The following is a 128,481-nucleotide window of genomic DNA, read 5'->3' as shown; positions in this document are numbered from 1 at the left end:
CCCCCGCCTCGAGGTAGATGTTCTGCAGCGCGCTCCAGGATTTTTGCAGACCTTTCCGCGGCACCTGTGCTGCGGGCGGGGCGCTGGACCGACCCTTTGTGCCGTGCCGGCATCGCCCGACGGCGGCGTTGGCCCTCCCCCCGCCCCACGCTCCACTCGTGGCGGAGCCGCTCTTTGCTCCTCGGGCGCTGCGGGGCCGCGGGTGAGGCCGGGGCGCGGCTGCCGTCGTGGCTTCACTCTGCCGCCCTCGCTAGCGCTGCGCGCCCCGAAGTATATATATTATGTATATATATTTTAGTTTTCGCTTTTTCTTTTCTTCCCAAATTTTTCGCAGGGTTTTGGTGCTGAAGGAAGCCGCGTTTTCAGAGCTTTTTTTCTGCGGGGCGCAACGCCCCGTCTGTGCGCTCCGCGGAGCGGTACTACTGCGTTACTCCACCCCCACCCGCGGAGACGCGCGCTGCGCGTTCTGCGCGGGTCCGGGCGGCAGCAAGAGCGTTTCATACAAAAAAAAAAAAAAAAAAGCAAATTTATGTTATTATAGTTGGTTTAGTCAGAATCCTGAACTCTGTAATGTGTTGCCACACCTGGGAGTTCGGAAGACAACTGTGGTTTGATGACTTAACCGAGAACTTTGGTGCCCGGTTTTCTTATAAATGGCATTTGCTACAAATTGTATGCATCAGTTTGTGCATATGTATATTTTACAAAAGTGAAGTGTGCTGATGTTCGTCCGATTCCATTTGACTTTTATCTATCTGCTTTCACGGTGAACGTTAAATGAAGGTGATGGAGCTGGGGAAATACGCCGGTAAATGGGGACATGTTAGGGCAGCAGACACCGGACGTGTGGCTACAGCGTCGGTTCGGCTCTTTTTCCCTTTTTGTGGCTCTGGAAGCGGTGCTCAGTGCCTCTCCTTCCCTGCCAGCCTCTTGGGATTGCTGAACTGGGCGGTGGTAGCTGAGCACTGGACTGTGAATTGGGGTTGTATTACTCATAAATAATTTTTAAGTACAGAATGGGCAATTAGACTGGTTTTCTTTAAAAAGAAATGCCATGGTTGAAGCCTTTTGGTGTGGTATACTGAGAGCGTTCGTGATTGCGGACAACATACAAATGACCTTGAAAGTGTTGAGGAATTTTATCACACTCATTAAAATCCGGCCAAGCACAGCTTTGGTGCCATGTTAAATGTGTTCCAGCTGTACCTGAGCTGATGTTTTCCCTCAGTTATGCCTTAATTTCATCTTTTCATCTTGGCGGAGTGGCTCAGCCTTCCTGTGTGCAGCAGAGATATTAATTGCTTGGGTTTTAGCAAGTGATACCTCCCTAACATGCATAAATCTCTCCTGTTAGTGGCTTAATGACGCTCATAGAGTATTTCCGATGTGAATTTGACTTTCTATACTGCTATGAACATAAACTTTTGCTCCTTTTTCTGACTTTGCCTTAATACTGTTCTGCAGGGAGGGGCAGGCCCTTTCCTCTGTGCCCTTTTTGTAATTCATACCCTTCTGCTGCTGCACAAACCCTGAATGGCCACAGCTGAGCTGGGCACCAGGTACAGTGTGCTTAAAGTGCTCCAAGCAGCTGCTGACTTAGAGGTGTATGCTTTAAAAAAAAAAAAAAAAGCTTTTAGGCTGTTTCCCTGATTTCTGGGTGGCTGCGTGCAACCTGCACTGGAGCTCTGGACTCATTCCTATTAAAACATTTGCAAATCTAAGAGACTTTTGGGAGAGACAAAGCTAAGCCACCTTCATTTAGGGACACAGTTGAAGGTAGATGACAATGGATCAAGCATTATCTTTTAAAAAGAAACATACCAGCTCTTCTGTTTCCTAAAATAAGTCAGTGCTATTGGAGAGGTGGACTGTGCAGGTAAAAATAGTACAGGGATGCATGCTGTGCTCCTTCCTGGTAGCAGTGATGTTAAAATGCTGCTTTTATGGGCAAAGTCCTTGCTGTCCTGCAGCGTAATGACTTCTGTTTCTATTGCTGAGGTTCTTCACGGCAATAATACAGAATGCTTGCTAATGGAGAAATTCAATTTGTGATGAATATGTATTTCAGTCTTAGTTTAAAGCCATCTTTGCTTTCAGTCTAATGCTTTTCTAATAAATGCTGCTATCTATAGAGGGCAGCAAATGTTACTGGCTGCTGCTGTGAGTTTAAGAACATTGCCTTATGCACAGCTTTCTTGTCCTGACAGAAATCAGTGCTATCAGCAGGATCAGCTGGTGTTGGTTTGGATTTTTGCTGTCTGCAGTTGCAATTTTGAGGGAAGCAACTTTTGATCTTCTCTGTTCACATCTATCTAATTTCGCTTGCTCAGAAGGATTAGCCTGGTGAAGCTGGGATAATGGAGCTTCCAGCTGCCCCACCCCTTGGGGTTGGATCAAGGTGTGTTGTCCAGTCCTTGCTGAATTTGAAGTCATCCTGAGTTTCCAATGGCAGAGTACCACAGAGAGGCAGATTGGTCTCTTGACTGATGACTTCAGAAGCTCAGGGGAAGTGTGAGCACTGAGCGTGGGCAGTGCCAATGCTGAGCACACTGCTTTCACCCCGCAGGCTTTGCTGCTGGCTTGTAGCAACTCCTTGCATCTAATATTTTGGCACTGAGCAACCAGGTATTGTGCTAAGCTTGTCAGAGCTTGGTCATCTCTGTATTTAGAAGTTCTTGCAGCTTGGCATAGCCTTTCTGTGCAGAAGGTGTACCTTAGGAGGAAGCCCTCAGTGGAACACAGGATCTGGTGTGCTATGGAGAGTTCAGTTCTTCATTTCTAAAAACTTTGTGAAAGATTTATAGGCTTCTTACTGCAGACATCTAAAAAAAAAAAAACAACACTTTCTGAGAAGCTTTAGAAATTCTAAACGTACATCATTTTTTTTGAAGTCATCGTTCAAATCTGATTTTTCTGGAAAGATATCTGGAGTTCTAGGAACTGTTTTAGATAGGCTAATAGGAATTGTAATGGGAAGTCTTTATTCCATACATTTGAACATGCAAATTGGGAACAAGCGTAAGCTTTCCAGATGGAGCTTAAAATGAGTGTCACACTGTTTTCTATTCTGTTTGAGCCACTGTTCTTTGGGGTACTCCCACAGTTAAGCAACAGGGGTCTTCATTTGTTTTGATAGTCACAGTGAGCCTGGACATATGCAGGTTTGGAAGAAGCTATAGTTTCCTAATAAAAAGTCTGGAAGAAGATAAGGAGTTTAAAAGTGTCTTGGCACTGCCTCACTATGCAGTGCACCAGCTTGGGATCGCTGGGAATCATTCTAGACAATTCTAGGCTTCACTTCATGAAATGTTCTGTGATACTGAATCTTCATTGCCTTCTACAGCCCTAGGTTTGCTGGTGTCTCAGATGCTGCACATACAAGTGGTTGGGGCAGATAAAGCTTTAAGGTGTTGCAAGAATAACTGAGAATCTTGGTTTGTGTGGTTAGCAAAAAGGGTGCATTCTGGTAAAAATTGCATAAGTTGACCACATGAAGTCCTAAAAGGTGCATGGTGCTTTCTGTCTGGTCTTCATCAAGTGTGGAGTAGATTGAGATAATGTTAAGTTACTGAACTGCTGGAAGGTGATTGAGAGTAATACTTCGGTGTAGTGTCTTGAGTGCTTAATACCAGAGTACTGGTGAGATAAGAGAACATACACATTTGGATGCTATGTAAAACAGTTTCAGTGGAGGTAGGAAAGGTTGTTCAGGGTGCTTGCTGATGGATTTATTGAGCGACCTTTCTGCAGGTTTGTGCTGGCTGTGCTTACTTTTGGACTCCTTGGAATGAGTTCCACTACACCTTTCCTTGGATTGAACTGAAGAAGATTTATGCAAGTTTATGGGGTGAAACTGTATTTCTGTGACTGCTCAAATACTTATGTTCTTCTGCTGTTCAAATTTTAGTGACAGAAATAAAATTAGTAGGATTTATTATACAGGACAGGTGTATAAAACTAATTATTTACTTGGATTTTGTGGGAATGTGTAGGTGAATGTCTTAGTTTGACTTCCAAGGAATGGAGATTCACCTCTAGAAAGGGAGAAGCAGTACAAATTTGACATTTCCACTGGTAGAGTCTCTATTTCTTTGTTGATAATACTTCAGTTTTATTTCTGGCATATTTTTTTCAAAAGTGGAGTTACGGTCAGTAAAGGTGTATTTTGGATCTGCCTCCCTATGTGCTCTATGTTCTCGCCTGTTTGATGCTGAGCTGATACTGAACTTTTTGGCCATGTTACTAGGGTGGGGGTTGCTGGGGCTAGGGGGGAGGGCAGGAGAACAGATCCCTTGTGCAGTGTCTGCCAGCTGCACGTGGGCTGCATCTCCACATGTGAAGAGGCCTACGGGGATCACTAACTTCAGTTCGAGGGGAGCAGAGGGTGTACTCCAACATTAACATTCATGGAGGCTAAATTAAGTTTACTAGGGGAAAAAGATTTGGCTTTGAATCTTGCAGCAAGAGCTGTCTTTCCAGGACTGGGACCGGGAAACACAAAGTATGCAGATGAAGTGCAGAGGGCTGCAGGGTTTTTTCCTTTGTAACTACATAGGAAGCTTAGTATTAGCATGCCTCCGCATAGATAAAATCAGCTATGGATTTTATGGTGATTTGTCATTGCTTTTTTGTAAATATTGGAACTATGAAGTTGTTCTAAACTTCTGTTTTAGCCTTGCTGCAGGAAACATCTACAGTGAGAAATGAAATAGGCACCAGTAAAAGGTCGAGGACTTGCCTGTCTGTTGTTTAAACTAGGCCTTGTGAATTTGGCATTCTGTTTGTGGCATGCCTCTCTAGTTTCAGTGTTGGTGCAGAGCTGTGTTTAACCTCAGTGTTCTGAGTGCACCTGTGAATGCTTGCTTGCAGTTAGTGTTCTCCCAGCAGAAACAGCTGCGCCTGATCTGATGCAGTGCAGAAAAGGCTGAATGGCGAAACAGCTTTTAGTAGTGCGGGGAACCAGTAGGGCAGGAGCAAATGTGCTCAGCCACAGTACTGGAGTTTCTTGCAAATTCGGGAGACCCGGTAAAAAGTGCATTTGGGGGAGGAGGAGGAGATGTCCCTTGGAGCTCTGGGCTACCAGGGTGTTTCTGATGGGTGTGGGAGGGGAAGTAGAAAGAAGAGTGCTTGGACATGTGATTGATTGTTTTGTGCTTCTATGGGCAGAGTCACAGCTCTTAAATAGGTAATAACTGCTATGCCAACCTGCCATGGTTAGCAGCTCCAGCGCCTTCCTCCATTTTTTGTAACAGAGTCCTTGTAACAATGCCCTCCATTTTGTTTGTCCTCCTGAAATAGCAAAAATACCTAATGCTGTGACCTGTATTTTTATTCATCCACTAGCATTAAATTTCATATGTAGCAATCAAATTTCAGTGCAGAGCAAGATCTTGGAGTTTCCTTTCTTTTTTGTGTCAACTGTTTGTCTACAGTCTTAAGCCAGCAAAAGTAACTAGGTAAGGGTATGGGGGAAATACTATTGCACATCAGTTGTTTTAAGAAGGGCTTTTAAAATCATAATACCTGCTATAGTTGTAATTAAGGATATTATTTTTATCTCTAGTAACAGAAATCTTGTCAGACTTCCTGCTGTGATTTCTTTCTACCCAATATGCATTAGAAGCTGTTTTCTGTCTGTTTTCAAAAGAGGGACAACTAAAGTCATAACTCTAAAACACCATCTGCTTCTCATAACAAACTATGCATGTACTGCCTGCACGCATAGTGAAGTGAGTTTATTAACAAGCTTAACGTTTTTGATGTGTTTATACCTTCAGTTATATCCCAAAGTATAATTACTGACATAAAACTGCTAATCTTAATCTGGCCAGAGCACCCATTCCAGAGGGGACTGGAAAATTGCTGACAAAGTGAACTGTTTCAAATGAGTTTAGAAGCTGCTTTTGCATTCAGATAGCTAAACTGTGAAACTTGGCATAGCAATAGTAGTTGTGTTGGACTGCATCCATGGTTGAGAAGTTGGTAGGGAAGATGAGAATTACAGCCTCATTAACCAACTGAGTAGCTGAATTTTTTCTATAATGACTGAACAAACTGAAAGAAAAGTAAATGGAGTCATGCTTGTCTTTTGATAAAGACTATTTTTGTAAGGAGAGTGCGTGTAGTGAAATTTCTCTGAGCCAGTGCAATTTAGTGATATAAAACTAGTCAACTTGTTGGAGACCAAGTGATGGCCAGGAATCTGTACTGAAATATAACTGGGTATGGAGTTACTTTTTTGTGTGTGTGAAAGGTTTTTTGCATAGCTAAACTCATATGAAATGGTTGACTGCTTCCATATCAAGGACTGTGTAACAAGCTATGCATACAAAGTCTCTGATGGTTTTTTCTTTCAAGATAGCATTAGTTAAAATGTGGATTCTGTTACTGTATTTCCTCAGACTGGTGGCTGAGGGCAGAGCAATGGATAGTCTTCCTTGACTTCAGTAACTGGAGCGTTATGTGAGGAAAGGCTGAGACAGCTGCTTGAGCATATCTGAGTCAAATTGCAATACAGGTGTGCAAGACTTTGCATTGAACTACCTAAATGCATATAATGCGCATGATTTAGACATCTAGTGCTACTTGGATGGCTGTGAACACTTGAAATGTGGATAGCAGGTGCCTGTATAACGTACATGAACGAAAGGGTTTCTTAATACTAAATGGAAAATATTGAAGTTCTTTGACAGGATTAATGGGAATAGGAATTTCTTATTAAAAAAAGATGTTTTTGAAGTATTGTATGTGTAGCATAGAGGTGAAGAGGCCTTTCATTTTGAGATGGCAGATGAGTAGTTTGAGCAGTATCTGACTTAGGTTTGAGAGCTTGTAAAGCTAGGCTCTTGAGATATCTTTTCACATAGGCTTGATTACATCTGCCTTGCTATACCATTGAAAGTCAAGGAGACAGTGAATCACTGGTGTCCAGGTGTGCTCTTCTTTCTGCTTTTCTTTCCTGACTTAACGGAGATGCCCTTACTTGCACAGTTAGTCACACTGAGTTAGTGCCAGCCTGCAAATGGAAACACTGGTGGTGTAGTCATGCCAGTTAAACATTTAAAATGTTTAGTTTATGATGATGGGCACTAGGTGGGGTGCTTCACCCCTGGAAAGTACTTATGTAGCTCTGTTCTGGCTTGAAAGTAACAGCATTCTCTAAAGTTGCGGGGTTTTCCCACAGTTGTTGTAGATCTGTTGAACTCCTTGCATTTTATAAGAAAAACATTGTCTTTAAGGATGGTTGCTGCCTTTTTTTCCTCCACCTAGGAACTTACTGCTTGGGTAGTGCTGATCTGTGTCTGGACTGGCTGCCTGTTCTAATCCACTCTGGCAACAGGCAGTGTTGGGCCTTAGTGGGGTTTATGCAGGAGGACCTGCAGGCCCTCCTCTGTGGGAGGAGGCCATGGTTGTCCTTCGCACACAGCTGATTGCCCACCACAGGGCATGACTGGGCCTGTCAGGAGGCTCTGTGGTGCCTCTGTGAAAATGGCTTTGAGAAAGGGGTGAAATGATATGCAGGTCGAGAGGAGTGAGGAGAGCTGCGTGGAAAATAGTACTGTGCACAGTGAGGTCCGAGTGGGAGGTGTTCTAGACCCTTTGTTTCCCTGCAGCCTGTGGGGAGACCATGGTGGAGCAGGTGAAATGTATGGTGGAGAAGTACCTGTAAGAGCCTCCTCGTCTTTGTCCTGCCATTCAGGGAAGGAAATAGAGGAATGAAGGGAGTGAAGTTGAGCCTGAAAAGATTGAGGGTATGGTGAGGGAAAGCTATTGTTTTAATTCTAGTTCTGTTTCATCTTTTAATTGGCAGTACATTAATTTTCCTTATGTTGAGGAGGCTGGCTTCCAAATGTAGTTGTCTGCTCTAATATTTGTGTGCCTATGAGATGTGACTTCTCCAAATAGTCTCCTGGTTAACAAGGAATAAGCAGGCTTTAAAGTGGCCTAGGAATTCAAGCTGTTAGTGTTGAAAGCCTTCTTCCTTTGTGTTTCAGTTTATGCTTATAGGCAGGGATGGTTGCTGTGGGTAGGAGTTGTAAGTCAACAGGAAGGATATCTGCTTGATATTCTTTCTGTATGAGTACCTGACCTGGTACCAGCTTTTTGTCTCCAATTATATTGGCATTTGGAGTTTTTAAATGTCAGTGGAACATGTGTTCTTGGCAGCCACAGATCCTGTCCTTCTCAAGAGGGAGTAAGGTGTTGGAAGCTTTCTTAATTTTTAGAAGGGAGTGATTCCAAGGCATATGACTTGCTTCATTCTTTTATTGGTTAGATCAGCTGTCAGAATTGGTTCTACTATCTGTCTGTGGTTTAGGGAGCTTTTCAATATCGCTACTGTTCACTGCCATAATTAAAGATCTCCAGTCATCCATCCCCAGAAGTGACAGACCTTAAACTGTCTATGTCTGGTGGGTCTTTGTTATTTCTTTTGAATGTGTGAAAGGTGTGAGATGTTGGTGTGGGCATTAGATGATGTGCCCAGCTGCATGTTAATTGCAACATCATTTTGAGGAGGGGAGAGGCCACTGTCAAATATGTGCTGTATCAGAAAGGTCAGGAAGGTTCCTGATGGCTGGAGTGAAGTTCTAATGCTGTTCAGTGAGTGCAGTGAGGGTGATCTGAGGAGCCTTACTGTGGTCTGTGAGTAACTCACTGAGTTGTTGGAGTCATTTCTGTGCAAGTCAAGGACAAGCTGAATATAAGTACCTAGCACTGATTTACCAAGAGTAAGTGGTAGAGGAATGCACATCTTTGAAACATAACTCTGTGGCTGAGGAGTGATAGATGTAATCTGCCTTGAGTCTGGCATGATTGCAGTTTCCTGCAGAGTCCTGGTAACAACTTAGGGGTGTGAAGGTCTAGGTGAAGGAGTGGCTAGAGATGGAAAATTTGTGGCATTCTTAAGTTTAGTGGTTAATATTCCACAATTTTCCTTAATATGGAATAGAGGTCTTGAGTACTCTGTAGCACTGACTATATTTAGTATGGAGGAGCTTGCCCTCATCAAGTTTGTAGACAGCATCTACTTGAGTAATGTCATTAATATTCTTCAGGGCAAGTATGCTGTCCAGAGGATCTGGAACTGCTGAGAGAAAGGGGCTTTGAAGGACTGCAGTTAAGGTAGGAACACTGTGCAGCCCTGACTCAGGCAGACAGATGGCCAGCAGTGATACTGGTGAGATCAGGGCTTCTCTGGGGAGCAGCTCCTGGGCCTTGTGCTGAGCAGGGACAAAGAGGCTGGAGAGAAGGGGAAGCTTTTGCCCCACAAAGATGACAGGGCCATAGCCCAGGAAGGTGTTGTCCCACTCCTAGAAGGGTTTCCAGCCACCAGTGATGAAGTACTGAACAACCTGTTCTAACTTCAGGGCTGAGCCTGTTCTGGTCAGGGGACAGACTTCACACCTGCTATAATAGGACTTTCTGTTCTAGCTGGAGGAACTCATGAAGAAAGACTTGAGTCTAGCTCCTGCGTCCACACAGAGCAACCTAGGTGTTAGACAGCTGGTAATCTGAAGTTACTCCTGATCTGAATGACGCCTTTGTCTACCTCTTTGCCTGTTAAATGTGTTTATTAGACACAACTGAAGTATGGCAGGGCCCTTAGATTTAGGCCTTATATAACGGAAAAACAAGCTCTTTTTGTTTTTAGTGAAACAATTTACTTTCATAGAGAAGTTGAAAAATCTCTGGGATAAGTTTGATTTACTATACCTGACCTAAAAAAACTGGGACGGGATGTTGTAGGTATGTGTCAGGGTCAGATTCTGCTTTGTTGTCTCCTTCCTCTTTGAGAGGTCACTGGTTTGGAAGCTGTAGCTTTTGGTCTCAGTTGACAGCAGCATTGTGTAAAGAAGCTGACAAAGCCAAGCTAGAATACTTCAATAACCGGAGATGCAACACAGTGTGAAACTATTGGCTATTCTTGTATGAACTGCCTTTCAAAGTGAAATCCAGTCCTTTGTGCTGTTTAACAGTTGTAACTCTACTTCAAGTTCTCTGTCTTCTCCTTCAGGCTCTAGGTATTTGGGATGGCAGTTAGCTAGTATTGCTATGTACTACATGGGCAGCAGCCCTTCTGAATGTTCTTTATGCTTGAATTATTTGTGAAGCTTGGGATAGTAGAGCCAAATGTTTTCTGATCTTTAGAGGCTATATGATGTAACTTGTCTGAGAGAAGAACTTAGAAGAAGAGAAGAACTTAGTTGTCTCTTCCTCATATAAGTGACCTAATCAAAAGTTAATACTGTGATCTGTCTGAACTTGTTTTCCTGGTGGGGATTAGCTCAGAGGCAAACAGGCTCCGTATTTAGATTTTATAAGTCTTCAGAGCACTGTTAAAGGTAAAATGATGTACCTCTTCATGAGCCACACTTGAGAGCAGTGACTGCCAGAAGCCTATTCTGGAAGTCCCTAAGGGTAGATTTGGGCCAAATAAGGATCCTTTGACAGCTGGGGTGTGAAGGTGTTAGTGCTGCTCTCTCAGTAAGAGAACTGAAAGAGCTTACTGGCCAACACTGACCCAATTTCTTTGTGCCAACTGGAAGCTATTCAGAGTTGTTACTTGTTTGGCTTTTTTTTTCTTCAGGAATATTGGTACAGGTTCAGACAGCAAGTAAGGTTTTGGGCATACTTCTAGGACAACTGAGTGTCAAAGCTTTGGCTAGGTGCAGGCTCTTTCAGAGGCAAGTCATAGAGAGTCTTATGGATCAGAGTAGCTTGGTGTGGGCAGTAGTTATTCTTACAACTGTGTTGAACTCGCTAAAAAGAAGTAATTATATGGTTGAGTCGGAGGACTGAAGGGGTGGTTGTAGTGATGATCAGGTGAAACCTGTTCATGTAGCAACTTAACGCGGTTTGTTCTATGCTGCATTGGACTTAAATGGTAAGTCAGGGAGCAATATAAATTTAACGCATGGAACTGAATGTGATACTGTGAAGTTAAGTGTTAACTCAGAGGAGGCAAAGGGCTAGCTGATCTTCTGTGCTTCCAAACAACAGAGCTGGTTTTGTATAGTAAATAAAACATGAAAAAGCTTTGTCCATAGCCTTTTACTTCTGACAGTAACACTGCTGTCATGTCTGTCTGGTTCTAGTTACGAGCTGGTAGTGCTGCAGAAGAGGCATGCTGCTTGCCCTTCAACAGTGTGTGGCCAAACTGGTCACATTTTGTTTGTATCAACATTACCTTAGTTGCTCTCCATTTGTATGTTATATAATACTGGGTAATCTCAGGAGGATTAGTGCTAGGCATGAAAACCAGGTAACTATCTGGAGAATTATGGAGAATTTGAAAACTTGTCTATTTCACAGTGAATTACTAATAGTTATGCATCAGCTTCTTTGCCTTGACCACAGATGCACTGAATCTTTTGAGTTGGAAGGGTTCCTTAGTGGTTGGCTAGTCCAGCTCCCCTGCAGAGAATAAGGATGGCAGGTTGCTCAGAGCATGGTCCAGCCTGATACTGAATAACTCCAAAGATGAGGCTTGTGCCGCCTCTCTGGACAACCTGTTCCAGTGCCTCACCTTATATGCAATCTAAATCTCTAAATCCTTCCTTATATCCACTCTAAATTTCCTCTCCTTTAGGCCAAGGGGAAATGGCTTCAAACTATCACAACCCGCTGAAGAGTCTCTCTCCCCTTCATTCTTCTATCCCTCCTTTAGATACTGAAAGGCTACTATCAGCTCTCCCCAGAGCCTTACCTTCTCACACTGTCCTCATATGGGAAGCGTTCCATCACTTGAGTTATTTATCTTGCTGTCCTCTGGACATGCTCCAACAAGACCACATCTCTTCTGTACTGAGGACTCAATCTGGATCAGTATGCCAGGTGACACCTCACCAGCGCACAGCAGAAAGGCAGGATCACCTCCCTCGCCCTGCTGACTGCACTTCTTTTGATGCAGCCAGGGGTACAGTTGGCTTTCTGGGCCGTGAGGGCACATTGCTGGCTCATGTCTAGTTTGCCATCCACCAGTATTCTTAGTCTGTTTTGTGGGGTTGTGCTCTATTCTTACATCCCCCAGCTTGTACTGACAGAGTTGCCGTGACCCTGGCACAAAACCGTACAGTTGGATTTGTTGAACCTCATGAGGTTCAGCTGGACTCACTGCTCAGCCTGTCTAGATCTGAGTGGCATCCCATCCCTCAGGTGTGTCAACTGCAGCACATGGTTTGGTGTCATCCACAAAGTTGCTGATGGTGCACTCACTGTTGCTGTCATTGATGAAGATATTAAAGAACACTGGTACCAGTACGGACACCTGAGGGATTCTGCTCATTCAGTGATGAATGATCTCCATTCTGACATTGAACCATTGACCACCATTCTCAGGGTACAGTCTTGCAACCAGTTCTTCATTCACTGAACAGTCCACCTGTCAAATCCATATCTTTCCAATTTAGAGGGAAGGATGTTATGAGAGATTGTGTTGATACTGATATGTGCTTTATTGCCTGCAGTCCTTTGAGTACAGTGCTTACTTCATGTGAGTAAACACTAAAGGCGCTTTTGGTGGATCCTAAATTGCTCTACTGATGTGTTCTACTTCATGGTCAGCAATTCAGTTAACATTTGGGATTGTGCAGATCGAAGCCAAGATGATAGCTGTCTTCTACAGTCGTGTCACTTCAGAACCAAAAGGTCTTGAAAGAGGAAGAAGAGACAAACTACAGCTTCTCGCATCAGGCTCTTGTTAAGTAGCTATTGTGTTGAAGTGTAGCGTCTTTTGTTTTGAGTTTGAATGTAACTAGAATATTAACTATAGTATTTGTCGAAGAAAATGGGAGTTAGAGGGGGTCTTACTCCCACTTTTCTCAGGGGAAGCCCTTTGTTGCTTAATCCTGAGAACATTTACAGTTTACTGGAGGTGACTGAAGTGGACAGAATAGATTGTGGTGGGGCTAGTAAGGGTCCCGCCATACAATCTAAATACAGTGATGATTTGGGGAACCTTGTTCTGCCAGAGCTTCTGGATCTAGTCATGTGAACTGGTACAGAGGGAACTTGAGAAGATTGGAAACAGACTGATATAATGGGGAACAGGAAAAAAAAGATCTGTCTAGTCATCAGATGATACTTTTGGCTGTTTTTATGTAATACTTTTTCTATAAGCAGGTAGTTATAGGTTGTTCTGCCACAGTAACTTCTTTATTACATAGTCAAGACCTGCAAGCTCATGCTTTCCCAAGTGATGTCAAGAGGGAATCATATGAAAGGAATGCTGTATCACGTTCTTCTGAAGATGCCTGCTTGGATTTTGTATGTATTTTCTGTCCAATGAATTACAGTTTTTCATCTTATGAATAAATAATAGCTTTTCTTCAGGGTCTGGTTCTCAAGTGACCCGGGGTGTTGTCATCTGTTTATTAATAAAGATTTGCATTTGGAATACATCTCTTTAACAGTGAGCAGCTGGCGGTCTCAATGACTCTCCTTCTAAAAGCACGCTTTACAATAGTTATCTGCAGTATATTTTCCTTGAACTGCTTTGCTTTTCCTTGACTAGGAAGTACTTATGACTTACTGTGCTGTGTGGGTGTATACAGAGCACAACTTCTTGCTGGCTAATCAACATTTTCCTGCTTTTTTTTTGCATTACAAAACTAATCTTGCTCAATCTAAGTTTAACCACCTATGAAACCTGTGTTACTACTGTTGTATATTAGTAAAACACTTCTGGAGGCGGTGTCTGATGTCAGACCTATGCTTTTCTAGTCCTTTCTTAATCCTCAGTCACCAAGTATTTGGGTAGGTAAGAGATTCTGTAACATACAGACTGTAAGTGACTTGAGTTTCAACCATCTTCCACTTTATTTCATGAGAAGCAGTGTGTAACCTTCCATGAAGCTGTCTACTTCTCATTGTAACACTGTCTGATTTGGAGAAGGTGAGTGGATGCTGTGAGAACTTCAGGGTAGTCCCGTTCCTTGCTTGACCTACTGTCATTGAGCAAGTGGTTGGGGTTGTAGCTGTGTTCCTTTTCAGTCCAGTGAAAACAAGTGATTTTTCTGCCTATTGTATTTTGCAAGATAGATGATTTAAACTTATTTACATATAAATCTCATGTTCTGCTTCTGTGAGATGAGTCAAGAAGTACAAGCAAAATGTGTGCCAGTGCTGGAGTTCTTACTTGACTGATTCTCTGTGTGGACTTCCTGGGAGCAGAAGTGCCCACTTGTGAGTAGTTGTGGCTGATTCTAGTACATGATGTTTCTAATGACAGTTTTCTCCCTCAGCAGTAGCAGGGACATTAAGAAAGCTGTGACCACTGGTTATGCAACACCAGGATTGTTAGCAGTTTACTGTTTCCACTCTACTCTTAGTCCTTATGCATAATGCGTGTGGCATTTGAAAACCCTATTCTATGTGGAAAGAGACAAACGTAAGTAGATTTAAGAATATGGCATCTTATCTGTGCCGAAATAGAGGTGGTATGCTTGTACTTGAATGCCTTACTTCTCCATTGTCTCTTTTTTCTTAACTTGTGCAAAACAGTAGTGTCTTGCTCAGATTCAGCTAATCATTAGTGGTTATGGTTCTACTAAGCAGGCAGGCTTTTGTGTGTTGAAGTAAGCATTGGTGACAGGGTTGACTGTAGATGCTAAACTGGAAATTATTTGGTAGCTAACTGGTACGACTGAACTGCTGCCCAGTCGCTTCATTGTCCAGCATTTTGAAAAAGTGTACTGAAGTATCTCATTGTGGCACCTGTAGATTTCAGAATGCAGGGTGACAGGAGAGCAAAAACACTATGACACTGAACTGAAGTTGGAGGTGCTTGGTTGATTCAGCACTGCAGGGGTTGCTGTAAGAGGAAAACCTGGATGGGCTCAGCCTAGCAAGTGCTCTGAATTATTTCATGGAGCTGTAGAATAATCTGGGTTGGAAGGGTTCTTAAAGACAATCTAGTTCCAACCCTTCTGCCATGGGACCAGGTTACCTAAAGCCCCATCCATCCTGGCCTTGCATTCATTATAACACAACTGTAAAATTCAGTGCTTTTGGGAGATTTCACCAAGCAGTCTCAGATGACGAATTTCATGGGCAATATTTGATATTTGGAAGAAAGAAATCCCAGAAAACCAGAACAGTGATAAACTTGCACAATGGATTAAGCAACAGTTGCTGTTCACGGCAATTTCCTTCTGCTTCAATTCATTCCCAAGTGTGTTTTTTTCTCTTTTTATAGCTCATGTACAACTGTTCCTTAAAAGTGAAGAACTCTGTTCTGAAGCCTCCGTAAAGGCATGACACATTTTGTCTGTCTCTAGTTGATAATGAAGCTGTCACAAACAGCCTCAAGGAGGTAGACTGCATTAGTAATGTCAGAGCAGAATTTTAGAGATACAACTTCAGAAACATCAAATGAATATATTTTACTCAAAAATTTGAAGCCTAAAGGTTTTTCTCAAACTTTCTTGCTAAGTTTGTTAACTTGCTAAGTGAAGTGGCTTCCGTAGAAGTTAAGGATAGTGTTGGCAGGACTCTTGAAATTAAGATTTTTGACATGGGTCTTGCTTTTACTTCTTTATGCATGTTGGAAACAGTGGCAGGTCTCTTAAGTCTAAACTTAGGAGAAAAATGTTGTTTGGTAAACAAAATAGGCTATCCTCCTGAGCATAGGTGGGGTGCTTCAACGTTGCATTAAGAGTGCTGCTTTTCTAGATTTTCTTTTGCCTGATAAGCCAAAACTAGAGAGTTGAATAAGTAAGGGTAGGGGAAGGTCTGCGTAAAAGGTTCTAATCTGATTGCGTAGTAAGTGTTAGAGTTAGTATTTTAAAAATTGAGTGCTATTTTGACAGACTTTTTTAATGGTGTCTCAAGCATGTGAATTATTTCTGCATTTATTCCAGCTGATTGAGTAACAAGTAATTCCTTTGTCTGTTGTTAGTACCTTCTGTAAGGGACATGTTAAAGGTATCATCACAGCACACATGGACAGTATAGTCGCTTATTCTTCAGTATTTGTGTATATTATAGAATCATAGAATTGCTCAGGTTGGAAAAGACCTTAAAGATCATAAAGTCCAACCGTGACCTAACTGTACTACTCTAACTCTAACAACCCACCATTAAATCATGTTGCTGAGCACCGCATCCAAATGGTTTTTAAACACATTTAGGGATGGTTATTATAACACATTTCAATCCTTGCCTTTAAACAAGGTCAACATAGAGCACCATGCCCAGCACCAAGTCTAGCTGGGTTTAAAATTTCTCGTACTCTGCCCTGACAGATTCTGTATCTCTGTAACCTCTTTGATGCTTGGCCACATTCATCATGTGGAAAAGTCTTGTGCTTAAGAGCTATGTGTATTTCTACTTGCCTGTTGGTTCTTGTCTCTTCGCTGGATACCACTGTCTGGCTCAGTCTTCCATAGTTCCCTGCAACTGATATTTGTACTAGTCTTACCAGGAAGGATTAAGATGAAGGCGCTTGAGTACCTCCGCTTCTTCCATGGCCACTGTTAGCAGGTGCCATGCACCGTGCAGCTGTAAGGTCTTGGTCTTTGAGCCTTTGTCTTTCCAAATGACTGTCAAGTTGAACAAAATCTCTAGCAATGCTGGTAAGTTGGATTAACTTCCATAGTTTGAAAGTATGTGTGTTGTGGAATGGGCTAACATGTTAGCATCTGAGGGAAAAAACCAACTCAGTGCTTTTTCCTCTCTCTGTGTTAGAGTATAAGTTATTTTTTAAGAGTTTTTGGTCTGCTTTTAGTTCTGCTTTACAGATAATAAATTTTTGTTGACAATAGTAAAGATCTCCAAACCACATTATTTAGACTTAGTTACTGAGAAGTTCCTGAGTTTTATCTAAGAGCAGCCAATATCCCTATATTTAAAAATGCAGCTTGGGGCAGTAGTTCAGAAGTACCTTGAAATCAGACCCACTGTGTGCCCAGAAACACCATAGTTAACTATGTGTGTTTATTTCTCTCTACAAGTTGTGAGGCTATAACTGGAGACTATCTGTGGTATAGAATGCTTGATTGACTATTCTTTTTGAAGTTACTGTTTCATTCATAATGACTTTTCATATAATGAGTTGTATTAGAGGGAAGCACTACATGATGGATGTTTTTTAGTAGATCCCTCATTTTTAGTGTGATATTAGCCAAGTGCTAGTTTTGAAGATTTACTTCAAAGAACGTTTCTGCTAGGAGGTCTGCAAGGTCTAGAGCTTATTTTTAACCTTGTCAGAACCGCAGTAACAGTCACACATAGGCCTGGAGTTTCCTTCCACAGACATTAAGAGATGAAAAGTAATCTTCCACTGTAAGAAACAGTTTATGCTGAAGTTGCCTGAAAAAAATGTTCTGATGTTGTAAAAGAGGACTAATACCATAAATACATAACAAGCTGTTGAAGACTGAAAACAACTGATAGCCGAGTAAATCTATACAGAGCTTGTTTGTAGAAGCCATTGCTAAAGACACTTAACTGCAATTATCTCTTCACTCACTACAAACAGACTGCTTGTTACAAAAATGCTTAAAAAATTGTATTTACTTTTCTGGTCAGTTCTCACTCATTTTTTAACACACTGAAGCATTGTGTCATTCTAATTTGAATACTGATTCCTAAGCGGGGAAAAAATACTAATGATGAGATCTGTTGGGTGGTACGGTATAGCATACCAACAACATGACAATTAGAGTTCCCACTTTGTAGCTCTGCGAAGACTTAATGAGGGATACTATAGATCTGGGACAGAGGAGAAAATCTAGGAGTTTAAAATCCTAGGAACTTAAACAAACAAACCCCAAGAAACACAAAACAAAAACCCCACCATTTCAGTGGCGTCCTTAGTGGGACAAAGTGTGCAAAGTAGAGTTGCTGGCTGTATGGTTCGAGCAAGAGTGAAGTTACTTGGACAGAAGCTCTCATATCAGTTGTCTGGATGGATGATTTGTGATAACGTCCCATGCTTTAACTTTTTCTCATATCATTACTTCTAAGTTGGAGGAACAGCAGATGTTAGAAGAGAAGCTGAACCTATGTAGGGTGGTCTTTATGAATAACTGTGGATCTGTAGATTTGGGTTCATTAGTTTACCTAGGTTATCAGAAAAATAGGCCTGATGAGCACATTCAGACTTGCATTAATCTTAAGTCTTAAATTCACAGGAGAACCAGCCATCTGTTTTAGGTTGCGTATAACTGTCAGTGTTTAAATAACTTTGTTCTGTGCCAAAACTTTGTGTCCTGTGCATCAGTTGAGCTGAGCTGGTGCAAAGAATAGAAAATAGACTTAAAAGCACTTCAGCAATCTGTACAAACATGAAGTGTTATGAACTGAGGAGAAGTTACTATTTTGGGCCTCATGTCCGTTAACACTTCTAATAAGCTTGAAAATGGTCTATTATGTGAGATTTCCTGGTTGTGAGACAGTGCTACCCCTCTATGACAGATTGTGCTGAGGAGGAGGGTAAGGGTTTAATTCTTTGAGCTCACACTGATTTTCTTCCAATATGTTAATAAATTTAAATGGCACAAGAGCACCCTAATAGGGTGCCTAATAGGCACCTGGATAGGGTGGCATTTTGGGAGAAGTGAATGGTATCATATTATAGAATGGCTTGGGTTGGAAGGGACCTGAAAGCCCATGAAATTCTAACCGCCTGCCATGGGCTGGTACCACCCACCAGATCAGGCTGCCCAGAGCCCCATGTAGTCTGGCCATGGCTATCTCCAGGGATGGAGCATCCACAGCTTCTCTGGGCAGCCAAATGAAGCCTAATGAAATGTGGTAGCATAGCCTGGCATGTTTCTGTTAGTTTGGTGTTGTTTTTTTGAAGTAAAGGTAGTATGGCACACTGTGTGCTGGATAAGCTCTGATGTGTTAAAACTTGAGTGCATAAGACCTCTGTAGTAGTAGATAGTCTGAAAATACATGTTTTAAAAGCCAGAATAAAGATGGGTCTGGACTTGTTATTTGTAAGCTCCTGTCATCTCCTGCTGAAAACAACTGTTTTTTAAAGTGAGGTTTTTCTCAAAGCATATACAGGGAAGCTTTTAGTTTCTTATGTGATGCCTCTGCTGGAGTTGGGTGACATACTTGGTACTGGTATATAAGAGGCTTGCTTAAAGAAACAGCCCTCTGATGCAGCATTTCTTATGCTATAGGGCTACTGGAGCAGTGTCAGGATGCAAAATGGCTTCCCTTGAACACAAATTAAATTTGAGATGTAAACTGATTTCAAGTTGTCACTCATTTTTGATACTTATAAGTGGCTGCTGCTTATCGCTGTCATATCTGTGATTTCCTGTTTTTGTGCAAGCACTGTATGGTTTGGGCTTCTGCTCTAAAACTTGACGTATGAAGAATTCTGCCTTTTGAATGAGTTTGAAGTTGCAGGTGTGACATCAGGAATTGCTGATATGAGAAAGCAGAAAAGGAAACTGAAGAGTTATTGGGTATTCCACCTGATGCTGTCGTGTGAGTTAACCATAGTACTATGTGTTTTTTTCTTCCTGATTTGTTTTTGTTTGCTGCTCAAAGATGTGAGGGGCTGTTGCAAAGCTGTGAGACTTAGCACAGTGTCCTTAGGTACAAATGGATCCCTTGTGTAGTGTTGATGATAGAAGCGCCATTACAATATCGCAGAAGTGGGATGAAATAAGATGTTGAATGAGCGTCCTAACAAGTTCAAATGTTATCTCCTGGGTAATAGCATCTAGGGTTTGCATCATTAATAGTTAAAATCAGATATTTGTATTCTGCCCATCTTCCATGGGAACAATTTGAAAGTGTATCATAGAGGAATACTGTTTGCTTTCTCTTCACTCAGGCCTTCTGGACTTTTTGGTTCCTTGTCAAGTCAGTGCATTGAAATGGAAAATAGCTGCCAGGGCACATATTCCAACAGTAGTGTGTATGATGCTTTACTGAGCTGAATTTCAACTTCAGAAAACTTCTGGGAAACAGAAGATGTTATTTCTGGAGGTTGAAAAATGCAAGGTCTGCAGAATGAGGGCTTTTGATCTATTGCTTAAATTTCACCCAGAGAATTTCTTTTGGAGCCTTTTGTGAAGTCTTCTCTAATAATTCAAACTCATTTAACCTGTTTGGCTTTGTTTTTGTTGAACTCTGCTTCTTGCAGGTGATAATACATTTGATGAACCCTAGGATTACCACTCCCTTACTAGGACATCAGTCTTCTTTCATTTAAATAATATACCAATTTCCCTAGGTTTAGAAAGCTCCAAAAAGTCTTCTAACGGGAGAAATAGTATTGTATATAGAACTAGAGAATTTCCAGACTAGATGAAGGCATGTTTTTCCTAGGACTAATGATTTGATTGTCCTCCCAGTCATCCCAAGATTGTCAGTTGTGGTATTGTATATGTAAAAGTCGCTTCTGAAAAAGCTGTTGACTAACTCGACTATAGGAGGATGTAAAGATTGTTAACAGCCTTTTTGTTAAGATGGTAAGTGAAATACTTAAGTGTGCAAGTTGAGAAGGTCAAAGGTTGTGCAGCTGAGGGCTCCCAGTGTGTTAGAGCTTACCCAATGAAAGCTTTTGTCATTATCATCACTTACAGCATTAAATGGGATTTGTTTGTCAGTTTTGACTTGGGATATTTTCCTCTTCAAGCTTGTACATGTAAGTGTTACTAATACAATGCAGATGTGGGACTTCCTGTTCAGTTTAAAATACATATGAAATTTCAGGAGCACTTAATTTTTAGGCTTTACTGTGAGATACTTGAATGAAAAGGGGCTATTCTGAGTTTTTCTGGGGTAACACTACACTTAAGCTTGTGCAGCAGAATACCCTGCTCTCATTGGGTGACAAATTCAGTGCTTGCATAGGTGCCTTCTGATTGAATTCCCTCTGCAAACTTGACCTGTGTTGCTTTAGTTCTCTGCAGTCCTGTCAAGCACTAGTGTTAGAGATTGCAACTTTGGGGGGGTGAAGGAATTTATTTTAAGGAGGTGGTAGGTAGGGAAACATTCTTAGTATGCTCCCGTGGTCATATATGATTGAATAATTTGCAAACACTTAACTGAAAACCAGGAGGAACGAGTCCCAGGAGCAGATTGCACCCAGAGGTGAATAAAATCTACTAAATCAGTTTGTGGGGTTGCAGTTTGTTCTGGGTCAAGAAAAGCCAGTGTAATATTCTTGCAAACATCTGATACTACTTTTCTCCTTGTCAAGTGTGCTCTCTCAGCCAGCCCAATCACTCCTACCACTTACTCCCTGCTGAGGTCTGTAGAAAGATTCTTACTGCTGCTTCTCTGACACCTGTCTTCAATAAATGATGAACTCCACCCCCAAAGTCATACCTCTTCTCAGTGCTTAGGAGAAAAGTCTTGCTAATAATGTTAGTCTCTGTAGCTAATCCACTTACTGTAGTGAATTTGGTAGAAAAATATAACAATTTGTACTTTGCATAAGCAAATTAGAATGTAACAGACTGGTGTGACAGCTGGGAGACTGCACCACTTACTATTTTTTTAAAGGAAAAAAAAACATTAGAATTGAGGATAGTTTCTTCTACTTTTTTACTGGGATTTCTGCTTTTTACTGCTCAAAGATATTTTCTTACGCAGTATTCTGTCTTTTTTTCCTGGTTGTAGGAAGCTGGGAGCAGAGTGTGTGTGTGAAAGTACTTGCTGTTTGCTGTAAGGTAGGTTTTAGAGCATTTTGCCAAACAGATAATGCTTAGATTGATTTGTTGATACTCCTACTGAATGGAATATAAGTGTTTACCCTGAAATTGTTCTTAAATTTCAGTTCCCTTTCGATTTTTTTTGCACAGCACCAAAAATTATCTTTCAAGTGGTGAGCCTGTTTTTGAATACCTGGTAGCACCTCTCTTCAGCTGGAAGACATTTCTGAAGTGCTGCTGCTGTGTGAGGGATTGGTGTGGTTGATCTCCCTCTTCTTCATGAGGCTCATCTAGCTTGCTTCTGAAGGGTTTCTGTAAGGATGCTGACTTAATGGCATGCTTCCTCTGACTGATGAAGTAAGCTTGAAGCTTTCTGTAATGTAAACAAGAAGTTTATTGTTGTACTTACCAGAACCAAAAGCTTTTTTTTGTCCCTCCATTCCTGCCGTATATCCTCAGTAGATCTGTGAATCTTCTCACACGTAGAGTGCATACGTTAATTCCTTGTTACAGTGACCTTTAAGCTTGCTGATTTTCCATAAAGATGGTGCTTTTCTGAAGTACTCAGCATATGGATAAATCTTTGTCAGAGCTGAAAACTTTCAGTATCTCTGAAGCTTCTCCTGCACCACTCTCCTTCCTTCTCTGTTCCCTTTCTTATAAAGAAGGTGAAAGAAGATCAAGTAATTGCATTTAAATGTGAATGCTTTAGATTACTTAGTGTCTCATAATTAAGTTTATTTTTTATTTTTTAATGGAGCATTTTGCTCATTGATACATTGATTGACATGTAGCCATATTGACTAGTTAGGAGACTGTGCAGACCTAAGAAGTTTTATGAGACTGGAAAAAATGCTTGTAAATAGAGGTGGAGATTGGGATTGTGTTATTCAGTTCACAGTCTTAACTATAACTTTCATAAAAATGTGCTAGTATATCAAATGTAGCCAGCTGACTACTTTCACTGGCTACCAACAAGCTACTCAAGCATGAAGTTCTTTGTGTAGAAAACTGACAATATTCTGAAGTCTTGAGTTCAGTCGCAGACTTATTTTACTACCCACTTGTTTTAAATCTAGACAGTTCTGTGTCTAGAATCCCAACATGATTTTTGTATTCACCTAAGCTGCATCATGACTGATATTTCCGGATTGCCCATAGTTTCTCCTCTTGGAAGGGTTTGTATGATAGTCTTGTTGTCAGCTTAGTTTGTTCACCCAATTTCAGTGTGGCTGATCTCAGGCTCCTATGTTGGTATCTGCTTACGAATTATTTTTACAGGAAAGAGGACTGCTGCTTTTCCCTGTATAAAGCAGGTGAGTTATTGTGGGCCTGAGGAATCAGAGACATGATCTACTAGCAGCAGTGAACGTATCAGGCTGCTTACCAGGTCTGATAACATGGCAGTGATATTTCCAGAGAGATTATAAAACAGGGCAGTATGTTGTATGTTGCACTTGCTTTGCTACAGTACCAAGATCATTCTGTACTTGATGCTGAGGACAATCAACCAAAGATTGCTGGTAACTTGGTGAATATGCAGCCACTGAGTTCTGAGCTGTATTGCTTGTATTGTAGCAGAAGGCTTTTCTTTGTGATTCATTAGATGCAGCTGCAGTCAATTAAAACCAGCTGTAATATGCCTCAGCTAATCAACTGTAGATGTTCTAGGTATTTTTGCCAAAGGTTATCGTGCTTGTTTTTCCTCCAATCCTTACTAGGAAGACTGAGAAGTTATGGAAGCTGAATGTACTTAGAAGGAGATGTACAGTTCTTGAGTCTGAGTTCTTTTAGTTCTAAAAATGATTCCAACTTGCTTTTTCTTTATGTGAAAGATAAAAAAAAAAAATCAGCTGAGGAGCTGGTAGTTTGGAGACATTTCTGTGATTTCTCTAACCTCTGATGCTTAACAGGATAAAAATAGTTACCATATGGAATGTCTTTTTTGTGAGGACAGTCTCTGCTACTTGAGAAACTTTGTGTTTAAGCACTTTCTGTACCTAAACATTTTTAGCAATTTCATCAGCTAGATGAAATACAGCTTTGAGAGCTGCTGTCATTGTCTGTAGATCTAGGGGAGAAGGAAGCTTTCTCTGAACTTGGTATGGGCTTGATGTCTAGGCATTCTGCTTTTGGATTTCCATTAAAAACAAAATGCAAGAACCGCTTTATCTCACACCAATGAAAATTGAAGCGAATAGCAATCTTAATACTTGGCTCATCCCTTTTTCAAGCCTTTATTACAATTCTTGAAGATTTTAGCAACCTTCTGAGAATTTACTTTTGAATAAGTCACTGAAACAATGCTAATGACACTTTACATTAGTATTAGGAGCTTTAAACTTTACCAGCTGCTGAGAAAAGAAGATCTGGTACTTGCTTATGCTGAGTCCTTTCTCCAGTAAGCTGTTCGTATGCAAACAGTATAATCCTTAAAGAGCAGTTGCATGAGGTGCACTGTGAGGAAGGAAAAACCTGAACCTGCATGTGCTTGTGTGACACAGAACATAAGTGCATACAGTTTACTTAGTGATTTTCTTTTGGCAAATTGTGGTAGTTTTGAGACAAAGACTAGGAAATAAGTTACCAGTAGTCTACATCTTCCAGATTAGAGGTCATTGTTGTACCACAAGCTTGTTTGGGGATGAAATATCTTCAGTGTCAGGAGGCTGGTTTTCAGCTTTTGCTTGTACAGTGTCCTGATCTCATCCTCCTTTTGTCCATATCTGTCTTGACATGAAGTCTCTGTAAAGTGACTTCTAGCTCTTGACTTTAGGTTTGCGCCTTTAATTTTTCCAGCCTTTCCATGCACCGGCCTTTGCAAGTCTTTGCAGTGTCAGTCATTAGAGTTCATGTGATTAAATGACCTCCAGTCATGAGACTCAAACCAGTGTTCTTAATGTTTTTTCTGTAAATTAACTAGCTTATATCTGTAAATAGAGCTACTGCTAGCCCTGGGCAACTAGTCCTGGTGTGTACTCTCTGCCAAGTGTAAAACAGTTGTAAACATTTTATGCATTGATATTTGCATTGTACATAGGCTGAGCACTTGCATATCTTTCATCCCAAGTGCTGTCTTGCAGAAATGACCTTGAGGTAAGTTGTAGTACCTACACATTTCATACAGTACTTAATCCAAGTTTGCAGTAGGAGGTTTGAACTATCCTTACTGCTGTTGTTAGTAAGCATACTTGAACTTACTTCTCCACTACTTTTCCCCCCAAATGTTACTAAGCAATGAATGAACCTTCAGCCTTCTGAAGTTTAGTGTTGTCTGGATGGTCTGTTTAATGTATAATGGTGTGGCATGCCTTCTGAGTGAAAGAAATAAACAACCATCCCATTTGACTTCTGAGTTAATTTAAAAATAACTTACTCCTCTGTTCTTTAATGTTATACGTATGTAATAGGACAGTGACATGCAGTTTGGACCTTTCAGGCAAGGATGTACAGATTACTGCTATTGGGGCTTGAGGTTCTGGAGATGTTGGCCCGCACGTTAGGAAACAGTTGCAAGTTAGTTCCAGTAGATCTTGACTTTTTTGCAGCAGTGTAAGAGACAGAATGATGATGCTAGTTCAAAGAAATATCATTTTCCTAGAACTAGTTAGCCACAGTGTGAGAGAAAATCCTTGCTCTGTGAGACAGTACAGCACTTCGATTGCTTTCAGATTTTGGCCATCCTCACTTCTGCGTATTTGAGTTCATTTCCAGGTGTGAATGGTTTGTCTGCAGTCTTAGTTACGCTAGTCTTTTAAAGATGCAGACTTAAAGCTTGGGGAGCAGAGCTTAAAAGATCTACTGTCCTAGTGATGCGTGGGGTAAATAGTGTTCTTCCAGACATGTCTTCTATGTGAGGTATACCATGTTGGCAACTAAAGAAACAGCCTTTTCCAAACTCGGAGCTGCTACTATTACAGTTTAGTGAAGAACCTGTTCTAATGTGGTCCGGATGGAAATTTCCTGGAAACTGGGATCTGTTTTTTTCCTTTCTGCTACTTAAACTTTTAAACTAAGTAGTGCAGCTCCTGCCTTTCTAACTTCTTTGAGAATCTTGTGTCGAATGGCAAGGTGTGATCATATAGGACAGTATAAGAACCTGTCTGATACCTGCAAGGTCTGTAAACCATCCAGATTTCCCCTTGCACTGACTGCTGTTGTCTACTCTGAGCATGTCTCCAGTGCTTACATTTGGTGGATTTCTATTTTTATATTTTCCTCCTGGTGAAATGTTTGTGTAACCACAGTTGTGCTTCAGAACTTTCTGTAGAAAGCACCCTCTTTTAGCAAGATGGAAGTGTCCTGAGGGAAGGTGCGTACCATTTCTGAACAGTGGCTTACTGATGCCTGGTGGATGAGAAGCTAGACATGAACCAGCAGTGTGTGCTTGCAGCCCAGGAGGCCAGCTGTGTTCTGGGCTGCATTAAAGAAGGGGTGGCCAGCAGGGAGAGAGAGGTGATTGTCCCCCTCTACTCAGCTCTTGTAAGGCCCTGTCATGGCGTTATCTATGGATCTGTGTCTGTGACAGGGGGACAGCAGGCCCACCGGCCCGGAGAAGAGAGAAAGGAGGAAAAAAAAAAGTGTCGACCCTTTAGGGGCCGGCCTGAACTGGTCTGGTGTCTAATGTGGCAGGGGACCTGCGGATCCACACCCTGGGGAAAACAAAGGGAAAAGGCAAAGCGTAGGAAAACCGTAAACGGGTCTAAAATACAACAGTGCCAACAGTCTGAGGAGGAATGTTAATTTAGTAAATATGATACTGAAAGTGAGGCCAATAAATCAAAACAGAGTTCAAAGCTGAGGTTCTTACTCCATAAGCTGCAGGGGACCACGTGCTTATCCGCTGCATAACAAAGAGAAAACTCCCGGTCTGCCAGGTGGCTTCGCCAGCTCCCTCCAGATGCAAAGACCCCTGGGGAGTGCACCTCCTCCCTTCCCCCTCGGAGAACCAAGCACCCAAAAAAGGCAGTCTGCAGAAAACAGGACATTCACTCTTTAACTGCCAGTGCTTTACATGATGTTATGATGTGGAATACCAACAACAACAAATCACAAAACCATGACAGGCCCCGTCTGGAGTACTGCATCCAGGCCTGGGGCCCCAGGACAAGAAAGATGCAGAGCTCTTTCCTCTGAATGAGTTCAGGTGAGGCCACCAAGATGGTCAGAGCGCTGGAGCACCTCTCCTATGAAGAAAGGTTGAGGGAACTAAGCTTGTTTAGCTTGGAGAAGAGAAGGCTCTGGGGAGACCTCATTGTGGCCTTCCAGTACTTGAAGAGAGTGTATAAATGGGAGGAGGAATGACTGTTTACATGGACTGATAGTGAATAGGACAAGGGGGAATGGTTTAAAACTAAAACGGGAGATTTAGGTTAGATATTAGGAGGAAATTTTTCACCCAGAGGGTGGTGATGCTCTGGAACAGGTTGCCCAAGGAGGCTGTGGATGCCCCATCCCTGGGTGCATTCAAGGCCAGGCAGGCTGTGGCTCTGGGCAGCCTGGTCTAGTGGTTGGTGACCCTGCCCATGGCAGGGTGGTTGAAACTCTATGATCTTTGAGGTCTTTTTCAACCCAGGCCGTTCTATGGTCTGGTTCTCAGGGTGTTCTGCTCCCCCCAGGCCTGTCAGGCTGTTATTCTTTCCTCCCAGGTTCAGTGTTCATCCTGTGAAAGTGGACTTGATGCTGTTTGTAAGTACTTCATGATGAATCAAATAGCAAAGCTTCAAAATGTGGATTTCTGTCTCCATGACAGAGAAATGTCATGCTATAAAGTCTGCGTGTGATGTATTCAGGTATCCAGTGCTTGACAGAGGTCAGCCTTCGGTTTTCATGGCACGGTAATGAAGTTTGACAGGTCTGTTATAAAGTGTGATAGAGAAGAACAAGGTCTTAATTCCTTGTCTCAAATACGGGTGCTATGTGAAAGCAACTGCCTCAGAATCATCCATGGCTGTTGTGAAATGCTAAATAAAAACACATAGGTTATCCCGTGCTAGAGACAAGGGCATCTTAAGTCAGATAATGTTAGTATCATATTTTCCACCTTTTAAAATTCTTTAAGTAAAATTTTGTTCTCTGCTGCATGTTGCAGTTCTCTAGCCAGGCTCATTTTCATCCTGTAGAATGTCTTAGTTTTTTGGGGTGTGTGAGACTTCCTAGAACTTGATGTGCATTCATATAAAGGCAGGAAAGTATGAAATTATTCAGGGCTGTGTGCTGTTTCATTGACTTTGTTCCTGCTTTCATGCTCTCCTGAGACTTCTCAGCAACTTTGTGAGCAATTCTCTTGCCTTTCCTTTAATATCAAAGTTGGAAGATGTGCAGAGAATAATATAAATTGGGGAGGATAGAACTCTGTGTACTTGAGAGTGCTCTCACGGCAGTGTACTTCCATGATGGCTGTTTGTTTCATTACTGAGATAGACATAATGTTACTATGGAATGGAGTATTACTTAAAGCTTTTGATGTAATGAGAAGGATTTAATAGAGCTGTAAGTCAGCCTTTCAAAACTAATTAAAAAGAAAATGTAGAATTTGCTGTTAAAAAGTCTTTATCTCATACTTCGTAGGTAGAATTTTTGGTGGGTTGAACATAGAAAATAAATACAGAAATGTATAAATATATTGGATGGAAGTTGTAATAAGTTCAGCTTTAGCATCTAATACAAGGTTCTGCATTAAATGATAAAAATAGTTTAGCCCATAAAGAACAGGGGGAACGTTTAGTCAGTTTAGTGGCATTAAATGTAAAATGGACTACTGGGAAACACTGGAGATAGAAGACAAATTAGGTATATCTCAATCAGCAAAAGGTTGAGCAAAAGCGCTAGTATATGGAGGCTACGTGGTCCTGGAAACCTATTTTATGGAGACAGTTATAAAGTATCTGTATTAAAAATGATTTATTTATCTCAAGTTTTACAAGAGGTTCTGGCACCTTGACTTACGTTACTGTTCTTGAATTTCTGTTCTTGCAGCAATTTGATTCACAGAGGTCAAAACTTCAGATGAGTTTAGATTTTTGTGCTGATTTCAATCAAGTTTGAGGTTACTTTACAGAAGGAAAGTTACTTAAGTCTCTCTCTCTCTACATTTTTAGTTGGATTATACAAATTTGCACATAAGCCATTTCAGTACAGCATATGGATCTGTCATGTTCTGTCTGTGTTGCATTATTCATTACTTGTATAGCTGGATGAGGAAACAAAGTTCTCTTCATTTGCTACTGTGAAAGTCTGCTGCATTCATGGGATTGCAGTGATTTCCTGGGTAGAGTGTTCCAGCTGTGTTCAATCTGTTTTCAAAAAGAAGTGACTGTTAGCTTCAGGTGGTAAAGAATGTTCCTTAAGCTACATAGCTTTAATCTGTAATAGATGTTCAGAAGTGTAGTGATTGGAAAGATCAACATGATGGAAAAGGCATTACAAAAGAGGTGGAAGAGCTGGCACGATAGAAAGGTGCTGCAAAGGAAGGGAAGAAGATCACTCACCCATGTCAGAAGAGTCTGGGTTCTCAGGGAAAAGTTCCACCTTTTGGAGATCCTTCCACAGTGGCTGTCAGCCCTTAAGTGAAGCCTAAGAGAACTGCCTTCACCTGTGCTTTCAGGGCGGACTGGGTCTTTCCTCCAGGTGCTCAATCAGTGGTTCAGGCTGTGACTCAACAGTTCCCATACAAGAAGAAAATGCAGTAAGTCTGGTTTTGGATGTACTTGCTTATACTTACTGAGTTACCTGGCATGGCTTATGGATGTATTTACTCCTTCTTTTCTGTGTGTTTAAACGAAAATACTAAGAAATAATGGAAGCCTCACACGGCTGTTAGCAACATTTGGGAATCTCTTGGCTCTAAGAAGGTGGAAAATACTGACTGAGAAGTTTGAATAGTGTCCCTTTTGATTTGATTCTTCCTGCATGCCCATTGTGGAGAAGAAAAAACAAGGCAGCTCAAGTCAATTGGTACCACATCTCTATTTTTCTGCTGTTTCTAGGCCTTGTACAAGGGAGGAAAAGTGGGGATTAATATTTGAAATATATAAAGCAGCTAAAAATGCGTTGAAGCAATAGTATCGGGATGTAACTAAGATTACTTCGTCCTTCACTGTTTTGTTTGCCTTCACTCTTACGGAATCTTAATGGAGAATACCTTTAGCTTTCCAGTTTAGGAGGGACAATCTTTATTCTTCCACATACTTTTCCCTTGTTAGTATAGTTGTCAAAGTGGAAATGTGGTTCTTCATCCTCTAATTTAAATTGTCTGTCCAGAAGTAAGAAACCTGCAAAACGATACCTCCTGTGATTTCACCTTTTAGTTTTAATTTATGCCTTTATTTTAGCCACCTGTAAGCTGGTGGTGCCTATTTCAGATTTTTTTGAATGTCTCTTCCCATTGCGCATGTTTTTCTTGTTAATGGTTTCAGAACTGAGAATAGTGCTGTAATGTGGCTCTCTTCAAGGTCCTGGGTGATCAGGGCTTGTGAAAGTATACAGGTGCACATGCTTGCAGTTGTTGTCCCAGCCTGACACTACTTTGAGAGAATGTGTGGAGGATAAAAGCTATGCTTTTTACTTCCAGCAGCCTGCTTTTTTTTCTGTGTGTGGGACTGAGGATGTGGGATGGAGTCCTTGCTATGTATGCAAGGATTATAAGGAGTGGGGATATTAACTACCAAACTTCTTCCCTGCTTACTCTTCATTTATGATTTGTCTGAGGAAAAAAAGTGTCCTTTATGGGAGAGGAATCAAGAGGATTCATCCTGCTTTTCCAAGGTGAGGAGATCCAGAGTTACCGAATCCATTGTTGCTGTGTCTGCAGTACTGCTGGGCTTTGGACCCAGCTACCTCTGCAGCTATTGAGGAGCTGTGAGCAAGATGAGTATTGTCATGAAAAACTGGAGGGATGCAAGAATTTAAGTAAACATGTTTTGAAGGAATCCATTTTCATCCCTTGTCCTCTTGCATCATAGATACTGGGAAGCCTGATGGACAAAATCTTCTAGCGTTGTTTTCCTTTGGGTACACAAGTGGTAGGTGAAGCAGGAGATGTCCTTGGAGACATGCCTTGTAATCAGAAGCTGTCTTCTTTGCTTTTAAATTTGAATGTCTCTTCTGAATCAGACGAAACCATTTTGTTTTTTCCTGATAAACACAAATAGCTCTTCTATCTTATGATGCCAGGGGTCAGTACTGGGTCCGGTCTTGTTCAGCATCTTCATCAATGACCTGGATGGAGGAATAGAGTCTGTCTTCAGAAGTTTATTGGTGACATGAACCTGGGAGGAGTGGCTGGCACACCAGAAGGCTGTGCTGCTATTCAGTGAGACTAGACAAATGGAAGAGCTGGGGCAGGTGGAACCTGATGAGATTCACCAAGGGCAAGTGTTGAGTGATGTGCCTGGGAGGAATAACCGCACAGATCAGTACCTGTTAGGGGCTGACTTATAGGAAAGAGACTCTGCAGAGAAGGAAGGACCTTTGTGTCTTGGTGGGCACCAGGTTGGCTATGAGCCAGCAGTGTGCCCTTGTGGCCAAGAAGGCCAGCAGCATGCTGGGGTGTATTAAAGAGTGTGGCCAGCAGACAGAGGTGATACTCCCCCTTTCCTTTGCCTTGGGGGACGCACATCTGAAGTGCTGGGCTCCCCAGTTCTGGGCTCACTAGTTAGAGAGGAGAGTCTAGCTGAGGGCTAGAAAGGTGATGGAGGGACTGGAGGAGCATCTCTCTACAGGAAAGGCTGAGACACCTGGCACTGTTCAGCTTGGAGAAAACTGAGAGGGGGTCTTAGCAATGCTTCTAAATATATGACAGGCGAGTGTCAAATAAGTGGGGCCAGACTCTTGTAAGTAGTGTATAGAGACAGGACAAGGAACAGTGGGCAGAAACTGGAACGCAGGAAGTTCCATACGAACACGTGAAAGAACTTCTTTACCGTGATGATGACAGCACTGGAACAGGCTGCTGGGGGAGACTGTGGAGTCTCCTTCTCTGGAGATACTAAAGACCTGCTTGAACGCTCTCCTATGCAGCCTGTTCTGTAGAACCTGCTGTTATCAGGGGGCTGGAATGGGTGATCTCCAGAGGTCCCTTCCAACCCCTGTGATTCTGTGAAAGAGGGGGAAAAAGATTCAGAGCACAGACTGAAGAGTGAGGTAAACACTATCAGAACTGAATTTGGTGTCCCAGCCAGTTCAAGGGGAGCAGAAGCTGTTTGTCTGGAAGTGGATGTTGTCTTTGAAAGCCTTTCAGGATTTCGAGGGGATGTATTTGAAGAGTCTGCATTGTCTCCTTTAACCCTGTTGAGTCTTGGGTTTCTCTTTTCAATTGTTTGAATTAGTCTCAAGAGGGCTGCAGACATAAGGCTGAAGGGAAATGTCTGCAGTAAGACTTTAAGCTTTAAATGGTTGCAGAATGCATATACATTTAACAGGATTGTCTTGTCTTAGTGCTTTGCTAGAGGCAGCATGATACTGGGACAGCATGGGCCAAAGGCTGTATGAATAAGCAAAATAACTTCTGTGGCTGGCCAGACACTGTGAATGCTATTGTGCAGTTGGAAGGTTGGAGCAAATGCTTTAAAACAGTGATCTCATTTGAAGTGTCTGTCAAGCTTGGAATTGTTCCCATTGTGTTTCAAATTTCATACTTGTTTCAGGCCTGAATTCTGTGTGATCTAGTGATAATTTTGATGGGAATTGCACTCAGATCGGCAATATTGTCTGTGTTCACGCGGTCTCAATGTGGCATGTAGTCAGGAATTCGAATATAATAAATCTAACTTTGTCCTTAGCTGGCCTAAACTTTTTAAATGAATGAAGGCAGTGGAAAGTACAGTTTTAGGTTGAGTTCTTTCATCTTGTGCGTGAGCTGATGTTGGTGCTTTCTTGTGCTGGAAGTAAGTCGTTACATTGGTAAAACTGCTCTAATTCTAAGCTGACCTGAATGATTACAAATACATAGTTTAACGTTAACTGATTAGTTCAAATAAGATTTCATAACAAGATGCAGGTGTTGCAGGTAACTACCAGTGTTGCAATTGTGTTACTTTTTCAGACCTCCTTTCAAGTCTTTTGTGTTGGCTTCTTCACACAGCAGCAGCGTTAGCGGAGCAGTGTTGTTCAGAGCAGCTCACAGGTTCAGTGGTGTTTCGTGGATTGATAAGTTTTCAGAAGCATTGCATTTTGTCTGAAGACGTTCCTTCTAGTTCAGGTATACATTTGTAGTGTTCTCTATAAACTTTCACTTGCTCTTCCTTCTGTATTTTTAGTGCAGCTACCGGAGCTGTTAAGGTGTTTCTTGGTAGAAAGAGTGTGCTTGTACTGATGACAGAGTCTTGTTCAACCATCTAGAATTGTTCACTCATTACCTAGTTTTCTCTTGTGCTGAGTGAATTTTCTGTTGGAACAGTTCACTGTTCCAGTTCTTGCTGCAATTTTTTAAATGGAATATATAGAAGAAAGGACGGAAGTGAACAGATGTGCTACTGGGAAGGGCTCTTGGTGGAGAAATGCTGCTTTGTGGTGCTTTAAAATAAGTGAAACTGCTGCCCCTGTTTGTGCAAACTTTCCAAGCAGTCTGTACTTCTGGACATCGGGGTAACCATCAAAACTAAAATAGAAGCGCACTTACATATTTTTGAAGGAAATAAGATTTTCTGAGTTCTGTTTTTAAAGCAAAATTGACCTTTCAAATTATGTCAGGGCTATTGCTTTTCCATAAGCCCTCAAGTAATCCATAGCTTTTCTGTTTTTAAGGTGTTGAGGTATATTCCTGGGGCAAACCACTTATTCTTGCTAAATAGCTTTCATTGCTGGTGCATGTCAAAGTAGTTAGTGCAGCACAGACCACATGTTAAAAGAACAGTTTTATTACAAGCACAGGCTAAATAAAATTCTGGTTTTATCTTCTTATTTGAAGATACAAAGGACATTGTTCTCATTCTGCTGCTTGATGTCACAAAACCCAAAGACTGTGTTGTGCTTATCCAAACAGCAGCATGTGATGCCTTGCTTCCATTGCAGTCTATACCCAAAGGGGAAAAAGGCCAGCACTGAACTCTGAAGTGTATTCTGAAAGAAGTCTTCTGCTGTGTTGTTTTTTAGGAGGATCTTCATAAGCACAGGTGGGATAAGTCTCTTAGGACTTCAGGAGTATTGTATCATTTGTGGCCCTTCTTGAGGCTGGAGGTACTTATCTCATGGTGCAGCTTTAGTTGCCTTTGACAAGTAGTAACCTGCTAGAGGAGGCAGGTGTTTAATATATAGTGTCTGGTCGCTTAGATTCAAGGTGCTGATTTTCTGTGATCACCTTCATCTCATAATACCATTTGTAAGTGCACAGCTTAATTGGGACAGGCATATATGCAATGATTTTGATGTGGTATCTGTAAGTAGAAGTAACTTATGTGTATCAAGCCCATATGAAATGATTTCCCCCTTGATGACAAAGATGTGCAAGAGTGGATGAGAAAATAAATAAAAACAGGTAGTAGAAGATCTCTACCCAAAAGTATGATGCACTGAAGGCTTCTCTACTGTGTGCACCTGTGGTGGTAACAGCAGTCTCTTTCTTTTTTCACCTCATCTTGGTTGTCAGAACTGCCATGATGCGGCTTTAGCTGCTGTTTTCTGCTGAGTACAAGCAACTGAACATGTTCCATACCAAAATACCTATTTTTCAGGGGAAAGGAGTAGCAGACCAATGAATATTGTGTTGCTGATCTTCATCTCAGTAGCCTTGCTTTAATTTTCTAAAGCCCTCTTTAAAAACAAATTAAAAAGCCCTATAATTTGAACTGTTCTATGGCAAATAGTACTAATCACTTAAACTATGTTTTTAACTCCTGTTGTGTTTAAATCTTAAAAAAAAAAAACCTCAGAAAAAAGTAGTTCCTTTTCTGCCATTCTCATGAATTAAAAATCAGCTAATTAGAATTAGCTAATTAGAAACTGAGATTCAGTTAATGCTGTAGACAGTTTTTAAGACTATTTGGATTTAAAACTGTAACTGTGCTTGATAAATAAAAAGTGAATTTAATTAAAGATACGTGACTTCAGTGCAGTGTGTTGTCAAAGGGAGCCAAACTTTCTTTGGTTCCTCTTTTAGTACTGAAACTAAACTGAAACAGCAGAATTCCTTTTCCAGCCTAATTATCATCAATCTCAATACATTAGACAACCTTGCATTCCTTTAAAAAAGAGTCTACATTCAGTAAATAGTCTGCATACCATTCATTGAATGCAATAATTGCTAAGCTGTTGTAGTCATCTGAAGATGGTAGTTGTCTGAGGGTAGAACTGTTAAAAACTGCTATACTGCCATGTATAGTCCACTAGTTGAGGCTTTCTTTATCGTAGGAACCCTGTTAAAATGCTACTGTGTTAATCTTCTAATAGCACTGGTTAGGATGGAAATAGTTTTTGAAAAAGTCATGACTTTGGCAGTGTTGGCCATACTCCTTATTTTTTGGGAAGTTGTACTGAAAGGGTAAAAGTTGTTTTTCCAAATTAGATGTAAAAACACTGTTTAACTTTGAAGCAGCGAAGCCGTGTTAAGCAGGCTGGAAGTACTTGAAATGAGGTGCTTTGATTTTTGAGAAAAAGCTGCAGCATGGCGTGCAGGAAGCAAATACTGGTTACTGCTGCTTTGCTGGGAAGCGTAGAGGCTGGACAGGTTCATAGATCTGATATTTTAATGTAATCTCCATAATAAAACTTGTACAGACATAACAGCTCCTCTGGTAAGCAATTTGTCGAACATGCTTGCTTGGGTACCATGGAGTGCTTCAGAAATGCACGTCTTTGCATTGTTCTTGGTTTGAGGCCATAGAGACTGCGGCTGATAACAAAGTCTTAGTATTTTGCATGAACAGTTATGGTAATGATTAAAAGTCTTAATATCAACCTAAATTAAAAATATAGGCTCGATGTAAAGCCAGTTAACCACACAGATTTTGGTAACAAGCTAATGAGAGGACAAGTTCTTCAAGTGTTCACTAAAAAAAAAAAACAAAACAGTTTTGATAAGTATGTGTTTGTAAAACTTGGATGCGGTGTTCTTAAAAAATCTCAATTTCTTTCTTGAATCAAGTTAAATTTACTGTTTAGGTTTTTTCATCTGCTTACCAGGGGGCTAGAAGTCTCTGGGATTTATACCAGCCTCAAATGGTGGCAACACTCTTCCTATTCCTGCTAAGTATTGTGGTTGTATTTAAAATCTGGACCAGCTGTAATTAGCTGCAAGTGGTCCATAAGCTTTTGTGATATCCTTCTAGCACTGTTCATTTAAAGTCCAACTAGGTTTGTGGTAATTTTTTTTAAAGCAAATAAAACTGTGTTCTTGAATGTGAAAATGCCTTTATAAAGAACTACTCCATTTATAATTTTCTCCAGGTATTCCCCTTGAGAAACCCCCAACTCCCATGTCACTTGCATATCTGCAGATGCTCCTTTTGGGAGTACTTGTTGCAGGAAACATTAAAAATTACAATTTTGCACAGAAGACATTCAGAAAACCTAGGATTTTAGTAATGGACTGGATCCTTGCAAAGTAGCGTGTTCTGTGTTTCTGTGGAATGAGGAAGGCATGTAAGGGGAGCTGTTCTTCAGTGGTGCACCCGTCGTCTTACATGCTAATTGAAAACTGACTTTTCATTTTCTGTTTTGAAGACTCTGGGAAGTGCGGGAGAGGAACACACCACAAAAAAAAAAGCAACCAAAACCCCCAATTATAATGTGTTAAGGTTCTTTTTAGTTAAGGTTCTTTCTAGGTATGATGTGGTTCTTGCGGGTAGTTTCCAAGGTAGATGCAGAGGTAACGGTCTTTTAAATCTTCTCCTAAAAATAATCATCCTAATTCATGTAAGAAAAACAGCGAATTTGGAAAGATTAGATTGGAATTGCCTCAAATTCAATTAAGCCACACTGTGTGGATGTGCTGGGAATATAAATGCAATTACTGTAAATTTGTACAAACTGATTTGTTGCATTATCTTGCTAATCTAACATACAGTCCTTTTGTGTCCATATTGCAGACGGCAACTCCAAACTAACATGGCAGTCAGACTGTGTGATGTGGCTTCTCTGCTTAGAAGTGGTTCGTGGGCAGCAGAGCCTTGGACTGGGGTCTGTGGGATTTTTCTTAAATTCTGTAGGCTACTTTTTTTACGTGTTAATAGTGCTGAGGCCATACCAAACTCCAATCTCATTTGGAATGCTAACGCTGTTCTATGTTTCATTATAGGCTGTAGGTTGTGTCCCTATTCTGTCAGGGTCTGGAGCACACTGGCGTACCATGACAACTTATCTATTATACGGTGATCTCCTGTAGAAATTATACTGCAGTGGTTTGCCTTTCTTCTAATGAGATCTTAGTCATAATTCAAAATATCCAGTGGATAATTGAAGAGTAGTATTACATTAAAATTGTTTTGGTATGGTCTGAATACTAAGTTGCAGTAACTTTAAAAGCCTGTATACTGTGTATTTATGATTGGTATTTTTAAAGTGTGTTTAAAAACCTTACTCTAATAAGTTGTGTAAAAATTGTAATTTTATCTTGGGACTATTTGGGTAGAAAATACTTAGTAACTGCTGAAGATGTGGCTTATGTTTTCTGAACAGTTGTATCCAACCTATCAATGGAATATGCATTAACTGTAAAACATTAGTATCACTTCCATCAGAGCAGATGGTTCCATAGCTGGGAAATGCTGTAATTTCAGCACACACAGGCTACTGCAGCTGTTCACTTGAATGTTGGCTTAAGATAGCATTTTTGCCACCTGAATGTGAAAATAAATGTGCAGTTAAGTGAGGACTTCTTGTCCTTGCTAACTCCTTCTAATTTTGGTCAGTGAAGACTTAAAGTTGATTGGGGGTTGAGGAGAAGGGAAGCAACCATGGTTATGGTTTGAAAAGAAAGCATTGGTGGCTATCAGCTCTGCTAAATACACTAGAGTTCTGAAAAACAGTTTATCTTGGGATCATCTGCGTTCTAATCTCTTCAGCAGACTTTTCCTTACAGTGCCAGTAGTAATTTACCCTCTCTCTGGTGGTTAGTCATAAGGGAATAAAATACTTCTGATCCAGTGGTAGCTCCTCAGGAAAACCAGAACACGTTTCTACGTTAAATGCTCTGAATAGATGGATCTTCCTTTTTTTTGCTTAGTGCTGAAGTAACTTCTTGGAAAATATCCTTGTATGCAAAACAGAAGTGTCTTCCTGGGAATGTCTGAACTTGATTCAGACACTCTTAACCTCCTTTCATGTTTTCAGGAAATTCAGATTTGCCCTCCCTAACCTAATCAGTTCTTTAGGTACTGATTGGATATACTGCTTTTTAAGAGGGGAGTTAGGACAGATAACCTTGTGAGATCGTTTCCAATTTGATGCTACTCTGCGACTTTACAAGACGTTTTCCTGTGTGAAAACTCTTACTAGACATCTTAGTGTGAGTTTGGATTTCAGTGATTACTGAATTTTCATTGAAATGTCTTGAGTCTTGCTTCTCTGTTAAATGATCTCTTAGTGGGTAAGTTCTACAGAATATTCTGCTGATGGTTGTCCTCTGTATGTGGTAGCAAACAAGGTGGGCTACCCAAGCCTTGTGTATTAGACTACCATTTAGAAAACATACTGTCTTTACCAACTGTTAATAGTTGATGACTGCCAGAGAGGCAGAAATCCTTTGTACCTGTGGATCACTTCTGCCAATCATAGCAACTGGTCACTTTGAAGTGAAACACCAGAGTTTTCTGGAGTAGTGATTGCTCACTCATTTGATACCTAAAAGTAGGTTGAGTTGAAGTATGAAACAGTTGTTTTCAGGGTGCAGAGGAGAGGAGTAGTGAGAACCAGGCATTGTCAATTTAATCAAAACGCATTTGGAAACCTCCTTCCAGCCTATGGTGGTAGGAGAATGATATAGAAGTTCTGAAGAAAGAGTTTTTCTGTTTCAGCACATTCTTTTACGTCTGTAGGCACCTCCTTTAGATGATTAATCTTTCTAGTGCTCTGAGACATAGGGTCAAGGTCCAGTTATATACCCCAAAATAACACCCCCAAATAATAAATAAGAACAAAAAACTGAATACTTCTAAAGACTGCATACTTCACTTGTCACTTGCAAGTTCATAGCATCGATGGCTCTTGAAAAAGGGTAGTTCTTGGTAACTTCTGTACTAGAAAGTCTGTGATGCCCTAAATGAATTGGAGGAGGGGATGGGGGAAACTTAAGTTTTTGGTATAAATTTAATTGAGGTAAATCATGAAGATTTTAGTGATAACTTAATTTGCCTGTAACTTTGAAATTGTTAATCAAGGAAACACTTTAAAAATTCTTCAGTAGTGTTTTTGCATGTAGAAGCATTATCAGGCTGTGACAATACCACTTGTGCATAGTAGTGGTTCTTTTAAATTCTTGTCTGCATTCTCCATAAGCAAGGGTGAAATGTGAATTTTGATGTTTCTTATTTTCTATATTTTTAGCAGGTAATTGCTGCCATGGAAACACAACTGTCTAATGGACCAACTTGCAATAACACAGCCCATGGTTCAAACACTATAAACAATTGCTCTTCACCAATTGATTCTGGAAACACAGAAGACAGCAAGACTAATTTAATAGTCAACTACCTTCCACAGAGCATGACACAAGAGGAGCTGAAGAGTCTGTTTGGCAGCATTGGTGAGATAGAGTCCTGCAAGCTTGTCAGGGACAAAATAACAGGTATGTTGGTTTCGTCTTTCCACTTTCCTATAGTCTAAGCTGTCAGATGATGTCTTGCAATTCTGTTCAGTTACAGAATAAATTCAGGGAAAATGATGCAGATGTTGCTGGTCTGCAGGAACTTGTCTGTCATCTAGATTCAAAACAGAAAAAAATAAATGTTTGTATTTCATCCAGTTTTGTATGTGAGTGCTATAAATGCTAACAGAACTCTTACATCTCCTGAGCTTTCTGATTATTTGGAAAGAAGTTTTAGATAATGGCTTTAAACTGGAAGAGAGTAGATTTAGACTAGATATTAGAAATTCTTTACTGTGAGGATAGTGGAGCACTGAAGCAGGTTGCCCAAAGAGGTTGTTAATACCCCCTCCTTGGAGGCATTCAAGGCCAGGCTGGATGGGGTTGTGAGCAACCTGATGAGTGGGAGGTGTCCCTGCCTGTAGCAGGGGGGTTGGAACTAGATGATCTTAAAGGTCCCTTCCAACCCAAAACATTCTGTGATATTGAAAAGCGGATAAAAACTCAAGTAAGCCTTGTATAATTATTCAGCTCTATTATTAGAGCTGTGCTTCTTAGCTATAGCTGATACAAAACTTCCTTTTTGAAAGATGCAGGGATTTAAACTTCTACCTTGGGAGAATGGTGGACTGATTAATTTAGCTTTTGTGTTGCAGCATTGAAACTAATTTCTTTAGGGTATGCTCTTGAATGACGTGTTCTCTTAGAGTATGCAAGTATGAAATGCAGAGTGATGCTGTCAATTAGTACTTCATTTTACCAACAGCTGGTGCTCGAAGTACATGTATTTAGACCAGTTGTTTTATTTTGAAAGAACTACCAGATGGATGCCTGCACTTCAGTAACGAAATTAAAGGATTGTTGGCAATGTTCAGTTTGTCTCATTTTCATTTGTGAACTCCAAGCTCTGTCAAATTAAAAAACACTGATGTATGGTTTTTGTTGACATTTCATTATTTTTATTCAAGAAATACTGACTTTGGCACTCTATTTCCTGGCTTTTTTTGCAGAGCTGTCTAATACCTAGCTTTCAAGAACATATCTGAACTTCTTAGATGCAGCTCTTGAATGTACTGTTTAAAACTACTCTTTGATTTGGTTTGGGGGATTGGAACCATCATTACTGGAAGTTAGTGGCAGAACATTAGCATTTCCTTCACATGGCATAGACTTTCTTGTGACTGAGTATTACCAAGGTGGCAGTGGTAGGACGAGAAGAGGCTTTAGGTGATTAAGATTGTATGTAGCTTCGACCTGTTATGCAATATGTGCATGTTGATACCTTGAGTGTGCTGGAGATGTGTTGCCCAACTACATACCTGACTTGTGGTGACTGAGGCAAAACCTTCTGGCAGCTCTGACACCAACCCTAGGTCTTGTCTTTAGCATGCAACACGTTTTTTTCTTGTGTCCTTATTACATCTTTACTCTTCGAACAATGTAGAAAATTCTCCAGCTTTTCCCCCATTGGTACAGGCACTACTGTGTCGCTGGTGGGAAGGTGATGCTTAAGCAGGAATCTAACAGCAGGCGACTTTTTGGCTTGCCTAGGCTGCAGTAAGAGGAATTTGTCTTGGGTCACGTGTAAAATGATAAAATATAACGTAGTTAATGTAGGTAAGTAACAAAACTTTTTCTTATAATTTTATTAAAATATTAGTTTCATGAGTTTTTTTTGCATTAGTGGGTTGTGAATACTCCCCCATGTTTAGCTTACCTGCACCTGCATCTTCCAGAGATGAGCAGAGTGGGCTAAGCTAAAGCTCTACTATATTTGGTCTAGTCTGCTGATCATACAGCAGTGAAGACTGACTGTAGCCACAGGCCTTTGGATATCACAAAATACTTCAATCTCTAGTCCTCATACTCTGCTAACATGCAGTGATTGAAAATACTGATATGACACATACATTACTTATAGATAACTCCCATTGCTTTTTGAGAATGCTTTTTGTAATCATTCTTTACACATTGGAGACAGCACTTGTGACAGTATCTGATAAGTTTTATTTGTGCACAGTGTGAGAATGACTTGTGAACATAAAGGTATGTTCTTGGCACTGGTTACTCATGAATGTAGGTCGTGCCTGCTGTTCTTAGCTCTAGGCAGTTTTGTTGATGAGGTACAGTTTTGTGTCATGAGGTAGATTCTCAAACCTCGCTTTCTTGCAATAAGTGTTCTTAGCCTAGAGATGTGTTTTATTTCTAAGATGGCAAAAATGGGATTCTGTTCAAGTCAGTTTTTTTCAGCTGACTACACTACACAGAGTTCATATATATATTATTTTGAAAGCACATTTCCCACAAAAAGAAGGCAGTCCTGCCCGAAGAGGATGACTTTTCAAAGACTGCCAGAATGGATCCACATTGGTGAATTCGCTAGTCTGTACTTCATGGTGATTCTTTTCAGTTAGCATTTGACAGTTTAAGTTTCCTAAGGCAGGGACTACTCAGTGGCACAGAATGGATCAAGCTGTGAGACCACTCAGAGCCCAGCACTTGCTTTCTTACTAGATAGTCTAACTGGATTTTGTGCATTTGAATTAGGATGGTTTTTCTACCCTTTGGATCTTAATGATCAGCACTACTCCATAGCAGATGACTTGCTCTTAAGACAGTGTGGCAAAATTTTTAAATTGGAGATTCATGCTCCAGCGTTATGGGTTTGGCTACAGAAACCACTGCTTTCAGTCCTCTTTGACTTTGCTACCAAATCACACAGCAATCTCATCACTGTGATGAGCTCCAGAGGTGCATAGGATGTCAAAGAAACTAGAGTGAGCTGATGCCACACCTTGCTGTCTTCAGATGAAGGCTGATGCAGAAAGCAATCTGATCTTCTCTATAGGTACTGACTTCTGTGCCTCCGAACAAAAAGCTCCTTTACTTAGCTGTTTCCTTACCTTTCCTTCCAAAAGTGGAAGGATATAGCTGGTAACTCACCTGTTTATGGGATGGCTTTTCAAGCTGTTTACACGTCTTGCAGTTGTGAGTTCACTTATTTAGCATTCTTTGTTAAAGTTGCTTAGGGATTAGTGCTTGTTCCAGTAATGAGACTGCTGGCAAACAGAAGTGAGCCTCAGGGTCTTACTGGTGGATGTGCAAATGGTCTTTCCTTACCGGATGGTTTTGATGCTTTCTGTGCTAGAAGCTGACAGTGCTGCTACTTGGTGTCAGATGACTCCTTGCCTTGGAGTAGAACAGAGGAAAACTTAATTGCAGACCTTGTTTGAAAGTCTAATACCTTCTGTATAGCACAAAGTGGTGCCTAAGAAGGATCTTTAAATACAATCTGTAGTTGGTGACTAAATGAGTTGATGACAGTCTTCTTGTTTGGAACTGTTTGGAGAAAGAGATCATATTTGCCTTTATCTGAGGACAGCTTCTCAGCTTTGAAGCATATTTTTAGCTGCCAGCAAAAACACGACATTAGTCTTGTTCCAAAAGTTGTTAGTTACAGATGAGAAACTTTATTTCTAACCTGCACAGGGAGCAGTAGTTCTGATTTAAGCAGTCTGTAGTAAGATTATCTTGTGTTAGTGGATGCATGGTTGAGAACACTGCTTTGAGACCAGTTCTCATTCATCTTCAGGTTTTACACAGGCTGCTTAGAGAGAATCTTCCTAATAATCTCTAGTCTGAATTGAAGAAACAAGTGGAAGAGTCTTGTCATGGTTTTCAGAATTACTCTAATTCTTCTATTTAAACAGTTGATTATAAATGAGCTGCCACGAGCGCTAAGTACTTGGTGGATACCTTAAATTGATGAGAATTTTGTGAGTATAGAAATCTAATACATCTTCATGCAAACTGAACTGCAAGTGAGAATTGATAAAGGAGCAAAACACTGATCTGCCTTTAGCTGTCTAATGCAGGTTGGTCCACATCAGTATTGGATGCTTACTCTGCTCACTTGTGAAGTGAAACTTGACATATTACGTGCTGGAACTGAGATCTTTTGCAAACCAATACAACAGCTCCAGTACAGGACTGCTAAGAGATCTTGCAGTGTATAAATGGATGAGTAATACCAAACACAGATAAAGCTTTTCACAGCAATGAATCATTAACCAGTGAAGAAAACAAGAAATGTTAATCTATCTCTGTGCATTGGCAGATAATATCAGTCTCAGACAAACCTCCCTGCTGTGATCTGCTAATGTCTTTTAGTACAACACTGAACTATAAAGTTTGTGCTCTGTATTCCATTTTATCTAGAGGTTTTGCTTGTGAAGGAGAAAGCAGAAGTGCCAAAGCTTGCTGCTGATCATATTCAAGCATGTGGTTCACAGGCACAACTTGATATACTGGGTCGCTGTTTTTTGCTGCTGTGAAATGTCAGTGTTTTCCTATTAACTGAGCACATGGAGTGTTCTGAACAAGAGTTAAACCACCTGGCAACTGATCTACTTATCTGTTTTTCTGAAAGTAGAGAAATTAAAATGTGATGTTACCAAAGATTATAAAGTCTCCATGTAGGGAGTCCCATCAACAAGAGCACCATCTGACACGTGATGCATCAGTGTCACTTAGCTTGCTAATCAAAGAATCTGTCTGGAATGAGTTATTGTGCCCAGATATTTAGGGATCATTGTTAACTCATAGATTCTTTTGGCTAATGTGGATGTTTGTATGTTACTCCAAAAGTAATGCCTCCTGTTTATTTCCGTGGAAACTATAACTGATATGATGAGTACAATAACACTGTTTGATAGAGCAAATTCTCAGCTACCAAACACTGCTTTTCAAAATAGTCACTACCATTAGCTATATATTTTCACCAGTGATGAGCAGGAGCCAGCATGCCACTCTCGTAGAAGAATCTGCACCACTGGAGATGACCTACTGTCACCACTGCTGAAACACACCACTCACCTCCACACTGTGCTCACATCCACTGATTGATCTCCATAAATGGTCAGCAAGCATCAGTGAATGTCAGTGGGTGCCATTTTTTCCACATGAAGAAATTCAGTTCCACACCTTTACTTCATCTGTACTTCCATGTCAGATGCTGTTCTGTCAGACTGCCCCTCTGCTGCCATCTGTTACATAGCAATAACAAGTAATGGGATGTGAGTGGGAAGGTTCAACGTTTACTGCCATGCCACCAACATCCATCACTGACGACATGGGCCAACATCATAAAATAGGAGGCACTATTTTCAGAGTGGCATTTGTATATACGTACTTAATGTAAAGCTACCCCGTTGTTTGCAGTTGCACAGAGACCATGCTCTCAACAAAGCAATGTAACTGAATCCTTATAGCCTGTTTTTTAATAGCTGTTTAGTTTATGTTCATTTGCATTCTTAAGTGCAGCAGGTAACTTTTTTCTAAATTGCACATAGTTAACATTAAATGAATAAAAAATAAGCTAGAAGTGCTATAAAAATAGAGTCTGCTCCCTTAAGACAGATTGATTCAGCAGCCACTGAGAAAGTGCAAGGTAAAGTAGTAGCTGCCACTTACAATGAGCACTTAAGAAATTCTAGTTTGCTGTAGTACCCTTCCTTTTCTGAAACTTGAATATAGATGAAAAACCACAACAAATATGATATTCTTAGGAAAATTTCATTTGTTTCTAATGCCTTCTGTCTTTATTGCAGTGTAAGTTTGGTTGTGTTGAAGATAAATTTTTAGGTTTTGCTTCATGAAAGAATATCTGTGATTTCAGACTTTTAGTCTTTTGCCCAAGAGTAGTAACCAACAATTAAACTTCTGGAATTCAGTCTTGCATTGTGAGAGTGGTTGAAATCAATCTCATAAATTAGTGAGAATTTCCTCCTTTTCTTGTCTTCAAAGGATGTGTAATGTTCTCATTGTAATAATCATGGGCTCATAAAATTCATGTTTTTCTCTAAAGAAATATTTTTGTTGACAAGTCTGTTTTTCTCATCCTTTTTTGAAATATCATGTTTAAGCTACTCATAGTTGTATGTATGTTGACCTTACATTTATGGCATTATATGCCAGCCTTTATTGCTTAGAAATTGAGATAGGATGCATCTAGTCTGGAGCACTATGTCACAGCTGTTGACTTGTGTGGTTGAAATTAAGCCTGGTTAATTGACTGTTCTATTCAATAGAAGGAGCCAGGTGTTCCCCACCTTAAGTTATTCTCCTGCTTCTGAAGAGAATGACAAGCAGTTTTTTCCGGTCACTGTTGACCATCATTATATGGGCCTATTTTTCAGATTCAGTCCAACTGCCCTATTACCAGCTTTACAAAAGCTTGATCCTCTTGTGCACCATCTTCCAAAACCTCTTACTCATTTCCTTTTTTGCAAGCAGGATGCCTAGTACAGACCTTGACTAAAACATGAATGAAAAACAAATGGGATTGCAGACCAATTTATGTATGATAACTTAGTTTCTTTGTGAAGCTTTTCTTAGTGTCTTACATAACCATGAAGCACTGAATTTTTTTTTAGGAAGGTGGATGAGAAAGAAGAGCTGTTCTTAGTATTAGCTTTTTAATTTTTAAGGTAAGTTCATAGTTTGAACTACTGCTATTAGATAGTTGTCTCTGAGTCCTGGCAGTGCAGTTTGTAGTAGCAGAAGGACAGTAGTCATCATTTTCAACTTTGTTGTTGCACATTCTTTCCACAAGCACAGAAAAATTGGTCTATTTAGCTGGTGGTTGAAGCACTGTGCTCTTGTCTGGAGTGCAGGAATAATCCTGTAGAAGTTTTCAAACAAGACTTATGAGCAGTATTAACGGAGACTTGTTTTAAGCCTGTCAATGTAGTATATTGTAAGTGACTTTATTCTGATTCTGCATACTTGTTGTTTAATGTTACTGCAAAGATCTTAATGGCATTAACTGCTTTTCCATAGTGAGCCACATGATTGATTGCATAGCATGCACTCCTGTAAGTAACTCATACTTGCAGATGAAATAACTTGTTTTACTTAAATTACTCAGTAGCGTTTGATTATTCGTGCTTTGACTTCACTTTTCACTGCTTTGCAGGAATGACAGTGTTTTTGAGTGTTAAATTTTTTTTAAACTTATCTTTCATAAATAAGGTAACAAAAATGTTTGATTTAACCTGCATTGCTTTGGTCAGCTCTGACTACTGACATTGTCAAAACAAACTGTTTTTTAAGTGGTTAGTTGGTTAAAGTTTACTCATATATCATCCTGTTAGGACTGACCTCAATATGCAGCATAGAAACTCAATGTTCAACACTAATTCTTCTTTTAAGGTTAAATACGGCTGAGTATATATAGTGAATCAGAACATTACCTTCATAAAACTGTTCCATTCAGCTGTTGCTTTTTATGGTTGGGATAAATGCAGTATACACTTCCTTTACACTTATCTGTAAGCAAATTCAAATTCACTCTTGTCAGAGATTGCAGTAATGTACAAGAAACCCACGAAGGTGTTGGTCTCGCAGATTATGTGTCCCTTGATAATGACGTGGGACATTTGTGTGTGCTTCTGGCCAGGGCAGGACTCTGCTTCCTCTGCTGGCAGCGTGCTGGCTGCCTTTTGGATGTCTTTTCACTGATTGTTTGCTCTTCATTAGCTGCTTGTAGGTATTGCTGTTATCTTCTCATTCTAGACAAACTTGGACTAAATGTTAATTCCTGCGCAAACTAGCGTATATTATGAGACCCCAAATTGTTTGAAATTTTTGTAGGCCAGTGTTGCCTTCCAGGGTAGCTATGCTGTGAGATTAGTGCCAGGTATTTATAGCAATTGTGAGGTGTTTCAGTGAACTCTAGTTCAATTTGGGAGTTCAGTTTGGGCAGCAGAGTTACTGTCTTACTCACCCTGAATTCCTTTCTCTCAAAGGATATAATGTGGGTTATATGGACCTGATATCACTAGAGAAAGTGTGTGTCTGCTACCAGCGTGATGTAGCTAGGGACTTCCAGTTGCAGAGTCACAGTCATTCCATTACATACTGAAGTAACTACTATACAGTGTTAATACAAACAGGATAACAAAGTATCTTTTGGAAAGGTAATTAATTTAACAAACTACATGGTATGTTTTCACCTTAATGTAGTAAGGAGCTTCTAGTTGTCCCTACTTTAAACTGTTTTGGGCCAAGATTTTCTATTTGGATGTAATGTATATGCTTGTAAACCTCAATTAGTGTCCATTATTCTGACTTACCACGCTTATTTGATAAGGTTTCTTTCTACCTGTTACTTTCTCTGCCTGCTGTGGGAAGAACCAGAGGTGCACTTCTGTGTTTGAATATGACATCAACAAACAAAATCTTAAGGAATAGTGGCTTGTATTGAATAGCAGCATTCTTCTCATACGGAAAAAACTGTGCAAGATGTAAAGCAAGAGGATGAGACTGAGTTAATAAAAATGGGGAGTTGAACCTGGCTAGAGTGAAATGTCTGCATCTCTTTTTGAAAAAAGTCTGTTTTTAGAATGATTTAAGGCACCAGTGATGGCTGTTTAATTAGAGATAGTTGTCTTAATGTATGGCAGAATAAACTGTTAAGTGTTTTGATTGGTATTTGATAATCATCATTCATTCTGACTTCTTTCTTGATTCAGAGCAATAGCTGAGGGTCCAGATGTCTGGGAAGGAGGTGGCATAGTATCAAAAACAGAAGTCTAATAGTGATCACAGATTATGTGTGTTTTCTTGATAGCTGCATGGCTTGCTAGCTCAATGGTAAGAGTTATGAGTGTTCAGTAAATACAGTCCATCTACAGGTACAAATTCCTATTAAATTAGAAATTGCTTAGTGGCTCCTGCAGTTTCACTCATTTTGCTGAAGCTGGTTATAAAATGCAGTTCAGGCTTTAATACCAACTTGAGAGGACTGTGAAACTTGAACAGCGATTTCTGTTGAAGGAAAATGGTGAGAAGGCAACAGTGCTGGTATTCAATTAGTTCTTCTCGCTAGAGAAGTACAATTTTAGGTATAGTATTATGGCTGATTGACTTCCATCGTCACTAGACGTGTGCTCCCTAGCCTTACTCACTGTCATGATAATGCTGGTAATCTCAGTGGCTTAAACTGTGCTCCTTTGACAGTGCTGATTTCTGAAGTTGCAGTAACTTATTTTGAAATCAGGCTGGTAGGTAGCAGCTGGGCGATGCTGTTGTTGTGGCACACATTGCTCTGTGGCCTTGTCACTCAGAAGAATTAACCTAGTGTATTGTGGAGCATTCTGATGTCTTCAACTGCAAATCAAGACAGTTTGTACTATTTCATGCTCCTGTACCTGAAACTCTTCATCAGAATTACCATGCTGATGAAGTTGAACTTGTTGCTGTATGTACTGCTGACTGATCTTTCCTGTGGCCCCTTTGGCTTGCCTTCAGGGTGTTGTTGACTGTGACTAATTAGTTTTTAGGTTGATCTTCACATGGTATTGCATGAAAGACAACGCTGCCTGTGCTTTGGTGTGTCGGTCAGGTAAGGCAGCCATCTCCACTGCATTGAACTTTTGGAAGATGACTGAAAAATGATGCAGGTCCATGGGGTGAACTGAAGCGAGAGCCTTCGTTTACAGGCTTTTAATGTTGTCCTTGGCATCTCTTCTAACAGTGTTCTTACACCAGTGTTTACGGCTTCGGATTTTCTTCTGCCTTTCATCATGTTCAATGTCAAGTTGCTGTGAACTTGACTTGATAGTGTTTAATAAGGTAGGTTATTGGCTTGTTCTAACAGTACTTCAGGGAATCCTTACTGGTTAGCTTTGTACACAGAGGAAGAAACCTGGATTTAAACTGTTAGTCTTAGTTAAGCATCTTTGGCATAAAATGAACATTTGTGAGTGTTGGCAGAAAAATAATATTCACTAGAAAATAAGCAGTCCCTGACTGCAAGGTGATAATTTAACATCTTGAAGAAGAAAAGCACTGAAGGTGTAAAATACATTGCTGAAGTTCAGTTATTTTAAAAAAAAAAAAGCACCCAGTTAGAATTCATAGGAGCTGAAACCGTCAAAAAATACATAGGCTTTACTTAGCTTCAGTAACATATTCTACCCTGTAAAATACTGATGAAAATAGTAAATATGTAATGTTTTTCAGTATTTTCTGTGATATCCTTGTTCTTAACGGTCATGTTCCTGTACTAAAGTATTTCACAGTTGAACCTTTTAGCCAAAGTCGAAACAGTGTTGAGATTTCTGGAAAATCATCATACTGAAATCCTAGTTTTTTTAAAGCCTGCCTTACCTTGTTTTTTTTTTAATTCTATGTGGCAAGTAAACGCATGAAGGTATTTGCTATTATGTGAATCTCTTAATTTTCTAGAGTATGATTGTGTTAAATTTCTGTATTAGAATGTGACGTTTTTTAAGCTTAGTGGATTTTTCAAATGCATTATTAATCAAACTTAAGTATTCTACTTCAATTTTATTTGGGAAGATACATCAGTTATCTTCATCTGAAAATGAATTGTAGTTTTAGGTTCTTTGTTCTAAGCTATCAAAGTTAACTAGTGGAGGTACTTCATATGTTACTTGTTAAGTGAAATGAAAGTGAGGTGGAACTCTTAAACTTCTACTTTCACCTTAAACAAGTCTATTTCGTAGAACTTATTTACACCTTAAAAGAGACAAGTCCATCCTGAGAAGGCTTTGGGAGTTCAGGTGCTTGCAGTATTTCTTATTGAACAATTTGAACTCAGATTTTTTTGGGTGGAAAAAGAGATTACCTGAAATTCACAATTACCTATTTTACTTGGTCTGCAGACCCTACTGATGAACGTTTAAAACTGCCAGAGTAGAAACAGTGTGAGCTGGATGCTCTGGCAGTATCACCGAGGAGTTGGGAAAGGTGGCTTGCTCAACCCTTGTGTCAGCTGCTCGGTAGCTCTGAAACAAAGCAGCCAAGGACTCCCTCGTGTGGTGGGTGTGCCAAGTTTTCAAAGGCATCTTTCTGCATTTTTATTAGAAGGCTCTTGGCTCCCGAGAGAAGGGAGAGCATGACAAAGTAGCGCAAGTGAGCGACTCCAATAAGAAAAGCAGCAAATGGAAACTTCTTTTTTTAGTACTGAAGCTGCTGTTTTCAGCATGCTGGTCATCTGGTTAAGCTACTAGAGTATACTAATGGAGCAGTGCTGGAAAAACACCATGTTTGCTGAAGCAAAGAAGCAAAAATGCTAAGTTCTACAGCATTGGTTCTGGATTTTATCTGGGATATAAATAAAAAAATCATTATCTAAGATAGCTTCTGATGAAAAAGAGTTATGAGGAAATGGATTCAGGAGACAGCAGGAGAATTCAGGACTTAGAGAGATGAGTAGGCTTGGTGCTGGCAGAAATTTCTGGTGGGAAACTTGATGACTTTGCAAAGCAAAAAATAAATTCAGAAGACCTTATAATTTACCAAGATGTTTTAATCAGTCATGAAATCTCACCACCAAGCTAATCACCTGCTCTCTAACCACATTGTCATGCAGAAAACAGTATGCATCCTTTTATGTGAATGTTAAAATAGTGCTAACAACTGAAAATGCAGCACTTGAGTTCACTTAGTATCTGTGACTTCTTGAGAATTTCGGTATGATACAGCCATAACTGCATTTCAGAAGCAGCTTTAAAAATGGCTCACTTAGCATCTATTAAATCAAAGCTCATGCTTGTCAGTGTTTCAAGCCTTTCTCTTGAGATATAACAGATTGTGAATGACACTTGAGCACTTTCGGACAAACTCTTGTTAGCAGGACTGCATAGTTCAGATGGCTGAACTCCCTCTTACTGCACATCCAGTCCAGCAGCATTGAGTAAAGAGCTGTTGAAGATGCTGCTTTTGGCACTTGTCTGAAATAGTTTTTCTTCTTGGTTCTGAGTTGCCTACAGGGTTCAGAACTATGTCCTTTCTGGAACTAAGTGGTAGCTCTTGGGCTGAAAATGTAAGAGAAACATTTTTTTTCTGCCATCTTAAACTTAAAAATGCTGTCATCTTTTGCCCACTGCAGGAGGGAGGAGCTGTGCAGACATCTGCCTCCATAGAGAAGTTTTCTTTTGTCTCATTTGCTTACAGTAATCGCTGTTGTTTTAAAAAAAAAAAAATCTTTTGTTCTTCAAGAAAGTTGTCTGATCTGGAGGCTCTTGTCCTTTTTGTACTAATGTAGAAATACAGCAAGAGGGAATTTAGCTATTATGTGACAGTTGTTATAAAGCTTTAGAAGACGACACATTAACTGTGGATGCTGTAGCTGTTTCCAAAAAGAAAAAAACCAGAAAAAGATTTGCAAGTGTACTTTTTCTCATTGTCAGCAGTCCCGTTCCTAGGGGAGGCTATAAAAAGTGTCTTCATTGCGGTCCTGCTGTGGTTGGGCTGAATGTCCTGGTTTAGCTGTTTGCAGAACTCTAACATAAGTGAACTTTAACGCAGGTTTTTTAGTCCCCCTTTTCTAGGCTTGATGAAGATGAATAATTTTGTATGTCTTTCAGTTATCCTTGGCTCTAGTATACTCAAAATCACTGTTTAGAAACAAGAAACAGGAAACTGATGAAGCAGTACAAATGGTTTGAGTCACACTAATGAGATAAGATTGTCTGTAGATGATCTTGGGAGATACTGTTGCCTTGGACAGGTGATCACAACTGGATCTAAAACTGCCGATCAGCAGATAAACATCAACAAGAAGACACCACCAGGTTTAGAGTGGGAAGGCTTCATTTGAATCTAAATAAACTCTGTCTCATCTTATGTTGAGAATATGTTCTCTAAATTGATAGCAAATCAGAAGGGTGTGCATATACAGGTGAGAGCCTATAGGAGGTGGTGCAAGAAAAAAGTGATGTCAGGTTTCCCACTTCAATTGGAAATGAGCTGTATACACAGTGATAGTGGACTTAAATTGAAACTTGACAGGAAGGGCCAGGCAGAGAGGTATTGCTCTGCTGTCTTCCTTGACAGTGTGCTCCTGACTTTCCTACCTAAAGTGAATTCTGAGACAAATTGCGCTAGCTAATGTCTTAACCTTGAACTGGGTTGTGCCCCAGGATTCATTAGATGTTTGATGCAGTTGAGTATCATAGAATTAGCTAGGTTGGAAAAGACCTACAAGATCATCCAGTCCAACCATCCACCTACCACCAATGTTTCCCACTAAACCATGTCTCTCAACACAACATCTAAATGTTTATTGAACACCTCCAGGGTTGGTGACTCCACCACCTCCCTGGGCGGCCCATTCCAGCGCCTGACCACTCGTTCAGAAAAGTAGAATTTCCTAATGTCCAACCTGAATCTCCCCTGGCACAACTTGAGTCTATACTTGAGTATTTCAGGCATGAACAATTTTCTAGATTGTATTAGGACAGCACTAGGGCTTATTTTTTCTTTCATGTCATCCACTATTTCTTACTTAAAATTTCATTACAAATAACTTGTGTAGTAATGGGGTACTGAGGGAAAATCACATGGTCTTCCCCAAGCTCTCGAGAAAACTTTGCTTAAGTAATTAACTGCAGCCAAGTGAAATTATGTGGTTTGTAATGGATTTTGAGGGTTCAGTAACCTAGCAGTAAGCTCTTTCAAATGTTGTGTATACCTATGTATATGTATATACACATATATGGGCTTCAAGGAAATGCATGGTGCTGTTTAGTGATGTGCAATAAAAAAATCAAAGTCCGAGGGAAGACTAAACTTGACTTGCATTTTGCTAAGCTGCCAGTTAAGTTGCTCAGTCATCTTGTGATTCCTTCACTCCCGTAGAATAGCCTGAGCCTCCTCATCATGATCTTTGATTCTAACATTCAGTTCTTGAGAACAGGACTATGGTATAAACAGCCTCCACAGAGTTGTTGAAGTTGCTGAAAATAACCAAGAAGTTCTTCAGCAGAAGTTACAAAGAGATCTACAGTGTGATTATTCTCATTCAGAAACTTGAGCATCTTTGTTGTCAAATGGAGGATAGTGGCCTTTCAGCAATTATATTAAAAGGATGCTATTCTGCTCTAAGGAATATTGCTGCTACTTTAAAAGCAAAATATTAAGAACAAACAACAAATATCAGTTCTCTGACCTCTGTTTTGTATGACAACTTTATCTGTTATGAAGTAGAGGACTTCCTTTGTATTTTTGCAGCTGTGTGCAGTAGCTGAATAGGCTTCCTTTTTAGTAGGCATTTGTGAAGCAACCTGTTCAAGGTAGAGCTAATTAATTACTGATTTCTTCCTCTTACAGCTATTGTGAATTAGAGCTTCTGCATTTTTAAAGCCAAAAACATGATGTGATGCTTCCCAAGGCACAATTCAAAGGCACTGTGGCTACAGCTGTACCTTCTACCTGTTTCTTCTGTCTGCTTATAACTTTCAACTTGGACTGCCCACTGCCTGATACCTTTAAAGTTAATATACTGCTTTTTCCTAAATAACAAATTACTATGTTCTTCACTTGCATCTTTTTGAATGTTAAAATACTTAATCTACACCTGTCTGGGGTTCACATGGATTTCCACTCAGTCTTTCAAAGGTTTATTAGAATTGTTTAAAATGACTTTTTAACCCCAATTCTGTTAGAATCCATTCTGGCTTCTGATTGCAGTGCCAGAAAGTAACTTGGCATTCTCTTATAAATTACTCTTCAATTTGCATCATATGTGGTGGTCACTAGAGATTTATGAAGCTCATAAAGCTTGAAACAGAAAGGAAATAGTTTCCCGTATCAAGTGAGTATTGCAGTGCTTTCCTATTTGAGTTTTCTGTAGGTTTCATACTTGAAGCTGAGCATTTCTCTGTGACTGACAAATGACGTGCCTAAGTTCAAAGAAACACTAATCTCTAAAATCCCTAAGGATTTTTTTTGCCACTTAGCCTTGAATCTGGCTTTGTTGCAAGTGCCAGTTACATGAAACATAGAATGTAATTACTTTGAATTTTCAAAATATAATATTGGTTCAAATTAATCAGACTTCCTTGTTGGAAAATTCAAATGAAACTGCTATTCTTCATTCTCATGATATAATGAAAGAATAGTTTCTGTTCATGTTTATTAGCATAGTTGTGATGCTGTAATAGTGTGTGATTATGTGATTATAGGTCTTTAATAATTTATGGTGGCAGTTACCTTTTAGAGCAAGCAGTGATGAGGTCCATGAGAGTCAATTCCACACCTGTTCTGTTTCTCTGAAAGTGAAGAAGTAATGTTCTGTACAGCTTTGCTGTCTGCTATGTTTTTTTTCTATGTTTTTTTGCGAAGACTTGTAAAGATACCTGTTAATAAGCCTTTTTTTTTAAGGAGTGTTCTATTTGTTCAGATTTTTCCTTCCAGTCATCTCTTCACTTTGGCTTTTCCTACTTTAAGTGATTTTCACTTAGCATTTAGCTAATTGTTGTTTTAATCTACACCACAGTCTACTGTTTATTGTCTCTGTGTCCAAACCATATAATCCTGTAGAAATTATGCAGAAACAGATTTTTAAATCTTAATAAGCGCTGTGAAAAAACCACAAGAACTATTGAGGCGAAGAAGCTCAACTGATGCAGTTGAGCATGTAGTATGTCAAGTGTTACACACTTGTAGAAATGGGCAAAGTAACCTCCTTGAGAATATCATGTTTCCTTTGTGGGAGAGTTAATAACTCATAATAAGAAACAAGATAGCCCCAAGAGGCGTTGGTGGCTTTTCAAATCGCTGGCAGTGCCATTATGCACAAATTGGGAGAAACATTCCCAGAGGTTAAGATTTAGATGCAGAAGACCTCATATGAAAGTGGCAGCAGACTAAGCTGCTTTTTGATATGTGTTTAAATCCAAGGGTTACTTAACTTAGGGAGAACTGTTGATTTACCTTTTCTTCTCTCATCCACTTGTAGACTTAAGACAATGTACTTTAAACATCTTATTAGACTTGGAAACAAATGCGAGATGATTTGCACATGACTTCTACCTTGGTGTATGAAGTTAGCTGTTGTAGAAGAGTAACAGACAGAAAAGTCCAGAGGTATTTGGTTTAATCTTTAGCTTTAGGCAACAGAAGTTAGTGATTTTTAATTACAGATGATTGAAGTTTCTTTTCTAAATATTTTATGTGGTGGACAGCTTAAGTATCTAGTTTCTGTGTAGCTTGTTCTGAAAGCAAGAAGTTGAAACATTAAAGAAGAGAAGACATGTCTGCATGGAATGAGAACCTATTTGAATTATACTTGCTAGCTAGCTTCCGTTTTAAGGAAAGAGTGACAAGTGTGTGCAGTAGATATACTGCTCTTCCTCCATCTGAAACGTACAGTCAGATGGGATTTCTTGTAGGCTTTTTATAGACACCATTAGTGCTAGCCTTGGTTAGAATGTAAGCTTTTGTGGCTGTGAAACACTTAAAAGAATTTAGGAATTCAGTTCTTTCTAACTCAGACTTTTCAAAAAAGAGGGAAAACAACCAACAGATTTCTGACATACTTAATGACATAATTAATTGGGAAACCTATGGATTGTTTGAATTAGGTACTTCTGCTGGTTTGTGTGGAATGTTTGCCTAGGTTTTCTGGAACTCAACTATCTGTATATGAACTGAAAAACCCCTTAACACATTTTTCCTTAACAGCAGGAGAAGCAAACAGCAGCCCTGGAAGAGATGAGGTTCAACTTCCAGCTTTGTATTGCTTGTTGCTAGCCAGGCTTCATCTTTTCATGGGCCTATATTCGGGCTTCTTTGTTTTTTTGACTCAATTGTTGACTCAGGAATTGCTGTGACATCCACAGTTCCTCTGGGCAATCTGTTCCTGTGCTTCATTGTCCTCTGAGTAAATATCCTTCTAACATAGCCTGAATCTCCCCTATTTTAGGTTGAAACAGTTCCCCCTTGTCATATTGCTACCATAGTGTGTAAAAAAACACTGAAAGGCTGCAGAGGTGCTTTTCCTGGAACCTTCTTTTTTCCCAGCTGAGCATGCCTAACTCCCTCAGCCTTCCTTCATAAGAGGGGTGCTCCAGCCCTCTGATCATCATAGTGGCCCTTCTCTGGACCCTCTCCAACAGCTCCATGTCTTTCTTGTGCTGGGGCCACCAAACCTGGATTCAGTACTTCAGATGGTACCTCACGAGGGCAGAGCAGAGGGTGATGATCCCCTCCTTCTCCCTGCTCCCACTCCACTGTTGATGCAGCCCAGCATACTGTTGGCCTTCCAGAATTCATGAGCATGCTGTTGATGATGTCCAGCTTTTTGTCCATCAGGACCCCCAAGTCCTTCTCCGCAGGGCTGATGTCAATAAGTTCATCTCCCAGTCTGTACACAGCTATGATTGCTCTGGCCCAAGTGCAACAGCTTGCACTTGGCCTCATTGAATGTAATTAGGTTCTTGTCTTCTTGCTTTTCAAGCCTGTCCAGGTCCCTCTGGATGATATCCCTTCCTTCTGTTTTGACTGCTGCACCACTCAGTGTGGTACCATCAGCAAACTTGCAGAGGGTACCCTGTATCCCACTGTTGATGTCATTGATAAAGATGTTGAAGATCTCTGGTCCCAAGACAGATCCCTGGGGGAAACCACTCATCACCGGCTCTCTTCCTGGACAGAGAGCCATTGAGAGCAACTTTCTGACTGCAGCCATCCAGCCAATTCCTTATCCATTGAGTAGTCCACCCAATACATCTATCTCTCTCCATTTTTGAGATAAGGATGTGGTGTAGGACTATGTCAAAGACCTTACAGGAGTCCAGAAAGATGATATCACTTGCCCTTCCTTTGTCCATCGATGCTGTTGCCCCACCATAGATGACCACGAGGTTGGTCAGGCATGATCTGCCCTTGGTAGCTGTGCTGTCTTTGATCACCTGCTCATCTGTCATGTGTCTTAACACAGTTTCCAGGAGAATCTATTCCATGATCTTCCCAAGCGCAGGCGTAAAGCTCATTGGCCTTTAGTTTTCTCAGGTCTTATTTTTCCCTTTCTTAAAGATGGGAATGATGTTTCCTTTTTTTTTCCATTCATGGAGGACATGATAGCTATGACTTCTCAAATAGGGTCTTTGTAGTGGTCTAGCTGTTTTATGTTTAAAAAAAAAAAAATGAAACTCGTGCGGAAATTTTTTTTTTCTCTGTTCATCTTCTGTATTCTATAAATAAGAATATATTGGGAACATCTTATGTGAAGTAGCTTTGTCTTAGATTTAACTTTCTCATAAAGGTGTTGCTTAGATGAGTTTTATCGTAGAGCATGAGTAAGAACACCAAAAATCAGCATTTCTGCTTTAGGAGGTAAGACATTCATTGAAGTTGCTTTTTTTTTTTTTGGAGACAGTGCTAGGAAGAGTTTTGCAGACAGTGGGAGTGATGGAGGTGACAGGTATAGAAATTGCTCTACTGTATTCAAACTAATGTGGAAAAAAAATAACAGGTTAAGAAACTTAACTAAGTTGTCTAGGTAGAGTCATAAATGAACACAGATCATACTTCAGTAGATTTCCATATTGTTTGTTACAGAACCACTGATATTGAAGGTCCTTATGGAAATCAAGTGTAACTCGCTGCTCGGAGCAAGGTTGTGTAGAGCGGACTGCTCAGGGCATTGTCTAATTGAGTACTGATGTTCTTTTTGTTAATAAAGTTCATCTGTTCACAGCTGCTTCTAGCAATTTTTCTTGTGTTTGTATTTTATATGAGATGGAGAAAAATGTGTGCAGTTGTGGAAATGAGGTTTGTCTGCTAAACTTCTGATGTTATGGTACATCGCACAAACCACCACCAGCAGTGGTGGGCTTGTTACTAAACCCTCTCTTGTCTCTGCCCATCAAGTATTTTTGCTCTGTATGTTACGCAATCTAGATACATGTAGGAACTTCATACAGCATGGATGCTGTTAGATCTTCACTGCAATAAATGAATATGCTACTCGTGTATTATGTAATACTGTTTATCCACTGTATTAGTGCATCACCAGGTAACATCTCAAACTAATTTTCTGTGGGTGGGCTGTACTAGATGCTTTCTATGGCTTTACCTTGTTGACTCAGTTTTTTGGACTTAATTTTTCCAGGTTCTTAAAACAAGACTGTGGGACTTCATATTAAAAAAAATAATCTGTGCTAATGAAGGGCATGTTTACTAGATAGTGTCCCGTTGCTATGTTACATTTCTGTAGCTGTCTGTTCTTATGTGCTGAAAGTCTTCTAAAAAAGTATACTGAAGGCAGCTAGTTAAGGATGTTACAAGCTCGGTTTTGAAATTTTCAAGAGATCGCTGCTGCTGAACTCCTAAGTGCTTAATAAGCACTTAAACACAGCACACTGATTGAAATGTTATGTAGCTCAATAAGAGAGAGTTAAAAGTGCTTTAGACCCATCTGTGATCTGAACTGGTGATGCTAGAAGAACCTGATAACATTGCATCTTTGTTCTAATGATACTTAACTGATGCCCTGTTGTTTGTATGAGTTGAAATGAATGTAGGAACAAAATGGTCTTTAAAAAGCCCTTGCTACCATGAGACTGTATGCTGTATGAGTAACATCTGTAAAAACATGAGCTTTCTCTTGGCTCAAATTCTGATACTGAAATGCCTTTGAAATTCACTTATTTTCAAGTATTGTTATGGAGTTTTAACATTATGCTTTCTATACTCAACTAAAAAGTTGAGTAGTGGATTTTTGATGTTTTAACTTGGAAAATCCTGCATTACTTCTTGTCTCCAACAGTTCATAACAAATTACTGAATGTATTTCTTACAGTTTTTTCAAGTCTTCCATTAAATTTACTGTAGCCATTTCTTTGACCTGAGGGCAATCTATGGGAAAAGAGAAGGCTAGTTAAAGATACTAGCCTTACTGGAAAAACAAGGTGTTGTGAACTTTTCAAACTTTATTGTTGCAGATAGCTGTTCCTCAATATAATTTTGTTGTGTGTCCAAGGTTTTTTAAACACATTTAGTTATGTGTTAGCATAGCAGTACTAATGATCCTTCTTTCTTTCTTTAACCAGGACAGAGCTTGGGTTACGGTTTCGTGAACTATGTTGACCCCAAGGATGCCGAAAAAGCTATCAACACACTGAATGGATTGAGACTTCAAACTAAAACAATAAAAGTATGTAGTGCTTTCTGTGACTTCAAGAAACTAAATTGTTTTTGACTTCTTATTTATAAGATGCATGATTTGTTTTCTTCCAAATAAAAATCAAGCATTCTACTGTTGGCAATAAAATAGTGTAGGACTTAACCATGAAGTAGATGATTAGTCGCTTGTAGTCTAGTTAGATGTAAGGCTAGATTGTAATTAAATATAGAAAATTGAATGATGGGGGGGAGAGTTTCTAAGTTCTTAACACTTGCACATGAGTGTGATCTAACTGAGAAATCACATCAAATGCTTTGTTTGCTTGAGTTGCAGAAATGCAATATTTTGTATTGGCTGCACTGTGTGTTTCCTACTTACTTTCTCAAATAAGATGGTGTAATTCACCTAGTAAACAAGGCACTCACAGCCTAAAAGTATTCTCTTGTGTATCCTTAAAATGAAATGCTGAGATAACTGGTTTTGCTACAGAGATCCATGAATTACTGGTCTTGCAAGGTTGTTCTGTAGCTAGTGCTGATATGGTTGGTTGGGATCTGTGTTTTTGTTTTAACTCTGTCATAGGTGGAACTGTACAATGCACTTGAAAGAGAAAAGCAGCAATATATTGATTAAAAACAGTGATTTAACAAAACTTAATCATGAATAAGACGGCTTCACAAGATTTGAGATGGCAAGGTAAACTAGATTAACAAGAGATATAGGATTAAAGAGGCTTCTCAGGAAGACCCTCCCATTGTGTCACAAGGTTTAGAAGAGACTGTTGCTTTCTGAACTCCTCCTTGATCTAAGTATGTTTGAATCCACTCCTAGTTTCAGACTTTCCGATGGTTTATGTGTAGGGGATTACATGTACACAGTCAATCTAAGATAGCTTATTCAGGATTTTGGAGTTTTGCTATTAGTCATGTACTGAGGATCTGTATCAACAAGAAGTCTCTTAATGTCAAGGTGTAAGGTGTGTAACCTCAAGGCATCCCTACTCAGAGGGACATCCTGTTGTTCCATCTGCTGTTATACAGGATTGCTCAAAGGGCTCCTGGGCTGTTTATTATTTGTGGGGCAAGATGATTGACGCATAGGTGGATGCTGAATATGATTTTGAGCTGGATGCTAGTTTTCCCAAAACTTAAGCCAGAGTGTTCAGCACTATGGCTAAGGTTGGCACTGGCTCATCTAGTCCTTAGCTGTGGAGCAAGGTGCCAGTTTCTTCATCTGTTAGCCTGGTCCAGAAAGTAACCAGTACTGTGGTTGCCCCTAACCTGAGAAAGGTTGGTGATGTTAGGGTCAGGCTGAAAAGAAGAGAGCAAGGGATGTGTACACTGTCACGCTTCTATATTTCCTATTTACTAAATTCAGTTTACTGAATTTCTAAAAGTACAAATATTGAGATTTGGCTTATCAATTGTATTTTCTTGCTTCATTCTGATTGCATCATTTTTTCTTATAAAATGGCTTCAGTTTTCTCCAAATTTATGAAGGTATGGTCATGGTAATGAGGAAATGGCTTTATAGTTAGCATATGTTTCTCCTGTTTCTTTTATTAATACCTTTAAAATGTAGCATTACACAATTATTCCATTATCAGAAGACGATATTCATTCAGGCAATTGTTGGTGTTCTGAAATCCCAGGATAGGAGATAAAGCTTTCATTTCCTGACAGATTTTTTGAATCTGTTTCACAGGTGTTAGTGCCTGAAGGCAGCACATGTGTCAGCCAGCCCCTTCTTCCTCATTAAACAGCAAGGTTTGCTAGCTGATCTCTTGAATAGTGACGACTCTCAAACTTGTAACAAAAAGCTCTCCTCTTAAGATGTTTGAAGTTTAATTGAAGTTAAAAGCACTGCTGAGCCACTTAAACATAACTGAAATAAATAACGAGGTGGCAGTGATTACAGTTAGAATTCCCTACCTGTTCTGTATTCATGAAATTTAGTAAGTTTGTGACGCTATTTGAAACACACGTATACTGCTGCTTGACAAGATTTGACAAGATTGGAAAGATTTGGGTAGATGCTTGGCTGCAGCAGGCAGGTAGCTCTCCCATGGTGTTTGGTTGGGGAAGATGGAAGGAAGTCATTTGGCGCTCCAAAGGCGCGTGCAGATTTTGAAGGAGTCTTCAAAAGGGAATAGATTTGTACTACAGTAATGTTGCAACTATATGCATGTTAGCATTAGTTGGGATTAAATATCTTGGTTTGTAAGAATAAGGGATGCATCTGTCCAGGATATTCTGTGGACTGAGTTTAGTTAAAAGACAAGTAACTGTGAGCATTGCTTTTTTCATGTGACTGGGTGGCAAGTTCTGACTCTTCTTGCCCATGTTCTATTCTGTTCAACTTCAGCAAATTCTTTCAGCATTAATGTACAATAGCTGGAAAAGACTGCTTTACTCCATTCCCCTCCCTTGTTAAGCATAAGCTGGGTTTCAGGGCAAGTTCTCATGACTGGACTCAGCCAAGATGCTGTTTGAAGTGGTTGGCTTTACCTCCTTCCACTCTATGGGGGAGAGCATCAGTTAGGGGGATTTCTAATGCATTTCGGGACTTACGGCATTTGTACACTAAAAGTTGCTTCTGTTAGAAGAGCTGAGATGTTTGTGTGGTAGTGACTTGAGAGAAGAACTGTCATGGATGTCTGCCCTTATATTGCTTCAGAGATAAACACTCAGTCAACTGGGAAGCAGGCTGCATTTCATATTCGTCTCATCAGTCCGGAGACTCAACCTGAACAGAAGTGAAGTTGAGATCAGTCCTCTGTGCATGAACATTTGAGGTGAACAGTCATTTCTGAGCAATCAGCACCAGGACCTTGGTGGAGCCTGCAGTATTCCTATTTGTCTGGAGCTGACAGCCCAGTTAAAAAAAATGTGTATATATATCTTTTGGCAAACTCAGAATCCATCTCTTAGTTGAATTTGATTTGTAGTTATTTTTGAAACTTAAAACATGAAGATCAATTGGGTTTTAATATACAGTCATGAAAAATGATGAGTAGTGTCTTCAGTGGATATTTTTACTTCAGAAGAAAAGATGATTAGATGAGTGTTCTCCCTGTGTTCTTGATCTCTGTAAAATTTTCTCAGGTTGCTAAATTAATTGTTGAGAGTGCTTGTTTCCCTGCTGGTATGTGGTTCTGGAAGGGAAATTATTTAGGTGATGGGCCTTCTTGTTGTGCCTGAACTGAGAGCATTCGCATTCAGGGAGAACTGATCCCAGTGTGAGGTGTTCTAGATTGGGTACATGAGATACCCCTCATCTACAGCTTCTCTTATAGTCTGCTAAACACTGGTTATATTCTCTGACACTTAAAAGGAATGTCACCTACTGTTTTCTTAACGTAAAATATACTTAAAGCCTGGATTTGCAAATTGCTGGCTTTTTGTGTGGGTAGCAACAATGAACCTATCGCCTGCTGCGTTTCCTAAAAGAAGGCCATCCTTTGTAATGCTTTATGGAATGCTTGTAAATAGGCTTATTAGAATTGCCAGTAGTTTGTGAAATTTAGGCTTCATTGAGACAATCACTTTCAAGGTGAAAATAAGCTGCATCATAGAAGAGATGAAACACTTTCTATGGCTTCTCTTTCGGGCGAAGTTGTTTCTGTGAAGTACTTTTTCATTCACTCCTAAATAGAACAGAGCCAGTATGGATTTGTGTGTATGGTGGTGATCTTTGATTACCCACTCACTTGTACCTTAATCTGTTGTTCCTTTCATTTCTCTTCTGAAAAGATCAGCTCCCAAATGTGGAAAGCTCAGAGGAGCAAACAACATGCAAGTTATCACTGTTACTTTCACAGAGGGGTAGGTGAACTCAGCACATGTTGTGTTGAGTAGGTTTCTGCATGGGGTAGATGAAATCCTTAGTGACTTTCCTTAACTCCAAGGAAAATTCCTTCACAAAGGTAGATTAAATTATAAGATCTGAATGGCAATATCTTTTGATATGTTGTGAATGACTTTTGCACAGATGAAATCCTTTCTCATAAAAGGAGCAGAAAAATGAACATCCTGTCCTTGAACTAGTACAAAGCTCTGTTGGCAGGCAGATTTTAATGTTGATTAAGGCTAGCAGAAGGACACAAATCTCAGAGTTTGGCTTTTCTTCTTGTAGATGCCAGGGTGATTGAATTATGCATGTGGGCTTGAGTGGGTTGGAGCTCCCAAGGGACATAGTTGATGGCAGCAACATGATGCTTGTTTCTCCCTCACAAGGTGAGATGGGGCTGTGGAACTTCCCTCTCTCCTTATCTCAGCTCTCCACATGGCAGGGCCTCTCCATGCGGGAGCTGGCAGATGGTTTTCTTAAAAGCAGGTGATATGTGGTGTAGGCATGTATGCAAATATGAATTGGAAATGGGGGGAAAAAAAATGGTTTGTCCTAGCTACAAGCCTATCAGTTAACCTTCTACGTAAGATAGCATTGATTATCTAACTGCCTTCTACCTGCCTTTTAGAAATAAGATTTAGTAAGTTTTTTTCCTCTTTCAAGATCTTTACTTGACCATTACTGCTTACATGGGTAATTACCACCTGCCAAGGGAATATAGATTTAAGAAATATTTTATCTAAAGTATTAAATCCGTAGGTTTTCTTCCCGTTCCTTCATAGCTTTGCATATATTTAAAGAAATAATTGTCAGACTTAACATGTAACCGTTTCCAACAGGAATTTGGAAGTAAGTTTCTCAGATTTTCTGGCTACCTGCAGAGAAGTCCTACTTTGCCATCAGTTTTACATAGTTCGCTGCCTTCATGTAGAAAGCTGTGCAATTAGAACAATGAGCTGTTGGTTCAGTGCTGGAAATGCAGCAAGGGGAGACTTGAAGGCATGTGCAGCAACCTTGCTCATGTCCTCTGAGACAGCATGTCCTTAAACACTTGCCATTATACTGTGCGGTTTCACTGGTGCTGTGAACCATTATCTAGAACTATTAATTAGATTTACAGTAGGACTTATTTTAAAAGAATTGTCCTCTACCTTGGCTGGTCAAGATCTCTACCTTTATGATGCTATGACAGTGCTTTTAAAAGTGCTTCATAGGAAATAATAAAATACTGAACAAAAAAAAATGTACTAGTTTGATTTTTGAATTAGTGCAACAGAAAAAAGATTTTGAGATTGTTCCTGTCTTCTCTAACATTGACACTTGTAGAAGCAAATTTTAGTCATGTTACTTCCATTGATCTCTCTGGGGAGCGATGAAATATATGAATTGTGGACTAGATGATCTTCAAAGCTCCTTTCCAACCTAAACCATTCTGATTCTGAAGACCCAGGGGCAATTGAGCTGTGAAGGTGAAATAAACCCTCCTTACTGCCCTAGTTCTGTTCTTACAGCACTAAAGAACACTGATCTGGTGAGTGTCAAAAGGGGATTCTGTTTGGAGGTTTAATTAGAGCTAGTAAATTTTATTGATGCTATCAATCAGCAAAGATTGAGAGAGGGGGCATGTTGCCAGACAGTTTAGTGGTCATGACAGGGTAATTAAATACCTCAGGACTGGATTCTTCAGGTAACATTGAAGCACTCTAGCAAGTCTAAGGCAGTAGAACAATTTAACTTGGAACAAAGTTAAAGATGTTTTTTCTATTAAATTTCTGCATGAGTTGTAAATGGTAATTATACAACCTTTTAGCTGTGTTATGGAAATGCTGTCAAAGCTTTAACTATTTTAAGCCCCCTCCTTACCTCATACGTACCTTTTCACCTCCAAGTAAAACTTGTTCTTCACTGAAATTCAAATCCCTTCAGTCTACCCAGACGGTGAATGTTAGTTAACTGGCTTAAACTGGATGCTTACTCACTGTGTTGAGAGGGAGATTCACTTGTGAATGCATATTGCTGTCATGTCCTGTAAACCATACGAAGATGACATGGCTCTTCATTAATGCCAAACTACTCCAAGGAAAAAAAAACACAGTATGTCAGACCAGTCTTAAAATTGCGCTCATCTCTCCTGCTGTTGCATAGCTTTTTTCCTGATTGGGCCAGCTGATTTGTTCTTGCGGGAGTCTGCTGCAGCTTTCTGAGGATCACACCAGCGCAGCTTGTGCTAAGACTGCTGAGCAGGTTTGCAGCCAAAAGCCTCTCTGAGCCTGCATAGGAGGTATCCAGCACGAATAGATGTGTTAGGGCAAACTGGGACTGAAGGAAGATTTTAAGTGTTGCCGAAGAGCTGAGTTCTAAGAAAGGAAGAAAATAAAATACTGGGACCAGTGTTACACTTTCTTGTCCTCTCCCCTCTCCGTGCTATGGAAAGTCTTCTAAGTAGGATATTACTTTTCTGCATGTGTCCAAAAAGCTGCAAATGTCCAGCATGAAGATCTGCTTGGGCTTATTAAAAACATATTTTTCTCCCTGAGTACTTTTATTATTCCAAAATATAGATGTACTTACTTTGGAAATTATAGAAGTACTGAGAATCTGATTGACCTCTATTAAGCATTTGGCTTTCCAGGCTATTTGACATCATAAGTTTTGATTCTAGGCATCTTTTATTCTTGTAGTAATAGTTTTTCCTGAAAGGCTTCATAGGTAAATGATAACTGAATATGTAATTTTTTACATTTCTACAACATCTGTAGAGTGATTAATGCAGGACAGGCCCAATGATGTGCTTGTCAGTGTTTCTGTATTTGGAGAGCTCCTAAGGAGGAATGTGGAGAGCTTGAAATGCATTTCTTTTCTTCAGAAGGGAAAACTTAAGAACGTTCACCTCAACTTCAAAAAGAGAAGCAGAATTGAGGCTGCTTGCTTTGTTCTTTGAATGTTTCTATAAAGGGGTTGGATATTATACTGCATAGTCTTGTCCTATTAAGTGAAATGATTTTTTTTTTAATGGAGGTGTTTGAAGTGTTGGGCATGAATTCAGAGAGAGTACTCATCAGATCAGAATCAGGAATAATAAGGATGGGAAAGGTCTCTCAGGATCATCAAAAAGGAGGAAAGTCTTTTCTCCAAATGCATAGGGGGGAATTTGGAGAATGTCTCCTTTTCTTTGTTGCTTTTCCTTTGCACATAAATTAGATGTAAGTAATTCTTCTTAAGGAGGCAATAATTGATTGCAGATTTTTAAGTAGTCTGTACTACAGACCCTTTAAAGGCAAAGTGGTCAGCAGATTTGTTATCCTGGAATTATCATAGAATCCTTAGAGTTGGAGGGGACCTTTAAAGGTCATCTAGTCGAACTCCCCTGCAATGAACAGAGACAGCACAGCTAGATCAGGTTGCTCAGAGCCTAATTCAGCCTTGCCTTGAAGTCTCCAGGGATGGGGCATCAACCACATCTCTGGGCAACCTGTTCCAGTGCCTCACGACCCTCACTGTAAAAGGCTTTTTCCTTACATCCAAATCCTATTGTCCTTTATATCCAATGTAGTGAACAATCCTCATTTTGTTTTATTGTAGTAAGACATCAGTGATCTTAATTGCTTTATTTCTATTGTAGTCCAATAAATTTCTAATAGTGCAGCATTTTACCTATATTGTCTCAAGCATTTTTTTGTAAGTCTGAATCTGTTAGTTTTTAACAGGGTTTCCATTTGGTTTCTGTTTTTAACATAGGTGCTTCTGCTTTCATCCACCAAATCACACATGCAATTTGAATCATTGAATTGTAGGTGTTGGAAGGGACCTTTGGAGATCAGTGAATCCAATTCCCTTACTAAAGCATGTTCCCTGCAGTAGAAATCTCTTGTATCCACTTCAGACCAGGTCTTCTGAAAGCCTATTTCTGGTGTTCCTTTGTGGTAGGTAGAGGAGTAGTTTTTCTAGGTCTTTCTTTTGAAGAAATACGCTGTACTTTATCAGTTATATTCTAATAAGGGTTCCTAGTCACCTTCCTCTCAATCTTATAAAGTCTGATCTTAAGAAAAAACAGCACAACATAGGGTCCAGGAAACGTAGCTGCCAACAGGAGACTAAATGTGAGGTCAAATGAGTTGGAGAAGAGCTGACTTTCCTCATGTGTTGAATTCTGTATTTCAGTTCTCTTCCCCATCCACTCTTTTCCCAAAGTAGAATACATGTTTAGGATTACAGAAGAATTAAAAAATTAGAACTGCAGAATGCAATTTAGGGCCTGTCAAACTTGAAGTACCATACCTGTCCTTTCTCATTCTTATGTTTGAAGTGAATGGCCCCTTTTGTTGTCTTGTCTTCTTTGTTTCTTGCTGTTAGCACTCAAGAAGGAAAACCAGTTTACCCTTGTCAAGGACAACTTCTCCAGACACTTAAATTAAAATGCCTTGAGCCATCCTTGCAGAAGTTGGTAGCCATTGCTCAGAGGTTTCCTTGGGCTTAATTGTTAGCCTTTTTCTCCTATGAGACCGCCAATGTATCTTTAGCCTAAGTTGACCGTGTTCTTAAATAGATGGTGCTACTGTTATACACCAAGCTGCTAGTCTAAACAAGGCCAAAGACAAATTTAGACTACTGTAATGTTTGAGAATCCCTGCTTGATACTATGACATGCTGGGTAGAGATTCTTCAGCTGACTTTTTACAAAACCTATTCAGATTATGAAAAATCTTAACTTCAGGGTTTTTATGGTAGGACACTTAAGCACATATTCACATATTTGTTGGTGATGTTTCCAAGGGTTCTTTGAGGGTATACTGTAGCTGTATAAGCATACAAAACACCAGAACAGTGTAAGTGCGGTACCAGCTTGATCTGTCCTTGCTTATGGAGTCATGTTTTATCACTTTTGTGTGAAGGAAATTCAGATACCTTTTGACATAGTTGCTTGCAGAAAATCTCTTACAAATGGGAAGTTGTTTTTCCTAAGGCGCGTTTCTCCTGAGAATTCTAGAACAGAAGTTGTTTTGGTAGCTGCTGAAAGTTATAACAGACTTTCTAGTTGAGGTATCTCCTCTATCCAAAGAAACCAGTGAACTGTAGTTGCTTTTCCAAATGAAACGTGATTCTTAGATAACTCGGTGCTATCCAGGGGTGTGGGACTGAGTGAGAATCAAAGCTGACTGATTACTAAGTAGAGGGCATTCATTTAGCTATGAACTCTGAACAGGCCTTGGGAGAGAAGGGCCCTTTAAAATCTCTCATGAATCAAAAGCTCTTATTTGAGTGTGCTGTTGCTATGTGTTGACTATAATACTATTATTGATCAGTAGGGCTCCTGACATATGATGAGAATAGGCCATATTCTATTAGAAAACCAACAGCTTAATAACTGGCTTGATAGTAACAGGAAGGAGTTGATGATTTACTGAGGTAAGACCAAGTGTAGGTCTTAACTGTGCCAACATGACTGCTCAGCTGCTGTATACAGTGTGTCTTTGGCAACTGAAATAATGTTTTGTTTTCATAAGGAGGTATTGCTGTATTTCATTTCAAGACACCTTTGGGAATAGTACTAAGAAGAAATGCTTTCTTTCCAGACTAAAGAATCCTATGCTTTACACCACGCAAGATGTTTTTATCTCAACAGATTGCTTGTGGTCTTTCTCAGTTTCTCGGACTGGTTGTCTCATTCCTTTCTTAGACCTTTCTTTCTTCTCGTCCAGATAGCACCTGCTCGTGGTCTATGTTCATCGTAAAACTTGCATCTTTGTACTCAGTTTGCTGTTACATCTGCTTTCATAATGATTAAATTATGTTCCATTTTGAGGAAACTGCAAAGAAAAGAGGGAAAAGTGGATTAAAATGTCTAGCTGGGATTTAGAGACAGAATTGAAACCAAACTTTTCCTTAGATTTCTTGCTCATCCAGGTTTTCACAGCAGCTAGTCCAGCTTTTCTGTGGAGCCTGGTCTTTTGCTCTGCAGTTCACTGGAAAGCTGGGTCTGCTGAATCTGAGCTGTGCTGCAGGAGGGAAGTGCCAAGTGGCTGTGGTGCTTCTCCTGCCTGACAAGTCAAACACAGAATTTCACAATGTGGTCAGGGAGGAGGAATTGAAGTGCAAAATCCTTAAGCAACCTATGCTTGTGAGCAGTAGTGCTCATTATTATAATCAATGACTTTTCTTTCTTCAGTAACTAACTAGAAAACTGGTGGAAGCCTCAGGTGTTTGAGACATCATATCCAGTGTCCACACTCTGCATTAACATGCTCAAGTGAGGATGGTAAATATGCCAAGGTGAAAGATTTTTCCATTGAGCAGCTGCAGGAAGCTCCATTTGTAAGGAGACTTCACCATTTTTATTTTTTTAGGGAAAGTCAAAATTCAAAGGAAGAAATTTTTAAAATACAGGTCCTTTGGTTTATGTAAACTACTATGCCTGTCAGTAATCACTTTGAACATCTTACTTTAGGCTTGCTTGTAAAAGAGCTGGAGCTTCAGTGCTCCTGCAGAGCTGTTGATTTGGGCATGCAAAGGGCTGTGTTGGTCAGTGTAGCTTTCCTTGGTGTGCCAATGTGGGAGATCAATTGTCAAGAGAGTGTAGAAACTGATATTGCTGTGCTGCAGTGTTCTGAGACAATTAGTAACTTTGCAAGTCAGTGTTCTGATGAGCCTTTTGTCTGTGTGAGTCATAGCTTCCTCTAACCACGATCCGCCACAGATTACCACTTTCAGGCCAGTTGTGGTTCTGATTATGTCTGTTTTTCTGGGTGAACAAACTCACAGATTGGTCTGTTCATTCCCTCTGTGCTGTACATGGAATGGACATGTGTTCCATGACTGACCTGCAACTCTGGCACTGGCTATAGCTGGCGTTCTTCGTAAGATAGGGGCTAGAATAGCAAAACATCTTTTGATTATAGTGCTAAAAAGGCGTTACTTCTGTGCTCTTCTTTTTGAAGAGTTATTTATAGCAGCACAAGTTGTAAAAGCAAAACTTGTATCAGTTCATTAATTTAGGCGTATAGGTAAAGCAGCGTTTAACAGGCAATTCTTGGGAACTGTTAAAACACACTAAGCTGCTTTTATTTACAGAAGGAAGCCCATGTTTCTAGTTTGCTTTTGTCTCAAAAATGTGTTAATAAAAGCTTTTACCACCAACATAAACTCAGCATAGCATGTACGTGTTAACCTAGCAGTCTGGCATATTCTGGGAAAACCAGCCTTCGAGCTTTGTTTGGAAAGGGTCCATCTTTAATTTGAGTAGAAGCGGAAAGTAGACTTGATAAATGCATGGCAACACACTCTTCTCTTTCAGGCAACCTTGTCCTGGATAGTCATAGCTGAGACCAAGCTCACTGTTCTGCTTCATCATTCTATTGGAAATACATGAAGAAGAGTTCTTGAGCCTGGCATCTCCTGTACTAACCGAAGTGCAGGTTAAGATACTTGGCTTGTACAGTGAACTCTGAGAATATTGCCCAAGCAGAAACAACATTTCTGTGTTTTATTGTGCTTACCAAGAGTGCTTATATTCCTAATGTCTTCCTTTTTCTAATATGCACCTGTCTGCTTTGCAGAAATGTTTAACCCACTTTGAGGATGTCATTTGGATTTCTTTTTCCCCACTAAAACAAACATTTAAAAAGAACTGGATAGTATCCGTAAGACAAAGCGGCCTAAGCTGAAAACACACTGGAAGCTATTGAATGTAAACATCTATTGAAATCCTGACTTTTAAAATGCAAAGATCCTAGAATATCTAAAGCAGAGGGTTTTAAATTTTAATTTCTTTTTCCTAAAGTTCTTGCAGGCAATGTAAGTTCTCTGCTTGCTCTCTAGACTATTAAGCAGCTAAGTGGTTAAAAAAAAAGTACAGTGTTTGAGGTATCAAAAGGTAATAGCAGACGGTAAGAAACAGAGACATTCTTTCATGAAGACTTGATCTCTGCATTCTTATTGGCAACTTCATTGCTTAACCTGCTTGCTTTCCCAGTTTTGATCTGAAAGCTGTAAATCAGTTCATCTTGATGCTGAGAGATGAAATATTAAAGCAGTGAAAATACTTGGATTTCATATAATTTTCAGTTTGAAGAGCAGGTCTTTCCTAACAGCAATGGAAAATTCCAGGAAAACTGCTTTTAAATTAGTTCCTGCAGAGTAGATATGTTCTGTATGTTGTCATTAAATATTTAAAAATTAGACTTCCCAGCTGCTTCTTGACTTGCGGTGTGTTTAGTAGTTCTGATATTGCGAACTCTGATGTTAATTGATAAAATGTTCACCTGTTGAAGTGTCTGTGGAAATAATACCTTAGCACATTGTTCATTCAGTGTATGTATATTGCATAAAAAGAATGAATCTATAAGGATCAGGAAGTAACTGAACTAGCAAACTGGCAGGTAGGGAGATGAATCTGGAGAGTCTTGCTTTAAATCCTACAAGTGAAATAGTTGGACTTTGACATCAATAATGAATAAAAACTAAATGTCCCATACTCTCTAAAAGTTTCTTTTGCATGGGCATTAGTTCTTTTGTACCAGTAATGTTTTGTGCATCCTTATTTTTTCTCTAATACTGACTTGCAGTAGTCCCAGAGGAAAATGTGAAATCTTCTGTTATATTAGGAGCTTGAACTTGTGATTCTTTCAATTTTTCCTACCTGGTCAGAACTTCTGGTGCTTAGCAAGGTGATAAGAGGTAGTATTTAGTTATTGAGCCTGATGTACTGATTTCTGTAGTATATTCTTAATGTGGCTGATCTGCACAAATGCCAGTATGTATGAATCAGGAGGCTGGACTACCACTTGCAGATTTCCCTACATGGAAAGTATGTTCTTAAATATGAAAAATACTTGAATACCTTAAAGAATTTAAAGGGAATTACACTGAAATTGAAGTTACAGTAGTATTTTCTAGTTAGAGCTTATTGCTTTCATTTGGTTGCTTTCTTAAAAGCATTCAGTATAGGCATTGACTGCTATGTCAAACTATTCCAAATAGCATTTATCAGCAGTGGCATGGGCAGTAGACATCAGTGGATCACAAGTAATGATGAGAGAGTTCATACTTAGGAGTTCAGCAGTTGGTCTCTTTTTCCTAGTCTTCTGCTGTTTATGCATTTGCTCATATCCTTTCAGCTGTTCAGACAATTTCTATATTCCTCCTTTGTCATTTGCTCTTGCTTTCACATCCTGCACACTTCGAGTTTAATGTCTTGTACGTGCTAGTAGGTACCTGGTCACCTTTGCTAGATTTGCTGCTTGCTCAAATGGATCTTTTGGGCTGTGAAGAGTTCAGTTTGGAAGAATCTAATGGGATTCAAACCTGAAGGAAAGTGTGGTTAGTAAGAGTTGATATGCAAAAATCACCTCCAAGCCCAACCTCTGCTCTTCTGTGGTCCTGCCTTTTGCCCTGCTCTGTCCTTACGGTGTCCTAAAATCCTCCAGTTGATGATCACTTCAGCCAAAATGTACCCAAGTTTTGCATTCATAGCCAACTCTTTGTTGTTTGGAAGTGCTGTGTCCTGCAGTGTCTCATCCTTTCGGCTCTGTGAGAAACTTGTCATCCGTGTATATCTGAAAATTCCTGGTTTGCTTGCTTCCACCCTGTGTTGTTCCTCATCAGATACTGGCATGGCTCAAGTTCCCCAGGGAACAAGACCTACTGCTGCTTCCAGTTGTCTAGAGAAGGGTTTGTTTGTGTCTTCTTGGTCAGTGTGTAGCAGTTGCATGTCAGTGATGCTCTTGTTGTTTCCTGCTAATCATGACCCATCAGCTCTCTGCTGACTTCTCATTCCCAAGGCATTGCTCTATGCATTTCCCCTATCTCACTGAAGGGACATACACTAACCCATCTCATCCATCCTTCCTGGAGAGCCCGCATCCATATTTGGCAGTCCTCCTGTCACATGAGCTGTTAAAACATCTGTCACCTCAGTGAGATCCTAGCCTTGCAGCTAGCTGCATGTGGACCTGTAATTCCTCCTGGTTGCTCCCAATAGTGAGTATTCATGTACACACAGTTAAGCTCAGTTACGCTGATGTCATGGAAAGTGAGATCTTCCCAAGTAGTGTGCACTTGTCACTTATTTCTTTTTTCACTTGGGATTGGCCCTCTGCAGCTGTTCATTTTAAAGGTTTTCCTGTTTTGAAGGTTTCTCTTGTCTATATTAGTCTGCATTTTGTCAACCTGTGTCACTTACCTGCATGTTATCTTCTTTGCTTAGCATTTCTAATTAGAAGCTCTAAGTAGCAGATTGGCCAGTCTTTAAGCACATTTGCCACACTCACAAAGAAGAAACACATCCCTTCCTGACAGTACTTGACTTCAAGGAGATCTGTGGCCATAGAACATTTCAGTCCCTTTTTGTTGACACTAGTTGCGTAGCCTCTTCGTGACACACAGTATCAACCACTGCTTTTCAGATGCTCTCCCCTTGCTTGCAGAACTTGAGGAGACACCTCTTGGACTGCCAGCCTCTCAGAGCCTTGCAGACCTTCATATTCTCCAGGTCTCTGGGATTGTTGGTGCCCACAAAGGGGGTACAGTTTAAGAGCTCTGCATGCATCAGCAGCATCTCTATGATGTGTCAGATGTGAGCTTCCATGGAATAACAGTCTCCGTGAGCCAGTAGATGAGTCAACATATGGGAACCTTTATCACCCACAGTTATTCCTCACTCCTTGCTCTCCTAGCGCTGCTGCAGATCTCCAGCTTGACAGCCATCATCCCCATTAGGACTTTTTCCAAAAGCCTTGCTGCTGCTGCTGGGGTGTGGAGCCTAAACTGTGTGTATAGAAATGAGCCTCCTGCCCAAAGTCACCAGTACTCAGGCCCCTCCTGGTGAGAGGAGTTGTGCTGTGAAGGTGACTGGGTTTCCTGGGTGTTCATTCTTTGAGACAACATCGCCTAGAAGAAACAACAGTTGCTTCATGTTGTTCCTGCAGTACCCATCATGCCCTAACTGGGAATATTTAAAGTAATTAAAATTAAAGTAGCAGAGAAAGGGAGATAAAAGGTTAGGCAGAGGCAATTCTAGCATATCATACAGCTACATGTTCTTGCTGGAGACAATGAGCAGGAAACCAGCTGTAGTTAGGGACATCATCATGCTTCCAGACCTATAAAAGCCGTTCCAGCAGCTTCATTTGTGAGAACTGTGGTTATCCATTCCTCTGCTGTGCAGTGCTCATGAGCAGGGAGATCTGTCAGGCCAGTGTAGGAGTAAGAAAGGTGAATATTCATTCTTTGCCCTGCTGAACTTGAACTGCTGATCAAGCAGACCATGTGCAATGGCTGTTTGCTTCTAGCCCGCTTTAGTATGGCTGAGCAGGAGGAAAAAGTATTAAATAGTCTCACAGGTCAATGAACTGGCTTAAGGTTTTTCTTTGAGAGAGTTTCTTGCACATCTTTCTCTTTTGATAACAAACACGGCTCTCATTTCTGCTTGTGTTGTTTTACTCTATCTAACGTGTTGAATCAGGATGATATGGACAATGGGCAGCTGGATGGAAAGTCCAATTACTACATTTGATTGTCTAGAAAATGGAGTTACTTAATATGTCAACAGCTATACAACCTACTTCTAAAACAAAGTCGAGGTAGTCTGGGAAAACAGTAGCAGCCTTAAGTGTGTCATAGGCAAGCTTTTGCGTATCTGCTGTTCATGCATTTTTTCCTGTTTGAAAGCAGTTTGCAAGGCTTATGTTCTGCAGCCTCTGTTCTGTAAGCTTAGAAACATGCATGTTTAGAAAACTGTTGAGTAACATGTACTTTTCTGAGTTCAAAGCTAGCCACAGCACTTCTTCAGCAAACTTAATCTTGAGCAAACTGGGTTGTTCTTATTAGTGCTTTTTTTCTTTAAGACTCAGCAGAGAAATGTTTGGTCATACAGCTTTCTTCATACATATAAAGATAAGTTACTGTTTTTCATCTTTTTCCAGCCAGTGCTTACTCCTTGGAATGCTGACTTTTCTATAGAGGTCATGAACAAATGCATACAGAAAACAAAACTTGTCTGACAGCTTAATTCAGATTGGATAGAACAGCTTTCAGTCTATCTTGATTGCAGAGAGAATGAAAAACAGACCAGTAAAACTGTGAGATGTGCCAGTGATCCATGCAGTTATGCATCTTTCTTCATTTACTTTTAAGTAGAACCTGTCTGTCCCTGCCCCCATTGGCATCAGATTTTACTTGGAAAGTTCACTGTGTTGCATTACCAAATGGACTTTGCTGTGCCCCCTTATGTGCTAGTAGTGCTGAATTTTGGGGAGTGCAGTAGTTCATTTTGAAAACAGACATGAACTCAGCTGGTCAGAACTACTTGTTTTTAAGTAGTGATTTTATTCTGTCTAGGCCTGCCGCCCAAGCAGTCTGTCTCCACTATGGCCTCAGTCTCCTTAAGGTATTTCTGCCAAATATAACATAGTTTTAGTTCTTAAAGAAGCTCTCAGCAGCTTTGTCAATCCCTTTTTCCTTAGTTGTTGTGTTTTTCTACCTCTCGGGTATCCAGCACTATCCGACTTAGAGCTGAATGCAGCAAAACTTCATTCTCTGTATGTTTTCCTGTCTCTGGTTCAGTTTATCTCTGTGCACCTGGAAATATTAAAGGTGTACACCTTTTGCACATAAAGTAAGGAAAAACTCAAGATCTAGCAGAAGTTCTTGGAAATGCAGGTGTTAGACAGAATGAAGGTTGAATATACAGAATAAAAAAGAACTTGGTGTCAAACACAACTTGTAAGTACTGGGTCTTGGCTGCACAGCCCTATGGTGTTAGCAGATTTACCACTTGAAAAAAAGTTTTACTGAACGTGTCAAACCATTCAGCCGAGAACTCACAGAATCAGTTGTTTGATCTAGCTGTGTCAGGAGATCTGGCATGCCTCTAGTAGCTGAATTCTGATTCCTCTTCTGTTTGTTTGAATTTCAGTACCATGCTTTCCTTCTCATTTTCATTTCTGTAGTTCTGCTCATATGGGTAATAAGAAACAGCCAATGACATAACAGTAAGGTCTCTCCATTCCTGTATTTCTGTGAAAAAGCTAATGTCAGTGACTTGGACTTGAATATGAAATCACAACCAGTAAGTTTTCAGAAATAGAGTTGTTTGTCTATCTGGAAAGGGCTGATAAAATTCTGGTCTGCCTTGTGGAAAGCTCTTCTTTTGCACAGGAATGCGGTTGCTGTTCTCATTAACATCTGTTATCTAATGCCTTGTTTCCAAGTCCATGAGATTTCATTATTGAGATTTACATGGAAGTGCTGTATAGTATATAATTAAATAAATTATTTTATTTTATATTTTTATATTTTATATTATTAAATTAAATAAATTACTTATGTGGTGCTGCAAAACAGCCATCAGCAGCCATTTTGGTACTTTGGTACTATGATTGTGATAATTAGAGGCTTCTTATGGCATGTTACAGGCACTTAATGCCTTGAAGTACTCCTGCTCTGTTTATCCTGCGCTAGCTAGTAGTTCCTATAATTTTCCAGGAGTAATCTTCAGTTGTCTTTTTATGGAGTACTCCCTGTTTAAGTTGTTAGCAAAAACTGATCAAAATAGGAACTTGGACAGTTCCCAGCTGCTGTGCAAAATCCACAAAATGAACTATTACTATTACTTTTTGTTTACAGTGTATTGAAAAAGTTGCAACGCCCACCAAAGAAATTACTGAGGGAAAGAAAGAACATAATAGAAAATAATCTTTGTCTGTACGTATTACTGGATGACAGAAGAGCTCTGTGAAGTGTTGAAAGCTGAGCTGGAATCCTAGAATGGTTTGGGTTGGAAGAGACCTTTATGATCATCTAGTTCCAGCCCCCCGCGACAGGGACACCTCCCTCTAGACCAGGTTGCTCACAGCCCCATCCGGCCTGCCTTTGAATATTTCCAGGGAGGGGGCACCCACAACCTCTCTGGGCGACCTGTTCCAGTGCCTCACCCCCCTCACAGTAAAGAATTTCTTCTTAATATCTAGTTCAAATTTACCCTCTTCCAGTTTAAACTCATTTCCCCTTGTCCTGTCACTACCTGCCCTTCTAAAAAGTTCCTCCCCAGCTTTCCTGTAGGCCCCCTTCATGTACTGGAAGACCACTGTAAGATCCCCCAGAGCTTTCTCTTCTCCAGGCAGGATAGCTCCAACTCCTCCAGCCTGTCCTTATAGGGAGGTCTGATTTAGATTTGTCCCCAAAATTGATCTAGATTTACCCAAAATCACATAGCAAATTGCATTGTTTTTTTTCCCCTGTATTTTGTGGGGTGGTTTTGTTTATTCACACTTAACATTATAGAAACTAAATCTATTTAAAAAAAAAAATCTTTGACTGGCTGCCTCGTATCTTGATGGTGGCAACTTCCATCAGCTCTTCTGTGGGCAGTTTCCTAGTGCGTATTTCTAGAACATGAAAGAGGAAAGGAAACGGCATGTAAAGGAAAGTAGACTCAACTCCACTGAAGAATGTTCTTCTATGAGGAATTGAAACACACTGTGTAAACTGGGAAGTTCTTTCATTCCTGCTTTGTGAAACCGGGCGCTGACAGCTTTTCTATTAAAATTGAACACCTTGATTAAAATATTCAAAGTCAATGAGAAAAGAGTGCTGTTACTCGCAGCTGCCTATGCTGGTCACCAGAAAACAAGGATTTGGAGACATGTCTGTACTTCTTATGTGGTTTTCATGTTAAAGAAGAAGGTGGTGCAGCTCACAGAATTCTGTGTTGGAGCGTGTCCTGCATTGGACAGGTAGAATTTTTGTCGGTCAACCCCATTCAGTGAGGCAGCCTTTCATAAAGCCTCTCTAGGTCAGGTGATAAAAGCAGCATTGAAGGTACTGCTTTTTCAGTTACCAGGGCACTCGGTCTTAATTGCTTTTTGTTTTGCTTTCACCTTACACAGGAGTCTTACAGTTTGCTGACCTGTATCTTGAATTATGGAGTCGGGATAAATCTGACTACTCCTTGAGGATCCTTTTACCTTTATCTTTTGTACAAGGAAAACTGCGAAGTATTTTGTTCTATTCTGTTCTGATAGTGTGGATGCCCAATTGTGATTCTTCTATTCTTCTTAAGCAGTATTCTTTACATATCAGTTTACTCAGTCAACTTCCGATCTGTGTTGCATTCCTTTCTTAAAGCAGTTGGCACCGAAGACCACTTAGTTGTCATTGTGAAGTAAGCTTTGGCTGACGTTAGAAACATTTCAGTATCTCAGAACAGTGTGATTTGTTCTATTTCAAATATTTTGGAAGTGTTCATTTTTATTTCTTTACATTCCTTTTAGGTTTCCTATGCGCGACCAAGTTCCGCTTCTATCAGAGATGCAAACTTGTATGTTAGTGGACTTCCCAAAACGATGACTCAGAAAGAACTGGAACAACTCTTCTCCCAGTATGGACGCATTATTACTTCTCGTATTTTAGTTGACCAAGTCACTGGTAAGTAGGCTGCTTCACATGCCCTTGTTCTTGGACAAGTGGTATGAAAAACATTTCACCTTTCAGTACAGTAGTCTTGTCTCTAGAATGTACAAAAGCTGTATATGGGCCAGAAAATGATTTTTTTCTGCTGGAATTGTTCATAAGTACGCGTGGTCAAAAATAGGTTGTAGAGTGTTGAGAGCGAGCTTGAGTCATTTCCACCCTGAAGGTGCAGGTTTGAAGCCTGTTTCATGTCTTGTAATAAATCGACAGCTACTGTAATCATCTTTTCCAATCTTCTATGTGAAAGTAGACCCCATGCTCCTTATGAAATAGTATTAAACACTTCTTCTAAAAAATTAAGTTCTATGCAGAAAGGCACAGCTGGTTCTTTGAGGCTAGGATTACAAAGGTCTGGACTGTTAATTGCACTCAAGACTACTGTCTTCATGGTTGCCTCGTTAACTTGAGGCACACTGAAGAGCATTAACTTTTCCTCAGGAGCAGTTAAATTCTGCATTTAGCAATGCCTTAAAGAACTATAGAATTGTTTAGATCGGAAAAGACACTAAAGATCACAAAGTCCAGCTGTCAGCATAACAGTAGCAGGCCCACCACTGATCCATGTGCCTAGGAACCACATTCATACGTCTCTTAAATGTCTTCAGAGATTGCATGTATAAGCAAAAGTAAGATCTAGTAAGTGAGTTACATTTTAGTTTGTGTTTTAGTTGTGTTTCTAAACAAGTAAATGAATGTCAGTGATGCGTGTGGTTACTCTTCAGACTAGGACAGTAACACATTTATACTATGCATTCATGCTGGCTTAAAGTTCTCAAATGACCTTGCTTTGAAAATGTTACATGTATGTGTATTGTCTGACAGTTGGCTGACCTATAGTTGACTGCACAGGCACTTTTTTGCAATGCTGTTAACAGAAATATCAATATTGATGCTTTGAGTACAGAGAAGCAGGAAAATGAATGTTAAATGCCACGTACTGACTTGTAGAAGGTGCAGATTTGCTGGACATATTTCTCATCTTTATTCAACAAATAACTGCTTACAGAGTGCTTTTGTTTATTATTGCACAGAAAGCGTGGGATTTGATGTGGACAAATAAGTACATGCGAACTTCTAAAAATGTACTGTAATTCTAAGTACTCATCCTACTATGAACATGATGGTTCTCTGGCATGGATTGTTGTTCAAGTTTAAGCTTTTCTCAGAGTTGCTAGGAAGGAGAAGGGAAGAGAGACTCAAATGGTATGAATAATAAGGTTGTGACAAAAACTGACAGATGAAAAATGCAAAGTTGAGGCTGTGAAACTTGCCTCTAATGCTTTTTTATGCCTGTTCATTGTCACTTTGATTTAAATAATCATTGTTTATGAACAGCATATTTCTTCTAGTTAATGCAGTTCTAAAGTGAGGACAAGCTTCTAACTTGTCTGCTTATTCATGAACAGAAATGTAAGAGGCTTCTAAATGGATTCAGGAGTGTTAAACCGAACACACAACGAAGTAGTATTAGCCATAGAAGCTTTAACCAGTGGTAGGTGCAAGTATTAACACCTCGGTATGTTTATATTCAAGCAACAGAATAAGGTTCTGAGTTAGTATTTCCCTAAGATGTTCTATAAATACTTGCTGATCTCCTTGCCTGTTGTCTTTGACTTGCCTATACCCATGAAGAGTCTGTGGTCCAAAAAAATTAGTTTCCTTCAAAAACATCCCCAACAAAAACATGTTTATATGCTGAAAGGGAGTCTTTCAATTACGGAAATAAACTTGCCCTGTAATTCCTATTACTGCAGCCTAGAACCCTCTCTGTTTTTGGTATTCTTCTAGGGAGTAGAAGACTATATTTAATGGGGGCTCTGTAAATCATTTAGGTACTACGGAGTAGCACCAACTGAACAGGGGTTACAGTGCAAATGAGTTCTGTAATTCTGGGTTTACTTCCATCCCTCTAAAATAACTGTTCCAGTGTATACCTTTGACTCCTTAAGCTGCCTCAACAGTGTTCTTCACTCAGCCTTCCAAGGTTTCTTTCTAAGCAGCTTGCCTTGTTTAATTGAATCAAAGCAACCCAAAAAAGAAGCACTGCAACACTTTTCTAGAAGTCTTACTTCTACCAGCATAAGAGCAGTTCTAGTAAACTAAAAATTCAGCAGTTGTTTATCGCAGTTGTTGAAAGAATCAAATATTGTCAAATGTGCCTCTGAATTTATTAGTTTCCTTCACTGTATGCAGGTATGTCAAGAGGTGTGGGGTTTATCCGATTTGACAAGCGTATTGAGGCAGAAGAAGCTATCAAAGGCTTGAACGGCCAGAAGCCTCCAGCTGCTACAGAGCCCATTACTGTGAAGTTTGCTAACAATCCAAGCCAAAAAACCAATCAGGCCATCCTTTCCCAGCTGTACCATTCTCCAAACAGAAGGTATCCAGCACCTCTAGCTCAGCAGGCTCAACGTTTTAGGTAAGTCAGATACTTCTATGTAACTGAGCTGGAAAATGTGTCTTCCCAGGGGCCTGCTGGTTTTCCTGTGCTCTTTACTTTCTACTCTGTCCTCTTTCTGTTCTCTGTGTGGTTTGTCTGAAGGAAATCCATGGAAATGTGGAGTTTCTGCAGCTATGCTCCAAGACTATGGCTGAAAGCAAAAATGTGTTCCAACTTATTGATGTCAGGAAATCATCTAGTAAACCTACTTAGAGTTAAAAACAAGATAATATTCTTTTTATTCTAGACAGTCACTAAACAGAATAAATCACTGAAGGTTGTTTTTAATTTTGTGGTTTCTTGATTAATTTGAAAGTTGATTCATTCAACAGTGACATGGGTAATTAAATTTATCTCTTAGCCATGTGATACGCCACAGCCATCCTTCCCTTCCCTGACCCCTGTACTTCCTCCCCGTTCTGGCTTTCAGATTTTATCCTGTTTGTTGTCTGAGCATATACTATTGTCTTCCCTTATTCCTAAGTTCAGATATCTTCTGCGTCTGTGTTCTGTGGATATATGTTCTGATTATGTGGAAACTGCAGCATATAGTTCCCTGTGATAATTCAGTGTATTGAAAAGGACAAATGGCAAGACCAGAATGAGGCAAAAATTGTATTATCTACATTCCTGAGTCCCTTGCTGTTTTCAGTGACTTCATTAACTTACTTCCAGCCTCCACCCCAAATTGTTACTGGAATATGCTATATGTTAGTATGCTCCAAGATGTGCTATTAGATTATTTGAAGAACACAATCAGCTTGCCGTTTGCCTAGAAAGAAGAGAACATACCACCCTTGACAAGCTCCGTGGGGGCCACCGTTGCCTGTAGGTCCTGGTGGTCAGAGCTCACGGGCAGGCTTCTGGCAGAACTTCCGAGCTGTTTCCCACTTCTCAGCCTTTGTACCACAGGTGCCCACAGTGGTGGAGGTCAGCACTAAGGGAAGGGTACCCAATTGTATTCAGTGTTTGGGGAATTTTCGTGTTGCTTCTTAGGGAAAAAGAACGATGTCATTTCAATATAATAGCCATCTGCTGCAACATTAGGCATCGGAACTTAAAATTTTTGGTTGTTTGTGATTCTTCTTTAATAAACAGTGCATTTTTATGAATGCCAGTTGAAATTTCACTGAAAGTTTTTGCTAAGATGTTAAGTGTAAAGTTAATGCTTGTAACAACTGTAAGGAGATGTTGCAATTTGCTCCACTTAAAAGCATAATTGTAGCAAGAAGTATCAAGTGGGTATCAGGCCTGCAGTGAGTGGGAAGGATGAGTTCTCTCCTTGGTGGGTGCGGAAGAAGAAGAAGGTTGAGCTGATGGAGAACCGACTGGTCAGGCAGTGAAACTGGAATAGCAGACATTAGTTCTTCCTTTTTCTTCTATCTTCAGGCTTCTGTTTTCTGGAATAGGCAGCCTTGCTAAATTCTAAGCCTTGGTAACTGTCAAGGGAGATGTCTTACTTTCGGGTTTTGCTTGTGTGCAATTGTTGCAGCGTTTCAGCTGCTGCTAATGGTGTAGTTCAGACTGCCCTGACAGCTCAGGTCTATCGTGTCTTTCACATGTGAAAAAAAGGAAGTCCTGGTTGTAGAAATTTCAGATGTTAGCAGGATTACCCGATGCAGTTGTACTGTCTTCAGTTAAGTTGATTGAGCCCTGAAAATCCACTGGCAGCATATACATAATAGTGAGGAACAAAAGAGTCACTAAAATGCTTTTCACAGTAGAAATGTTGGTCTTGGCTTTCGAAAGCAGCTCTGTCTATAACAGTTCCTCAGTTCCTGCAGGTTGTGTAACTGAAAGCATTCTTAAAAATTGTCAGGAAAATTCCATCTTTTCCAGATCTCTTAAGGTCATCCAGTAACAGATGATAATGGTTAGGCTGACACCGTTACTGTATGAAGTCCTCAGGCCTTTGTGCAGCGAAGACCTGTAGGTGGTGGTATTTCTGGAACTCATCGTTCTTTCACCTCCAGATCTTCAGTGATAGTAGACCTGTGTAATCCACAAGCCTGCTGATTGTTGGCAGACAGCTGTCATTTCCTGTTACACTCTTCTAGGCGATCAGTGGTTTACTGTCTTGTCCATACATCCTTCAAACCCTGTTCACTGCAAAATCTAACTGCAAGTAAGACCAAATCATTTTTCATTTTGGTTTTTTTTGTGCATGAATTATACAATTACAGCCCTTGACTTTGGATTCCTTATACTACCAGTGGTTCTTAAATCTTACAGTTTGTTACTGGAGAAAAATAACAGTGAGGTACAGATCTGCAAGACAGCTGTAAGCTAAAAACTGAATCATGTAGATCTTTATTCTCAAGCTCGTATTTTGTGGCGTCCTGAAGGTAACCTTTAAGCGAAAGGTGTCCTCTTCACATCTAAGCTTTGCCAGGAAGAAGCAAGAGCTGCTTTAGGGAAGACATTTTTCTTGGAGAAGCAGTTCTGTCTTATTACTGAAGTTATAATAATAGATCTAGGGAGGCGCTGCTTGCTTTAGATACTGGCTAGGTAACTCCAGAGGGTTTAGAGATAGGACTGCATGTTGGGAGAAGGTGAAGGAGGAAATACATGGGCAAAGTTCAGTCTGTAATGTATATATCAATATTCTGAAGCAGTTTATTCCAGGAAAGAGTAAGAAAATAGTTTAGAAAAAATACACTTTTTTTTGTATTGCATGTTCTAATACTTGTTGGTGTTCCGAAACCTTATGTCTATCTAGATATTCATGTCAGCATACTGAGAGAATTCTTAGTAAAGTCTTCATCAGAAACAAATTTGTAATCTGGAATGTTTTGCTGAAGTGTACACAGACTGCAGCTTTATGCTGCTGGTATTATTTGACTTAGTGTACCACTATCGTAAGTTTAGCCTTTCTGATCTGAACTACTTGAGATTGTGGATGCTACATAAGAACATCTGTTTAGTATTACATTAACTGTGTAGTGCGTAGTAAGGTGTTGCAGCTTTTGTACTGGTGGTATTCAAGCTATTAATGAGCTTCTGTAGAATACAGTGCAAAGCAGCTGATAGTAATGTACCAGGTTTCCTTGAGACTTTTCCAGGCCTTAATCTTAAGACAGTTTTGCTGAATATTTTTCAGGTTGGACAATCTGCTCAACATGGCTTATGGAGTAAAGAGGTAATAAAGAACCATTCAGTTCATAATAACCAATGCATTAAAAAAAATGTTTTGACTGTTCTTTCTTTTTCAGTAAGGCTTATTTTTGTTTGTTGAGAGCTCAGTTGAAGTTGTTCATTTCAGTGCATTGTGCATGGAAGACAAACCTTTTGTAGTTGTTCCATGTTCCAAATGACTTAATTCTCTCTGGTGTTTTAGCATGCTTTTCTTTTATTCTTCTGCGCTGCTTACTCCATTTCAACCAAACCAAACACTGTTCTCACACTTGTGTATTGTACTGTCTGTTGTATTTTGTACAGATGAAAAGAATGATAAAAATCCCAAATTACTGCTCCAGCTGATACGTCCCTCCCACCTGTGTAAAGCCCTCTATCCTTTTCTTATTTGAAACTTTGTGATTTTCTTAAAACATCTGCTCTGTTTTTGTTTCCCCTCATTCTTCAGTAGGTTTCCCCCCATGACCATCGATGGAATGACCAGTTTGGCTGGAATTAACATACCTGGACATGCAGGAACCGGATGGTGCATTTTTGTGTACAATTTGGCCCCTGATGCTGATGAGAGTATCCTCTGGCAAATGTTTGGACCCTTCGGAGCAGTAACTAACGTGAAGGTCATCCGTGACTTTAACACCAATAAGTGCAAAGGCTTTGGGTTTGTGACTATGACAAACTACGACGAGGCAGCTATGGCCATAGCTAGCCTGAATGGATACCGCCTTGGGGACAGAGTTCTGCAGGTCTCCTTTAAAACAAACAAAACGCACAAAGCCTAACAAAGTTATTCTCAGTGCATTAATATTTGAAATCTATACAACAAAGGCAATTTACGAGAAGCTTTCTGGTAGTAAGTGCCTCTGTTGTATACGAGTGTGGATATGGGGATAAAATGACTACTTAGCATCCTAAGAATATGTGAGATTTTTTTATTGCTAATATTTGAATTAGAACTTCTTAAATACCTTTTGTGTTTGAATATTGAAAAGAGGTACAGGGTTTTTACCTGTCACAGTGCATTCTATTGCCTTCTTTGAAGAAGGTGGACCTTTTAAAATGTTTCAGCTAAGGGAAGAAGTTTTTGTTTTGGTTTATTTTTTATTACATGATTGCCATTAACCTATGAGTAAATGTTGAGGCTTTGTGTTGCTTAAGTTACTTAACTTGACTACTTAAGTTTGTTTTGTAATATCTTGATCTGCCTTGTGTTTAATTTACAACTTGATGAGTTGCTGTTGTCATTGTTGTTGGAAAGTATTTGAAGTTTACATCTTATTTATAAAGTTATACACAGTATTTATTTTCTAGTTAGTGTTTGGGTTGGGAAAGGGGAACACATTATAAAAGCTTATTGTAAGAATACTGGAGAACTTTTCGTAAAGCAGTACCTTGCCAAAGAGATAAGAGCCTCTTTGATGTGGGTTTAAAAAAAAAAAAGCATCTATTTTTATATTTAAAAAAAAAAGATTAAAAAAAATTTGGAGAAACTTTTTACTGGTCCTGGAACAAATATTTTGACTTGAATACTTTGAGAAGTCTCTTCATATGACACCTTGTGAGCTTTTAAACCTTACCAGGAAATTTGCAGTTGTTGGGGGAAAATTTAGAAAGATTTATGATATAGAAATACATTTGAGACATTTCTATTAATAAGTAGAGTTGATGGGATGCACTGTTGGTTTCATTTTTGTAATCATCAGTGGAGTTTTTGATCATCCTGGTTATTAAGTGATAGGTGGCTCACATTAACTTGTGATTTTGAAACAAGAAAACTAAAAAAAAAAAACTATATAAGAGCAAGCAGGAAGCTTAAATACTAAGAGACGGGGGAAAAAAAATCTGTTCTTCCTAAAGAATTCCCTTCAGATAGAGCTCATGGTGTTTAGTGATGTACTTGCTATTGTTTGAAGAATTGTTTTGTCTTAAGAAAAGACATTGTGCATGGTTTGCACAGCAGTTGGATATGTTTGGAGGTATTTTGAAAGTTATGTTCAAAGCTAACACCTGAGCTTTGTGTAATGTAAATAAGACCTTGAGTTATGAACCTTTCAGCTAATTTTGATTTTTGTTTATTTTTCAACTTACATGCCAAGTGATGGTCAGTTCTGAATGTTTTTGTATGAGTTTTTTCTTTGTAAATGGCATTAACATTGTTACTTGAGGTCTGCTTATTTTTGTTGTCCTGAGGACTTGAATTTACAGTGCATCGAATCTGTTGCTATTTTTGTCTGTAGATAGTCTAGCTTCAGCTGTTTATAGTGATGCTACATTTTGGGTTATAAATATGTTTGTGGTTAAAAATGAGTATAATCATAAGTTTTGAACAAATTTCCTTACATTTTTCATACAAAACCCATAAATACCTGTATGCTACTGAAATTTAACTTTGTATAATGCTTAAATCACTATTTGGGGACATAGAAAGTTTACCATGTATTGAAGAAATTAAAGAATTACAGAATATTTTCTGATTAGCATCTAGCTTATATTAAATTTTTGAGGAGAAAAAAAAGCTGAGGGTTTTGATGCCTTCGCCAGGATGCACTGACAACTATGTAGTTACGTCCTGCTTTTTGTATAAACTGAGATGCTCATATGCTTCCCCTTAGAAAAAAGCAATGTTCTATGCATAAACATAGTTGTACACTATCTTTGCAGTTGCGTTTGGTTCTTATTCTTTTAAATTGTAGTTATAAATTTTTCAGTATAGTACAGTACATATACTGTGAAGCGCGTGCTAAAGTGAATAAGCAAGTTTTCATGCTGACCCACTCAATGCTATTCAAAAATCAATTGGCTTCCTGAGCACTTTCTCATTCTTAGGTGCATTTAGATGGTTAAAGCTCTTCTGCGTTAAATTGTATATACTATAGGAAACACAATCTTTCCAATATAGGGAAAACAGTAGCAACATGCTTCTTTCCTTATACTACTCTAGCAAACAACGGCATTGATGAGAAGGCATGTAAATTGGGCTTCACTTTACAGTGTTATCAGAGCACTTAGTAAAATGTAAGGTTGGTATTTATTTGAAGATGTATAGTTAATTCACATCTGTTGGAATAGAAAATATATTCTGTTGAGTATTTAAGAGGTTGTACATGTTTTCTTTTGTGTTTGGATTCTTTGTACTTTTTCATGTTCAGTACATCAATAAACAAAGTTGAAGGGAAAACAGTCTCACGAGCATGTTTTATTTTGTTGTCTGCCATCATGGCTAAGCAACCTGAGTGGAAGATGTCTGCAAAGCTTCTTTTAGCTTAGGTTGCGAGTCACCTACAAGCAGGCAATGCAGTGGAGCTCCATACCAGTTCTGTTATGTTAGGATTCATGCCAAATGTTTTCAGTTTGGTGTTGTATGGACCATTCAGTACTGAGGCACGTATAATAAATTAGGATTGTTAAACACATTGCATGAAATGAGCTTACTGTCTGTCTAGCCACCTGCTATTCAGCATAGCTAAATTAGTGCTCTGTTGTGGTAGGAAAGTACAAAGGAAGGAGAAGGATTTACTCTTTATTGCAGTGTTCTTTCACTGTTTGATTACTGAATTTTCTCCATTCATTCTCTGAGCACATGGCTAGTGGATATCCAGTTTCCTCGTCCTTTCACCCTCTCAGCACTTGAAGGATGCTTAAATTTATCATTAGCTTTTGAAGTACATATGTTCCTAAATTCACTGACTTTGTTCCAATGAATGAGAATGAATTTTCATCAGTGAAAATAAAACTCCAGTAGTGGCATATGCAGTATGTAACTTTATTTTTAACAGTTTTCTTTCACTATTTTTTTTTACATTTTCAATGTGAGTGTTTTGAGTGATAACCATGTAGTATATGTTGCACTATGAAGCATCTCCCATCAATGCAATACATTGCAGTCAAGTTTACGTAGAAGATTCGCTCTTAAGCATGAAGGGCAGATCCCTCAAGATGTCTGGTAGTCACAACCAGTGTTAACAAACTATTTTCATATAGCAAGTGTGCTGGTGACTTTATGCAGTTATGTACTTTGGTAGCTGGAGTACTGAAATGGTGCCAAGTTTCAGGGCTTAGGAAAAAATGAGTGGCTGTATGTGGAGTTCATATTCCAGCAGAGACCTGCGTTCATCTTGCGCACTCTCGCAGGAGGGTGGTTTTAGTTCTCAGCTTAAACCAGCATGAGTAGCTGTCTTTGGTTGAAGTGTTATGAGGAAATAAGGACAAAACATGTTATTGTAATTGCATTCAGTTTAAAATTACAGCTGCTTTTATTTTGAGGGTTAGCTGCAAGTAAACAGGCAGTCAGTGAGCAAGACTAAAAATTACCATCTGTAAATGCAGTTGTCCAGAAGAATGTTAAGTTCTGAAGCATGATTGCTGAGCACCTTGGGTTAGTCAGAGCTGGTGAATAAAGGAACCTGGTGGGATTTCTTACAGAAGGGGTACTTTTCTCTCTGTATTTAAGTTTCATGGTGAAGCAAGGTAGAAAATGTAAAATCCATTCATGAGGACGTGGTGGTAGAGGACTAGTTCCTTCTGGAGTGTTGTATTTAACTATCTGATAAGAGTTCCAGGAACCTCCCGTGAAGTTTGTGGACTAATGGTGGCAGATGAGACAAGCAGGAAACATGACCTTAGCAGAGGGGAGAATTGTGACCAGAGGATGTGCAGTAGCATGGAGACCTGTGGAAGGGTTTGTCTCCACGGAAGCATGCATGCTCTTCTGTAAAAGTGATATGTAGTGAAACTGGCTGTGGCAGATCAGCTTCCCATGTGCATCTAGAAAAGCGTTCCTTTAGCAAGAAGGCATTTTCCCAGTGTGAAGAGGGGAAGGTGCTTTTTTGAGTGGTCAGCTGTTTGTTAGCATTGATCGTGCTCATGGGTTGCACCTGTTGTATGATACTCAGTGGCCATGAAGTACTAGTCTGTCTAGCCGTACTGCTGGGCAGATCTGACAAGTGTTTAAAATCTGCATTTTTGCCACACCATCACTTAACATGCTGCTTGTGGTTTACTAAATAGGTAGGAATGGTGATGACTTAAGCTAAAAAATTTTGAATAGCAAGAATTAAATGTTACTTCCTGACAAATTTTTGTAGCTTCTTCTAAGACAAACAGAATATTTAGGTTTTTTTGTACATCAGCTGGAGAAATGAAGACAGTTTGAGCTGTTGTATTACGTGTAAAAATAGCCTGGAATTGGACATTTTGGTCTTGTCACCTTTGCTGATATAGCTATGCTCGCAGCTTTCACATATGCTTGTTCTGCTCTGTTGGGGCACTTGGGATTTGAAATTTCAACGCGTAGATATTAAAAGCGAGAATTATCCTATTTTTTTTTTTACACTGAAACTGTACTAATTAAGCTTTGCAGTAGATGGCATCTTTGTAAAAGCAGCACTGCAATGATGACTAATGCTTTGGGCCAGCAGCTGTTGTTAGCACATCAGAAGTCATCAGGGCAAAGCGGCTTGAAACAAAGCTGGGGGTGGTTTGAGGTCTTTAGATGGGAGAGGATGGAATAGGGAATCTAATAACGTGTAAGAAGAGCCTGCTTGTGGGGGGAAGCGCAGCCTGGATCTGAAAAGGCTTGACTTCTGTTACCCTCACACATGAGAGAAAAAATAATTTAAAAAGTCAAGCCATGTAAGCTGGTCAGTACTTTCAAAGCACCATGAGTAATTTCAGTGGTATGGGAGGTAGCATGAAGTTGGGCAATCAAGTCTGGTACCTCATTATATCGTCTTGTACATACTAGTTTTGACCGATGTTTTGAGACACCAATAAGAACGTGGAAAACTTTACTTTTCTTGAAGGACACTGCTTTAAAAACCAAGCAGTACTGCAGAAAGTTCATGTAAAGTGTTCTGTTACGCACAACATAATGTGATTTCTGTGCATGAGTTGATGTCAGTATGTTTCTTGCAACCCTATAGTACTGCAAGGAAAGCTGCTAGAAGTGCTCTCACAGTGTATATTGTAAATGTTGTATGCTTTACAAAGACACTAGAAAAGCTGCTTTTTAATTGGAGGCAACTTTTATCATTAAACAATCCTCATTTAGGCAGTAGGCCCTTACAGAACTTGCTTTGAGTGCAGTGATTTAGTTTCAAGTGTCTACTTGATGCTCTGCTGATAGGAACTTTTGTGGATCACTCAGCTGCTGATAGAACAGGATTATTTACCAATACTTCTGAAAGACAATAGCTTTAAAGAGTTATGTAGTCCTGAAAATCAGTTCCTCATTTTTTGATGCCCACCTGTCTGAAAAGTCTGGTGTTATCTTTCAGAAATGCAGCATATTCCCTAGCAGCCTGTTCTCTCAGAAGGAAAGGAATTTGTTGAGGTGAAATTTTTTTTTCCCCTGCTGCTATCAGTCCTTTGTGTAGTGGCAGACTTTATTTTTCTATTCCTGGCGTTAGTGATGGGACTACTATAAAAAATAAACAGTACAGCTCTGCCTTTCACTTCAAGCTGCCTGTCTTCTGTGTTAAATAGTTGACATTTTCTGAGGAATTTACTCCAGAGACTGTATGTTCAATCAGTTTCTGTCTTGAACTGAGGTGCTGCATATACATGGCAAATAGCTGCAGTATCTGTATCTTATTAGCAGAAACCAAAATGATCTGAATTTTGATCTACTGTTTTCAAAATAAAAGGCAGGAAATACACATGAAACAACAGCTGAAAATACTGATGGTGGACTTCTTTAATCCTTTGTATAAGCAGAAGGTTCTCTAAAGTGAGTTCAGGCTTCTTCAGATTCATGTTCATTGTGCTAACACTCAATAGCCCCAAGACAGATTACAGTATCTTGAAGCTCTGAGACTACATCCCAACTCATGCACTTGTAATATGTTTCATCAGGTGTTGTTTTAATTGTCTTGTTTGTAATCATTACATAGATTACAAGTAAACTGAAATACAACTTAATTCTGTAGTCTCTCTGACATGACATGTTCTCTGCTCTGTAACTCTTGTTTCTCTTAGGCCTTACGATTACTTGTGTTCTTTTGCTAACCTTTAAAGTCTCTCCTACTGTTCGTTTTTGTTTTTAACTGGTTCTCCTATTTCGTACCAGATCTTTTAATCATTCACTAGTCTGATATACTCTGTCTTCCCAAATTTACTTCATAGCAATCTAACAAGCAAAGATCAGATAAATGGAGATGGAAAGCTAACAAGTGTTTTCTCCTGCCTGTCTGATCTCACAATAATTAACTTATTTGTTGTGCATCCAAGCCATTCAAATAGATTTGTACAAGTAACAGAAGAAAAGCTTAAGAACAAGAATTAGGCTGTGTTTTACAGACTTCAGAGAAGACTGGAAAGGGTGAACTTAATCTCCAAATTAGTTTCACTGGGTTTTCCAAGCAGGATTTACATAATCAGATCCACAGCTGAATAACAACCCATTTCCAAGCGAGAGCTTGTTCCTGGATGCTGCTGGCTACTCTCTTAATTGATAATTGTCTTCCACCTTCTAGATGGCTTAACAATATATCGTAACAATTGCCATATGTCTTGAAGATAGTGCATTAGGCATTTATTTGGTTATCTCAGAACAATTGAGGGAAGCAGGAGGCAAAAGCCAAAAAGGTTACTTCTTGCTTAAAAAGGAGAGTTAAGTCATTGAAATATGGTGTGATTAAAGCTTGGCAGGAATTCTTCCAAAAATTATTCTCTTTGATTCTTTGGCTCTTCCTTTTTCAGTTGCTGCAACCAAGATAGCTTCTCCAGAAGAGCAGAAGCAAAGCAAGGTATGAAAAATGTAAACGCAAAGAAAGCAGAAGCCTGTACTAGAGCTTTAAAATTGTGGCAGTACTGAATACAGTAGGTCTTGAAAGTACGTAGTGTGCTTCTGTGTTCTTTATGCTTCACAGAGATTTCAGACAAAAAGTGAACTGAAAAACTGGAATTTCTATCTAAATAGTTTTTTAATGAAATTTCTAATAAAATAGAAGTGAAATTCCTCTTGGGTTTACTGAATTGTCACCTCTGAAGTGTGGTATATTTCTTGGAGACTTCACTTGATCATATTAAATTTGTAGATACCGAGAGACCCCAATTTAAAAACTGTTCAAAATCAAATTCTTTAGCTATTACCAAAAAGAGGAAGAGATGTGAGAAAGTGATGACAAAATTTCCTTCCTCATGAATTTAAGGTGATTATCATACGTATCAAAATAATTGTATGTTCTCTTTTCCACACGGATGTTTGTCCTTGACAGGAGCTCTAGAGAGCTATTCTTCAGGACAGTGATGGAAGTCCTACCTAGCATATAAAGGCAAGGTTAGAATTCTTGGGGAAAAAAAGTTGGTATCTCTGACCGTGTTAGTTTCTGATGATGCTTCTGTAAAGCCTTTCTCTCTCTTATTTTTTAGGACTAGCAGGTATTCTCTTCCATTGAAGAAGATCAGTTCTTTACAATATTCCATGTGGGAACATTTTCTTTCTACTTAAGTGTACTAAGGCTGAGATCATCTTAAAGCATTGTCTGGTTCTTAATCTTTTATTTTTGTAGACTTTGACCATGAAGCAAGCCTTGCAAGGTCTAATACAAGGAATAGACATAGTATAAGATTTTGGGGGGGATTTTGTCAAGTCATTATGTGATGAGTTTTCCTCCATCCAGTGGAGTTCACCAGAGTGTCAGTAACAAATTGGATGAAACAAGCAACTGAGCCTGGTTGTAGAACCAAAAGAGCCTATCTAGTTAAAGGAAATGCATTTCAGCTTCTTCAGCAGGTCTCCCAGGCTGTGGGGGAGGTGGAATCTGTTGGAGGCATCCAATGTGAATGTCCCATCAGACTTGCTGATGTTGTTCTTTCATTGAATAATCCCACCTGTATACCAGAGCAACATCATAACAGCATGTTAATACTCTCATCTCTCTGCTTGAGTAACTTCATGCTGACCAACAATATCAGCTGGGATCTACCTAGCTTAATTCTATCTGTTCTGGTTCAGGCTCCTTTTCCTAACAATGAGGAAGTATCATGTTAACTTTAAATGGCACTTCACTTGGAAGCTTGTGAAGATTTTGTTTCTCATTATGACTCCTTAAATGCCTTCAAATATTGGCAAATCTTTTGGATTCTGAACATCTAAATCTAGGCAGCTACTCGCCAGCTGAGCTGTCAGCTCTCTGAGGACTGATAAGCCAGCAAAGTTGGTTTAGGGGAGGTCTGTATTCTTTGTATCTCAGCTGTGGCTGGCTGTGTATTGTTGCTTCCAGCTTCAACCTGATGCTTTGTGCAAAATGCACAGTGGAAGGAACATTGCTTCAAATTCAGATTTTTTACTTCATCAGTATTATGTCTGTGAAGTTTTCAGGATCCAGTGCAAAGAGGTGAGCAGAAAGATATGAAGATATCACTTTATGTCGAATGCTGATATGTTTTCTGTCCTTTTGGCTGTATTTTTTCCTATTGTTTGGATTGAAATGCAGCATTCAGCTTGAGTCTGTGTTCCTAATGGCTTTGTCTTAAAATTTCAACAATCTCCTCCTTTATGTATTAGGACCGTACATTCCCACTACTCCATATTAATTTATGGAAGAAATTGGTGCTCTGGAATTACAGCAGTGTCAGCAGATTTGCAAAACAAAAAAATCTCCCCAAACATGATGGAGTAATTGTTTTGGAATGTTCAGGAAGGAATGAGAGCTACCTTGATGTGTAAATACTAACTTGTTTGTTCCTTTGTTTTAGTCTGCATGTACTTTTTCAAGCCCTGCGAGATGTATGAGTGCAGTGAGCAAGATGCATCTGTTCAAGGAGCTGGCAGAGAGGAGACTCCAGAGAAGAAGATCCAGCCCATGTCATTGATTGCTGGGAGTGGAAGAAGCTTTCTTAAATAAAGGAAAGCTCATCTGATTTTCTCTGCCAGAGGAGGTCTTTACAGGTAAGAAAGGCTTGTGGTGTTCATAACTTTAGCAGCATAATTTACAGTGTATTTAAGCACAGTCTTCTCTTTACTCTAGAGCTGAAAGATTGAGAGGAGTGTAGGGCCAGGAACCCAAGTGATTTCAAGTATCAAACACAAGCACTGAACCTTTTGCATGTTTAGCTTCCAGAGGCAGAGTTCCCTCAACAGACCGGGAGATTATTCACAGACTTTTGTTGTATGTGTGACAAGGTCTATTCTCCCATGTAAGGATAGTGTTTTCATATATTTTTCCACTATTTCTGGCGTATGCACTCTTGGAAATAATATAGTGATTCTTTTTTCAAATGAAAGTAGGTTCCAAACATGCTAAACAGCTCCCTGAAAGCATATGCTGGGAAATCATAAACTATCTTACTGTGAGAAAGAGTTACAATAATAACTATATGGAAAGAGTAAAACAGATCTAGTTTTTGTATTATGAGAGTTAGGGTGTTGTGTTGGTTGTACGGTATGCCAGGTCTGTGCCCTGGGAGCTGAAGGAGGGGAAGGACAAAACATGACCGCAGATGTAGCACCAGGAGCATTGAGAAGTACTGATCCTTCAGTCAGAACAGTTACCAGTTCTTCCATTGCTTGAGTTGCAGATACGTGCATTCCTTTTATTTCCAATATAGTCAAGGGAAAAAATGTTTTGACCCTGTCTGCTGCAGGAAAATAAACAGCCCCAAACCACTATTTAGTTTAAACTTATGTAAATCTCACTGTTAATGATTTCTTTGTAGTGCGTTGTCACTGTGGAGAGGAAAAAGAGACTTCACACTGATTTCCACTATACCACTGGCAAGTAAATCTGTATGCAATTTTGCTGGAATTGCAGGATCAAAGAAAAAATGAGCCTTCCAGTTCTGTGCTGTCAAAACAGTAGTTCTGTGCATAGCAAGAGGTGTTATATGATGTACAAGTGATCAGCCCTGGCAATCAGTTGTTTGGTGCTGAATTTTATACTTTGGTAATACTACTGCAAATATTCTGTGGAAATTCAACAGGAGGGAGAAGAAAGAGCTTAAGAAAGTAAAAAAGTAAAAAATTATCCACATATATGCTATTTCAAATAGATTTTATTTTTCCAAAAATCACTGGAAAATGTACTTATTTCATGCAACAGATTGATAGAAGCAACTGGAGGCCTTCCTGAAAGATGAAGCAGGAAGCAATGCTTGAAAACAAACTAAGTTTCCAGTTTTTGATGTGTTGTTTTTTTTGTAAACTGTTTTCAGAAAGCTAGGGAAACCTGCATCTTCTGTTCCCTTTTCTTCTCTGAAGTGATGCATACCAATGTATGCAGCTTGGGAAATGAGCAGGAAAAACTAGAGATCTGTGCATGATCACAGGGCCACGATCTCACTGTGATCATGGAAACGTGGTGGGATGGATCACATGACTGGAATGCTGTCATGGATGGCTATGTCCTCTTTAGGAAAGACCAGCAAGATGAGGCAGTGGTGGTGTTCTTTATGTGAGAGAACAACTGGAATGCATTGAGCTCTGCCTGGGGATGAATTGTGAACAAATGGAGAGCTTACAGGTGAGTACGAAGGGGCAGGCTGGCGTGGGTGACACCACTGTGGATGTTTACTGCAGGCTGCCTGGTCAGGAGGAGGAAGTTGATGACGCCTTCTATAGATGGCTGAAAGTAGCCTCGTGGTCACAGGCACTGGTTTTCAGGGGGTACATATCAGGGGATCCTGATTTTTGTTGGGAAAGCAACACTGCTAGGCACACCCCGTCCAGGAGGTTCCTGTAGTGCATGGAAGGTGGCTTTTTGATGTAGGTGGTGGAGGAGCAAACAAGTAGAGGTGTGCTGCTTGGCTTCCTTCTTACAGGGAAGGACTCTTCAGGAATGTGAAGCTTGTGGGAAGCTTTGGATGCAGTGACCATGAAATAATGGAGTTCAGGATCCTGCATGGAATAAACAGGGCAGTAAGTAGGATTGCAAACCTAGACATCAGGGGAGCCAACTTTTGACCTCTTCAGGGACCTACTTGGAGTTATCCTATGGTTTGAGGAAGGCAAGGAGGCCCAAGAGTGTTGGCTGACATTCAAGCACCACTTCCTTCAAGCTCAAGATCAGTACATCCCTAAGAATAAGAAATCAGGAAAAGGTGGCCAGAGACCCATATGGATGAGCAAGAAGCTCATGGAAAAACCCAGAGGAAGAAAGTCTATGGAATGTGGAAAAAGGGTCTGGCCTTGTTGCATGCAGGGAAGCAACAAGGAGGAATACTAAGGCTGTCACAGAGTTACCTCTAATCTGTGTCTGTGACAGGGGCATCTACAAGCAAGTGGAAGATAAGGTTATCAGAAATAGTGAACCTCCCTCCCTTATGGGGAAAGGCTGGGACTGTTCACCCTGGAGAAGACTGAGAGAAGATCTTACTGACCCTTATAAATATCTAAAGGATGTGAGTCAAGAGGATGGGGCCAAGCTCTTTTCAGTGGTGTCCACTGATAGGACAGGGGGCAACAGGCACGCACTGGACCACAGGAAGTTCCATCTCAGCATGTGAGAGAACTTATTTGAGAGTGACAGAGCACTGGAACAAGCTGCCCAGAGAAGTTGTGGAGTCTCCTTCCCTTTATCAGAGGGGTTGGACTGGACGATCTCCAGTTGTCCCTTCCAACCCCTGTGATCCTCTGATTCTGTGTTCCGTTTGCCTTCTGTTTCTGACCAAGGCCAAGAAAACCTCTGTGCTTCGAAGTGTAGTATTGGTAAACTGTGATAATTCATGTTGCAGCTCTGAACTGTCCACACTGGCATCACATGGACATGGTCCCAAACACAGACCATGTCTCCACAGATGTGAGTGGATTGATGCTGCTGCTTTGTTTCATGGGAAGTTGTGAAGCCCTCATACATATTGCAGAGCAGGAATGCTCCCCTAGTACTACAGAAAACACTAATCAAAGGGAAAATGCTTTTGAAGAATATATTTCCATTGGTGGGAATAAACTCTACCTTAAAAGCTCTGAATGTTAGAACTAATTTACTGAAGTTGCATAAAAAAGTAGTGCCTCAAACTGATTTCAGATGCTTTGTCCAGACTGTGAACGATTTCCGTATGTCCCTCACCACTTGTCTAGAACATTGTATTCAGTTAGCTGGAAATGCACGATAATGTGCAAATTCCTGCATAATCATGTGCTGTTCTTCATGGTTTATGCTACAAAAACTGCAGGGAGCATCTTTGCTAGTGCTTTCAGACTGCTGCACCAGTTTGCTACATACTAGATCCTTCTGTTTTTGAATGCCTCATCAGTGACTGTTAAAGAACAAATCTGCGCTGAAGAATCACTAAAGCAGCTGCATTCATCTGGAGTAAGGCACAGTGATGTCCTGGAAAATGTGCTAACAAGCTCAGTGAAAAGTACTTTCAAAGAAGTTATAGTTAAGAAATGACTTCTGTAGGAAACAAGAGAATTGAACGTTTAGCCGTGTTTAGAAAGTGCTGTAAAATATTTCTTTGAGCTGTTAGAGCTCTACAAGAGCAATTAGGCTTAGATAAGCAGTGGTCCCCAAAGCAGGGAAAACAGAGCTATTGTCTGTGCAGAACTTTAACTGAGATGTTAGCTGCTGAGGACTTCTTGAAATCTTTTCTTGATCATGCTACCATTTTTGCTAGTCTGTAAAAACAGGTAGGGGAAGAACAATTAAAATAAATCTTCAACCAAAATTTAGTGCAGACACTATCTGCCTAGAAATGCATTAACATTTCACTGGCAGAGAGTCTTCTTCCCATCATGATTGTTGATCCTCTTTGTTACAGGGAGTAATTAGCCAGTGCAGTCACTTGCAGCTGTTAGATTCTCTGAGATCCAGCAGAGACCATCGAGGCCTTGTGTGCACGTAGCTTCAGCATGGAGTGCGGTGAGGATCTGGAGTGATTTACATCAGGGGGTGCTTCTGGCAATCAGGGAGTCCATGCAGAAGTGAGATGAGCTTAGTAGGTTGTAAGTCTGCTTGTTTTACTGTGTAGCCATGTGTCTTTGTTTAGAGGACATACTTTTGACCTGGGTTGATTAACAGCAAGAGACTCTCCTGTTTGCTCCATAATAGGTTACTCTATTTTCTGTCACTTGTATGCTTTTAGTTTTCAGCTGAGTGACTGGGGTGTTATTGCATTAACCCAGTTTGGTATGTGTAAAGATACAGATTGACCTGTGTGAGTCTTGCAGGTATTATTGCACGTACATCTGTAGATCACTTCCAATTCCGCATACTCCATAATTTTGACAGAAGAACTCTGAATGCCCATCACGCCAGGTGAACAGCTGTACCACAGATTCTGCTCTTGTGCATATAGAAAGACATTGATGCAACAGTTTTCTGGAGTAATGGATGTGACTACCTGTCACCTGGAATAAGACTGGCACGAGCATCAGTTGGTGAATTTTTCTTCCAGCTGTGTTAGAAAATGGAGCTAATAGAAAATCATAGTTTAGTTTTTAATGTCCTGAATTCTGTCAGTTGTCTGATTAGGAAAACAGATGGCCTTACTTTTCATGACCCCACAAACTGCAGCAGCTGACTGCAGGAAGATACCGTGTAGGAAACTGAGTTCACAGAAGCAATAAACAAGTTGTATCTTGAAGTTCTGTAGCTTGCTACATATTGAGTTTTCATTGAGGATATAACATACTGAAAAGTCTATGTGAATCCACACCTCTCTTCCATGGCTATTCAGATTTAGTGTGACTGTCAGCTCCCTTCAAAAAGTGGGAGAGTGCTGAAGTTGAGGAGTCCTCATGCTATGCAACTGTTTGCAAAGTGCTAATGACGTTGTATCTTTGATTCTTCCAGTACTTTCATTTGTGCACCTATCTGCAAAAGGAGTCTCTAGATGTTGCTGCCATAAAAATGTAAAATGTGATTGAAGTCAGGACTTCTCAAATATGGCAGTTACAGCAGCTTTCCTATCTCTTCAAGGAACTAAATATTGTCTTGATGAAGATGTATTAAATTTTAGCAACATACAAGCTCTTTAAAGCATAATATTTTAAGTTTTGAGAGACTGGTTTTACTGGAACAAGCTCTCTACTTGCATTTCTGTTGATGTTATACTTAAATACGTAAATTAATAAATTCAAAGGGAAAGATAATATGTGGAACTGGTGGGTTTGTAAATCAAAAACACTGAGGAAGAAGTGAAGAGAAGTTCACAAAATGGTTAACTTCCAATGTTCTAGATTTAAAATGTGTAATTGTTTATACAGACATAGAAAGGTAATGGGTGATTTTTCTTTTGTCTTTTCAGGAGTCTGGTTGCAAAACCATTGCTTTGCCCAGTCATTGTGTGCACAGTAATGTGCTTTAATTCATCTCCTTTCTGCCTTGAAGTTGTGACAGTTGTAGCAGCTAAATGTTTAAAAATTTAAAAGGTGTAGTTTTAATAAGCTCTGGAAATATGAATGTATACTTTAAAAAGGTCTGCAATCTCAGTGAGAAGTGGTTTGTCTTCATTAAAGAGCCATTCGGAAGATGATGTGTAGAAACTATCTTCACTCAGTCTGGAATTGTTTATACATGTCTGCTTGCTGTACGTAGCAAGAATGTCTGCAGAGCACAGTGTAAATTAAGTGCAGATTATCCTAGAAAGCAGCATGATCATATGTCAGTACTTTGGGTTATTCTGTAAAATACAAAGTCAACTTTATTGTGCTTTAAAACAGAGTTGTTATTACAGGTTCCAGTTTACAAAGTAAAATCCTGGCATCAAGGTGAAAAAAGCAGCGTCTTTTACATCTCTGCTGGCATTTCACAACACACAATAAAAAGGCAGTATGACTAAATACTTCAAAATGGATCATGTTTTGACTTTTTTTCTGGTGTGATATTCTTTCCAGATACATGTTGATGATAAGTAATACTGAAAGGAATCGTGATTCCAGGGTTTGCATTTCCCTTTTGATCAGAGCAGTTATGCATTCCCAGTCATTAACCAGTGAGTGTGTATGGACTAATGATCAAAGGAGAATAAATACGAGAAAAGTCTTCTCCCAGTAAGCCACTTCTTGTATCACAGAATCGTTTGAGTTGGAAGGGACCCTTAAAGGCCATCTATTCCCTTGCAAGGAGCAGGGACACCTATGGGGACATCAGGTTGCTCGGAGCCCGGTCCAGCCTGACATTGAATGTCTCTAGGGATGGGGCATCCTCCACCTCTCTGGGCAACATGTGCCCGTGCCTCATTGCCCTTATTGTAATAACCTTCTTCCTTATATCCAGTCTGAATCTCCCCTCTTTTAGTCTGAAGTCATTTCCCTTGTTCTGCTGCTCAAGTGCCTGTTCCCTTCTTTTTTCTGTCTCCCCTTTAGATACTGAAAGCCCGCTTTCAGGTCTCCCCAGCACCTTCTCTTTTCCAGGCTGAACAGCCCCAGCTCTCTCATCCTGTAGGAGAGGCGTTCCATCCCTTGGATCACTTTTGTGGCCCTCCTCTGGACGTGTTCCAGCAGGTCCACATCTCTCCTGTACTGAGGACTCCCCATCTGGACACAGGTCAGGTCTCCTAGAGGAGTGTATTTACTCTAACTAGCAGGTAATGTCTCAGGTGTCTAAGGTTATGACTGTAGGAAGTCTGCTTTTGAGAACTGAGGTCCGAGAAATGTTCTCATGTTTTTGTTCAGTGAGCCTACTTGACAAGACACTGATCCAAGCTAACAATTTGTTCTAATAGAAGACTTTGCTACTGGTATGCGAATTGCTGTTTAAAGTTGTGTGTCCAGCATTCCATTAGAGCTTTCCAGGAACTGTCCCTGTACTTGCTGGATGCTTGTTCCCCCTCATGCAAAGCAGTGTAGGGTTTTTTATTGGGAATTGATATTTTTTTTTCTCTTCTGTATCTCCAGTCTTCATTTCCTTTTCATAAATGTAATTCTTCAGTGCTTTCATTTTCTTTAAATTTTCCTTCTAGTATTAAATCTTTTCGTGAAAAAGGCAGTTTAATTTATCTCAAATTTCCTCTTTAAGGTTTCTGAGGCCACACTAATTTTGTGTCCACTTGACCACTGTGCTTAATTGAAGTTCCCTAAATATTTTGGTAAGACAGTAATCATACAGTACTGATGCTAGTTTGGCTCCCACTGTTCTGCATTAAAGATCTCTGAAATAGAAGCAATTAGCAGCTGTGGAATACTTCTCTCTGCATGGTAAATGAAATACAATCCTGATATTACCTGGATTTATACATGATATGTTTGAAAATATTTGCAACAAAGCATGATTGAAGACTTAGAAGTGTTAAGCAGTCAGTACAATCTAAATGTAAATATATTCAGTATTAGACTTTTCCCCTTTAATGTTAAGTCTAACACTGTGGTAGATGTGCTTGTTACAAGACCAGACTCAGATGAAAAGGCCTTATGGGTTGGAAGAAAAGTAGGTGTTTTGTGGACCCTTTAGTAGGAACACTTCAAAGTCAACTATGATAAGTATCAACATTTGACTTGATCTCTTATGTCTGAGTGTTTTTCCTGTTTGTTTTTTTAACCTCACAAGCGTCAATTCATCAGAAGCTGAATCTACCCTTTCTGTAATCAGTAGCTTCTTGGATCATAGCAGAACTGCAACAAGCTGTCAGAAATACTGTTAACAGAGCCTGCAGTCACAGTCTCACTCCCCTACACACGCACACACCGATGTCCCTCATGGTGAGGGAAGGCGTCTTCATAGAGTAGCAGTACTGAATCCAGATCTCTTCTAAAGCCGATGCCCATCCTTTTTTCCCTCCTGCACATGAGCTTGTCTCTTACAGGATAGCCTGAAACTCATTTGCTGCATTATAACTGATCTCTATTGCAAGCATTAACCATGGCTACTTGCCACAAGCAGACAAGTGAGACCATGTTGTTCAGGAAGACAAGAAGTGATACGCAGTGAGACAGGGAGGTGTGACTGCAATTTGCACCTCCACTTCATTTGCCCAAAGGATCTGCATTTTCTTTGTTGGAGTTTCAGACAAGTGACAAGGTGACATGAATGATCGGCAGTGCAAATAGATATAGTGGTACACTCTGTGTCTGTCATACACGCTTACAGCTTCCTTCATAAACATATGCATTGCAGGGGGGCTGCTGCCAGCAGAAAGTATTTCTTATTGTCAGCCAGATGCTGCGTTGTCGCTTCCTATGGCGCTGCTCTTGAATCAGAGCTTCTGTGTCGTGAGGGAAGGGTGAGGATTTATCCCCAGCAGTCTTCTAGCAGACATCCTGCATAACACAGCACTCTCTTCTTCTAGCTCATGCAAGGTGGTAACATCAGCCCTTGCTGAACAGCAGAGCTGATTTTGCTAATGAGCTTCTCTCATTAATACATCAGTCAGCTTTTGTTAAACTAACATCATAACCTCTGCCTCAACGAGTGTCTATGTTTAGTAGAGATATTTAAGTAGGAGCCTATTAATGGCATTGTTGTTATTCATCACTAACTGCTGATATTTTCTCACATTAAGACAATCACAATTTTAAACATGGAAGATGAACTGTGGCTGAAATGAGGGATAGATCCGTATCCTGAGTTCGCTTCATTCTTCTATGACAGAGCAAATGCAGAAGGGGCTATTCTGGCTGCTGGCATTCTTCAATCATTGGCATTACTAGGGCAAGAAGGCTTATGTTTTATTACTTCAAAGGAATCTCTGGTCTTTTACATAATTCAAAAAAAAGGAACCCTTGCTCTTTTACGTAATTCAGGGTTACTCTGATGTGGATTGTTTACATTTTTCCAGCTATTACTGTACGGCAGCTGAAGTCTTGATGGAAGGCAGCATCCTAGTAGTGCATTGTTCTCCTCTAATGAGTGTCCCAGAAGCTGTATCTGCTTGTCTCCCTCGTGGCCTGTATGCAGACTGGTGTGCCTATAAGCCATGCAAAGTAATGTTTTTCTCACACTTTCCTGGCTGTGCGAAGGATGTGATTCAGACTCCTGGAGTGGAAAAAGAAACCTGCTTCTTAATGGAGCCAATGCGCTGCACGCATGCTGTTGTAGAAATCACGCTGACCAAAATAACTTCTGCAATGTGTAGTTATCTGCACAGGTGATGTTTCACATCACCATGTTTTGATGTTGAATTAAGGCATGCAGCTAAGTTGCCAAATGATATCTGAAAGTAGGACTACCTCTCATCTTTCTCAGATTAAAAGCACGTACTGTTCCAGTGAGCAATCAGACTCAGCCATGTCCATTATCCTGCAACGTCTCTTATGCTGATTTGTGCATCCCACAGAAGGTTGCCTTTGTGTGATCATTTAGAGAATTTTTGTAATTGTACTAAATACATCTTTAATTCTGTAACAGCAGGAGTTTCCTGTGTATGGCTGAAACTTACTGTGTGAAATTTTAGCTGTAAATATTGAGAAGTGTAGAACGTACCTGACCACTGCAATGCAAGAGTAAGAAACAGTCCACTAGTAGAGCTTTCTCTTGTTGTTCTGAAATGCCAGTGCTTCCTTTTGCATGTTGGTACCTGAGAAAATACCTGAGTCCAGGACATCTATTTCCCAGCTAAGCAGTTGATGTGTGTGTTTGGGTGTAAGTGGGAAGAGACACACTTAACTCCTGTTGTCACTATTTATTGTTCTCACTTCGGTACATTTGAAACACACCCTTGAATTGAAACCCATACATTCATGAAGATATTTTGCTGTTCAGAAATAGGTGCACAGGATTCCCTTCAGTATTTTGTGTGCTTCTGTATTCTGTTGCAGGTGTAACAAGTAGGTTCTTGAAAATGTGAAAGAAAAAGGCCAGCTACCAAGCTGCTGTTCCTGGTCTCTGATTTCATCAGGTTTTGCCTTAAAAAGGAGATAAGAGAAAACAAAACAACAAAAAAACCAACTGAAAAATGGCATTTGACTTCTTAGTTGTTGTCATTTCTACCACAGGTGCTGGAACCCCAAAAGCAGGGCCCATTACCCAGTTAAATAACCAGTTTGTAACCCTGGTTCTGATTTGAGGCTCTCTTAAACATCCGCCTGCTGCAGCATTTTTGCTGTTTCCCAGATTTTTCTGTACAGATAACATTCAGTGTTAAAGCGAGTGTTACAGGCTTCTAATTTCAGGACTTTTTTCTAGAAAAATGAATTTTCCACAGTGCTCAGTAATCAGCATCAGAGGACACACAGAGGGTATGGGATGGGTGTGGTAGGACCCATGGGGGGTTTCTTGAGAGCAGCTCCATTCATGCAGAACTGCCATCAGCATGGGAGCCTCACGCCCATTCTTAGTGTGTAGTCTAGTTGCCAAAGTTCTCTGTGGGGTAGAAACTAGAGAAGCACTGTTGGTCAGGAACAGTTACAGACTTTTCTATATTGCAGAAATTTATTTTACACATTAATGAAGCAAGGCTTGGGAAATGTGACAAGGTCTGCTCCAGATGTTGGTGGTATGGCAGTAGAGGCTGAACTTTCCCACCAGTATCCCATTACACATTGTTGCTGTGTGACAGATGGCAGCAGAGGGGCACTCAGACAGAACAGCGTCTGACATGGGAGTGGGGATGGAGCAAGGGGGTGGAAGTGAATTCCTCCTTGTGGAAAACATGCCACTGACATTCACTGACACTTGCTGAATGTTTATGGAGACCAAACAGTGGGTGTGAGCACAGTGAGGTGGTGGTGCGTTTAAGCAGTGGCAAAAGTAATGTAAAAGATGAACCACGTTCTGGATGTCTGTGCAGATCTATATGGGCGTGGCACGCAGGCTCTTGTCCATCAGTGGTTAAAATGCATAGCTAATGGTGGAGACTGTGTTGAAAAGTTTTGTAGCTGAGAAATTCTGTCAGATAGTATAATGCTCTTTGTAGCTACTGTAGCTTCCATGGAAATAAATTGGAAGCATTACTTTCAGAGCAACCCACACAGAATTAGTTTACAACTTAGTCAAGAAACTTGAGCTGCGTTGTCTTGTTCCATCCCATGTACAGTTTGAGATGTAATTTAACGATGTCTCTAGACCTCTGCATTGTAATTCAAATATGAATTACAAAGAAGTTTAATTTATTGCATAGGGCAATAACGGATGCATGAATAAGAAGAGCGAAAGAAAATAGGAAAGTACTTACAGATAATGCTCAAGTCAATGTTTTAAAACAGCATATGATGAAATTTGTCATGGGGGCATTCATTTTGTATTGATTAAAAGCCTCTTTAAGAACAGACAGACAATATATTGTACTGAGTGACTAGAGAAGAAGCTGCTTCGGAAAAGACTGCATGTGCAGTTGATTGCTGGTCAGACAGCAGTAGATGTGACAGTTGATGTGTGGAGGACCTAACTTCTCTACTTCTGTTCTTATGTTCTTCTTTGTTGGGGATTTCTCAGGAGGAGGTTGGCATTTCTGATGGAACAGACTTAGTACACAATTAAGAAATGTCTTTGCCTCAGACGAAATTGACAAAATGAATCAACTAGGCCATATATTTTGTTAATCATTGAATATGGAAGAGACTACACTAAGAAAAGGCAAGGCAGAATATATGCATTATGTTGCTGGCTTACCAGGAACAATTTCTGTTCAGTGTCTCAGCTCAGCATGTGTAAGTTTTATTCATTCCATGTGTGATGGAGAACTGAGGCACAGATGGGCTCGGAACAGTTGTTCAGGGCATTGAAGGGAAACAAACCATCTGAAACGATTCATCTTCCAGTGCCTCAGCCATTGGAATGCCTGACAACCATCCAAGAAAAGAAATTTTGTGTTGAAAGTGGCAATTTAAAATCATTTCTTTCTAGTCCATTGCTCTGCTTTACAGAGCAATTTATTTCCTTCACTGTAAGAATAAGATTTGGGAAGAAGTATGCAGATGAAATTTTTTTCATTTCAATTGGCTTTTTAGTGTGAAGCCGTTGATCCTTACGATTTAACTAGTATATGTCCTCTGCAAATAGAATACATGAAGTAGACCGATAAATTAGCAATGCATGGTGGTTTTGCTTTTAATTTCCAGAAAAGTGGTTGTATTTGTGCTATTGCTGCAGTATTTTTCCCTAAATGTTCACTAAGACAGCGTTGCTACTTTTTGTAAAAGAAGTGACTGTAGAACGTTTCCATGCTGATTGATGATGGACAGCTTTGTGTCTGCATTTATACACTGATGAAGAGGAGATACCAGAAAGACAGATCAGAGTGTGAGTAATGCTTTTCTTTAATGATGGTGTAGGATTAGCTGCAAGAAATCTGCAGAGCTCTGTTCTGTCTGCTAATTAACTGTGAACTCTTATGGGTTTTTGAGCATCAGAGCTGACCTTAACAGTGTGTGTTGGGGGGGGAAGGCACTCCCCTCCTAAATCTTTTTGCTGTTTTCTGATTCATGTGTGTACCTCCTGAACAAAAAAGCTTTTTGATTTCTTTTTCCCCTTTCTCCTGTCAAGTATGCTCCTTATGGTGCGCAGAGAGGATGCTCCTACCATTTTGCATTAATTTTGCAGATGTGACAACACATCTGCAATTCAGGCTTTGTTCTTTATATCAGCTAGGCTGCAAGAAGCTGATCTGTCCCAGTTTGCTGTAAAGCAAATTGTTTATTCATAAATCTAGAAGCCTACAGCTTCCATTACTTGTTGCACAGTGCTTTGTAATAGCAGAAGGCAGTTCTATTGTTAACCATAACAATAATTATTTATTCACCAAGATATTTTTAATTTTTTCAGTACTTGAGGAATAAAAAATAATTTTCACCCCTTAAAAAAAGAATGTATATGGATGCTTTTTGCTGCAAAATAAGTAAATAACATTTCAATTTGTGGGTATTTTTGTTTGTTTTTGGCTTGCTTTTAGTCAGATTGAAAGGAATAACGATGTTGAAGACACTGAGACTTGGTCTTTGCACCTAAGAATAATCAGTATTGGCTAGAAGACTGTGAGAATTCAAGTGTAAGTAATATAGCTTCACTTTTGAACAAGAGGAGGGAATTGGATAAATTAGGAACAGGGGAATAGTGGTTGTCTCGTGAATAGGATCTCATGATCTCAGTATATAAATAGGTTGCTGGCTTGGCAGAGATGAAACCTGTGGTTCCCTCTTCCTACATTGAAAGTATTCCCTGGTAGCTAGCTTTTTAAAATATATGTACTGACATAATATAAATTTGTAAACCGTGGTGGGGAGAAACTTAGGATGGTATGTAATAGCTTGACCCGAGGTTTTTGTCTTATTGTAGTTACAAGGACAATGGTAGCTTAAACGGTGAATTATTCATTTGAAGGCTATCCAATTAAAATTCTCTCTGCATATCTTGCTGCAGTTTAACACTGAGTCGTTATATCATTTCCTCTTGCTGACACTCATGCATTCAGCCTTGTCCTCTTGGTGCTCTTGAGATTGTTTGTACCATGTTTGTGAGGAAAATAAAGGATGTCATTTTGCATTGTGTGAGGTATTTAAGTCATCTTTCTCCAGCTCCTGAAGGAACAGTGAGAGATGAAAAAGGCAGCAGTTGTGGGATGTAGCAGTAAATAATCACAGCTGTCCAGTTGCAGTTTGAAAAAACATTAAGATTGGCTCATTGGATCTTCTGCAGTCATAAATCATTTTGAAAATCCACAAAGATCCACAAATTTCTGCTTGTGGAGCAGAGGCAAAAAAAAGGCCCCCTGTTGCATTCTGATTGAGAAATACTACAAACATCCTAAGGCCAGACGAGGTGACAGCAAGAGCATTGCCAGCATCCTATGAATTACATGAAGCCTATGAATTATACAATATCCTAAAAACTGTATTTAGGTGGGCTTTAAGTTGAAGCACTGTAGAGTGGCATACAAGAAACAGACAAAGCAAGCCAGTTTCAGATCTGAAGCCTACAATAGTATTTCATTATGCATTCATTTTAGCTGTGCAAAACTCAAAAATATCTTAACAGGATTGCACAGTTTTCTTAGGCTGTAGAAATGTGTTGAATCAACTTCTGCAGTTCATACTTCTGGTGCTAAAATTAATTGTGGTGGCTGTCAGTCTACAGTTAATCAGGAGGATAACGTGAAAGTTAAATGGTTATATGTGTTCATATGTAATATATACTTGTACCTTTCTATATTTTGCATTCTTAGTTTTCAGTTTGGATGGAGTTAGAGTTTCTCCCTGTCTGAGAAGCAAGCCTGATGATAGTAAAAACCAGTAGTAAATCCAGATATTTACACATGAATGTGGAACAGAAATCCTCTCTCGAACGTTAAGTTTTTATGATGATGAAAATATTGTCATGCGTGCACATATGAGCGAATACTCTTTTCTGGGGACCCTACTGAAAGAATGGAGGCTGGGATCCTCTTTGCAACGGGGCTTGCTAGTTCTGTGAAGCTAGAGATTTCCCATAATGTGAGGCAATGCAAAGGTCTTGGAAGCCACTTCCAGCCACAGGAAGTAGAAGGAGCTGCCAGTGTGGGTGTACCAAAGGCAACACCTGAGCTGGCCAGCACTGTGGGTGTTATAGACTTCAACTTTAAGTAGTTTTCTTCTCACTAACTTCATGAGAGAAATGAATGTGAAAGTAGCTGGAAAGTTGGGTAGGACTGATGGGTTTAGAGAGATGTAGTCAGTGAAATTCTGGGGGGAATATCCATATCTGGAAATATTCAAACCTCTCCTGGACAAATTCCTGAGCAGCCCAGTCTAAATGAACTTACTTTAAGGAGACCGTTGAACCCGGTTATTTCCAGAGCTCCCTACTAACCTGTATATTTCTGTGCTTCCATGAAATATCAGTAAATTTCTTTTGACCTTGCTTTCAAAGTCTGAGGCGTTTGTAACCTTAAAATACTGATTATTTACACAAGTAAGCTGAACGCTTTGTTGTCATAGTATGCATACGGTTATGTGTTTGTACTTTCTGATGCCACAATCCACGACTTGTGATAAAATTATTACTGTGTTTGACTTCCACTGAATTGTGCTTTGAGTCAGTATATCTGCAGTGAGTCAGTCTGGGGGATGTGCCACGTCACCTGTTCGATGATCAGCAAGGGCCCACAGGGCTCAATGTCGCTAACTCTGAAGCAGGAAAGGGGTCTTCGCAGCCAGAAATGGGCCTGTGCTGCTCTGCACCATCTCTGGGAGGTGGAAGAGGGAGAACGGGTATTTTATTTGGAAAGAGCATAGTTACTTCCTAATATTTAGATTTTGAGTGATGAGTAATCTGTTGAAAGGTTTGGATTCAAGTCAAGCTGTTAAACAACCTTTCTTTCTGAGTTTTGTAGAACCAGTAGATAGCAGAGCTCACAAGTAGAATGAATCAATTTTATTTACGAGACCGCAGTTCTTTGTCCGTTGCAGGTGTTTTCCACTGTGAGTATCTCTATTCTTCTCAAACTTTAATTGATAACATGAGATGAAATGGCTCGCTCTCTCTGTAGTTCTGATGGGCTGAAAGGTTTCTAATTTATCTCTGTGTTTCTGTAGCCTCATTGTCTTTGTGAAGAGAGCATTGCAGCCAGGTATGCTGGACAACTCCCTGCTCTTTGTAGGATGCTATTATGACAGACCTGAAAGAAATGTTGATTTTACTGTTTCCAGATGTGGGCACTGTACATTTGTTCAATGTCTAGAAACCAAGGAAACCATTTTGTGTGCCCTGCAGAAGAGGGGATGGTTATTCTGGTAGGTGCTGCACTGCCAGATAACAAAGTGATTTCTCTGTTCTTGGTTGACTTAAACATTTGGCATTCAACATGAATTTTATTTCTTTGCATGGTTATATCTTTGCCTGTTTCAGCTGCTAACTTGATATTTTTGTTTACGTCAGGAGTTACAATGCTTGACGACTTCTACAGCATTCACGTTGCTACACACATCCTAAAATTCCTAACAGATGTTCAAGTTTTCAGTTTTGCTTCCGTGTTTCAATAAGAAACCAAGTGCCTGTAGTTCCTTCTGAAAACAGTAAGTAGTTCCTATTGCTATATCTTTGGTAAGTGAAATCTGCATGTGTTTCATTCAGATAGCCTTGTGTGGTTCACCCAGCTCTGACTGTGAGACTTCCTTAGTGTCAAAGCACCCTCATTTCAGATGGTGGAGTATTTCAAGCAGCTGTAAAGAGCTTGATGAGATAGAAATCTGTTCTAAAAACAACAGAAAATGTGACACTTAAATTCCATTGTATATGGAGCTGGAATTTAAGAACAGTTAGATGCCACTGAATTCGTTAAGATTTCTTCATAATTTAGATCTGTTTGGGTATGGCTGCTGCCAGTCTCAGGCATATTTTTATGTATCTCTCTCTCGAGAGAATAACATCGCTGTAACCAGTTTGGTCTCAGCGGGGATGATTCTAGCTTAGAATGAAGATTTCTGCCTTAACCAAAGGACACTTCCACTGTCCCAGATTGGGAGGATATTGTTAGAAGAGTGTTAGCTACTTCTTACTGTGAAAGAGTTGTAGGAATTAGGTCAGTTCTGATTATGGAAACTATTTCCTCCAACTTTTCACTGCTGTCCTCTAGAAACATGCAAGGCATCGCTGGGAGAGAGATTTTGCTTGCCTTTATTATTTTTCCAAAGACATTGCACAGAAAAAATAGAAAAAGTAATAGTGGACCCAGAAGACATCCTGGTACTGAAGAACAGCTGAGTTTCTTGGCATATAGCTACTATGTCTTGTTTAAGCAGGGTTGGTAGCCTAAATGCTGGCTTCTGCCCTCTTACAGAAGACATGAGGTAGCACCTGCTTTGTGCAGAGCTCTGCCACAAGCATTGCACCTGTGATTTCCCCTTCCAGCAGAAGCAATCTGCAAGAGCTCCCATTTTTGGCCAGCGCTGGTCCAAAGGGCTTACAAGCATAACACCTCTTGTAGATCATGGCTCCATGACATGCTATAGATTTGTATCCTAAAAAACGGGAAGCATTGAGCCTCCCATAGCTACCTAACACCAGAATTATGTAATGCAACTATTTATGATGTTTGTTAGCTATAGCTGTAAAACAGCCTCTCAAATCAACAGAGAGGAATGGCGCTTGGAAGCAATGGCTCTTGATGTTAGGAGTTATCTCTGATTAAATTACATCATGGGCAAGTTCTTTGTTTGGAACGGGGAGTACCAGCTAAGAACATCCTTTTCCAAACCACAGTATTTTAAAATTTTGAGGGAGAAAAATCTTCCTGCAATGCAAAATAAAGCATCATGCAGTGTGTTCCTACCCCATGCCTTTTCTCCACAAGTTGTCATTTCTAAATTTCATAGTTGCCTTGTTCCCATATTAGTGTGGCCTAAACCAGAGTTATGTGCACCTCTGACTTAATTAGCTGTTACTGTGCTTAGTAAGATACCAAGAGTTGAATTCTTGAAGACATGTTAAAACCTGGAGATCAGTTCCTGTGGGAAACAGCTTCTTTTTAAATGGGAGCAATTAGCTTTTCCTCTTCCTTCCATATAAACATCTCAATCATCAGAATGTTTCCTAAGTGCTTATGAGATACACTGTTTGTTCTATGACTTTTTAGCTGCTCTGTCACAGCTGCATGTTAATGGTGAATGACTTTGTGCCCTATGCAGATGATCAAACAGTTCGTAAAGAAGAAGCATGCTTGTGTATGACATGTGAAACATCCGAGGATTATCATGAAATCACCAAGGCTGGAAAAGACCTCCGAGATCATCCAGTCCAACCATCCACCTACCACCAATGTTTCCCACCAAACCATGTCCTTCAGTACCACATCTGCACGTTTCCTGACACCTCCAGGTACAGTGACTTCTCCACCTCCCTGGGAAGCCTGATCTAGTGCCTGACCACTCTTTTGGAGAAGGAACTTCCTAATATCCAACCTGAACCTCCTCCAGCACAACTTGAGGCAATTCCCTCTTGTCCTATAACTGTTACCTGGGAGAAGAGGCCGACGCCCAACCTTGCCACAACTTCCTTTCAGAGTTGTAGAGGGTGATAAGGTCTCCCTTGCGCCTCCTCTTCTCCAGACTAAACAATCCCAGTTCCCTCAGTTGCTTATAAGACTTGTATCGTTATCTCAGAATTAATAGTGCAGCTTTTACATTAGATTAGTCCAACTTTGAGCCACATCTAGAAAGGGATTTTCTAGCTTCTGTCTCCCAATAATTCTTCCTTGCTATTCTGAAACTTTCTTGATTAAAAAGGATTTTTAAGCTAAATTCACCCTCAAATCCCTAATGAAGGGAGATGACTGTGAATATTCTGTGAATATTCTGTGAATTTAACCCCCAAAATAGCCTAATGTTTGATCTTTTAGACTGAGAGAAAAAGTCATTGTTTTGATAAATCTGGGAGAGATTGTGACGGGAGAAATAGTATAGTTCAGCAAGTTTGTGATGGTGTGATTTTAGATGATTTATGGTATAGACATACGTTTGGACTTTAGTAGTGACTAAATAGGCATAGCTTGGATAAAGGGACACTGTATTACTGCTGTGATCAAGGAGTGTTATTTGGAAAGAGAATTTTACAAAATCCTGTTTTTCAAAGAAATGCCAACAGTGTCAGTGTTAACAATGCTTGTCTGTAAGGATTCACAAATTTAGTATCTTTATATCAGTGACTGTGCATGTAAGTTGGCACACTTCTATCATGAATACTTAATCCACAATATTCTGATTAACCATAACATTTAACAGTGTGTTGGCTCCATGACCTGATGATTCGTTCTTCTTGCAGGGTCAATGATGCATTTTTATTGATGTAAAATAATCAGAATTTATTGGAGTTTTTCCATAGCTGCTCTGTGACAGAAATATAAGGAGTGAAATACACTGCAGTATGAAATATGTAGAGCAGTGGATTCATCTAGCCAGGAGTTTTCAATGTTTTGATAATTTATCAAGGACACTGTGAACCCTTCAGAAAGTTCAACCTTGTGTCTTTCTATGTAGAATATGCAGACTCATTTTTATAAATCATCTTTCATTTGACACCCTTACAGTGGATTATGGAAACTCTGAAGGATTCTGAAGAATACGAACTGAAGCTCTACTCTCATTAGTGAATTGTTTGCATGGATAGTTTTTTTTTACATTCCTGAAGTTTTGATGAATTATTAACCGACTGTAGAAGGCAAAGATATTTAGTTGTTTATCAACAGGTATTTAACAGAACCAAAGGGCTACATGAAGAGCACTGCATTTCATAATGTTTTGTTTGGGTTGTCAGGACACTTCCTAGAGATAATTGCCTTCTGCTCCTTTATTACACCTGGAAATGGCATCACGGGCTTTGCACAGGGTAGGAAGGTTATTACAAGCAGGTATTTTTCAAGTTGAAAAGAATACAGGAAACATGCATGCAGGAGCGAGAAAATTAGTTTTGTTATAGAATGTTTGGAAAATCTCTTTGGAGCATTATATTTGAACCATAGTTTCAATTATACATCGTAAGTAGGGCATTTTTGAATAGTTCTGTATTATATAGTATGTATTATTAAGTCTAGGTGAGCTACAAAAGTTACTTTTAAAAATAACCAAGGGATTTATGGTTGCTTTATTTGATCTGCATAATGTATATTATGTATATAACATAAATTTAAAATAAAAAATTCCCTTGTTCTTTTTCAGTTCGTGAGTGGAATATCTGTGCAACATACGAAGTAGTGTTTTTTCTGCACTGATTTTTTTTCTAAATATAAAAGGATAATGACTTGCTAATGTAGTAGTCATTGTTGCCCTTTACAGCCTTCTTCCACCTCCCCTCAGAAAAAGACAACCCAAGAAGTTCTTAATCAGTATTGAATATATAACTCAGAAAATGTCAGATGTGCTGTGAACAACAAAAGTAAATTACAGATCTGATAAATTCTAAATCTTCAGAAGCATCAGGTTTTTTTAATCGGCGCAGAACCTTCATTAGAGTGCAGTGCTTAATTCTGTTACAGCTGGCTGTGTTTTCCTAAAAGATGTGAGCGTTAGCACTCAAGAGCAAAACCTCATTTAATGGCACAGAAAAATAAATGAGCACAAATGAATGTTGAAGTAGGAGGATGATGCTATTTTTCTATTTTTTCCCAGTTAAGTCAGTGGGATTGCACGCTTGCATGTGTTCAGTAACTTGAGTGAAACTCAGCTGGCTGCAAAGCATGTGGGTGAGCAGGTTGACCTTTCCTCCCAGATGAAGTGCTTTCAGCTGAAACTGGAGTAGCCATTTAAGCATGGCCTTCTGTGAGCCACTTAAAATGCCAGGAAAACGCAAACCAACTTCTCTTCCCCCTGGGCAGTGCCAGAACACTTGGCTTAATTTTGATCCTACTATTGCAATGTTTTTGAACGCTTGCTGCAAGAAAATCACCACCATGTAACGGGCTCTCTGAGTAGCACTAGAGGTTGTGTCCTGCAATAGTTACGAACGTCTTACCTGCACTGATCATCCCCCTGAACTCAGCCCTGGCGAGGCCGCATCTTGAGTACTGTGTTCAGTTTTGAGTCCCTCACTGCAAGAAAGACATTGAGGCCTTGGAGTGTGTTCATAGAAGGGCAACGAAGCTGTGAGGGGTCTAGAGCACAAGTCTTATGGGGAGGGAATTGGAACTCTTTAGTGTGGAGGAGGCTCAGAGGAGATCTTACAGCTCTCTACAACTGCCTGAAAGGAGGTTGTGGTGAGGTGGGGTGTCACCCTCTTCTTTCAGGTAACAGTGATAGGATGAGAGGCGATGGGCTGAAGTCTTGCCAGGGGAGGTTCAGGTTGGATATTAAGAAAAGTTTCTTCTCTGAGAGGCTGGTCAAGTGCTGGAGCAGGTTGCCCAGGGAGTGGTGGAGTCCCTGTGCCTGGAGGTGTTCAAGAGATACAGAGGTGTGGCACTGAGGGTTCTGGTGGGGGTGGGTTGAAGGTTGGAGTTGGTGATCTTAGAGGTCTTTCCAACTGCTATAATTCTGTGTGTGTTAAGCTCGGTTGTAAGAGGGTGATAGCAGGTGTAAGAACAAATTACTCAAGTCCCAAAAGGTAGTCTTCTACGACTCCATTAAAAAAAAAAAATCTAACATCTGGTGATCTAAGAGAAGTTGAAAGGGAGAAATACTCTAACAGAGTCTATTTAAATGAGAATTCTTCAAGTCTCAGCAAAAGGAAGCTGTGTCTTGTTGACTTGTTTTCCGTCTTTGACTGCTGTTTGTAGCTGTGTCACTCCCCATGGTTGAATTTTGAAGGTTTAAAAACTACATATACTTAATACCACTTTTGTGATGTTATTTATGTGGAAGTGGGAGGGCTTGAAAGAGAACCTACTAACAAGCAAGAACAAATTTTGCTTTTACAGAGTGGAACCTGAATCTTTTTTCAGATATAATCAACCTGCATAAAGTATTCTCAAATGAATAGCGTACTCAAGTTATGCTATGTGAGCACACAAAATAAATTCAAGGGTAGAAAAAGAATATTGCTAAAACTTTGCAGTGCAATGTATGTTTTTTTTCCGCACTGCATTTGCTTGTATATATAAATTTTTTAAATTCTCTTTGCACGAGAAGGAAGAAAAAGACTGGGTAAGGTGGATCTTTAAAACCGGCTTCAAATAGCACCTGAGGTATGACTGCATTCCACCCTGCACTGTCTTGTATGGAGCTATTAATGGGAACAGTGTGGATGCATTAGCTCTCTATTACACTGTTGCTAATTGCCAGCTTCTTAACAGAGGTGATTAACTAGAACAGAAGTCTGTGTTAAAGAAAGTCTTGTATTTGTCCTTAAGCTAGCTTGCAAATGTGTGCACAAAATTTTATACTGCTCTATAGGCATGCCCCTAATAATGTCATTATATTCAAGTCTTTTATTTTTGGCCCTGTGGAGGCACTAACATTATACTTTTTACATCAGTCTACACGGAGACAGTGAGAAGCTCTCACTGGCTTGTAATCAAGCCTGTGAGAGCCTGTTTTTTTTTGTTTGTTTGTTTTTGTTTTTTTCCTGGCTTAAGATACTTTTAAGGAAATAATATTCACAGTTTGTGCGGGGGGGAAAAAAAAAAGGAAATTGTCCTGCTGATAACAGCTCTTCAGACTGTTGGGAAGTTAAAGGTAAGGTGTGGTAGCAGGATGCTGGCCAGGGTATGTTGCGCATTCCTGCATTATAGGTGCAAAGGAGGACCTACCAGGAGACAAAGAAAATCATATTTTTTAGACACAGAAGTGACAGCTGGTCTACAAAAGCTAGACTTAACCACCCAATTAAGAGTGCACCTTGGCTGTACGGTGACAAAAACTAAATCAAACGAGAGAAGCACTTCTCTAAAAATAAGTATGCCATTTTTGCATTAACCTCTGTTCTCTCTGTAGCCTCCAAAATAGGCAATAAAAGGTTGAGGTGGCAAATTCTGTCTTCATCAGATGAACTCTATCAGCTGCACAAAACTTTATCAGATATACCAATTTTAAAATCCTGCCTGAAATACCATCTTCAATATATAGTGCTATATTATTCACACGAAACTTGAAAGAGCCTGAAAATGTGCTTAGCTACTTGATCCACTATTTTTTTTGACATCTGTCTTGTAGGTGATGGGAGCCTATTTGTTATGGAGCATTTCCTAATCTAAGATGATGATATTTTGTTAAACTGAGAGTTTTACTGACACAGGTTTGACTGGGTTTGGCTGACTTATGTAGCTTTTGGTGGTTTTGTACATCAGACTGCTTTGTAAGGAAGTAGAAGCTCACAGACTGTTTTGGATGTACTGCTGAGTGCATAACAGTACCATGATAAAAGATGCTACTTATCAGAAATTACCAGGATCATATACACAGCCAAGTGTGTTTGCAAATACAAGCTCATGCTGTGTTCTGATATCACCATGTCCATCATATTGGCTCCTTCATAGTGCCCTGACTCTCCAGAGAAGCCTGTGATGTGGTCTATAAAATCTGTAGGCTCAGACATCTCTTGTAGTATGTATAGCACTTAGCATAAGCAGATCGTTATCTCAGTGTGTCTCTCTAACTACCGCTTTAAAACAAGCGATTAAGAATGAAATGCCAGTTATAGAGTTATGAGGAAATTTATGATTAGGCTTGAAAAGATAATTATAGAAGGAAGAGAATGCATAGCTGGATTTAAAGGTAGGGAGGCTGTAAGTTCATATAGGGCTCTTTACTGATAAATGAGAGTTAATTTCTCTCATAAGGATGGCTAGATTCATGCTTTTGTTCAGGAGTGCTATACATTCTGCTTCCTCCGCGTATTAATAGCATTCATTAAGATCTTCAGTCAGTAAAGGGGTTCTGCAAGAATGGATAGAATTGTGTATGCTAAGTAAAGTCTAAATAAATTAATTTTAACATTTTAACAAGTACAGACATGTATCTCTCTCTTCAGAATATGCAATTTTGTTAAATCTAGAAAGTGCATTTAATGGATATTTAAGTTAGGCATACCTCCTTGCTATTAAGTTAGAATGAAATGCTTCCCACAGCTGAAATGCTACCCATGGGTGTAAAATAACATGATTTGTTTTGTAAGTAAATGACCTTTGTTATATGACAGAGACTATGAGAGAAGCAGCATTTTATTAACATCTGAATCTGTGTATCTTCTACTCATTTTATTTAATCAAAGTATTCATTTGACAGCAACCTAGGGACTGGAGTTAAACTTTCCTGCTTTCACATACACTAGGCACTTTTAGCTGCAAAAAGTATCTTTTGTCTCCCTGTTGCTGATGAGATGAGTGAGAGAAGAAAGAGGAAAAAGCAGAAGGGTGTGGCAATAGGGTGTTCAGCAGCTGTACTGCCTCAGGCAGAGATCTGAGGAGCTGAACTGGTGCTAGGGGGCTGCCCAGGGTAGCGCCTGCAGAGGAGGTGGGTGGTGAAGAGGAAGAAGAGCAGTGCATGGATGCCACTCTCAGGAAGGGTGTTGCCTGTCAGAATTTCTCTAGAGCTTAAGAGGTGCAAATTGCATTTGTGATTGCATTTAAGAGCAGAAATAAGATTCCCACATTTGTGCTATGTTCAGATGGTACCATTCTGTCTCCAATAAAGTGAAATTATTTTTAATGGCTTTGTTTTCCAAACCCATTAGAAAAACTATGCTGTGATTTTATAGAGGCTGTGACTGTAACTGCAAATAGCCTAGCAGTTTAATTCTGAATAAAGCTGATGATGATCATATCAGGTGCTTTCCAGTTATGCCTGAGTTGCATATCCATGCTTTAAATGTTATCATAGGACAATTACAGTTGGAAAAGACCTTTAAGACCATCGAGTCCAACTGTCAGCCCATCACCACCATGGCCACTAAACCACATCCCTTCCTTGGGTGGAGAGTAGGATTCAGCTGTGATTGTATTTCTACTCTCTTTGGCCAGACGTCTGTCTGTGTCTCCTTGCTGGCTCCGTGAAAGCCTCCTGGCTGAATGCTGAATTTTCAAGATACCCCATGAGCTTAGATACAGGGCACATAGAAGATGAAATACGCAGCATCTCTGATTTATAGTGGCCTCGTGCACTCTTAATTTCAAGTAGACAAAAGAGATGACTGCAGGTGATTTCTTCACTCATCTGCGGTGTGTGATTAAAGCGTTTAAGAGCATAGTGTCCTGTTACCAAGCCTTGATGTATGTGTCTGCTTTAGCTGCTTGGATTTCTTTTATCTTTGTTGATCTTGCAGCCAAACGAAGGTTGTTTTTGCTGTGAGAATAAGCCCATTTGTTTCTCTTTTCCCCAGGACCTGCTTCCTCTTTAAGCACGTGGAGTCCCCTTTCATGGAGCTGTGAGGGGATAATTCCAACCCTTCAAATATCTCTGCAGAAACATTGGGAAGCCCTTGTCCTACTTCCAGTTATTTCACTCTGGATGGTTTGGTTGGCTCTTGCATTGCAGTGTAGCTGAAAAGACATCTGCCTCTTGTGCCCTTGGTGGGCATATGAAGCAGATGACAGGAAGCAGTGTAGTTGTAAGACACTATGCTATGTAATCTCTCAAGTCAATTTAAAATCCTTAGCTTTGAACACAAGTTCACAAGGTTTTCACACTCCTCAGATTGCCAAAAGATTCATATTGGTTTACCCAATCCATATTTGGAAACTGGAGTAAAATTCAGTACCCCTTACTCACAGATTGAGCCACACTGCTAGCAACAACAACAACAAAATAGGGCATTTGAGGCAACTGTGGATAATTACAGAATATTAATAGTAGGCTGTCATTTTACTACTTGGGTATTTCAATTTGCAGTCTTCATCCTTTCTCAGTGCGAAGATTGTTTTTTACTGAGTAACATTATATAGGTTGCTGCCTTCCAATGGTGAATACACTGAGACACGAATAAACCTAGGGGCAACTGGTAGTGGTTTCTCTATTTGTTTCCTGACACACTGCACTATAAAAGGAAAAGAAGTCTCAATAAAAATGTGTAGTGACTACTTCATGAAATTCCATTGTTTGCAGGAAAAGCTACAGTCAATTATTTGTTTTTCTTATTGGTATAAAGCTTGCAGGGAGAAACACCCATTTCAAAACAGAAACTTTAAGACTGCTAACTCCAGGTCCTAGTGGTGGGGGAAAAGAATCTCTTAAGGATCCGTGTACTGGATCCTTACATGCTCTTCAATTCTGCTGTCACGTTGCACTTATTCTTATAACTTCTGAATGCCACAGTACTCAGATGCATACCCAGATACATACAGGATCGTATTTGGTATTTATATTTATGAAACACTACATGTTTCCTAATTTTAAGTAAATGTTCCTGCATAGTTTCAAATTCTTACATGTGGATTTCTTGTCCAGGCTTGTAACCTGTATATGCAGGTACTACAAGTAGCTTTCATTTTTAGGCACCCAAACTTCCTTTACCAGGCAACTGAGAAAAAAAGAAAGACATACATAATCTGTAGGTTTAATTCATATGCACCAGTCCAGTAAAATCAGGCTATTAGGTTTAACTGAGTAAATTTTGCTTGTCTGAAGGAATTATCTGTACACCTGTCCTCTACTGTTTACCATGTCTCCTTAAAAAAAAGTTTCAGTTTGGACAAGAAGAAAAAGATTGCTTATATAGAACAGGTAATTAGCCAATTGTGTATTTATCTGTGGATGTACAAGGTACTGCTTTTGCCCTCAGACTGGTGCAAGATTTGTACTGAATTTTCCCATTCATAGAATCATAGAATGGCCTGGGTTGAAAAGGACCATAACGATCATCTAGACTCAACCCCCCTGCTGAGTGCAGGTCGCCAACCACTAGACCACGCTGCCCAGAGCCACGTCCAGTCTGGCCTTGAATGCCTCCAGGGACAGGGCACCCACAGCCTCCTTGGGCAACCTGTTCCAGTGCGTCACCGCCCTCTGGGTGAAAAACTTCCACCTAATATCCAACCTGAATCTCCCCTATCTCAGTTTAAAACCATTCCCCCTTGTCCTATTGCTATCTACCCTTGTGAACAATCATTCCCCCTTTTGTTTATACACTCCCCTCAAGTACTGGATGGCCACGATGAGCTCTCCCCGGAGCTGGCCACTCCTCTTTTAATGCAGCCCAGAACATAGTTGGCCTTCCAAGCTGCCAGTGCACGCTGCTGGCTCATGTCCAGTTTCTCGTCCTCCAGGTCCCTCAAGCCTTTCTCCACAGAGCTGCTCTCAAGGAGTTCTTCCCCCAGTTTGTATAAATACCTGGGATTTCCCCAGCCCAAGTGCAGCACCTTGCATTTGGCCTTGTTGAACCTCATTATGTTCTTCACTTCTCCAGCCTGTCCAGGTCCCTCTGGATGGCTTCCCTTCCTTCCAATGTATCGATTGCACCGCTCAGCTTGGTGTCATCTGCAAACTTGCTGAGGGTGCACTCGATTCCATCATCTATGTCACTGATGAAGATGTTGAAGAGCACCAATCCCAAGACTGAGCCTTGGGGGACACCACTCGTGACCAGCCTCCACCCTGACGCAGAACCATTGATCTCAACCCTTTGGCTGCAACCAGCAAACCAGTTCTTAACCCACTGAACAGTCCATCCTTCAAATCCATACCTCTCCAATTTAGAGAGAAGGATGTGATGAGGGACCCTGTCAAAGGCTTTGGAGAAGTCCAGGAAGATGACATCCGTTGCCCTCCTCCCATCCACCGATGCCGTCACTTCATCGTAGAAGGCCACCAGATTGGTCAGGCAAGATCTGCCCTTGGTGAAGCCCTGCTGGCTGTCTCGGATCACCTCCTCGTCACATATGTGCCTTAACATGTCTTCTAGGAGGATCTGCTCCATGATCTTCCCAGGCACAGAGGTGAGGCTCACCGGCCTGTAGTTCTCCGGGTCATCCTTTCTCCCTTTCTTAAAAATGGGAGCAATGTTTCCCTTTCTCCAGTCACCGGGGACTTCAGACAGCTGTGATTTTTCAAATATGAAGGAGTGCGGCTTGGCAACCACATCAGCCGTCTCTCTCAGAACCCTAAGATCGATATCATCTGGCCCCATGGACTTCCATACATTCAGTTTCATGAGGAGGTCTCAGACTTGTTTTGCTGTTACAGTGGGTCAGAATCCTTACATTCCTTTCACTAATGAGAATTGATACACGCAAAAAGAATAAAAATAAATCAACTTCGACTAAAAATAATGTAATGGTGCACTGTGTGAAGGGGAACTTGTGCAATTTGTAGTATTGAATCCTCCATACACGCTAACGAGCCAGCTAAGCCAAATGTATTTCTATGCAGAGCGCAGGCCAAACAAAGCAACTAAATTATGCTCTTTGGAAGTGGTGAGCTTACAGTGTCTGTTGCTTCATTTCCTCTTCTCCCCTGTGCTTCCAAGCACCTTTGCCCACACTCACATTGTTAATCATCATTTTATTTCAGCTCCGTACTTACTTGTAATTTGACTGCAGTATGAGTGGAGACTTTCAGACACCATTGAGCTAATCAGATTAGGGACACAAATACTGCTGTGACTAACGATTGTGTGTGTGAAAAGACAAATGGAAAAGTGCTCCCTTAACGATGCCTGTAATGAGCTGTTATAAACATGTGGCTTGTCAAGACTCTGGCAAGAGACTGGTCTTTATTTCTCGTCTCCAGCCACTCACTGTGGTTCAGGGTTACAAAAGGGCTCCGTCTGCTATGTAGTAGGAATCACTGCTTTGAGGGTTACTACAACAGCTGTATATATAAAATACCTTGTCTGCTGTGTTGTTTTTGCTCCTGATGGCTCATTGGAGGAAGGCTTGATTAGGAAAACTTTACAAAAGGGCATCATCATAACACCAAAATATATTTAAATCCTAAACGTGCTGTTTCTTGAAAATTCAATTAATTTAATGAAAGTGCTCCTGCAACTACCAGATAAAATAGTTCATTTTGTAAAATAAGCTTTTATAACACTAATGAATTAAATTGGATGGATTGTTAGACAGCAGGTGAGTGAGGTGGCAGTTTCCTTGCTGGAAACGGTCATATTTGTACAAATGGATGGTGAAGATCACATCAGCTGTACAGATCTGACCTTCCTAGGCTTCTTTGTCTGCTATGGATTTTGCTACCTTTGAAAGTAGAAAGGAATTTATTAAAATAAAATTACCATGGTTACCCTGGGACCTTAAATTTAGGTTGATACGGAGCGTAGATCCTGTCTGTCCTGATGCTGCTGTAATTTGTAATTTAGCTTATTTGAAAGGCATTATCTTGGTCAGATATACGCTTGATATGTCGACACTATTACTACTAATGATCCAGGAGTTCAGAAAAAATATATCAACCGTAAAGCACTACTTTATTTACATCAGTGTTATCCGTATTTACAACATTGTGTCCTAGCATTGAGTTAGAGAGGACAGTCGAAGGGTTAACTATTGCATGGGGCTAGGGTAAGTAGAATGTAAGGCAAGATAAGAAAAGGAACTCGTCGAAACTCCATTATCAGCAGGGACCAGTACAAGGAACCGACCGAAGGCAGAGTGACTCTGCAAAGCAGCAGTGGGGTGAAAAGGGCAGAGTGATGAAGACGTCGAACCTTCATCCAATGACCACCAGGAGGAGGGAGGAAGACCTTGAGCCTTCATCCAACGACCACCAGGAGGAACTACAATGCATGCGCTGGAGGGACGGACCATATGCAAAGGAATTCCCAGGAAGTGATGAATATGTAGATGGATCCTGGGAAACCTGCTGAATATGTAGATGGCTCCCGGGAAACCTGCTGAATATGTATAAGCTTGGCTTTTAACTATCTAACATTTCTGCCCATGGTTATGCGAGTTTGGTAGGGCGGTGACCCCCCTCGCATCCGGTGTGGGCGCAGCACTGTAATAAACATACCTGCTTTATAACCTAATCTCAGGTTATGGAGTTTGATTCCGCAAATCAGCATCTCAACAAAACAACTGTCCCAGTCTAAGGCAACTGCTTGTTTTCACTTCTACTTAGAAAATACATAATGGGGGGAGGTAGGCATTTAGTTTTTTTAAACATACTTCTTTCCAGTTGTGATTCTTGAAAAAAATGAAAATTGTTAACCAGCCTTGTGAATCAGTGTAAAGTTGCTAAATACATCTGTCAAGCTAATTCAGCAGCAAGTTTGTGACCTTTGAAAGCCATATTTGTAGTTACTAGGACCTTTTGTCACAATAGCATGATAACACACATTATGAAACATTAAATAACACCCTTCTATTTATTTTAATAACTGATCAAATAGCTGGGAATATGGAGGAGCTTTATATGCCAGCTAATCCACACTTTTCTAGCCTGGGACTGGAAACAGTAAATACCACAGCCAGTATGGTGAGTGAAATGAGAACACAAGTTCAGCATCCCCTTACCTCCTATACTACGGACTCTCTGAGATAAGTTTCGGGATAGTATTCTGTCAGCAGATACTGACACTTCCTGGAGGAGAGGCAGTAGGTAGCTCAGGAGTTGTTTGGAGCTTGCAGATCCAAACTTCATTCCTTTTTCATTTCTGAAGCTTATTAAAGAGTTGTGGCCTTTCTCTGTGGAAGGGAAAGCAGCAGATGCAAGAAAATTTTGAAGGATTATATCATGTTTGCAAGCTTTTGTTGGAACCACTATGGTATTTCCATGAGCAAGCATAATGAGAAGCAAAACAAAAGCAACTGACCATATAAGAGCAGACAAAGATTGAGCTTCAATCTGGTAGCAAATGCTATTTAAGCTGATCCAGCAAATCAACTTATTATTGGAAGTACTAATACTAGAATTCAAGTCACATTTGAAGGCAGGTAGCCATTCATGGATTTATTGTGGTGAACTTGCTCCTGGCAAAGGGTCTAGATCACTGGAACTTGTAAAAATGTAGTAAATAAAAGAAAACCACGGTTTACCTGGACGAGGTTGTATAGCCAAATCACTTATCTTACTGAAGAAGGAGATGAGTCCTGAGAAGAGATGTGGCACCAAAAGGAAAGAGCACTTCAGGGAGCGTAGAGGCCATTTCAGATAGTTTGGCATTTACCACTTCACCATTTCAGCAGTCTTACTATACAAAGAGTCTAGAAGAGATGTGTGTTAGATGAATTGCTTCCAGCGCCATAAGTTAAGCAGGAATTGCTGACACAGTTTTTGGTTGCCTCACAAGCAAACAAAACACTTTCATTATGAGCTTCCAAAATTGTTAACAGAATACTGATCACTACTAAACGGAAAGGGACTCTGAAAGAGAAAAACTGCTCTTGATCCATTTTTCTACTTGAGTTGTCACTTGAGGTTGGTGAGGTAGGTCACTTGAGGTAGGTGCCCCCAGAAATACACATGTGCAAACAGTAACAATTGAGAGAAACAAAAAGATTCCTTGGAAACATGACAGCAGTGGCATGCTTACTTAATGTGTTGTATCAGAACATAGTTAATATTGCAGTGAAAAGTTGTTCTGTGTATTTTCAACCTCTCTTTCATGAGGGCCCCTGCCTTGCTGCTGACAGTGACTGTGTTTAGAAAGCACAAGCCTGATTCATTGATGTTACTGCAAAGAACTCATAAACAAATGCATAAGTGGGTGCAAGAAGACTGCAATACAACGTTGTATGACTTCCAAATGAAGGAAAAGTGCAGGACTTTCTGCAGAAACTCTGCAGAAGTTGGCAGTGACCTTTTTTTATCCTTGGAGGAAACTGTTCTTCTCATAGATTATTGTTTTAATTTTCCTATGAGAGTCTCATTATAGAAAATATTATAGCCAAACAGGTGATCATGCATATCAAATCAAATTTTGCTTGGCATGATGTGCCAAGCACAGGGAAGCGGTGGAATTACTGTCCCTGTGGGTGATTAAAAGATATGGCACAGAGAGTCAGTGGGCATACCAGTGGGCAACCCAGTGGTGATGGGTTGATGGTTGGACTTAACAGAGTTCACAGAATTGCAGGGGTTGCAAGGGACTTCTAGAGATCATTGAGTCCAACCCCAGTGCCAAAGCAGGTACCCTACAATAGGTCACACAGGTAGGTGTCCAGATGGGTCTTGGATATCTCCATAGGAGACTCCACAACCTCTCTGGGCAACCAGTTCCAGTGCACTGTCACCCTTACTGTAAAGAAATTCTTCCACATGTTTGTATGGAACTTCCTGTGTTCAAGTTTTAGGCCATTACTCCTTGTCCTATTGCTACACACCACCAAGAAGAGCCTGGCCTTGCCCATTTGCCTCCCACCTCCCTTTATGTATTTATAAACATTAATCAGATCTCCCTCTCAGTCTGCTTTTTCCCAGGCTGAACAGTCCCAGGTTACTCTGTCTTTCCTCATAACAGAGGTGCCCCAGACGCTTTATCATCTTTGTAGCCTTCCACTGGGCTCCTTCTAGGAGATCACTGACTTTTTTGAACTCAGAAGCCCAGAACTGGACACAGTTCCAGATGTGGCCTAACCAGGGCAGAGTATGAGGGAGGATCACCCTCCTTGACCTGCTGGCCACGCTCTTTTGAATGTACCTTGGGATGCCATTGGCCTTCTTGGCCACAGGGGCACCCTTCTATCTCATGGCCAACCTGTTGTCCACCAGGACACCCAGGTCCTTCTCTGCTGAGCTGACAGTAAGTCATCCACTAACCTGTACTGATGCATGCTGTTATTCCTCCCTGTGGGAATATAAGAAAGACTATTCAGAGCAGAAGCTGCAGAGCAAGATAAACAGCATGAGAAAGCAAGGCTGAGAACCAAGGACATCTCCAGAAGAAGAGAAAAGCAAAGTCAAGTAAGCTGCATGATGATGACCCTAATTGGAGGAAGAGCTTGTGGCTATGAATGACTCATGGCTCTGATTGGATAAGTGCCTGCGTACATGGTTAAGGTGGTGTCTGTGGAATGTTTTGTTGACCTCTAAAGGTGGGTGGGAGAGTTAAAAGAGAATACCTGTGAATGTATATAATGGATGTTAGAACCTGTAATAAACGATTTGGATTGTTCACATCTGAGTCTGTGCCAGATTGCCACTCCTCCCCAGGAGCAGGACTCTACACTTGCTTTTGTTGAGCCTCACCAGATTACTTCCTGCCTAACTCCCCAGTCAGGTCTTGCTGAATGGTTGCACAGCTTTCCAGTGTGTCAGCCACTCCTCCCAGCTTTGTACCATTAGAAAACTTGCTGAGGGTGGATTCTATCCCTTCATCCAGGTCATTGATGAAAATATTGAACAAGAACAGACCCAGCACCAACCCCTGGGGAACACCGTTAATTATAGGCCTCGAACCAGAGCCTGCACCACTGATGACAACCCTGCCAGTCAGCCAGTTCTCCATTCACCTCGCAGTCCACACATCTATCCCACACTTTCTAAGCTTCATTACAAGGATGCTGGGAACTGGTGTCAAATGCCTTGCTAAAGTCAATGTACACAACTTCCACTGCTCTCTGCTTACCTACCCAGCTCAGGGAGGCTTCTGGGAGTAGTGGGAAGATACCTCCTTCTGCTCTGAGCAGAGATGAGGGACCATCCCTGTTCCTGTTGGGTGCTATCGTGTCTTTTAACCTCCAGGTGGGAAGCTGGTTTAACTTTTTCCACAGGCAGAGACTTAGGAGGGGACTGCTGGTCAGCATGCATTGGTTCAGACCTCCTCCTTATCCACCACCCTCTGCAATTCCCAGGTGCCTCTCAGCCTCATGGTTTTTTCCTGCAGCCTGGGAATCTGCTCAAGAAGTTCTCTGAGCAGGACAGACTTGCACCCATTACACCCTCCCCCTCTTCCTCCTCCCTTGGGCTGTAGAGGGGCTTCCAGATTCCAGAGCTCCACAGAGCCAAAGGTCTGGGCAGTCTTCCCGCTTCTCGGGAGGTCCGTCTGGGTGCACGTGTCAGCCCAGTGAGGTTGTGGCTCCCCTGTCTTTGTTCTTGGTATTATCTCTTGGTATTAACAGAGCTCTTCCCTTGCAGACCCAGATTAGCAGTCCACTCTGCTCAAACTCCCACCACAAACTGCGCACAAACCGCTGCATCACACCTTCTAAGGCACCATGCCATGTTTGCCCATCCTATTTACCACTCATCGGGGTCACTTGGCTCCCAGCCAGCCACCGTCTGTGGGGGATGTGGCCCCCAGCTCGCTGACAGGGGCTCTCCTCGCCCACTGAGGCAATTCCTTGCTTCGGCTCAGAATGTGTCCTCCCTGGGAGCTGAGTGCCTCCCAAAAGAAGGACTTGATCATAGAGCAATTCTCCAACCACAATGATTCTATGATTCTGTATTTTCATCTGCTTATACGCGCACAAAAAAGTGCCCATACACTTTATGTGCTTACAACTGTATTATAAGAAAGAGTTTCTGTAGAATTAAGTCACAGGACACAGGAAATGGAGGTTTTATTTATTGACAGGATCATTTGCATTTGATAAAAGCAGAAAAAAGATCACATTAGGTAACTGTATCTTCTACCCTCATTCCACCTCAACTGCATCTGAGGCTATAACAGTTGCGTATAGCTTTCACTTAAAAAAATCACACAGCTTGCTCCAGTAGTAATGCCCCTTATTTATTTCCATGGGAACTACAACATCTACAAAGAGCTCCCATTCTCCCCATTTGCTGCTCCCTGTGTGCAAGAGCCCCTGCGACCACAGCCCTTCTCCTTTTGCTGGTACGGGCAGGCACCAAGCAGGATCCTGGTGAGTGTCTTCCTGTTCATCCAGCAGAAGAAAAAAAACACACACATCATCTCAAGAAGGAACAGTCCAGACTGGTTGGATACAAGAGAAGAATCATCATTCTGGCTGATCTTGATGTCATCTTGAAATATCTGAGGTTTTTCCAGTGTTGGCCTGGGGAACTCAGGCATGGCAGGAACAGCTGCTGTTGCTTCCCCTCCCTCATGCAGATGGGGAGAGCAGTGCTGCGTTTGCCTCCCTTAGAGATTCTGCAGCCATGGGAGAGGCTTCCTTGGGCAGTGAGGCAGGAATAGGCACATGGTGCCACTCTGGCCCAGGAGCTGAAGCCGCAGCAGGGGCTGAAAATTTGGCCTCAGCCTCACCAGATGGGGCTCCAGGACACACGGAG

At 40.2% G+C, this 128,481-nt stretch overlaps 1 protein-coding gene across 11 annotated transcripts; it reads left to right on the top strand.

Annotated features, from left to right (window-relative positions):
* On the top strand, window positions 7,318-87,362 carry ELAVL2 (ELAV like RNA binding protein 2). Of its 11 annotated transcripts, none has more exons than XM_021381348.1 (9): window positions 7,323-7,751; window positions 21,595-21,644; window positions 36,650-36,740; window positions 39,108-39,345; window positions 59,232-59,335; window positions 78,421-78,574; window positions 80,813-81,038; window positions 84,160-84,198; window positions 84,646-87,362. In XM_021381348.1, exons 3-9 carry the CDS (start codon window positions 36,669-36,671, stop codon window positions 84,971-84,973), a joined length of 1,161 nt encoding a protein of 386 aa, XP_021237023.1. In that variant the 5' UTR covers window positions 7,323-7,751; window positions 21,595-21,644; window positions 36,650-36,668; the 3' UTR covers window positions 84,974-87,362. The 11 variants fall into 11 exon arrangements, with proteins under 11 accessions (XP_021237029.1, XP_021237023.1, XP_021237022.1 ...); XM_021381347.1 differs by having other exon boundaries at window positions 7,324-7,751; window positions 39,105-39,345; XM_021381344.1 differs by having other exon boundaries at window positions 7,325-7,751; window positions 84,643-87,362.

Source organism: Numida meleagris, chromosome Z (genome assembly GCF_002078875.1).
Source record: "Numida meleagris isolate 19003 breed g44 Domestic line chromosome Z, NumMel1.0, whole genome shotgun sequence".
In the NCBI taxonomy this organism is placed as follows: domain Eukaryota; kingdom Metazoa; phylum Chordata; class Aves; order Galliformes; family Numididae; genus Numida; species Numida meleagris.
This window is presented reverse-complemented; position numbering and strand designations above follow the sequence as displayed.

Coding starts and splice junctions, on each gene's coding strand:
- ELAVL2 (XM_021381342.1), top strand. CDS start 36,669: ATGGCAGTCAGACTGTGTGATGTGGCTTCTCTGCTTAGAAGTGGTTCG. Junction 78,575..80,812: donor TTTAGTTGACCAAGTCACTG/GTAAGTAGGCTG, acceptor CACTGTATGCAG/GTATGTCAAGAGGTGTGGGG. Junction 81,039..84,159: donor CAGCAGGCTCAACGTTTTAG/GTAAGTCAGATA, acceptor AATATTTTTCAG/GTTGGACAATCTGCTCAACA.